We start from the raw sequence: 144,179 nt of genomic DNA on the forward strand, positions 1-144,179 counted from the left end.
TAACTTCGAGGTACGAAGGCCTCCGGTTACGAACTTATTTTTTCTAAAAGTCTGATCGTAACCCGAGATTTATTGTATAAAAAAGGGATTTATAAAATAAGGGTTTTTTCTTTCTAAATTTATCCAATTATGGATAATTTTTTCGTGGAAGGTTTATTCATTTGTGCATATGCTAGAGTGCAGATTACGCTGTAGATACGTTATGTTTTCAGCGTAATATCTTTGTCAATGCCAGGCGACGTGGCGTAGTTGGGTAGACATTTGACTGCGAAACTGGCGTCGCGGGTTCGATTCCCACCAATCGCAAAACAAATTCTAAAATATTTATTTTCAATCGGTCTGGATGTTTGTGATGTATTTTTCACATTAACTTTCCCTATCTTTACTATCTTACCTGCAGAAAAAAGCCAGCCTGTAAAAAAGAGGCTTTCCTTAGGTTCCTTTAAAAAAATTAAACCTATAAAAATAAATATATCAGAATATGAGTTTCTTCAAAAGTATAATTTTTAAGTGTACAATTTTTCTCGTTTATTAAACAAAGTTTTATAATTTACATACTTAAGAAATAAATATAATACCACTGTTTCAGTGTGCTGTCAATTCATAGGATAAAGGCTCATGGTTCAAACCAAGTTTTAAGGAAGTATTATTGTCGTGTAATTTTTGATGGTGTCCCCTTTGCAACACAAGGTGCAAATAAGGGATATAATAGGAAATATTCGATTGGAGGAAAAAAATTTAACTCAGATTATTAGAATACAATTACAATTGCTCATTTTGAAATAAAAAATGATTCAGGAAAATTAAAAATAACTAAAGCCACGTTGACATATCGCTCACTCCTTTCAAGAACGTCATAAATCAAAAAACTTGATTTTTCAGGAGAACGTTTTTAAAGTTTAAAAATATAATACGATGTATTAAAAATAAATATCAAGCCACTTATTGAACTTTTTACTGTGCAACAGATCTTTTTAGGTAAAACCTGAAGGTTTTTTCTCCATTTGAAAAATATTTAGTATATTTAAAAAAAAATTAAACAATACCCTTTCTTCAAAATGCAAAAACAACACTTTCTGACCTGTAGTGGGTAAATATTAAGTTTAAAAAATGCCTCTTTTACTGGGATACAGTACATTTTCTGGGCATTCCGAAAACATGCGCAACTGAAAATTGACGATTTTTGATTTATGACGTTCTTGAAAGGATTTAGCGATATGTGTTGCAGCCATCATTAAAATATTTGGGCTTTATTTATTAAAAAAATACTACTGTTTGTCTTACAAAATAATAGTATCGGCAAATATTTATGTTTCATCCGAAATTTTATCAATTTATGTCCACGTGAAGGTTGAGTTAAAATAGTATATTTTAATGTAAAATGAAGAAGACTGAATTTCATAGAAACAATATAATTTATAGATAAGAATACGAAAAAATGCTTTGTGATGTGGAAAAAAAGTCGGTATTGGTTAACCGAAACTTGAACTTGTTACTTGGCGCAAAGTAAACAGTCCGGAAAATCTATTTTCACGGCCGACCAAGCAATGCTAAATTAGGGTCAGATTGTATTCACGCGGATAAGTGCTTATGGCTGATGACTTCATCATAGTAGCAAAAGAAGGTCACGAATTTCGGTGTCCATAGTGAGAAGACGATTCACAAAAGACACCTACCCAAAAAATCTAGCAACTCACGATAAAGAAGATTATTTTTATATTTCATGGGGCATCATAATCATACAGCAGAATCGTGATTCTTATAAAAAAATATATAAGTTACCGAAAAAATTAAAAAGGCTTACAAAGCATTTTAAATATTCTTACTTCATTTTTCTTAACAAGCAAATAAAAAAAACTACCCCTGAAAATGAAACATGTTATAATTGAAATTGCCAACTCAATGGTATACGAGTATAACGTTTAAACAAATAAACAGAAGACGAGGACACTGCTTCGGAAATTCCTCTCGGAGTCGTGGAATAGATCAATGTTCAATTCAATATATATTCGAAGTCATATTAATTAAGACACAAACGTAGACCTATCATGATACCTGCAATACGAGACATATTTATATGGTCCGTTACCGTTAAATTCTCTTCTAAAAGAGTGTATTTTTACAAGCGGCTATAAAAGTAATAACAAACGACAATTTCATTCAATTCATACTATCAATCATTTATTCTCTACCAAATTTTGTTAAATGGAATGTAATCAAATTGACATCTGAATGAAATTTCCAACGGTTGATAATGATTGAACTAATGTTATTATTGGGAGATGGGATCACTTTGATTTATCTGAATGACTCCGTCAAAAAGCATACTGACTTGCAGGAAATTTTCTGAGAGATTCAGAAGTGTCCAAGGTAAAAGATTTTTGTTTTGTTGATGTTGCTTGAATCAACAATATATTGGGGTAATTAATACAAGAAGAAAAAATAATTTACAAATAACTCGTATCAAAAGAATACCTCGTATGTAGCTAAAAAAAACTCATTAACCCTCGGTCTACTGCAAAAACTATTGGTATCTACCGTTCTGGGTCCAACAGACCCATATGTAAAGTATGGTAACCCTTATGTATCGTTATATATTGTTAACTCTATATAATTAACAAATTATATTAAGATTTTCAATAAACTTAACAATACCTTCGGAACTGGTCCGTTAGATCCTCTTGGTAGACAATAATGTTTTTTTTTTATTATTTACTTTTGTAAGTAAAAGGAAAATTATTTATTTACAATTTATACAAAAACAAATGTAGCAAAATAAAGTTCATCATTGTATATATATTGGAACACTCGATTAATATAATAAAGTATGACGTTATAATCCAAGACAGTGTATTGTGGCGATCTAACCTCCCTGCCTACCTCGCGGAAGCGACGTGATGGTGAATTAATGGCATTAGCCAAGTCAAGATTGATTTTCAGTGATGATGGTGAGAAAGACTATAAAATTCTTCAAATTTCGCAGAATTTATAGCAAAAGTACAACTCTAGATATAAAGTTTGATATAATTAGTCACATACTTCAATGTTGGAAAAGTTCACTGCGTTAGAACAATACTAATGGTGGGATGTTTAAACTAATTATATCATAATGTAATCTGAAAATAAGTATATATGTATATAAAATAGTGCCATAAAAAGACGAGGAAATTCTTTTCAATAGTATTGATATAAACGTTTTTAGGTACCTATCTGATTTGATATATTGCAAATGCTGATTTAACGGTAACATTTTTTAACACGTTAGTAATAAACAAAGCTACAACTATTTAAAAAAAACACTTGTATTAAAACCACTGAATGAGTTTTATTTTATTACACACGACTAGTTTCGAAAACTGTTGTTTTCATCTACAGATGAATAGTAATTTTAGTGTTTTTCGTGTTTTTTTTGGAGTTTTTGTTTTTAAATATTCAATATGTCATTCCACAAAGTTAATACCGAATCAGTCAATAATTTAAAGCTTCTACTCGATTGTATATCTTTGGGACAGATGGATTAATTTTTTTTTGTCCAAAGATAGTTAAAAAAGATTTATTTTTTTATCTTTGATTTTTGATTCGGCAGTCACTTTGTAGTAATATCCATACATGATTTTATTTATAATAATTTATTGAAATTAATTTAACGTGTGTATTTATAATATTACAATGTAAGAAAATTTTTTTTTTCTCTATTTAAACGTATTAACAAAAAAACAGTTTTAGTGGTAAGCTAAATAGAATCAATGTACATCATAAACATAAACACTCGTGAAAATATTATTAGCATCGGGGAGACGATCATAATGTTAATTGTACCCAATGATTCTTGTTGTTTTACATTTAATAAGGTGCAAAACAGCTCTCAGTTCGCATTATAGTGAGCCGATAATGCAACTCCATAAATATAATATTATAATGCAGATGAACTGTTATTCTGCTGATAACACATCTCTTAGCAGGTCACTGGATCTGGGTATATGGAACAAGAATTCAATGCATTTTTTATGCATCTAAGGCAGTATTCTCTCAAGGAGTAATGTCGATTATTATAAATTTATATTTTCAATGAAAATAAGTATGGTGAAAAAATAAATAAGCGATATTTTTAAGCGTGTATTTTTCTTTAAATGCAAACCTTATTATTATATAATTTGCTGATTTACGATCCAACATAACAGTAAAAAGAGTATTTCTCTACTTTCATTATTTTCATCACAACAACGGTTCTAGGTCATCTAGACTCCAGACCAACAGTTCTAAAACTTTTATGGTCTAGTGACCAAATGTGTCCAAAAATAATTTATATAAAAAAAATATACGATGATGTGACAAAATATGTCTGATTAAGAATTGGACCGACTGCGTAGTAATGCCGGAATAAACAATTAAGATTTTTTGTTTACTGTTTAGAATCCGAGATTGATTCAGTCTTACGATATACAGCACCTTTTAGATATTTTTTATTCTAAAAATATTAAGTAAGATAAAATTACATATTTTGCTTCTTGTTGTGCTAAAGATATGCTTTTTCTCCATTCATAACGTAGTAGGTTTAATTATTATAATTTTTGTGAGGAAAAGAATCAGTTACACATAATAGAATCACGTAAACGACAAAAATCTACTTACACTCGTATGTAGTATTTAACATAATATTCGTCATGCGTGATGCGATGCGCAGTAATTTACTGCAGTTTTGTAATAATTTACGCATTGTGTAATTTTACGTAATTAAACACAAAATACATGTACTCATATGTATGTACATATAAGTACTTACTCAGCCTTAGAACATCAGTTGCGCGCGGAAATATTTTTAATGAACTATTTGAGTCAGTTTTGAAAAATATACATCCCTTTCTTTACTAAACTATCTAGTCTCGTATTCAACTACACACTCTCTAGAAGCTTATTTCCGGGATTAAACTTTTTAAAGAGGTATATTTGGAACCATACATTTATATTTTTAAAAAATGTTAAGAAAGAGTTAAATAAAAAAAGTTATACAATATGAATATATTTTTATTTTATTTTGTACTTGATATCTGTAATTTCGAGTGAAATGCTAGTAAATAAGAATTTGAAGGAACCATGAATTAGGTTAATTTTTCTTTTTGCAGAATAAGAATAAGAAGATAAATAAAATCTAGTAAACACATGAACAGTGTGCCTTCTCTAGTACAAATTCTAAAGATTTTTTAAGAACGCCTCTGTGTTTATAACCATAAACCATATAGTATAATACTTTAAACAGCATTAATGTTAAGTAGCCATAAAACGTAATACAGTTTTATAAAATCTAAAATGACAAGAGGTTTCAACGGAGACACATTTTTTGTTACGAGAGTACCGAGCGGAACAAATCGTGTATCATGTCATGCGTAGTCGGGTTTTATTTCGGTTTAAATTAACGGGGTATATTTTGCAGTTGATATGCATTTATAATTGTCTCCATGGAGCATAAAAAAGGAGAAAGGCAACGATCCTAGGTGACAAATAAACAATTTCACGTTGTCTTTTGTCAATGGAAACCACAAAAGATTTGTGGCCTTTATAATAGAAACAATTAAAACAGTGTGCTAATTATTTCTCTCAATTACAAAATAATGTTGTTTGGTATTTCAAATACAGTATTACGAACAAGAATTGGTGACGTTTTTTTTATTATAGACATTTATGAACGTTTTTTGGCATTTAAGCTGTTTTGAAATGGATATCATCGTGCGTAGATATACGAGTATTTTTGATTATATTATTTTTCCTAATGATGGGCGACCAAATACAAAACCCAAAAAAAAAGAGTTTTCTTTACGAGAAAGTCGTAACCTATTTAGATTTTTGGAATTGATCAGTCAACACTAAACCAACTAATCAGTGGATTGGTTATTGTGTATTTCTAGCTGATATTCAATTTTATGTAATCCCAATCGAGTAACCGAAAAATCAACGATTACCCTTTAGGTTCATGTTATACCGAATATGGACACAAACCTTTATCATGGTTAGTTTCTTTAGTTTCACTTTTATAGTTTTTGTGTAAAAAATAAGTTATGTTTTATCATATACCATATTAGAATCTATATATTGATTAATTTTTAAATGTAGATAAGTAACCTGCGAAGATTTTGTGTATTTCGTAGTAAACCATTTTACTAATATATATATTTTTTATTTTTGATTTAAAAAAATCCTGTTGATAAAATAATTGGAACTTCTTTAATGTATTTCTCAGTAAAGATTTATTCCAGTAAATGTCAAAAGAATTTTCTGCACCAACGTCTTTGTTCAGTTTTCATAAGAAAATCAAAACCACCCGAGGAGTTCATTTATTTATTTTCGTTCACGGTTTTTATGAATTCGGTTCCGTAATTATTCAAGGTGAAGTACAGTTTACAATCTCTTTGTCGGAAGTACTTTATGGAAGCGATATGATCAATTTTGTAATCGTGTACCCTGCACCGTAAGTAGGCAAATTCTACTGCGATTTGAAAGTAGGCAAATTCTACTCCCGAATGGAACAAAAAATGATTTATAACTAACTAACTAACTAACCATCACGCCGCTTCTCCGCAGGGGTAGGCAGAGAGAATAGAGCGCCACACCACTCTGTCCTTGCAAACATTCTTCGCCTCTTCCACGTTCATGCATCTCCTCATACATACCCGCCGATTGTTACGACTCCTAACCTGACCACTTTCAAGTATTTGGCATACCTGATCGTGCCATGTTTTTCTCGGTCTTCCTCTGCTTCTTTTCCCGCTAACATTCGCCTCATAAATTTGTTTTACCGTTCTTTCCTCACTCATTCGTTCTACATGTCCAAACCATCTCAACACACCTTTCTTAATTTTATCGATAATGCTTATCTCAGCTTTGCATTCCTTCCTTATTTCACTATTCGCACATCTATCATACATCGTTTTGTTACACATTCTTCTGAGAGATCGCATTTCGACTGCATTCAGTCTACTTTCATCCTTCTTTTGCCAACTCCATGTTTCACTTCCATAAATTAGAGTTGGAACCAGGACTCTGTTGTGCACTGCCAGTTTAGCTTCCGCTGATAGGTTTTTATTTGTTATAACTGATTTCAGTGCATCGTTCACTTTGTTCCCAGCATTCACTCTCCTTTCTATATCTTGATCAATCTTTCCATCCCTAGAAAACATACTACCCAAATACACGAAATCATCTACCTGTTCCAGAATCTCTCCGTTTACCAATATTTCACATTCAGATCTGCATTCTTCTCTTTCAAAAACCATAATCTTGGATTTGCTAACATTCATCAATAAGTTACTTTCCTTGCACACATTATACACTTTTGTCACCAACGCCTGCAGGTCTTCTCTGCTATCGGCAAGAAGAACAGCATCGTCAGCATACAAAAGGCAACAAACAGTCAAATTATTCATTCTGGCTCCAACATTTAAATCTTTCAGTTCTTTCATGCAATTATCCATGTATAGGTTAAACAGCCACGGTGACATTACACATCCCTGCTTAACACCTTTAGAGATGCTAAGCCAGGATGAAAATGAACCACTTACCCTTATGCATGCAGTGCTATCCTCGTACAAGGATGCTATGCCTTGGATAAGTTTACTGCTTACCCCATACTCAGATAACACCTTCCATAGCTTCGTTCTATCAACTCGGTCATACGCTTTCTGCAAATCCACAAAAGCACAGAAAAGCTTTTGGTTTTTGGTCAAAAACTTTTCAGTAATGTTGCGCAAGGCAAAAATTTGATCCGTACATCCTCTCCCATTCATAAATCCACTCTGGACATCCCACACTTTGTCCTTTGTTATGGTTCTCACTCTTTCAATAAGGATTCGACCATACATCTTGCCAACAGCACTCAATAGACTGATTGCTCTATAGTTCCCACATTCCACCCTAGAACCTTTACCCTTGTAGAGAGGCATTATAACTGCCCTTCTCCAATCCACCGGAGTATAACTCTCCTCCAGACAACGGTTAAAGAGCCTATGCAACCATGTAAGAACTATTTCGCCACCATTCTTGACGTATTCTGCGGCAAAATTGTCGAATCCTAGAGCCTTTCCATTTTTCAAAGACTTAGTGGCATTCTCAATTTCTTCCATACTTATCTCTCTTGAAACATCATTCACACATATTCGGGGAAATGTACTTACGTCACATACGTTATTAATCGTATGTGTTTCATACACCTCCTCGAAATACTCTTTCCATCTCTCTTTTATATCTTTTAGGTATGTATACACATATATATATATATATATATATATATATATATATATATATATATATATATATATATATATTTTTATATATATATATATTTATATATATATATAAATATATATATATATATATATATATATATATATATATATATATATATATATATATATATAAATATATATATATATATATATATATATATATATATATTTATATATATATATATATATATATATATATATATATATATATATATATATATATATATATATATATATGTATATATATATATATATATATATATATATATATATATATATATATATATATATTTATATATATATATAAATATATATATATATATATATATATATATATATATATATATATATATATATATATATATATATATATATATATATATATATATATATATATATATATATATATATATATATATATATATATATATATATATATATATATATATATATATATATATATATATATATATATATATATATATATATATATATATATATATATATATATATATATATATATATATATATATATATATATATATATATATATATATATAAACGAGTATATATAAACATAGTTTTAATTTAATTTCTGCAACAATGGCCAAATGGTTCTTACTCTTCTCTTAAAATATTAAGTTAAAGATAATTAGATAATACAAGAGTAAAAAACAGGGATCTCTGCAAAATTGTGAATACACGATTCCAGGTTCGGTGGCTTGACCAATCACAATTTGACTGCCGGGCAACCATCGTTCCAGAAATAGTTGATTTACAATTCCCAGCCGAGTTTGAATCGGAAGCGAAGCAAAAACTAATTAGATATGGTCCATATTCGGACGCATCAGAGATATTTTCCGTAACTAAAAACGGAGCGAATTATTGCTGAATTTTCCGTTTTGTTCAGAAAGGCTGATTAGCTTAACACCCGTCCTTCGAGCGGGTAGACACAATAGATTGCTTGGTCTTCTCGCGAACGGGCGTTTTTCTCTGGCGTATTCGCATTTCCTTTTCCAAGTCCCCTTAAGGCTAGCATAGCTGGTCATGTGGTCATATATAACAAGCACTACTGTATGATTTTCGATTTTCGTATTTTTTGTCCATTTTTGGGAAAAAATTATGATTGCAAAAAACACGTCGATTTTTATTTGATGGTTGTTCTGGAAATTTATAACTTTCTTGAAATAACTATAAATCTTGTTATATCCATAAAAGTTTCTAAGCAAAGAGATGGTGTTTGCTTTGAAACCTGTTGACATTCTAATTAAGTATAAAAAAGATATATAGTGATTTTTACAAAGCTATGAAATCATTTATATTTCGCATATTTATAAATACCGCCTTAAAAGTTCTTTTATATGTAAAATGGAATTCTCTTGGAAGTTTTTTCCCTTCAGTATTTTGCTACGGACGCGATGCGTAATTGGCAACAAAGTGATTTCAGAGAGAGAAGAGTGGATCGGTTGTAGGCACTCAAACGATCTCCCGTGGAAATTGCTATTAAGAAGCTGAAGAGATGTTACTAAGCTAACGGTTGCTTCAAATATTTGTTAGTAGATCGTGTACTGCATACACCGCGGCTACGTGCCCGAAACGATACGTACATATTCATATTTTGTGATTATTTAAACACGAAGTAATCATTTAATATCATGTAATAGATAATTAAACATTGATTGAAAACAATGCCAAATATTTACAACATTTTGAATGAGTCCAAATATTTGTTTACAAATCTGGGTTTCTCCACTTAGAATTGATTTTTACATTTATGTAAAATGTAAAAATAACAAAATAAAAATATAAGTGGCAAAACCTAGTTTGTGAACAAGGATTTGGACGCATCTGAAATATTGTGTATAAATCAACTGCTAAAATGAAAACCTTCACGTAAATTGAAAACCACGTTATCAGGCGTCTCCCAGAGTATGAAATAATTTGGGAAAGATCTTTCTTGCACACAAAAAAATAAGCAGTGATGCGCTGATAAAATTTTAGCAGCCGTGCACCTTAGTGAACACTAGAGACTTATGGAGAATGTTTTTGATTTCAGTAGATTTAGTTTAGTTTCAGTTTGATTTAGTACTTCATTTGTAACGTATTCTACATTATTTCCGTGCGTGTACTCACTTTGCACCTATATTTATACATTATAGATTGGTATATGCAAACAAAATAGTGTACTGAACGCCCGCAAGTTTTTACTTTATTCAAATCAAATTAAGTTATTATTGTGTATTCAAACAATCACCTCACCGTGTAATTAAGTTTTTATCTCTATATATACTATATATATATATATATATATATATATATATATATATATATATATATATATATATATATATATATATATATATATATATATATATATATATATATATATATATATATATATATATATATATATATATATATATATATATATATATATATATATATATATATATATATATATATATATATATATATATATATATATATATATATATATATATATATATATATATATATATATATATATATATATATATATATATATATATATATATATATATATATATATATATATATATATATATATATATATATATATATATATATATATATATATATATATATATATATATATATATATATATATATATATATATATATATATATATATATATATATATATATATATATATATATATATATATATATATATATATATATATATATATATATATATATATATATATATATATATATATATATATATATATATATATATATATATATATATATATATATATATATATATATATATATATATATATATATATATATATATATATATATATATATATATATATATATATATATATATATATATATATATATATATATATATATATATATATATATATATATATATATATATATATATATATATATATATATATATATATATATATATATATATATATATATATATATATATATATATATATATATATATATATATATATATATATATATATATATATATATATATATATATATATATATATATATATATATATATATATATATATATATATATATATATATATATATATATATATATATATATATATATATATATATATATATATATATATATATATATATATATATATATATATATATATATATATATATATATATATATATATATATATATATATATATATATATATATATATATATATATATATATATATATATATATATATATATATATATATATATATACATATGTATCCACATTTGTCAATATACATATGTGTATGGTACATCTCCAATCAATTGAATCGGGCAAGAACTTCTAGTTTTGAAGATGATATTGTACGCACCTCCATGTAAAATTATAATGATGTAGGTACTTACATTTTGATCCCCATATGGTCCATCCGAATTTGCATATAAAGGTAGGTGTATACATTACTTGCGAAATTATAAAACTGAATGTGAAATAATCTAGCTATCTCACATTGGTCATTACGATTACCTATAGCACGCTCAAAATCCAGCTGACCAAATTTAATGGTGCCCATCTTCGATCTATTAATTTCACGAAAGTACCTCTTAAAATTTATCGGTGCAGATTTTTTCGCTTTGTATATTTGAATGAAGATATTGTGTTTTGTATATTAGAATTGTAAATAAAGATTAGATTTAGTGAAAGGTGGTATGCATAACCTTTTTGCATCGGATGTCAGTTTTGCGTAAATTCCTCTGTGCATGAAGGCTGTGGATTGGAAAAAAATCGACAGTTATACATTTCCAGAAATAGCGTTAGATCCAACTCGATCCAAGGTTTAGTATGTAATCACGTTACGAAGGGAATCGCAGTCCTACAAATGTATCAATTATGTTAGGTGGGTTGAGTTAAGGACAGAAGGTAATGAAATTTCATTTATAGTGCCTAATTTTGTTGTTGTTTTTTTCTTTAAATTATTATTTTATATCAGAATCTACCATTGTTTTCTATTGGGGTTTGGGGGAGGAAGAATATATTTGGCCTAATGTCACTCTGGGCTCATTCAGTTATAACTTTGAATTAATGTATAATAAATCAAATGAATGGATTAATCAAATAATTAGATACGGGAATGGTTCATTTAAATAATCTCATATCCAAGGTTTTATGTCTTATACTGCCATCTATCGATCGTATTTAGTATTCAAATTGCGTGAAAGGAGTTTGAAGTTATTCACGACGTGAAATTATTTCCTTGCAGATGTCAGTAATGCATGCATAAAAAAAATCTTTTACTGTAAAAACAAATTTTGAAAAGCAAAATTGTTCAAAAATTATTATAATGAAATCATCACATAATGATAAGTAAAAAGTTTGCATTTTTTAAAAGTTCAGCAGGCCCCGTGAACGGTGAATAATTCTTACGTAGGTACCATGATTTCTAGATGTAAATGCAGCATTAGAAAAAATAATCTAACGGAACGTCACTTTTCGTAAACGTTGCCTAACCTGCAAAAAATGGCCGTGCCTGTTATCCACGGTTTGTTTTCAAGTCGCTTTGAACTAGAAATTTTATTTTATCGTTCCACGAGTGTAACAAACTAAATTTTTTTTATATTATTCGTATAAAAAAAGTGATTACGGTCTCTCGGGACTGCTTTGGAGAATTTCAATGTGAGTATTTTTGTGTCGTATTTTCAATTGTACGCCCACTAGACTTCTATTTGCAGCTGACAATTGTCATTTCTTTTAAATCTAATAAACAATGTTATTTTCCCTATTTTATCGCCCTGTATTCAAATATTAACAGTTAATTGTGATTGACTGCCTTTAGCTAGACGAATTATTTAGGTTTACCATTTTAAATCTGACGTTTCAAAAGGTCTTTATTATTTTTTGATCTTATTAATTTTATGACGTAGCGGTTTATTTACATTAAGCTGTTTCAATTTTTAATTACCGTAAATCCCAAGCGTTGTATTTTATCCGTTTGAATCTATGTAACACATTTTGCTATAGTAATATCGTGTTCTGTACGGTTTTCCCAGACATGTTTGTGGTTATGTCAAGAATTGATTATTTGCACAAGTCAATTAGTTTGCTAGACAAACGTATAAACAATATTTATTTTAAACCATGACTTCATGTCTCGTGTTACCCATGTTTATAAATATAGTGAAATGACTTATTTTCATTGTTTTTACAATAATAACAATATATACTTATATTTTCAATTACCAAGTTAGCAAATGTGAATGGTAATTTACCAACAATCTTAAATTGATTATAATGTGAGCTAATTAGATTATGTATTGTATCGATTATACACAGAAAATTTCTCTAATATGTCATAGAAGAAAACTTTATTACAATTTTATTTCTTATAATCCAATAAAATATATACTTATCAAATTACTACAATGAAATATCATCATAAAAGATTAAAATAACCCCAATATGAAAAGTTACATTAATAAACTCAAAAGGTGGTCTTATACAAGCGTTTTATTTTTTAATTCAATTTATCCTTTCATTCCACAAAGTTAATACCGAATCGACAAATAATAAAGCTTAAAAAAAACGTTCACACGGATGTATAACATACTTTAAAGAATGATTATTAATTAATATTTGATCACTCCCCACTGCAAAAAGATTTATAATAATCATTTGGACGAAAGGACCTATTTATATTATTTTTTTAATAATTAAAAAACAAGATTTGTATTACTGTCAAATTTAAAGTTTGCCGATGTAAATTATTTTGTATATAAGTATGTTAAATGTTTCTTTGGCAATATATTTATGTAATTTTACTGTGAATCTTATTCATATTTCCTATCTGTGTAAATATCATAACTATTATTTCTAACTAAACTTCACTTCTTATATGCTTATTCTAATTATGGAACCTTTAGGGGATTTTTTGTTGTTGTTTTAACCAGTGTTTTAATTTATATTTTCTGTACTTTTTCTAGATAAAACAAAATAAATCACATTGTGATAATATAATAAAAAGGCTTAAGTGGTTAGTTTCCCTAGATTTTATGTTTGTACCTCTATTTGCATGCTGGTTGCATTTTTCTGGGTTATGTTGTGGATTGTTCAGAAGTCTTGTGTTTTTTTTTCAATGATTAATTTCATATTTTTCAGGTAGTGTACTAAAGTTGAATCCTACACCGTTACATGGCCTTCTTGGTGTTGATAAATAAGCTTTTTAAGATTTATTGCTATTCATAGAGGAATCGAAGGGATCTAAAATCAGTATGCTTTTAGTAAGCAATTAGTCTAATATTACCTGGATGCTCATCCGAAGCGTACATTGACCACATTATCATTTATCTTATGATCACAATGACATTGCTTTACAATGTCTCAATATTAAATATGTTATTTTGGTAATATATCACATTTGAAAGATTGTTGATGAATATAAATTATAGTTTTTAAATTGAAAATTCTTTATATAACAGTAGTTAACAGGTCTTCGTTATAACAGGTCTTTGTAGACGGTGTAAGTAATATTTTTTCACAATTTTGATTAACCAAGGTAAGTATGATCGTTCCACTAGTTATAAATACAAGCTGTAGAGGATTTTTGACAAAAGTAACCGTTTTTATTACCCTAATATTTTTGCAAATAAATAACTTTATGTTCAACTATTCATTATGCATTAAATTTAGCTCAACAGATATTATTTAAGAATCAGTCATGACTGCCGTAAGTTTTATTATTTGATTTAGTACTATTCTTTTAATGTAGTTTATGTATAGTCGATTTTTATCGTCCGCCTCCATAGTACTTGTATTATGGATAGTAGTGAGTTTGAGTGCTGTGTATGTTCCGCAGTCAATTTCTAGGGGGGTCCAAATAAATAGTTCTCTAGAACACATAACATAGAGACATAACAAATCTGAAACTGAAAACTGATAATATTGAGTGTATGTAATTTACTTTCATCTTTATTTAATATTTCCTCCAACTTACCGTCATGGAATTGTGACACTCCATAAGTTTAATCCTTTGTAAGCACCATCATCGGGTGCGTATAAAGGTCTGTTTTCGGTGTTTTTTAAAAAAAAAATCCTTTACAAATGGTTTTCTCTACACTTCTTCTTCTGCTTAGTGTGAGCCTTGTAGCCTGTTTTTAAAAGGGATTAGCCTACTGCGATGTTGATTTCCGACAGTAAATTCATCTCTTTAGTGGTATGCCCCGGAGTCGGTCTATCTTGGAGTTGGGCGTGCAGTGCAATGTGGGGGAGTCTAGATGGTTTTATTCTCTTCACATGCGCATACCATTGTCTTCGTTATCTTCTCCACCTAACGACGTCTCTACACTTAAATAAGTAATATATTTGATTAATTAAATATTTAGCTGGGCACTCTTTATTGTGATAAGGTTCATAAAAATGATTCCCTATTTTTAAAGATATATTGTGAGAGGTACCTTAGAACGAGGCTACTTGAACTTTGATGTGTTACTTGAGCCCAGTGGAAAAAAGAGATTTAAATCTGTATTTGGTCTACAATAATGAATGTATCGTGACAATAAGTGTCACCTGTCAGAGAAACATTGAATCATGTCGATACGTTCATTATTGTAGACCAAATACAGATCTAATTTTTTTTTGTACTGGGCTCAAGTAATACATCAAAGTTCGAGTAGTTCTACGGTAAGTGTTTTGTCAGAAAATAAACATATTTTTATGCGAAGGGTATATGGAAGTCTGAGCATTCAAAGGGCCTACAACATGACATTGACTGGCTTAAGCAATCACTTTTACTGTATAACGGTGACCATTCTGTCTAGTGTTGAAATATTATCCCTCAGTTTTCGAAAGTGTGGTTACAATCGCATTCGAAATCTCAGCTGGAAATGCCGTCTGTGGAGAACTTATTTAATAGATTTATATTATCCACTGACACTTCGTGATGGAATTGCATTTTTAATTTATTATTAGATTAAAACCAATATTTTTAGCTTTTCCACTTTTTTATTTGACCAGCGACCGGGTTTCGTCGTTACCGACATCATCAGACTGGTCTGTTGATGTCGGTTACCGACATCATCAGACCAGTCTGATGATGTCGGTAACGACGAAACCCGGTCGCTGGTCAAATAAAAAAGTGGAAAAGCTAAAAATATTGGTTTTAATCTAATAATAAATTATGTGGAGAACTTAGTTTAGTAAATAGCTTTCTTTCTCTGACCACAGGTTTGAATTTATTTTCCCCCATTAGGTGACTCCTGAAATATTATTTTAATATACTTACGGATGTACTTGAAATTGGAGTAGTTGATTATTTAAATATTTTTTATTTGATTGTACTCAAAAGCCGAATTTACCCCTCGAAGGATAAAAATTATTTATTGTTTATCTATATACATTTATTATTATTATTATTGGTTCGCACGTTTCGCTGCAATGCACAGTGTTTTATGTGTTATACTGGGTCAATATAAATTTTATTTTATGTTTTCTTTGTTATTTTTATATACATCTCTGGTGAGACATGACATATCTGAAGCTAAAAACCGATAACATTGATTGCATGTAATTTACGTTATAATCCGGTGCTCTGTACATTCTTGGATGGATCATAAGGGAGGACTTAGATACTTTCAAATTATTATGATTTTTTAAAAATAAATTAGAAATGTTTTAAAAAAGTACTTTGATGATATGATAAATGAAGTCTTTTTTAGTAAGATAAAAGTAAAAGATAAGACTGTTACATGCTTAATGTTTTTTAAGAGTAAAAGTTAATTTAATTTTGGGATGCGAATGTGAGAGGTTTAAAAAACTCCTATATTATTATCGTATATTCGAATGATATAAAAAATGCGTAAAAAGTTAATATTAAAAAAAAACTTTTTCTTGCATAATGTAGATTCGCTGCAAAAGGATTCATATAAAAGTATTTTATTGTACAGGAGGGAATTTAAAAAACTTCTTCAGGAGATCTGTTGGCATGATGGATGGATACAGTATACAGTGCTCTGTCAGATAAATCATAAAGCTAAATCAACTCATAAATCGCGTGGAACACAAGGAAGAAATAAATAAGAAAAGGCGATTTGGCTTTCATTTTTTTGTGACATACTTTATCTCTGGAATCGCGCCCAACTGTTTAAGAAAACGTTGTGATATAATTAATTCAGTAATTATTATAAATCTAAGCGCCATTTGCTTTGTAGTGCTCCATATTAATAATTAACGAGCTGATATTCTTAGTATTTAAAAAAAATTAAATGTATTTTTAGTATTAGTTTTATATAAATAAAAGTAGTTTTTTAAATTTTAATTTTGGTATTTTCGAGTCGAACAAAAATCGTTTTTGGTTTTCATTTGAAATCTGTGGTTTCATCTCTTTACTTCCTAATCATGAATATTTTTATACCATAAACATTGTTTATGGTATAAAAATATTCATAAACATTTAAGTCATCGAAAATCCCGGGCCACTATACAAAAAAAGAAACAGTACAAGGCACTGAGCATAAAAATGTGTAGGGGATATCCGACGGCAAAAAAATTGTATCTTGAAATTAGAAATGTGAATCCAACGCGGTATGCTTGTGGCGCTAGTCAACATAGAAAAAATATACACAGCGCTCGTTCCCTGCAGTGGGCTAGCTTGTCAGGAGAGATATATAAGTAACTCGGAAAGTACATTAGCTGAAATTATTTTAATATTTTAGAACATTCCGTTTCGCCTAAATCGCGCTCAGAAACACTTAAGAAGCAATATATTGTAAATAATGGCTGGATTAAAAAAAATCATTAACATTTAAACTTTTTTTACTCTCCATTTTGTGATGAAAATTTATGTGCAGTTCAGATAGAGTAAAACACCAGTCACTGTTGAAAGTTTTAACATTTATCAGTTTATTATTGTTCTTCTAATATCTAATCGTACACAGGATACTACATCGGAATGGTGCTTAGCGACAAGAAGGGGCGTGTGCTTATCTAATTTTGTTCCATTATGGTATTTCCACCTTATTTGTAGTAGTCAAACGTGGTTTGCAGTGGTGCACCACAACGGAGGAGATCATCTTTTAGAATTTATATCTTATAATTTTGTTTTTATTTTCTCATCAGATTGGAATTGTTCGCATCTCCTACACATAGCGCAATAGCGGAGGAACGGTAGATATATTCATATGAATTTCTCTTTACAGTCTGCTTTTAACCGTTTCATGTTGATATTTTTCATTCACTATAGCTTTGATTATATTGGGTTGATGCAAAAGTTTTGACCGTTTTTTACATACAATTATTATTTTTTTTTTTTAAATGTATTATTTATTTAATAAATTATTTAATTTCCATTAGTTCTTATAACCTTCTCCCATCTCTCTATCAACTTATTAATACCAGTAGTAAAAAAATCCGTGGATTTTGATGCGAAAAATGAAGTAAGGGATGTTTTAACCTGCTCTATTGTATAATTTTTTTCATCATTTAATTTTTTTTGCAGTGATCGGAATAAATAAAAATCAGAAAGAACAAGATCTGGAGAATACGGTGGATGCTTGATAATATCCCAATTTAACTCATTTAGCTTGTGTTGGGTCATCATAGCCACATGTGGTCGCGCGTTGTCGTGATGAAACACTACCCCTTTTCTGTTTACCAATTCTGGTCTATCCTTTTGAAGGTCCATGTTCAATTTGGATAATTGCCGACAATATTGTTCTGCTTAACTTGTCTGATCATGTTCCAAGAGTTCAAAATACACAATACCCTTATTATCCCACCAAACACAAAGTATAACTTTTTTTATGGATTTCGGCCTTCGATGTTGTAAATGGGGCTTATCCAGGTATAGCCCAATGTCTTTTTCTTGTCACGTTGTTGTACACGACCCGTTTCTCATTTCTCGTCACCAAACGATGCAAAAAAGGTTCATGTTTTTGTCTCGCACTCAAAGCAACGCACGTTGAAACACGATCCAATAAATTGGCAGCCGACAATTGATGAGGTATCCAAACGTCGTACCGCGAAACCATTTCCATACGCTTCAAATGTCTTAATACGATTGTTTGGTTGACTCCCATCATTGACACAATCTCCCTGATGGTTAGACGTGGATTGGTGTCAATTATGACTTTTAACTTGTAGTCATCAGACTTCAATAGCCGCCCGGTACGTGGTTTATCAATGAGTGAAAAATCTCCAGATAGGAATTTTGTAAACCATCTTCGTACCTGTCGAACTTTGATGACATCTGCTCCATACACTTCACAAATGTTTTTGGTTGCCACACTCGCGGTATTGTCTTTACGGAATTCATAAAGTAAACAATGACGTAAATGCACTTTATCGAGCGACATTTTGAAAAAATACAAGGGGTCATTACTGTACTCTGGCTAGGCCAAAACTGAATAGAAAGTAGAGGAAAAGCATCCTTTATACAATGGAATCATAAAAAAGAAGATACTATTCATAATTTATGAAAAAAATTTTTTTTTACCTGGGATCATAAAAAACGGTCATTACTTTTGCATCAACCCAATACTTACAATATACTGGTGTCGTTATGTACAGATTCTGCGTAGATATGCTTCCGGAATTTTTACTAAAGAAAACTACCGCGCTCGATAAATTAGAAAAATGTTAATGAATAGAACATCGTTATGCAATATTCCAATTGATATGAAATATTTCACACAGTATAATGCCTTATTGATGTCTAAAATAAACCACTCGCGTATGTGTTTAATTTTATTATACCGAAAGCTCAAACGATATAAAGCTGCTTTTTCTGAATTATGACTTGTCCTTGCTTTTTTTTTGTTGCATAAATTTCGCTTTTAATAATCTTTGCTTTATGTGTTTCTTTTTCTATTTTGGACGCAATGCGAATAAAAAAAATGGAATGACTTTCTCAGCATTTGCCTAAGCTTACAAACATCGAATAGTGTTGCCAAGATCGTATATTTTTTTTAACATGCATATCGTGTAAAAATAAACGGGACATAATTCACGTGGATATTATCTAGTCTGCTACAGTTTATTTTATTAGTTGGCAAGAAACTTATCCTTCTCCCATATTATTCTCCATTGTTTTACATTTCTCATGTTTTTGTGAGCGAGAGATTCCGCCTTATACATAATGCCGTAATCTAATTTTAACATTATTTTAGCGTTCGATTCGTGGAATGTGTCCTATTAAGCCGACGGCGTCTCTTAATGGGACTTAGTGGAAAATATAATGGGTGTGTTTATGTGTTTACATTTCGTGACGTAAAAATATTGCATTCCGATCTTAATTTTCTCCGTTCCATGGGAACTTTGAAATGAGATTGATCGAATGACGGTTTGATATTTCTCAATCCAAAGTGGATTTTTGCGTGGAGTGTAGCACACGGCTTGCATCACATGTAAACAGCGGTATTGTAAAATGGGATCTAAAACTCCTTGGCATATGATGCAGCAAAACTTAGACTTTTCTGGGTATATAAAATAATAAGACACTATTTCCCACTTAGGAAAAACGTTTGCAATTGTTTTTTGTTTCTTATTTTATTTCATAGAATACCTTGAAGAGAATTGAAAAAATCCACTTTTTCATTTTTATTACAATTAAACGTGTATAGTTGTATGACAGTGTTAAGTAATAAATATCCTTAACCACTTCGACTGGTAGTCACTATGTTGTTTATCCTTTCGTGAAATTTTAACGAACTACGTGGTCCATAAATTGATTTATCCATCACGTATTTATTACCTAGTTAGCCCAATCGGTAATGTAATCCACCCCTTATTATGCAATGCGCAGTATTAAGTAACACGATAATTGTTCGAGTACCAACTAAGCATTAGGTTGCTCCGACGCTTATCGCGCTTGTCACGTCAGGACACTTCCGTCAGCCTAGCTCCTTAATTCTTATTAATTCACATATCTTATTTTGAATAGTAAATACGTCAAATTATGTATTGCATTTGACGATGACAGTTATTTGAATATCTCATGCTGTTTCTTGGCAGACATATTTGCATTTATTATATATATATATATATATATATATATATATATATATATATATATATATATATATATATATATATATATATATATATATATATACATATATACATATATACATATACACATATACACATATACACATATACACATATACACATATACACATATACACATATACACATATACACATATACACATATACACATATACACATATACACATATACACATATACACATATACACATATACACATATACACATATACACATATACACATATACACATATACACATATACACATATACACATATACACATATACACATATACACATATACACATATACACATATACACATATACACATATACACATATACACATATACACATATACACATATACACATATACACATATACACATATACACATATACACATATACACATATACACATATACACATATACACATATACACATATACACATATACATATATACATATACATATACATATACATATACATATACATATACATATACATATACATATACATATACATATACATATATATATATATATATATATATATATATATATATATATATATATTGGGTTGATGCAAAAGTAATGACCGTTTTTTATGATCCCAGGTAAAAATTTTTTTTTTCATAAATTATGTGAATAGTATCTTCTTTTTTTATGATTCCATTGTATAAAGGATGCTTTCCCTCTACTTTCTATTCAGTTTTGGCATGGCCAGAGTTCAGTAATAACCCCTTGTATTTTTTCAAAATGTCGTTCGATAAAGTGCATTTACGTCATTGTTTACTTTATGAATTCCGTAAAGACAATACCGCGAGTGTGGCAACCAAAAACATTTGTGAAGTGTACGGAGCAGATGTCATCAAAGTTCGACAGGTACGAAGATGGTTTGCAAAATTCCGATCTGGAGATTTTTCACTCATTGATAAACCACGTACCGGGCGGCCATTGAAGTCTGATGAAGACGAATTAAAAGTCATAATTGACACCAATCCACGTCTAACCATCAGAGAGATTGTGTCAATGATGGGAGTCAACCAAACAATCGCATTTGAAGCGTATGGAAATGGTTTCGCGGTACGACGTTTGGATACCTCATCAATTGTCGGCTGCCAATTTATTGGATCGTGTTTCAACGCGCGTTGCTTTGAGTGCGAGACAAAAACATGAACCTTTTTTGCATCGTTTGGTGACGGGAGATGAAAAATGGGTCGTGTACAACAACGTGACAAGAAAAAGACATTGGACTGTACCTGGACAAGCCCCATTAACAACTTCGAAGGCCGAAATCCATAAAAAAAAGTTATACTTTGTGTTTGGTGGGATAATAAGGGTATTGTGTAATTTGAACTCTTGGAACACGATAAGACAAGTACAGCAGAACGATATTGTCAGCATTTATCCAAATTGAACATGGTCCTTCAAAAGGATAGACCAGAATTGGTAAACAGAAAAGGGGCAGTGTTTCATCACGACAACGCGCGACCACATGTGGCTATGATGACCCAACACAAGCTAAATGAGTTAAATTGGGATGTTATCAAGCATCCACTGTATTCTCCAGATCTTGCTCTTTCTGAATTTTATTTATTCCGATCACTGCAAAAAAATTAAATGATGAAAAAAATTATTCAATAGAGCAGGTAAAAACATCCCTTACTTCATTTTTCGCATCAAAATCCACGGAATTTTATACTACTGGTATTAATAAGTTGATAGAAAGATGGGAGAAGGTTATAAGAACTGATGGAAATTATATAATTTATTAAATAAATAATACACAAGAAAAAAAAATATTAAAAAAATATATGTAAAAAACGGTCAAAACTTTTGCATCAACCCAATATATATATATATATATATATATATATATATATATATATATATATATATATATATATATATATATATATATATACATATATATATATATATATATATATATATATATATATATATGTAATATATATATATATATATATATATATATATATATATATATATATATATATATATATATATATATATATATATATATATATATATATATATATATATATATATATATATATATATATATATATATATATATATATATATATATATATATATATATATATATATATATATATATATATATATATATATATATATATATATATATATATATATATATATATATATATATATATATATATATATATATATATATATATATATATATATATATATATATATATATATATATATATATATATATATATATATATATATATATATAAGCAAAGAAACAAGCACCAGAAATTCGAAGTACCTTTATATCGTTTTCATACATGGTTTCTTAATTTCCCTATACATTTTTCTACGTTTCGAATGCTGTGTTTTGACACCCCTCATTACAAAAATAAAACCGACCCGTCGACAGCCAATTGCGTGAAGCTGTCCCCAGAGAAAATCTTTCTACCGGCCGAAATCGTTTTTTGTATCTTGTTTTAATAAAAAAGGGCATTACTCTGGGATTTACCCACGCAGTTCGATTCTGTGACATAATATAGATTTCCTAACTGGCACAATTTTTCGTTGAATTTGTTTAATACAGTATCTACTCAATGAATTAGGGCCACCCATTATTTTTTTGAATACTCTGAAATCTTTTGGATTATTATATTTATTTTACATAAATACTTTAAGTTTTCTATTGACATCTAATATCATGTATATTACCTTCAATAATATGTAAAATATACCTGGATTATTTAAGCCTTTGCAAAATTTCAAACCCTTTTTCTGAGAAAGGTCCCTAATTAGCACAGGTAGACAGATAGTTGAAAGTTCAAAAAATAGTCCTATCTCATTAATTAGTGAAGTTTCTTGAGTTCTGGCTGTTGTTTTGTTCAGAGAGGTTATATAGTTATCGTGTCTTGTGAAAAAAACTTAATTTTTAATTTTAGTTCATATAGTATAATTTTTTTTTGTAAACACAAGTATTTTTTTTGAAAAGGACAAAATGGGAAAAAGTAGAGACATTTCTGAGAAAAAAAAGTCTAGTGTTATAGTGCTACTGAAATTAGGAATACTATCTAATAGAGAAATTTCAAAAAAAGAAAACGTTTCTCGTCAAACAGTGGACAGAATTTCAAAATCAATAAAAAATCAGTCACCCGCCACCAGCAATCGGCGAAAGAACTGTCGTAGGATTAGAAAAACAACACCGAGGACTGATCGAAAAATCGTTCAAAGTGCCTTAGAAAACCGTAGTGCATCAGCAAAACATTAAAAACAAAATTGGAAGAAGAGGGTATAAATATATCGGTATCAACACTGAGGCGACGTCTTTACGAAGTAAATCTGAAATGCAGGCGCCCTGTAAAAGTACCAAAATTGACACCACGAATGAAAGCGGATCGATTAAAATGGGCCAGGCTACATCGAAATTACTCGGTAGATGATTGGAAAAAGGTATTTATTTAAATTTAATTTTCAACATATCATTTTAGTAAATAAACTTATATATTTGAATTAAACTTAAATTTTCATTATTTTTCAGGTCATCTTTAATGATGAGTGCCGGTTAGAAGCCGTGACAGAGAGCCGTCGATTCGTCAGGAGAACACCAATGGAACGTTACAATGAGGCCTGTGTGGTAAAAGTTATCAAACACCCCCCTGCAACAATGATATGGTCATGTATTATTAACAATTTACCTGGGCCGTTGTTTTTCGTGGAAGGAACAATGAACCAAAATTCCTATAAGCAGGTCCTCGAACGAATTTTATTGCCCTTCTACCATACACTCGACCCAACAGAAGGTCCATACACCTTCATGCAGGATGGGGCACCTTGCCACCGGGCTAAATCAATAATAAAATCTTTGTCTAACAAAAATCTGCCTTTGCTCCCCTGGCCTGGAAATTCTCCGGACCTTAATCCTATAGAAAACGTATGGAGCATGTTAAAAATAAGGTATACTCATTTCCAAATCCGACAGTAGACTGTGTAAAAAAAAATATTCAAAAAATTTGGTCAGAAGACGAAGAAATAAAAAACATGATAAAACAGTGCATTTTAAGTATGCCAAAAAGAATTGAGGCAGTTATTTCTGCCAAAGGTGGAAATACTAAATACTAACTATATTTATATGAAAATATATGCATAATTTAAGCGTAATAAAGTGTTCATGTGTAAATAAAATTCAATGTTGTTTTATTCAAGGTTTTCTCTGAGTTATTCCTGTTTGAATTGAGAAATTGCGCGAAATTCTGCGTGGCCCTAATTCATTGAGTAGATACTGTATATTTACTCATAAATCGCGAGATAATGTTCGTTTAGCGGGAAATCAATTCTTAGCCTCTTTACTGCCTAGCGAAAGATTTTTTCCCGTGTTGATCGTCGGTCCGACTAATGACGCGTGTGATTAATATTCTGTATGGGTGTAAGCGTCTAAATATTACTATGCTTGTGGTATATCGCGCTTGTTACTCGCATGCTGTGGTGATTGTCCTGACGAAGAGACGGGTACATCTCGAAATCGTTAAAACTAATATCATGGTGTGGTGATATACAAACATAACTAACATTTTGCTTAAATTTTGTAGTTCTTGGTAAAGAAATATCATTTAACCTTAGTCTACCGAGGTCCGTTTATATTTTTTTCTTTATTTCCGCATTCTTAATTTGCCTTTTTATATTAATTATTTTATCTCGATTTTTATAGTTGTTAAGGAGATTTATATGAATTTTCTCCGAGTTAAATGATTGCACCGTGACGAGCTGTGGCAGCAAAGCTTTGATTGTGATTATAGAAAGAAAAAAAAACGAAACGATAAATTTATTGATGGGCATAATGCCAAAATTCCAATTCCATGTTTTACAGTTAATTGCAAACGAATTGTAAATGTTTTTAAGGATGTTATACAGCTTAAAAAACAATGTTTTATAAGTTTAGCATTTATCGTTTGGCTGTATTTTATTAAAAATAATAATTGATTTATAAATTTCGTTCAGAAAAACGTTTCATGTGCCTATTCTTTGAAAATGGTTGTAGATTTTTTTAAAACTGTGTCATATTACACGTCTTCGACTGTCAATGTGACATAAAAAATAATTTTTAAATGGGTATGGAATGTGCAAATATTTTTTTCGTCTTTTATCCGTCAGGAATCGATCAACGTTAAACCAATGGTTTGCATTAATAACATCAACAACAAACAACTATCGATGCGACGTTTTTGAACAAGCAATAGCACAAGAATTACAAAGTTATATAAAATTTCTTGTCGTTTAAATTTTGGTTAAATGCAAAAAAGGGTAGTTTTTTTTATAGATTTACAGAGCGGTAATTTTTTTTCGACTTTTTGTTGAAAGGTCAAATATTAACAGGATTTGTGGATATCATACGACTGTATGTTATTGACCATTAGACGGCTCTGGTCGTATGTACGACAACTAAGTGACAACGTTAACTAAGTGATTAAATAAATATTCATCTACTAAATAAAAATGAAATCGTTTTTGATTTCTCCATTTTTATGAAGTTTTTTTAGAAGTAAAAATAATGTATTTAGATAAAATATACGTATATGAAGCTATTTTTTAGTATTAATTTTAACGACTTGTATTTGATACAACACATCATGATCACAGTTTGGTATGCGATCCCCGGTTGTGTGTGTGTCTACTCATCCTTATTTTGTGTTGTGAGTTATGACATTCTCACCTACTTGTGTGAGATGTTGCACTTGTATAATGTTATTTGCGTGGTCAGCGCGGAGAAAGGATTCGCCGAGTTGCAACAAGTAACAACCAGGAAATGCGCGTAGACACATAACGCGGTCGCGGCTATAAACCCGGGACTCGTAGCGTTCCTGTTGCAGCTCGGACTGTTTATCTATTGTTTATGGGCATCGAGCGATGTTTGGTCTTCTACATCTGAAATCGTCCGGTTGGTGACAAATTCCACTTTGAGTCACCATTTCCGCATATCTTCTAACCTATTTTTATACTGACCCTATTTCTCATACTTGGAATTAATGTTCTCCGTCACTTAAGACATTTTTTCATATTCTTTTAATATGAGAAACTTGTTTCATCTTTTCACCTCATTTTATTATCAATTGTTACGAATAGAATGACGCCACTTCTTGCTTTCCGAATTCTTTATGCCGAAGAGGTTATATACTTTATGGTTTTATAAATTCGTTTCCGATGTCACCGTTTAAAAGTGACTCGCCGGTCTATTTAGCACTCGTCATTTAGGGTGACTGACACACTGTCTTCTTTTTTCTTCTGAACGGTACCGGGGTTGCGTAATCTAGTATTTACCGATGTTCACGTTTGAAGTTCATTAAGTTTTACAAGTAACTTTGATTGGCGTGCGTGTGGGAGTAAACGTCAGCTTTATTTCTATGTCGTCGGGCGTATCTTGAACTTTTGGAAAGGAGGAGAAGGTTTCCTTCGGACTTGGATTCTCTCTCGATTCGAACAAGTGCAGTCCGACTCGCGCCGGGTGGATGGAGCGGATTCGACTAGAAGGGGCTTGTCGCCCTCGGAGGCTGGTCGGCGAAGAGGGGCGTAGGGGCGCCGCAGGAGCCGCGTCTGGCGGCGGGCGCGGGCCGTGAGTCAGGCGGCCAGGAATAGCGCGCCGGCGGGGGCGGGCGCGGGCAGGGCGCCGCCCGGACACGGGGCCAGTAGCGGCCAGTAGCGGCCAGTAGCGGCCACATCGCCGAGCGAGCGCCGTCAGACACGTCCCCGACCAGACACTTCCCGTCACCGAGAGCGGGCGTTGTTATGTAGATCGTTTCATGTTCGTCACCGTCACCGATGGGAGAGTTTCGCCTTCGTTGCGCGTGTCGCGGGCCCGCGATGGTTCGGCAGGTGTGAGGGCCCGAGCGGCCTGGCCCGGCCGAGCGCCATGCCAGTCCGCGACCGCTCCGGAGAGCCCGAGCCCAAGCGTTGCAAGCACTGCCACGGTCTGTACCCCGTACCCCCGTACCCTGCATCCAGCACCAGCCCGACTGCCGGCTGCAGACTCACCCTTGTTGTTGTTGTTTGTGCGCTGTGTGCTGGACCACTAACAACACTCTCGCGTGTGTGTTTTGTGTTTTCCGTGAGCTTATTTCATAACCCCCATGTTTTGTGATATGCACTCCGCTACGTACGTATGTCACGCATTATGAAGTGTAGGTATTAACCGTATTTTGTGTAATACGTCATTTTTATACCTCTGTATGATCTGGGACCTAATACTAAAGTGTCTATGTAAAAAATTGTCACATACCTTTCGAAAAATACTTTACGAGTAAAAGTTCAATTTTCAGTACGAGAAACGACGTTCGATGTACTATTGAATATCGGAAAAACATAGTAAAGATCTTAGCGAATGTTGTCGATTTGAATCAATCGTTTGTTGAAGCAAGTTGTGAATATTAGAAATAATCATAAGCACTTTATGAGAAGGTCCCAGAAACGAGAATTGTATTTAGTGGTCATGTCAATCGTTTATACGTTTTGTAGTACATACTTACTTTTCAACTAATGTGGACACCGATTTCATTTACAATGATCGAAATTAACATTTTGTTTTTTGATAAACATTTTTTGCCTCCTTAGTATTTTCCTTATACGCAGTAACGGATGTAAATATTCCGAGTTTGTTTTTATCTTCTATTGTTTGTATATATTTTCACAATATTTTTAAGTTAAAATATTTATATTTAGAGAAGAGAAAGGGTCCTGATAATAAGAGTTTTTAGATATAAAATTGTTATATATCCTCGAATGTACAGAGCACAGGAATTCATCTTGGTTTGTTATCTCGGTACTCCCACGGGATAGACGTATTGCTGACCACACATACCTCTGTCAACTATGTATTTGGTTCTGATTTCTGAAAAACTAATGCAGATTTAAAACTTTGGAATCTTTAACAAACTAGTTGAATCATTAATGTAATAGGGAATTCCATATCGCTCACTCCTTTCAAGAACGTCATAAATCAAAAATCGTCAATTTTCAGTTGTGCATGTTTTCGGAATGCCCAGAAAATGTACTATATCCCAGCAAAAGACATATTTTTAACTTAATATTTACCCGCTATAGGGCAGAAAGTGTTGTTTTTGCATTTTGAAGAAAAGGTATTGTTTAATAATTTTTTTAAATATACTAAATATTTTTCAAATGGAGAAAAAACTTTCAGGTTTTACCTAAAAAGATCTGTTGCACAGTATAAAGTTCATTAAGTGGTTTGATATTTATTTTTAATACATTGTATTATATTTATAAACTTTAAAAACGTTCTCCTGAAAAATCAAGTATTTTGATTTATGACGTTCTTGAAAGGAGTGAGCGATATGTCGTTTATATGTAATGTATTCATTTTTGGTAACAAGCCTGGAAATGTTTTTTTTTAGATTAATTATGTATCATGTACAAATAACTCTTCATTCTTTTCATTGTTTTTTAATAACGAATTCGTTTACTAGTTTTAATTCCGTAATTTGTTATGTTCTTGTTGTTGTTGTTTATTTAAATTATACTTGTATTGCAAACCTTCAAAAAAGGATCATCCAAAAATTATAATCTTAATCGGACAGAGCAATTTAAAATGGTTTACATTTTTTTGTCTAACTGTTAGCATATTTTGAACGTGAATGTTGTACCTGCCATCCCTAATATTTTTACGTCAATCGTAGAGAAATGTCAAACACGCTTACTTTCTCGGGGCCTCGGGTTTTCTTCTTTGCCTCAGCCAACAATACACAGTATACAGTAAATAATTGATCATTTTTACACATTACAAATGTTACTTTTAATACCTCGGATTGGACATATGAAGTTTCGAAGTAATTACCCTACGTTCGTGAAAATAAAATATCACCCGGTAACGCGATGCGGTGCCACGTGCACAGTAAAATGCACAAAATAATAGGAAATTATTCATGATCTCAGCCAGCGTAGTTGATAGAAAACAATAATTACCGAGAGCTGTTTAATATGTACCCATTAGAAGGTCACGTATTCTAGTATGATTTATGAATAATTTATTTGTTGGATTATATCGGATGTTAATCTTCACTAATGCACGCTCTGATTATCGACTTCTCATTCGGTGCCCGTAAAATTATTCCAAATTATTGTAGTCATATTGATTATAACTTCATTCCCTGTTATCTCTTATTTGTTTAATCTATATTGCATCACTGTTTTTTGAAAAAAAAACAGTACTTTTTGGATTTACAAAATTAAAAAAAGTATTTTTCCACGAGAATTTCATGTAATAAGAAAAACATGTAAGCTATATTTATGATTATATCTTCACATACAGTCCTGGTTTGCCTATGGATATCAACTGCCCTTATCCCACAACACTCAGTTTCGTCAATTTTACAGAAGAGCCATTTAATGTTTGTGGATCTGAATCCTAATTCTGTCAAGTTTCCTTTTTTATACACAAATTTGTTTAAAAAACATTTTTGTACCAGTGGGTGAAGGTATACTTTTTTTTGTTGATCAGTATTCCCAAAAAGTTCATGTTACAAAAAAATATATTTCGAGTAGAAATAATGTCAAAGTTTACTACGCTACGTAATTCCATTTTAATACCCCTGTGCATAGATTGCATACTGATGTTAATGTTTTATAAGTTTAATTTGGCTTTCATTCGAATAGAAGTTTCTTTGCGGTATGATTACCATAACTTCTTGTCAATTCTGTTCGAGACCTCGTGCCAAAGTAGCTAGAAACAAAAGTTCACAAGAAAGGTAAACGGTATTAACAATACGTAGTAGTTAACTGTTTATCTTTTCATCTCAGTATAATTCCAGCCCTTGTTTATCTAACGATGGAGTATTTTAATCTTGACCCAAAACAATATAAACTAAACTATCTTAAATATTGACTTTTTTTGCTAGGCACAACCGACAATAATTTAGATATGTAGGTATATAATATTAATAAATACTTTGAACACTCGGCTGCCATGCATGGATATTTTAGCTAGATTCCCATATTATTTTATTTCACTAGCAAAATCAATATTTTTTACAGATAAAAAAACGTATCCATGGTTAAAAACTTTTGGTTAGCAAAGCTGAGTCATACTTGTTTATATTTTTTAGTCAACTTTCGTTTTTTAAGTCTGAATAATTGACCCGTGTAATGGCCCGAAGGCCGGACTTGACACCATGTTTGGCTAGACAGTTTTAGGTTATGATGTAGGTTTATATCTTCCAAATCGCAAGTGTTGTCAATTAATTCCGAATCTCGCATCTCGCTCACTGCCGTCTTTGAGCCAGAGTATGAAGAGTTACAGTATTCATAATATAGGTTGATGTAGAAAGAATCTGATGTGAAAATTATTAGGTACCCGCATCGATTATTCTCAATCTGGCGGTATATCTTTTATAAAAGTTTGTTATTGCTTTCTGTACCGCTTTTGCAACCAATATGTCGGAATAAGATAACGCAAACTCTGTCGTACGTTTAATCGAAGAAGAAGATGTTGTTGTTCTGTGACCTATTTGTTTCCTAGTTTAATCATTTTCACGGGTACTTGGCCGTCGCGAGCCACCGGGAGGTGCATTATTGTTTGGAGTCCATTTTTCGAGTATTTATATCCGACACCTCCAACCTTGTATTAATGAGGTGACGATTTCTTTCAGTCTTACTTTTTCTGATCTCTGTGAGATGTTGTTCTTCTGCTCTCTTCAGTGCCAGCTTCTGGCGTGTCGGGCGCCCACTGCTTGGCCCGGCGCCGAACTATTCAATCGCCACCCTCGTGGGAATTCTTCAACCCCGCTCAAAAAAATAACACCCTTATCATTATTTTTATTCAGCCTCATTATCCAAAACTGATAATATCGCAATTTCTAAAATCTTCACGTATTCATATTGTACAATAATAATATGTACCCGCCAAGATCCTAGCTATGACGTCGCATGAGAATAATCGCAATTTTTTTGTCCATCGGCAGTTAATATACTAATAATATAATTCATTTAAAATACATCCGCCTCCAACAGTGCATAGGCCACCGCATCAGATTGACGGGGTTTTGATTTTTTCGTTAATCATACGAAATCAATGTGATCAGTTCTGCCCTCCAGATTCTTAGATAAACGAGTAAAAATATTTGTTTAAATACGTGTGCCGTAAGTGAAGGAGCTCAGGGGGAAGGCATTAGAAAACGATAAGTACTTAGGAAAAGGAGAACCTAAGCAATGGCTATGGGACTCGTACGTGCCGGTGTAATTTGTACGTTTCTTGTGTGTATTGCAGAAGGCCATTGAGGAAACAAAATATGATAAAACTTATATAATATAAAGATTTTATTATTTTTATTTGATTCGGCAGTCACTCTGGTTTTTATCTATCAATTTTTAATTCAATTTTCACTTGATAATTGCTATTTTTTCTTAAAATCCATTGTGACACGTGTTTCGATACATTCCGCACCATTTTTAAACGCCGTGTGTGAAGCTCAGTTTAAATGTTAGATTTGTATCCTTGGGACATGGAAGATTTTTAGTTTAATATAACGTATTTATATTTTAAAACATTGTTGTATCGTTATAATCGAATGCGACATAATTAGCGTAATTTCTGTATAATGTCTTCTCTTGTGATGATGCCAATATTCAATTAAGCAGATAAACGTACTTAAATTCAGGATTAATTAATAGATTTAGACGATTGGGATTAATTTGATCGTTTTTTTAATGTTTATTTTAAGATCTTGCCAGTTACTTTACTTACCATTTTTAATCAAAGTTTTACTTAGTAAATACCACTATTTCTTATAATCTACTGTGACACGTGTTTCGATGCATTCCGCATCATTTTCAAAAACCGTAAATGACGTGTAATGCATCGAAACATGTGTCACAGTAGATTTTAAGAAATATTGGCATTTACTTACTAAGTAAACCTTTAATTAAAAATGGATAGGTTTTAGCACAAAGTGACTGCCGAATCAATTAATGAAATTACTTTACTTACGTTATGTATATTATTGGCATATTTACTGCCAAGTTGGAAATCATAATGTGCGCGTCATCTCCTTTCATTTTGGATTAATAAACTACCACGGCTAACAACAGATGCACCGAATGGACGCGCAGATTGCGAAAATTGTAATATTCGACTGCTGAGCGATATTCGGGAGTATGCTTTCGGGTGCTGATCCAATAACTATAATTGCAGTCGACAACTACAATGTAGTTGCGAGTCTACACGCATAGTGGACCTGTGCCGTGCGTACATACCGTACTGTGCAGTCTCGACTCCTATGTTACTATTTCCCGGCCCGCAAACAAGAAAGTCTAGAGTCGGAATAGTCTGAAACAGCACCAACACGACCAACAGAATCTTTTCGTCACGATACGGCGTGATTATAATCCGGACTTTGTTATTTTTGGAACTAAACTTAACGCTCGCCCATCTCCTTCCAACACCACTGTTCTGCCACTTCCGTCTCTTCTCTCTCTGAATCTAAGTTGTAGTGGTCCTTTAGGTTATCGCACTATCGACCGTCTTATATGTAACCATAGTTTCTTGACTTTCTAGGGCTACAACAGTAGTGAAGACGTATTACCCGACTCTTATATCGGAGACTCGAAAATATTATTGTATATCAGAGTCATCGTGGAATCATTTTATTTATTACCTAATGTATATGTCAAAGGTAAACGCAGCGTAGGAAAAGACGTATATCCTGGCTTAAAAGGTTACAAAGGGTTTCCACTGTAGAACTAAGGCGCTGTTTTAGACCGGATGCAGAAAACCTTAAGCGAAGAGCGGCACAATAATAAGATAAAAATTTGGAAAACCTTTGATTTCTGCACCTTTGCTATGCTTTTATTCGGTCCAGAAACGCCAATTTAACAGTCGACTTTTGTTAAATTGTCATTGTTTTACCTTTATTTGATTCCTGGCCAGTATTTGATAAAAATATTGTCTTACTTTTAAAATCTCAAATGCACATGATGATCGCAGTAAAAACTACGGAAAATAGAAGTTGACATGACAGGGATATGCTATTTTACCGTTTTCTGTTATTTTAAAATGAATCGTTATTCACTTTCCTAAAATAGTCCTATTAGCGTGCTCTGCTTTGCTTGTAGCTTTTTGAAATAGAGTGCCCATTTTATTATTGTTAATAAATATACTATTCTGATGAAATGTACGTAAATACACCATATAAAATAATATGATATATTTATAAACATGCATATTACATTTTTTGATCACTGATTTTTGCTTTAGAATCTTTGTCGTTTTCTGGAAAATTGCAATACTTCGCTCGAGAGGGCAGGCAAAAATAATTCGGCACATTCTTCAGTATTTACTAATCGCTTAGAAATACGTCCTTGTGCAATTTTCTACGCTTATGACGTCATTCTCGGCCGGAATGAATAGAGACTACGTTTCCCGACTCGCATTATGTACGCCGGCGTCATCACTACACCTTTCAAGCGATGAATGGAAAGGTCGATTCTGAATAATGTATTTTTTATTATTTATTTAGCTCTTCTCAGATATTTAGTTTGCAACGAGATTATCCTAATGCAATTTTCATTATGATTACGTTTTATAATCAGATTACGTCGTAGCTTTCGTTTTCGTTGTCATTAAACTTATTTTTCGTCGCTATCTTCACTGCTGAGGGTCGGGACCATCTTACTCCTTCATCCCTATTAAGGTAAGATAATTCACAAAGAACCATGTCATTCGTATTGGAAAGCATAATAATCTTTAAATTTCGCTGACTTTTAAATAATAATCATTACATACGAGATTTAACGACTTATGGGTATAAAATTTTAATTTTATTTTGAACATAGTAAGTAATAGAAGAAAAACCCTCTTTGAAACGATCAAAATTGTTTATTTTTTTTTTACTTTTAAAGGTATGTATAGATATGGGTTGTATAATATCCCGAGACCTCGTTAGGACATTTACATATTAACAACCACAAAAATGGTCGTCGGGTCCCAAAATTATATTTGTGATTTTTTAGAATTGTATGTACAAATGAGTAATTTTACTCGTCTACGGGGGGAAGGGAAGAATTCACGCTTCACTGTTTAAAAAAATTCAGGATCTTTCGGGGTCTCGAATCCCGAAACTTTTTCATGGTTCACATCGCTTGTGAAAATGATTAACTGTATTTTTATTAACTATCGGGACATTTTCTAAGTCTTCTGGGCGTCAAAACAACCGACAATCTTATCAAAGATCTATGTTTTCCATTAGTTTTTTTGCAATAAATATTAAATCTACCGTTTAACCACCCAATTTATCAATCGTTTAAAAATGTTTATTGGAGATTTTTTCATTCACGTAACTATTTATATATGTTTATTCCATTCATACATTTAATGCGGGGGCGGGGTACCAGGGCAGCATGTTATGGTGTAGATCATGCCCAAACCGCGCGGTATTACGTTGTTTTGGCAAATATTTTTGGCAAGCTTCGCGGCGTGTCGATCGCCACGCTGAACGGGCGTCGGCGGTGAATCTTGGAAAATGTTAATCGAATTATCGCCATTTTCGCGTCTTGCGATTGACTGAAACTAGAAGGTTTTGTCGTGTTATTATAATTGTTTTTCGCATAATAAAAACATTCTAAAGGTCTTCGGACATAGTGGGATTCAGAATTATATAAATACCCAAACAACTTTAATAAAAAATTAATAACGTTAAAAAAATACTATCTTTATTTATAAATTAACCGATATGTATCGTTTCACCCCTATATTTTTTATCCCTTTGGAATTCCATAGTATTTTGATTCAAATTTCATCATAAATTACGTAAAAGATTTATATATGCTGACTTTGAAAGTCACATAAACAATCATACGTAACTTTTAGTTGTTGTTGTTGATAAAATGACGTGTAATCTCGTAAGTTTTTTGGATCGGCGTTTTGTTTATATTGCTATACAAAAAAATCCAATGGCCCTTTTTTGTATCTTATTCATTTATGGATTTAAATTTTATTTTATAAGCCTTATAAGTTTCTATATTAATTTAACCTCTTTAGATTAATGTAGAAACCAATTTTTCGGTTGAAAAAAAATATAATTTACTCTTCCTATAATTTCGAAACTATGGATAAATCCGAGTTTTGTGAACACCTGCTGTAATGGTTATTCGTATCTCACTTTATTATTTCATAACAAATATTCTGATAATTTATTATTAGATTAAAACCCATATTTTTAGCTTTTCCACTTTTTTATTTGACCAGCGACCGGGTTTCGTCGTTACCGACATCATCAGACTGTCGGTAACGACGAATCCCGGTCGCTGGTCAAATAAAAAAGTGGAAAAGCTAAAAATATTGGTTTTAATCTAATAATAAATTAAAAATGCAATTCCATCACGAAGTGTCAGTGGATAATATAAATCTATTAAATATTCTGATGTTATATTTATTTAAAGCCGAATAAAATAAATAATAATCAAGTATTTTTTAAATGAAGTGTCCAGTTGATTCTGGATTTCAATGTATGCACATGCAAACTCTATGACATTCAAAATAAAATTAAAAAAAAACAGTCTTCAAATTTTTATTTCATTATGTAGTTAATATAATATTGTAGTAATTTTTATCTTTATATACCTACATTTTTAAATTTATATTTCTGGAAAACTTCAAAATCATCTTTATCAAAATTTATTTATTTTTTTAAATGTCGGTACCTCGATAGCGAAAAAATCGTTTATACAACGATGAAGCGTTAACTTTAAATGTGAAGTACACGAAGGCACTTTGATTGTACGTTTTAGGTACGAGTCTAGGGTAACATTTTGAATATGCGTAATTCTTTTTGCACAAATACTGAATACAACTCACGGAGGATTGTTTATCTATCGTATCTTCACATTTGTGTATTTTTCATAACACGGTGTGAGTCGAACCTTAGACCTCGAGTTTGCATAGCAGCATACCATAAAGGTATCCCGTAGTTATTGCTATTTTATGAATTTCAAAACATTTTTAAACTCATGTTTGGAAAGTTTGGTGAAGTCACGGTGTAGCTCTAACAAATATTAATTTAATGTGATTTTCTTAGGTTTTCCTCCTACTAGTCAGCGGAAAAACATCGTGGCCAGTCAGCGTCAACACCCAGTAGTCCGTGGACAGTTAGTTCTATTGGATGTTTTCTGCACTTATCCTTATGCTAACACCCATGAGTTGGTCGTTTTAGCTTGCTATGTAAGAACAAGTATTACGATGTAAACTGTAAGATCGGTAAACTAACGACAGCAAATTAATTTTCATCGTTAAAGCAAGTGTAATTTTTGGAAATGATGAATCTAAGAGAGTAGTAAGTATCGGTTATCTCGCTCTCGTAGTTATTGTCCGGGAGCTTATGCGAAAAGGTAATTACTGTAATTGTAGTAGTAAAAAAGGAAATATGCCCTTTTTGTACAAAGCATACAAGGTTTTTCCAAGTGAATTATTTTGTGTGTATTGTAAAAAAAACTGGTTGTATACATGAAAAAGAAATAAGTTTTTCGAAATGTGTCGTAATCTTGATTTATTCATTATATGCTTTTTAAAATGTCCTAAATATTAGGGGATGTGTTTGTCGCGCGGAGAAAGCGTCCACTGCGTTTTATTTCTGTTTCCCGGTCCTTTGATTCACGCAGCGTGATATTTCGGCTAAATTGAAACTCTTGATTCATTCCATATTGTGAAATGTCAACAGTTTTAGCTTTTAGCCCACTTAATGTTGTTTAACTGCTAGTGTTATTATAGCGCTAACTGCCATAAGTCGTTCGAGCTTTGAATAAACTTGGGAGGGCTGACCCTTTTTTGGGTCAGATCGACAAACTTTTGACTTTTACTATTTTATCTCTCTCCCTTAATCACACACAATGTTGCATATTGGACGCATTGGACTGATACAGCGTTATCTTATTCCCACGAAGACAAGTTTATTGATGCCAAAGTAGTGTCAAATTATCTTGAAATTACTGGTTTTGTCTGATGTTGAATCTATTGGTAATCGAGCTCAGAATTTTATTCGAGTATTCTACTTGGCACCGTTGCATTATATTTTTTCACGCATAATATTGTTATCATCATGTTTATTATTTCGACGACAGCGTGTGAACTATAATTGTCCCGAACTCATAAATAAGAAATTCACGAAAATCATACCCGATGCAAAGCAGACCCCTTTTGGCGCAAAGCAGGATACGATATCATATTTTATACGTTGACAACACTTCAGAATACTAGGTGAAAAACATTGCTTTTTCACATTTTATTTCGTATTCATTGCGTTCCGTATACGATTCCGCAAATCAATAATAATCTAATGTCTTGTTGACATGAACTATCTTATCTTTCATTCTTACTGATATCAGAAATCGTTCCTTCCTTTAAATTTTGATACGCTGTTTTATTACACCCAGATTTAGTTGACTTTGCAATATTTCAAACCCGATAAAAGTGATCATTTTAGTTTTAGTTAGTGTATATTTCGTTTTGTGTACTGCTTAAATGAACGGTAAAATAATTTGATTGTTTGATTGTTGATGATTGAGGTTATTACTTACAGTTACTGCATATAACTTAATATTTTCCGATTTTTGAAAAATCATTTGAAATCTTTATTGCAATCATTTTCGGTATTCCTGCTTCAAACTTGATTAATCGATCATTATGAAAGCATTTTCTGTTTAAAGTATATTCCAGGTGGTACTGCAATAATTTCGTTTTGAAAAACTCACCTTATTTAAAACAAATCAATCATGATTCTTTGTGAAGAAGACATTTTACTTAGACGATATATTGCGTATATACGTGTGCAGTGTTTAAAAAAACGATGAGACGATTCTACAAAAAAGGAAGTAACTATTTGCCGACTGAATACTTCAAAGTAGATATTGTATCATTGTACTAATAGATACGTGTATGCAGTGGCATTAATTATTATTAATTACAATATATTATATCGTAACTAAAAATATATCTGACCTCGTTTGTTTGAATTTAAATATAATATTAAACGGAGCACACGCGCGTTCGCTATTGAATCTGAATTGATCTCATATCTCCGAGGAAATTATCTTACACTTTACGATCGGCACGTTCGTATGTACGCTCCATACATTGTAAATCGCATTATGATATAGGTTTTTTTGTGTTACAAACCATCCTATGTGAAGTTAGCTGTGGCGGCGGTCATAATATGTAGCCAGCTATGTTGGAATCTGGAATCTTAGTCCGTACGGCATGGAGATTGCGACCGTCTTAAATTAGCGCCATGTTGAGATATAAGGCGTTCGTCTATTCCTGGAACAGTTTCCCAAGAAAGTTATTACTCCTCTTAACCGGATCCACGCGGCTCGCATAACCGTTTGTGTTTTTACAAGACATGCCCCATACGCGGCTGACATAAGCGTTTGTGTTTTCACTTTGCTCCAAGTTTCGAACCTCAGTTCAACTTGGAGGGATTTTTTCATGGTGTGGAACTTTGGATAAAATAATACGTCAATCCTCGGCCTTATGACATCTGTTGAAATATCTGACTAATAATTTGTAACATCACAAGGATAAATAAAACAACAGATCCCTGATTTTTCTTGCGGTCGGTAATTAGTCCGCGCCATAATCATGCCCTATATCTGTCTCACTCTCGACGCTACGCATCGCCAGTGGGTAAGAGTGACACACGATGCGTGCTTTGATTTATTTATGTTACGATCTTATTTGTTTATATTACGATATATTTCAAGAATAATGTGACACACGTGTATTATAGAGTACCAAAAAGGCACAATGAATCCCATTGAACGTTTTTGTTTAGGAAAATAAATCGTTTCTTAACTAAATACATGATAAAAGTAATCATTTAAAAAACGGCGAAATACCGCCGCGCACGGGCGTCTCTTAGGAACAAAGTTAACGCGTTTAAAAGGTAACTGACAGCTGTCCGTGTGTTGGCCATTTTGCTTTTGCGCAACTCGGTGTTTTCTTTATGGACATGCCCGAATATTTCCTACTACGAAGCTCGCGCGAAGGTTCGTCGTGTTTATACCCGATGTAAATATTCCGATCTGTTTATGTAAATTATGATGTGCTATGATTTATTGTTTACTTCGCTTCTATTATTTCAGTACAGACGAAAGACGAATATATTTTGTAATTATCGACGATCTATATATTTATCTTTCGGTATGCATTTATTCGAGTCAATGTTGTGTCGACACGATAATTCCGGCTTCGCCGACAAAATTGCGCTCGAGTTTAGTCGCGCCAGCATGCGGCTCTTCACTCCAGAAGGAAGTACGAGTATGTAATCCTAAAATCCATACGCGCGCATTGATGGATGGGTTCTCGGTGACGTACCAGGTGATCGTAGTCTCCGGCCGTCCGAGCGACATCTCGCGAGTTGTCGATGACCGATCGGCATTCCGGCCGGTAGACAATATAGACTCGCGTCCTATTAGCGTGCACATGCCTCGTTAAGAATTGCCCAGTTCAATCGAACGACCGCTCAGATCTCGCTGCAAGGCCTATATTTAAATTAAATGGACAGACAAAGCCAAAGTGAGATTTGCCGCGATTAAATTAGCGGAACAGACTATCGAAGATAATGTCGGCTATGTGCCGATGGGGTGATTTATTCGCCGAATTATTTCATCGGGTAGCAAACACCGACAAACTACAATATACGCTCAATTAAAACATTTCCCTCTCGAGAATCGCTCGTTCAAAGAGTATATAGTTTTTAGTTATCTGGCATTTATTCGTATCGAATAATTAATAGTGCTGTAGTATTTTTATTTCGCTCTTATGTAGGCCATCTAACTAAAACCAGTTGGTAAGAAATTGGTGCAATATAATGTGATGCATATCCGCCATATAGGTTTAACAAATGAGTATTCCGGAACGAAAGAATCCACTCGGGTGCCCGCTGTAAGCTGTAACCCATTTTTACTTCCACGACAGAAACAAGTGACACGGGACAACAGATCCCCTTCTCGTTCCGAACTGATCTGTGTGTAAAAATAATGGATTTAGCGTACCGATCTTTCCTAGGATTCTAAATTTACTGGGATAAGTGTCATTGATGTATTTCTCGTGTCCGTGAAATGTATTATATCCAACATTTCGATCTATTTTGCATGTTTTTTTCTCTCATAGGTTTTAGGCGTTTGTAGGCCATCGTGCAGGAGTCGATGAAACGTTAGATATTGTTGGCATTCTATTATTTGGGTATATATAGAGACAAGTATCGCTCCTTTACTCTACGTTTGCTCCAAATTCACTATCTCTTTGATGTAATTGTACTGGCAAGACATTCGCGAAAACAAAACGTGCTCCCAAAATAGGAGGAGAATAATAGCGAAAGATATACATGTTTGTGTTAACAAATTTCTATGTGAAATTTTTAAACTTTTTTATTATTATTTAAAACAAATATTTTTGTTAATCAAAAACAAGATCGTTATAAAAATATGTAACTTAATATTACATATATCGCTCACTCCTTTCAAGAACGTCATAAATCAAAAAACTTGATTTTTCAGGAGAACGTTTTTAAAGATTAAAAATATAACACAATTTATTTAAAATATATATCAAGCCACTTGTTGAAGTTTTTGATGTGCAACAGATCTTTTTAGGTAAAACCTGAAGGTTTTTTCTCCATTTGAAAAATATTTAATATATTTAAAAAAATAATTCAACAATACTTTTCTTCAAAATGCGAAAACAACATTTTCTGCCCTGTAGCGGGTAAATGTTAAGTTAAAAATGTGCCTCTTTTGCTGGGATATAGTACATTTTCTGAGCATTCCGAAAACATGCACAACTGAAAATTGACGATTTTTGATTTATGACGTTCTTGAAAGGAGTGAGCGATATGTCAAATTCCCTCAATTATATTTTTAATTCATTTGAACTCGACGGCTTATAATAATATTATGAATACAAAATAACGTATTATTGTTTATTTATAAATATGTACAGTAAATAATATTCTTGTAAAAATAACATCGAAAAATACTTATCTAGCGAGCCAGATTTCTGTAACGCGCTTTTCGAAAAACATTTGTCTCGGTCTACCAGAAGCGTGACTCGAATCTATAACATACAATAAATTTCTCGGGTTCGTTCAACCCTGTCATCAGATTTATCCTCGATGTGCCGGTTTAATTCTGTCATTCCGGCTTAATAAAAATGTATCAAGATTTCGGTATATTAAAAAGGAAAAAAGCGTTCGTATACGCCCTGTTGACAGATGACGGAGTGCTCGCTGCTCGCCCACGCGAGGTCGGCGCTCCACTGAACCGGGGAGGCCCGTGGACTTAAAGCTCAGGCTTATGCGATGCACTATGCTTCCACTGCAAATTAGTAAGCTTTCTCGAGAACCGAAACATCGGATTAAGTAAACTCTTCTCGCTCGAAGAATAATGCATTGTGGTTTATCTTCTTTAAAATGGGTAATCTAATATTTTGACTCCCGGATATTACTCGCTGTTATTTATGAAAATGTTACACTAATAATATTTCATTTAAGACGTTTATGCCGATCTGCCTTATCCTCAATTAAATTAACGTATTCTTTTTTTTGCTTTCGCCGTTCAATACTTCGCTTGCTTGTCTACCGATTTCTAAATAGAAAAGTAAAACGACCACTTTATGTTCCTGAAATCAAAGCCATCAACGATCGGTCTTGCATCTTTTGTTAAGTTGTTTTGAAAAGTAACTCCTACTGGTATTTTTATAATGTTGACCTCGCCAAAAATCGTTCTCAGGACATCACGCATAATACACACATCGTTGTATGTACCTAACTGGAATAAAAAAACCTCTACTTGATTAAAATAAAAAGTACATTCTTTATTTATCTTTTCCCTTCGTCTAGATTTATGTCAGACTGTATACCTCGAAACCGCTAGATTAAAAGCATATAAATCTATGTTAAAAAATAAAATTATACCAATACTTCCGTGTAAAATTAATTATAAAATCAGCGATTTTTCACAATTACAATTTTTCTCACGCGATTCATACAACTTGACATATTTAGTTTTACAAAGATATTAATCTATTTTAGCATCCGACAAAGCGATGAAATCTTTGTTTTTAAACGTAAATAATTTTGTATTTAACAGTCAAATAATACGCACCTAAAAATTCATCATAATTTTTCATAAAATCCAAAAAACAAGCGCTTTAAATATGTAATTTGAATACTTTAATTCGAATTTTAGCTTCGTTGGGAGATTTAATACCATGTGGTATTGCGTACGTTTTACGATATTTGGAGTACTGGCAATTTTTCCTCGCAATTACACGGCCCGCGAGCGCGCCACTTTCTTGTTGGGCGATTTCACACATCTCACTTGCTGCGACACGCCAGGTTTGAATTTACTACCGGATCCGTTGTGTTATGGTTTCTTTTTTAAATGGAAAAAAGACACGTCGAGTGTGTTGCATTTTTGAATATTGCACCGGTTAATTAGCTGTGACTTCCCTCCGAAGATGGATTCCCGGAATAAAATGTTGCCAGCTAGAAGACTTTTAGGGAATGTTTAAATCGCATAAATTATTTTACACATCGTTAGCATATGTGCCAAACGTATGAAGTAGATGATAAAAATCATAACTTTTTACTTAAAATCTGTTTGAGATTTGTTAAATTATCATGTTTTCTACTGGAATATAAAATAAGAAAAAATCATGTTTTCTACTGGAATATAAAATAATTTAATAGAAATACAATATAAAGTTTTATTATTAATTTTATTATGAATAACTTTTATTTTATTTATTGTTTCGGCATTAACTTTGTGGTAAGACATGTTACAATAATTAAAGAAAACACTTCGTTTTTTACCACTTGAGTTTAATTATAGACTACATGTTTCAGAAGCTAAACTTCCATCATTCAGGTCTGTATAATAACTAAAATATAAAATATAAAATTGTTCTATAAATAAGGATAGGGGAAAGTAAGGGGAAGGGGTTAGTCAAGGAACGGAGTTTGAAAACAAAGGAAAAATTGAAAGCAATGGCGAAGAATTTTGAAACAATATATTATTTAATAAATTATTATTAGAATTCAGGTTTTTTTGTATTTCTAAATTTTCAAGATAATTCATAATTTGGCCTTTATATGGAACAAGGTGTAATAATTTTAATTTATGGGAGTGAAATGAGTGATTAGTATCTATTATATGATTTGCAAATTCCGAAAAATAATTACTAACAAGACCGCTTTGATGTTCTTTAATTCTAAATACAAATAATAATTTTAATTTTAATTTTACAAATAATAATTTACATAAAATCCTCGATAACTCAAAATCTAAAATTGATTTATTACAAAAAAGTGGTGTTTATGAAATTTCGTGTGGAGATTGTGATAGAAAATATATTGGCCAAACTGCGAGAAATTTAAAGATTAGAATTAAAGAACATCAAAGCGGTCTTGTTAGTAATTATTTTTCGGAATTTGCAAATCATATAATAGATACTAATCACTCATTTCACTCCCATAAATTAAAATTATTACACCTTGTTCCATATAAAGGCCAAATTATAAATTATCTTGAAAATTTAGAAATACAAAAAAACCTGAATTCTAATAATAATTTATTAAATAATATATTGTTTCAAAATTCTTCGCCATTGCTTTCAATTTTTCCTTTGTTTTCAAACTCCGTTCCTTGACTAACCCCTTCCCCTTACTTTCCCCTATCCTTATTTATAGAACAATTTTATATTTTATATTTTAGTTATTATACAGACCTGAATGATGGAAGTTTAGCTTCTGAAACATGTAGTCTATAATTAAACTCAAGTGGTAAAAAACGAAGTGTTTTCTTTAATTATAATAACTTTTATTATGAATAATATAAAGATTTTTTGGAATCTTTTCATATGAAGAAGAATATGAAATTGTGGGTATTAGCCGGCCTTACAACCCATACAGTTATACGCGTGTAACATTCACCATTCTATCCATGATTGACAACCAAACCACATTTTTCAATTTTGGATGTTATATTTATGCTCCAATTGCAAATATCTTGCGCATGCTACTTCTTCGATTTAATGTTTTGTAACTGAAGCATACATATTATTTCCGATATTTGGGTAGTGTAGTGGTCAGTCATGGCTAGAAAGTTGAATGTTACACGTGTATAAAGTGATCACTTAAACCAGCCTATGATATGTCCTTAATACCTTAACATCCATATTTATCTTCATATATGTTGAAATAGAAAAAAAATCTTGAAATAAATAACTTAATGCGAAAACCAGCCTAGAATTTGTGAATAAAGATTTGTATACACATTCAAAATATTGTGTAAAAATAAAGTAATAATTTGTGTAAATTAAAAGCAAATATTCCGATGTTTCATTTTGTATCGATTTATTTCTTTATTAGTGCTTAACATTCATATAATTTATTTATTGAGCCGCCTCCGTAGTGTAATGGTCAGCACGCTCGGCTACCGTTCTGGAGGTCCCGGGTTCGATTCCCAAGGGGGGTAAAAATAAATATAAGTGATTTTTTCACTGTAATATTTATTCAATATTACCATGGACTGGTACCTGAAGCGGAGGGCTGATCACCTTTCCTTCATGTGTAAAACGATCATGATAACACTGCGTTTATAAGACACAGTGCCCTATGCACCATTGGGGTGCGGATAAGGGTTTAAAAAAAATTGAGTAAAGCCGACTGCAATATATTTGAAATTGTAAAAAAAATATGTAACATACGAATGTTATTTTTTATCATCAATTTATCTTATTTACTAAATTGTTAAATATTGACAAATCAGTAGAATAAGTGATGTCAATATTGTAATTGGTTTGGAAAATTTGCCGTGCATAGTGCATAGACGAAACCGTGGTTAGAGTGACTCGAAGCGAAGGTTTGTCGGTCGACCGCCGCGTGCCGAGCGCCGCGCGCGGACAAGCCGGGGCGGGGTAGTGGACGTGTTTATTTAGTCTGTTTTGTCGTATATTTTGTCGCATTTCTCGAGTGGAAGCGTTTCCCGACGCTTGACACACTTTTCGTCTCACCGCGCGCACCGTTTATTTCCAATCCTACCCGCCCTATATATATAGTTATAGAGACGCGTAGCTACTTACTTGCTCATATTTATAAATTAAATATAATGAAAAATGTCGACTCTTTAACATGGTTCACTGATTTGTAGCGCTGATTTATAAATGCTTAGAGATCTGTCAGTTTTCGTGAAATATATAAATCTCAATATGCCACACTGCATTCTCGGCACATTTTTTTTGAAATGTCAAATCTGAAAGGGGTCTCAATTAATCTAAAACATCGGGCAGTCAAAGAAACAGTTCTGTAAATCGTATTATATAGTAATGTATTTTAGTTCATTCTGAATCATATTCGATTTCTTTCTGTCTCGTACAGATAGCGCAGACTCATACGGTTTAAAAAAAATCAACGAACATCTTTCAGTTATTTTGTTGCTGTTGGTAAGTTAGGTTAATGATGTGATCTGAGTAAAATATTACTTAGAACAGTGGTTGGTACTTTAATGTGACTTTGGACTTGATCAGCAACCAGCACATACATATAATCATGACATAAGGACTATAATAAGTTATAGCTAAGCATTGGCTAAACGAAAAAAAACTCTTGGACCGAAAGGGGTAGGGTTATATGAATTAAACTTGTTCAAGTTACTTCCGCAACACATCAAAGAATTAAGGGCAAAAAGAGATATGCAATCGCTATACAGAGATGAATCAAATATAAACTATTGTTGTGTAGAATAAGAATAAGTGATCCTCAATTTAATTTTTATGTAACAACATTTTTGTAATCATATTTTAAACATGATTATCTCAACCCGAGATATTCCAACGAGGTAATCAGGGATTTAGTTTCAATCCACTACATATGTACATAGAAATAATAAATGATATAAAAATATCTCAGTTGCCAATGAAACGCGAGGTAAGAGTCTTACTTTCTCGTTGTATACCCCTCTTAGAAATTATTAAATCTATCATATAAAAAAAATCTTTGTCAGCAAATTTTACTTTTTTACAGATAGTTGTAAACCTTTTTGACACTATTTTTTGTGAGGTATGGACCGTTTCTATACTGTAAAGATATGAGAAATAAAAAGGACAGTATTTTGACTTGTGAGAAGTCTGCTAATGTATTTTTCTTTGAACACCCAAGATTAACGCTGAAACAGATTTTGTCTACTTGTTTGTGATTTTTGTTCCATTTGAGTGTGGCTCGGTCCCTTTCTGCACGTTCTGCGTGTCCCGGTCCGACGCCATACGCATGAAAATGAAAACGAGCGTAGAGAACTTCTTTATTTGTGAAAATAAAAAGCGAACGGCAAGAAGAAAAGCTTCCGTTGCAATTTACATCCGCGTGTACTAACAAGCCGAGAATATTACACCCGCTTTGCAACTTTGTCTTCTGTCCAGACGTACATTGATAAAACTAATCACGATTCTACTAACTGCTAATTGTAAACTATAGCAAGTAAAACACCGGCCTTTCGAACATAGTTTTTTCGGAATCTAACCAGTTTTTTTGATTGAGGAAAATATTTTATACGACGATAGAACTCATAGGTTTGATAATTCCCTCACAGCGGACAGTGTTGACCTACGAAAACGGTCGAATGACAAGGTGGTCGTTAAGTGAAAAGTTACTTTAATCTATCTCCTTTAATTATTTATTTTATTTTATTATTTATTTGTGTATGTATATATATATATATATATATATATATATATATATATATATATATATATATATATATATATATATACATATATGTATATATATATATATATATATATATATATATATATATATATATATATATATATATATATATATATATATATGTATATATATATATAAATATATATATATATATATATATATATATATATATATATATATATATATATATATATATATATAAAATATTCTCAGATATTATAAGTTCTCCGTATTCGTTATAATATCTCAAATTAGATATGTAAATTATAAGCTAAGACGAGGATATTCAACTCTCGCTCTCATTTCAATTTCAAGAGGAATTATCATAACATTCTCAGTTCAGCGCAGGACATTCTCAGTGTAATAATATAATTTGTTTAGAGACTCTGAACACTTTGAAATAGAAAATTTGCGGTTATTTTTTTTAAACTTTCGTCGTTCCAGATTCCATTCACATTTGCTTGCGCCGCGCGCTCCTTCTCGTTATTTAATGAAATAAAAAGTAAAAACGCAAAAACGCAGAAAGGAAATGCACCGCGGATCACTTCCCAGATGGCAACACATGCGCTTGCTCCGTACACCGAATCTGTTTTGCCCTTTGATTCCCGGAATGGCTCGTTAAATTGTATTTTTTGACTACAGTAAACATCGTAACTTTTAAAATTTCCTTCGCCGAATGTTAATGTTTTCGCAACAAACAATAAATACTCTTTTGCATTATTTTTAAAACATTTTCTTTAAAAATCAGATTGTATTTTCTATAATTAAATACCATAGGACTTTTCCCCTCTACCGTGTCACCACAGAAATTTAACTCCAGATATGAAAAAGCCATTTAGTTGTTGTATTCTTATGCACTATTTGTATTAGTTGATAGATAGTACATGTCCAAAACCAACATAATTACATTACAGCAATTGGAAGATACTGTCTTTCCATTCGAGTTATCGTAAATATAAATGTTTATTTTGGTTGTTTATAATTACGAACTGATTTGTGATTGATAATAATAGCTGTCGGCTCAGAAGCGTCCAATTGGTTATGAAGTACCTGGGAATGCACATTTCACGTTGCGCATGACGTCCTGTCATTTATTTGTTCACTGCAGTAATTTCCTTTTGGCAAGCTCTTGTAGACTTCGAACTACCTGCCATTAATCTTGCATTGTACAATCGATTGCACCGGACTGCTTAAAGGACGAATGGGTTATTTATCGGTTTGTACACATGACATAGGCGACATCACTTTTTTCTGATTTATGAATGATTTAAGTATTATTCGAATTAAATTTTATTCTTATGGAAATTGTCGGACATCAGTGCCGACAGTGGACAGTGAGTTACGGAGCAGGAGCTGCGCAACCAGACCTAATGACGCTGACACGGCTCCCAGGCTTCATGAAAATGAAAATAATGAATTTAACGAGGAAGCAACGGGCATAGCAGATTATTCATAAGTTTCCAGTAGCTTTATCTTTTTATTTCACTCAACACAAGTAGTTTTTTTCCGTTTGAAATCGATTTTCTTTTCAAACTCAATATTTTATTAATTTTTAACTTTGTAATATAAATTTTTGATACATCAAAAGTGTATTTTTTCGTTTTAAGTTAAAACTTATTACATTCTCCAGACGTGATATCTGATATCCGCAGTATAATTTTTGCTTTTATTTCTGCGTACTTAGTAAAATGCTGAATATTTTTAAATAGTTTTTTTAATGTGCATATCCCACGTAATATGGTTTTTATGTCGAAATATACGTTTTTTTGCTTTTACTTTGAAAATTTTACATTAAATTAAAGTGCAATTTATTATGTCTTACAACGTACGCCGCAATATTTTATGAACTGCGCAGCTTTGGGGAAACAGTTTTTATAAGTTAGGTGTTTTTAATCGTGTTTCTCTCATATTTGATATAGTGTTAATTTTTTAAACGTCTGTAATGCGATGTTCTTTTTTCCGGAAACCTTGTAATAATTCCCCTTCACATGTTGCGTCTTGACTCGCGCGGCTCTCCATACTCGGGTTGCATAAGTGAAGTCTCGTCATCCTGCGCGGTGCATGGAGGTGCATGGAGGTGCATGGAGGCGTCACTCGGCAAGTGTCACTTTATGCCGCCAATTTGCATTCGCCTTTCCACTTCAATAGCATCAGCTCGTCGCCCAATTATCCGCTCGCACTTTCCCGACGAGTTTTACAATAATCACACGAAAGCACTCGACTAGCATTTTATACATGATAGGATATATAGTATAATGGCGATTGAGAAGATACTCTTACTCTTCAAAAGGTTTCTCTGGTTGGTTGCTGGAATAAACAACACATTTAGTACATCTTGTGTTTTCATTTAAACTAATTTTACACGCGTGATGTTTTTTTTCGGAACTTAAATAAGCTAAAATTATACTAGGTACTTACGTAACGAGTTATTTCAATTCCTAGAACAACTATTATTACAAGTTTTTTTTGTATATTTATAAGAAATGTTTTGTTTATCAATTTTATTTTTATTTTTTATAAACATTTGGTTTAATAAGCAGTAGCGCTTTTACGTAAACATCCTCATTATACTGTAAAACTTGAGAAAAAAGAATCATCTAAAAACTGTGTGTATTATCTTCAGTTGCCCTAATTATATTTATTGTAGATATTATAATTATGTTTTTGGTTAAAATATATTAGTTATGCATTTAGCTGGGTTCCAGAAAAGTTATGTTCTTATTAAGTATTCTTACTGTAATGTTTAAGTCATTTCATTTTTAATTGCCTTTCACGAGGATTATTAGTAAATAAGCTTAAATACTCGTTTTCAGCGCATAACTGCAGCCAATTTTCCCATCTCCGCTAAATGAATAGCGAGAATAAGGAGTATCATCAATGAATGTATCACCTTTAGAATGGGTCCCGTTGCACGTTTACTCGTTCACTGAAACTTTGATCTGACAAAGTGCATGCGGCTGGATTATTTTCGCGTTCCATTATGCATTAATGCGCCCATTGCGTCGGGTGTGTCCGCCAGATGCATCCTCGTATATTATCGTGTTATTACGTTATAAATATCATTACGGTAACACCACGAAACATTTGGATAACGTGGACTCTGGAATATTATCAAACGCTCACCAAAGTGGTGATCAAAACATTAAGATTTATTTAATCGATCGTTACATTCATATTTACTAAATACCTTACCTTTCGTTGCAAATATTTATAATATTCAAAAGAAATGATGTAAAGCTACTATATGAAATAATTTTTTATTAATTAATTAATATGAAAGTATTTTTTGAATCACGTTGGTTAAAATTTTTATTTAATTTTACACATAATCATACATTTTTATGCCCTTTTTGGGATACCTCGTACTAATACTAATGACGTCTCGCAAAGAAAGAAATAAAATACATATAAAAAATACTATCATTTTTTTTTAAATCGCACAATATGCAGTTGACGAAATGGAGGAGCGCTGTGCGAACATTACTCCCATATAGATAAGGAAATGGAGGAGTAAAAGTAAGTAGGAAATGTAAATTAGCACATTGCTAGTAGTGTACTCGGGGTTGCATACCCCTATATATTTGCATATTCCATACTCGTACAAGCTTGTGTAACTTGAAGCAGACTCTGATCTAAAGTTAGTGTGGTGCCTATGTATATGGTGACTAGCAACACTGATAATAAGCAGAAAATTGCCTGCAGAAGCCTGCGTCAAAAAACTACTTACATTTCTTCCGATACCTTATTAATTTTCTTAGCTCCCCATCCTTCGTTTTGGGAAGTTATTTGGACGTCATTGTGATTAAATTTTAACAAAATAATTTAAATTTAAATTCTTAATCACCGTGAAAATGACGCGGATTGCATCGAAACAGGTGTCATAGTAGATTTGGAGAAATAATTGTATTTACTAACTAAAACTCAAATTAAAAATGGACAGATTTTACCACAAGGTGCCTAATCAATCAATGAAAAATAATTTTACATTGTAACCATGTATGATATAATACATCACATACAGGCGGATGATTCCCTTCATCAGAAAATGATAGTAAGAATTGAGCAATTAAAAAATTCAATATTAGAGTCGAGGTGATGATGTAGGGAGAGGGTTATTTTTATGTCTTTTTATAATAAATTTAATCATGCTCATTGAGAAGGAGCTGTCCAAAATGTACTTTTTTATGTATGAACATGGCCTTGTAATCAAAGAATGAGGTGTAAGGCTTTCTTACTAGCTGAGGAAGAAGTGTCTCGGCCGATTACGTCTCCGCGCTCCGTGTCCATCCCGAAGTTGGAAACAACAGCCGTATTGTGGGTCCGGCGCGCGGCGCCCGAAGTGTTGCATCATGGCGGATCACATTTAGACGCACGTTACTCAATGTTTACGCCGCTTTCCGAGAATCGGGGATACGTCGAGTTTGGCAAAAGCTCGTCAGGAATAATATGTGAAACGTCGTTAAGGCGTTGGTTGTTCCGTAATTAGCCGATTCCGTACGCTTCGTTAAATCAAATGGTCAGTTCCCTGGCAGAGGATAACAACTACAAATTGAAATGTATTCCGCGATATTGTAAATTTATTTGTGATATAGTTTGAGTATTTAATTATTCTTCTTCAAAACCTTATCCGCACTAGATGGTGCATAAGGCACTGCTTCATATAAACGCAGTGTTATCTCGATCGTTAACATATGAAGGTCACCAGCTCATCAGACCTCCAGTACGGTGGCCGAGCGTGCTGACCAATACACTACGGATACGGACATTTTATTTTTATGAACAATTTACTAATACGACCCTTACAATCATCTGAGATGTAAAATTGGTAACCCTGACTTCCTATCATTTAACTCGTATATGTATCATACGTGAAGCTTACAATAATTGAGAAATAATGAGCAAAAATATTCGTTTTGAAAAAATAAATCATTACAAAACAGATGATATTAGCCGGCATTATTAAGCCATTGTTTACTACATAGCGCCGTGACAGTTGTCTGGGGCCGCGAGTGGCGGTATGTAGCGGCGGCGGTGGCGGCGGCGGCGGCGGGCAACAAGTAGAGAGTAAGACCACGGCCCACGCGCGGACATTGCCAGGTGTAAAGATAGACCCGGTACTACGTGCTCCGCTTTAGCCCCAATTGTGACGAAACGACCTTCGGAATCTCACGATGCTTCTTCGAAATCATCACCCGCCAGATTGTAGTTGATCGCCTATCACGGGGTTCTTTCTTTGTGTCTTGACTTTGGGCGATGGTCTACCCCGCTGTCTTATGCGTGCTAAATGGCTTTCTGTCCATTTAGCGTGCTTCCGTGTCCTCGGAGCTTAAGGCATTGAGAGTACTGTGACAGTCTACTCTCAACATCGCTCTATTGTTGGGACTCTTCCACGCGTTATTTTCCTTAACCACGCTGGTTACCGCAACTCTGAATTATCACTGGTACCTCGTACAATGCGACAGTAAAGTATTAAGGCATCACGTTTTTTTTAAATAAAAACGTGTGCGACCAAAGTGGTATACATTTCATTAATTGATTCGGTACTCACTTTGTGGTAAAATCTATCCATTTTTAATTATGTTTTACTTAGTAAATACCACTATTTCTTAAAATCTACCGTGACTCGTGTTTCGATGCATTCCGCATCATTTTCAAACACCGTATGTGAAGCGAATTCTAAATTTTAGAGTTGGGTCCTTGGGACGTTGAAGGTTGAAGAGGGGATAGGAGCTGTTTCTTATTTTTATTTATTTATTTAATTTTTATTTCTTTTCAATGGGAACATAGACAATAGGGGAGAGGCTTTAATCATTGTCATATTGTTAATTATGGGCTTATTGTTATTTATATTTTTATTAATTTCTTTTATTTCAAAATGTATCAGTTTATGGCTTTTCGTATTAATTATTTTTAGGAGTTTTACGTTTTTGTGGTTAAATTTGTGATAATTATCTAAATGGTTAGCGAATTCCGAAAAATTATTATTTCTCAAAAATAATTCATATTTCAAGTCATACCAATGTACGAACTTCCACAGTCGCAGTTTAATTTATATATGCCGCTATTGTCCAATATATTTCCAGGATTACTTATGTTTAAAAAAATTTAGTTTGATTATTTTATGTGTAAAATGCTGATTTTAAGAAATAGTGGTATTTACTAAGTAAAACATGAATTAAAAATGGTTTAAATTTATTTATGAATTTGTAAGACTGTTGAAATATGACTTGTATTATATATTCTTCAATTATTATTTGCGGGTGCTGTGTATATCCTAGATCCAATATGTTAATCCATTTTTACTACAGCGTTTCGGGTGTTAATTTAATGTCACAAATTGTTTCATTTTAATTTTAATTTTTAAATCTAGAATGATAACCGTAAACAAACGTTCTTTATCTTGGACTCTAGGTGCAGTTTTTTCTTAGTTATACAATAATAAGTTTATTTACATTAATAGCATAGCTATGAAAGAAAAATCCAAAAAATAAATCAACGTGATCATGAAAAAATCAACTAAGATTAACAATGAACGTCACTCGGTAACGATATGAACGAACGTTTACATAAAGGAAACATTCCATTTCCTGATCACCCTATATTACTAAATTGATTCAAATGTTTATCTGTTTTGTACCTCTACTGTTCGCCGCTACCTACGCCTCGCTATAATTGTTTTCAAAGTTATATAATAACGTGAAATTTTGACTCATTCCATATTAGCAATAGTAGTTGTCGTCGTTGAACATGCTCATGGCGTAGGTGTGAAGTAAATTTTCCTTTATTTCTTCTGGAATGCATTTTGTATGCGTCATTTCCCAGCGTAATACATCAAGTTGCTATTCACATCGCCGTATCTACGTGCTTTTCTTTATTTTTCATGCCATGTGTGTCATTAAAGGTTGAATTTATTTTTGTTCATTCTTCCATTCATTTTCAGATTGTTATACATCAACGTTTTCCCCCAGATTCATTTTATTGTTGGTATTGCTGTAAATTTCGTTCCTTGTTTAAGTATTTGACCACAATATTTCCAACGAAATTTTAATTTCTAATTATGTGTGTGATGAAAAATTAATAATCATGAAATTTTCAAGTTCCCATCCACATGAGAGTTAGGGGCAACAAATAGCGAGGTTTATATTCCCTTCTCACTAATTGCTTCGTCTCTGTGAGACATTACAAATCTTCATGAAAATCCTTCGGGGATGAATTCAGTACATATGTGCCAACGAAGATTTGGACATTTCAAATATTTTTTGGTAAAAATTACAGTTTTATAGGGATTGTTTGCCGATTCGCAACTACGACTATGGGGGGGGGCCTTAACAAAAACGATTTAATAAAAATCTTTTGTGACTTAAATTTTTATGGAATAAGATTTTTTTATTTATCAGATAATAATCAAACATTTTCTTTTCGATTGATTCTGATTTGTTTACTAGTTGCTTTATAAAAAAATACATAATTTTCATAGTCGTTATGAGCCTTACTTTTACTATTTTTTAGCGTGGTGAAGTTGGTTCCCCAGTTGAAAATGGAATGCGAATGATTGCAACGGATATTCTGATTGAACTGAATTGAATCATCATTATGTACATTACAAATATTTAAAGTTCATTGAATTGGTGCATACGAGAAAATTACTCATATAGGTTAAAAACATAGGAAAACATTTCGCATGGCAAAGGCAAAAGATAGGTTTACGTATGTTATTTGAAATTGTTTTTAAATGTTGTCTTCGTCAAAATATAAAAGAATCGAGTTCTTGTGTCATTTTTGACGAACCGCAGAACAAATGATAAATATGCGTACTGAAATACACAGAAAGGTAAGTGTTGCCACGTTCTTTCTGTTTTCTTCCCTTTCTTATATTTGTTCCTTGTTGGAGAGGAAAACGAAGATCTCGGTGCAGAGGACCACTTGTGTGGGCGTCTTCTTTTTATAAAAATAGATGTGTGATTATTTTGATTTAGTGTATTAGAACACATTTTCGCGAATGCAAGTGAAACCGTGTTGCGATACCTTAGTCATGGTTTATTTGTGACCTGTTTACACCCCGCGGCTATTTTGTTTGACGTAACATTGAAAACATTTTCGGTTTTATTATAAACTCCATGTGTTCCTACTAATTTTTGCACGTATCTTTTATTTTGTGTTTTCTTTTCTCTATCTTCTAAATCCATAATATATACATTGTAGAAATGCGTTATTGACACAATTAAAAAAGAAAAGGAAACTGATGTGAAATGTATCACGTAATGGTTTTATTTTTAAATATTATACATCGTAAAGTATGTTAAAATTTACGGACAATTGACTTCAATCTATGTTCTCCCATTTTCACCGGAAGTTAGATTGAATTTCTGAGTTCTAAAAAATGTATAGTATCTTTATATAGAATAACGTTCTCGTGGAACGCTTTGTCTTTTTTTAGACGTGATAATTCCATCTCGTAGAGATCTGTCACTTTACATAACTGAATCACGAAACGCTTTTTGGTAATTATTTCCATCGTGTGTATGAGGCGCTTACGCTGAAATGTTTGTGACATCGACACGTTAAAGTCATCTCGTAAAATATATTTCTTATTAAGTTTTCAAGTGCCCAGGCGCGGTTCCCTGGCTGCTGAAGTTACTGGATTTTTGTTAATGAAAAATGAAATTTAAGGTTATATAATGCGAAATTAAAATGAGTTTAATTAATTATTTACTAATGTAAAGAAAAAACTAATCGAGGATGCAATAATAAGTAGAAAGAAAACAAGTAGATTGTAGAAAATAAAGTGTATATTTTTACCCGCAATTTTGCAGACACCTTAAGCTATAATCACAGAATTTATCCTCATTACTATGTTTAGTACAAATTTGTTCTTGATTTGTCAGTTCTTTTTGAACTTATATTTGTTCGTCTAAACAGCTGGCATAATTAAAAAGTAGAATCATAAATACTTAAAGTTTTAATTTATAATAAAAATATTCAATTTTGCAAATTCCTCAAAAGTAGACGCCAATTGTATTATCTATTGATTCTTATTATCTACCTTTGACTTAACCTTTGGTCACTTCTTTTGCGGTACCTATTGAAATATATTTATATAGATGGTAACTCGTGGGTGGGAAAAGAATTCTTTGTTTTATTGGCAAACGTGATTCGATAAACGCTGTGAAGTAATTAAGTCATGTGCTTCTATAGTTATGCCCACTATTATTTTTAGCACACTTTTAACGTTATTTTTATAGTATTGTTTAATTTAAATCGCAATCTGGTCTACTAATTTGATGATTTTTATAACCATCGTGTATGCTGTTCGTTGGTATATATTACGCAATGTATTTTCATCGTAATTGATTCAGTTACAGTCGATATTTACGTATAAAATTACTTTCTTTTTAAATTTTACGTGTGTTGTAAAATTGTGTTTCCAGCAAGATGTGTAATTAACGATTAAGGAAACAAGTAATCAATATGATTTTATGATAGCTTACAGAATATCAACATTTATCTTAGTTACCTTATTTATATTAATTTTTGTATAACAATATTAAAAACTCTTTTTCCTGAGACTTTGATGGCTACCGCAAGGATGACAATTCATCACGTAATAACGTCTTTCGTTCCAGTGTTTTCCCTTATTTCTTTACATATTTTCATGAGAATGGTTACCGATTGTCTTGTTAAAAATATTTCTGAATTACTAAAAAATTAAATTAAATTATATTTTAAGATTTTTCTTTATATTTACCTTTAACCAACGATGTCTAGATATCTTATGGTTTGTTATAAATATACCGTTATGAGATGTTTTAAAAGATTGTCCCCCTCCATAGTATAATAATAATAATAAAACCCATATCCGCACCCCAATGGTGCATAGGGCACTGTGTCTTATAAACGCAGTGTTATCATGATCGTTTTTACACATGAAGGAAAGTTGATCAGCCCTCCGCTTCAGGTACCAGTCCATGGTAATATTGAATAAATATTACAGTGAAAAAAATACTTATATTTATTTTTACCCCCCTTGGGAATCGAACCCGGGACCTCCAGAACGGTAGCCGAGCGTGCTGACCATTACACTACGGAGGTGGACGTAGTGTAATGGTCAGCACGCTCCCTCCATAGTATAGTGGTTAAAGCGTTTGGTGTATTGCTCGAGACGCCGGGTTCATTTTTCGTCAAAATTATTATAGGGTTTTGAAAAGAAAAGAGCCATTGAAAGGAATAGAGTTAAAAAAAAATAATAAATAAAATAAATATATATTTATTTATATATATATATATATATATATATATATATATATATATATATATATATATAAATATATATAAATATAAATATAAATATATATATATATATATATATATATATATATATATATATATATATATATATATATATATATATATATATATATATAAAATTATATGTTTTCCATATTAATTCTAAAAAACGAGAAAATATTCAATATACATTTAAAAAAAGAACGTGAGGACACGACCAGCCCTGAGCATGGCTGAACACTTTCTGATTTGAACGCTTGAGATCTAAGCCTTAAGAGTTTAGATTTGCCAACAACTTTGATTGAATACCTTAAATGTTGTAAATGCTATTTTATATATGTAATATATGGATGGAAAAGCCATCATGCCTATACTATACATATAACAGATATATGATTTATAATTTTGACTGTCCAATTAAGCTGAATATATTATGAAGGATGATTTTGAATTCATAAGATTAGCGTATTTTTGCTTTTTATTTTTGGTTTAAAAGCCATCCCGACTTATAAGCCAAATTAATTAAATCATTAGTTTCATGGCCCATTTAAAATATCTCACTTTGATCGATGTATTTTTTTATTTTATTTTGTTGGCGTAGCTACCGACGCCGTCTTTAATTAATCTTTAAAAAATATATTTCTAGCTCTTCTAGGTCATAAACGAGGAATTATTTTTTTTGTTATACTCCGACGAATTGTTTCATTTGCAACAATAAATTTACCACTTTTATTATTTTACTTCTATTTGTCGTCTTTGAAATGTGTCAAATTAAAAATGAAATTATTTCTATTATTAACATGAAATAGTTGCACTTCTTGATTTAAATACCCAAGCAAAAGTTGATTTTCAAATTTTTACATCTTAAGATAGGTGAAGCTTACAGTTTTACACCTATCTTAAGATGTAAACATTTGAAAATCTATACATAAATGTCGACTGGTTTTATACAATTAAGTTGCGTTGTATTGCATCGATGACCCAAATGGAATTTTGTAAAGTGTTTTATACTTCCTAATGATGAGTTTCCCCGTTGTTATTACGCGGCTGGCGGCTGGCGGCTCGGCCGGTGCGACGTCGCTGCAGCGGGGCGTCGCGCGGTGGCGCAATCGGCGCGTCGCGCGTCGGCCGGTTGACACTTTCAGGTGCGTTGACTCTGGATGCGATTCTGCAAGTGATGGCCAACTCAAGAGTTTTTACTATCTTCGGGAATAAATATTAATGAAGATAATTAATATCTTAGTATTGCTTCGTTATCGTGAATGACTCGCTTAAACGGCATGCGGTGCTTTATTATGGAGAAACTCTAAATTTGTCAATTTTCGTCAAATGATAGATTTATTTCACGAGTTATGATTAATATAAACGATAAATGATAAAAATAACGATAAATATGAGATATTTTGTACAGGCTTTATTAATTTATATAAACGACGACGAAACTATCGATACATTTCTGATTTTATTTTCTTTTTTCATACGTCATTGTATCAGATTGATAGGCTTTGAAAATATTGTTTCTCTATCCGATTAATGGAAAGACATCGATAGTTATGAGTTTTTTTCTTACTAAATCGCAAATCAAATTATTTTCTTACGAGATGTTTACGGGCATACTGGAATGCAAAAGTTACAAAAGACATAAATTATGAATAATCTAATTTAGTAATTATTTTTTGGGCTCTCGGGTGCGGTCGTCATAGTGGAAATTGTGTTGCGCCAATGCAATGCCGCGATGTCATCCGTTCCGATTCATTCATCCCGCGATATAGTTGCGCACGGCTGCAGTGTGTGTGGCGCGCGCCGTGCACCGTGCACCGTGCAGTATGCGCGCTGCGCGTGTCGCAAGACGTTAGATTGCGAGGCGAGTAGCGAGCAGCGAGTGGCGAGTGGCAAGTAGCGCGGGTGTATTAGCCCGCTGGCCCGTCGGCTCTCGGACTAGCGGTGCGAAGACCGCTGTTGCCGACCAGATTATCTGCCAAACTTGGTCCCGAACCGTGCGAATCTCTCGTGCGCTGAAAACGTTCTGCTATGATAATTTCGAATCGATCATAATTGTTTTGAGAAAACTAACGGATGTATTAAATCGAGAAGTGATGAGCTTTTGTGTTGCTAGTATTCGCCATCTTCTGAAATTTCAACCAGAAAGATTTTCTTTGTTTTATTTTTTGAGCAAAAAAGTTTTCAATAGCTTGTTACCGAGTAGAAAAAGTATTTCTCTTTCTCGTTATCTACATCTGATGTATGGAGCATCATTGTGGGCTGAAATGGGTAAAGTTAGTGTAAAATATTGAATAGCTACGTCTTTATAGCTAATATGATTTGTTTTCCCCTAAAATATATAATATATTTCGTATTGTAATTGTCTCATTTCATCTTACTGTCGTTAAAAGGGCGAAAACTTCATTCCACCCTCATCTGCATCCAAGGGTGCATAGCGCACTGCATCGCATTGATGCAATATTAAGTTGATTGTTAGTTTATTTATTGTTTCGGCATTAACTTTGTGGTAAGACATGTTACATGTTACATGTTAGTTATTATACAGACCTGAATGATGGAAGTTTAACTTCTGAAACATGTAGTGTATAATAAAACTCAAGTGGTAAAAAACGAAGTGTTTTCTTTAATCATTGTAAATTGATTGTTAATTAAATGATGGTAAAGTGATCAGTCCATTTCAGGTAACCAGACCAGGGTAATTAATAGTATAGAAATATTAGAGTGAAAAAAAGTAGAAATACTTTTAATTTATTTCTGATAAGGTTTGTACAATAAGATATAGGAATAAGACATAGGAAGAATATGTATTCTGCCCTTCGTCGGTTAATTGTCGGCATGAGCGCGTTCCTGGAACCTCCGACCTTGTGTTTCCTTCGTCAGGGCGCCAAGTCCCTGCGAACATGTTCGGCTTGTTATTGTATTCGCGACAATATTATTTCTGTTCTGTGACATGTGTGATGGCGCGTGTTGAAAGAGTAGGGATGGCTTGTACATACGAGTGTATCTACAAAACATTACGTGATTGTTTTGTATTCTTATCGTTTGACAAATATTATACTTTATTATGTAGAGTATTCAAATTGTGTTTAAATAATTGTTGATTATTTAATGTTTATTATTTAAAACAAAATCTTTTACATATTCGATAGTCTTAATGAGTTGCATTTTATATTACCTTTGTTCCATTATTATCTTTTTTGTTAGTTGTGAGCAAGCAACAAAAAGTGTAATGAAATGATAGAAAAACACAGTTAATATAAGTATATAGAATAATAAATATATTAAAAATGATCAACAAAACAGGATAAAAAGGTTAATATTGTCAGGTAAAAGTGTCTCGGGTGGATGCATGATTTAAGAACAATATGATTTATTCTTATTTCGTAAAAGTATTTTTTGAAACATTTGTTTCTCAGTAACAATATAAATATAGTAAAGTACCGCGACAGGTGCAGGCGGCGAGAAACTGTACAGTTTACCTTTGCAAAAATATTATTGGTTCACAAAAACTAATTGGTTCTCTATGTAAATGTAAAATGGTCTAATGAGAGACACTTGTTTATTAATATTTTACTGTACATTTATAAAATCAAGTTTGTATTCCGGAAAAAAAAAACTTTTGAAGATAAAATTGATTAAATTTCTCCCCTTATTTTCACTGTGTCGCATTCTTTAGTCTGCAGTCAGTCTCCCACCGGTTTTCCGTATGATGAATAGCTATGAAAATAGACTTAATTATATAGTTCATAGTTTTAAAAAAATCACGGCGCGGCGTGTCTCGATGCAGTATAAATCTACCAAGGCCGCCGTTAGAATATGTTTACTCGCCTTAATTAATTTGTTCCCCTCGAATTTATTTCTTAATCCAAATAAGATTTATACTGTCGCAAAGTTTTTGTTTTATTTAATATCCCGTTGTTATTTTCCCTTCCGACAAATTTGCGACAGGGCTTTATTAATATTATCTCGACCAATTGCATAACTTGGCAAATTGACAGTAAAAATCTACATACTTTAAATAATACCAAAAAACACAAAAATTTTGCAAAAAAATTGGTAGTTTTTATTGTTATAATCTATTTTATTCAACTACATACTTAAGATAATAGCAAAAATAAAACATCGCATTAAAGCAATTATTGTAATTAAAATTAGAAACACGTATGAGAGAAAAACTTCACTAGTCAAAATTATGTTAAATCATTTTATTGAAAAAAAATGACTACATTTTTTTTGTAGTTCGTATGACCTACATATTGGCTGTTTTTTCTATTGAATGCTTGAATTTGTCTTCGTAGACAAATTCATGCCGCGCAAGTGTATTTTAAATGAGGAACCTGCGGCTTTTTGAACCAATATCTATTTTAAAAAATAAATCCACAAATTCTTTACTTACCACTGATATATTAAAAAAATATATATTCAAAAAATGTACATAAAAACATATCGTGAATCAATTAATTTAGTACTGCTACTAAAAAGTAATAATTTTTACTTTCTGAGTTATACTTCACACTGTTAATATCAATTACTTTGAAAATGAAAGATAAAATAAATAAAGGTTTGAATTATTGCACGTTTGTTATGTTAAATCTTCTTTTGCAGAAGACAGAATTGAATTCACCAATGATTAAAGTAAGCATATAAATTAATCACGTTGTTTGCAATAAACTGTAAAAGCTCTATATCATTTCCCGTATAATTTGGTTGTAATTCTTTCCTAATAATTGTTTTCTTTATTTTTTCAGGTAAGTTCCCAATACAAATTTGATTATCATGGCGATGGTAAGCTACAGATCGTTATCGTTTATTTACAACCCAAATTGATTGAACAGACGCGTTTATTAATAGTTAATGTTCAGCAGTGAATTATTCGTTTTTATATTATACTGACATATTATCCGTTGTTTAATGATTGTGTAGTCTAATTCCGTCGCAAACACAGGGAAATTAACTATTACGATTCCGACCAAGTATCATTTTTAGTTCTAAATCAATAGCAATAGCAAAACACATTATTATTTGGAGACATTCGTGTATTGGCCCACGTGTTACAGAGGCGTTTTAGCTCCCTGACACTTTTAATCGTGATCTATAGCCGAGAATATTTCATCAAACTATAAATTAAACACATAACGTGAAACTGGCTGCTTTCCGAAATATTTCATTTTACTTATCGTGAATCCGTTTCTATCCTAGTTTTTCAGATTTTGTCGAGGTGCCTTAAAGAGAATGAAACGAATATAGACATAAAATGTGTAAAAATGTCGCTTGATATTTATTAAAGAGTAATCTATTGTTTTTTCGCTTTTTCATTAATTATTTATTATGACGAAATCACAGGTAAGCTTTATTGATGTCGAATTAAACTTTATTAAAACGCGAATCGCTTTTGATGTTCCTTTTTATGAATTGAAATATTAATTGTACATATATAATAAAAGTAATTTAGCAACGTACGGGTATTGTATTAATTTACTGTTAGACGTGTTAATTTTTCTTAATTATTTCGCTTTGTGTACACGTAGGTTTTTTTAATAAAAATATGTATTGATTAAAATTTCTCCCCCTCCCGATTTTAAATGTGAACAGATTTCTCCCACCTTAAATTTAACTTTTCTCTTCAGATTTTATTTAACTTTTCTCTTCAGATTTTTCGGAGGTCCATTTTAAATAATTTGATTTCTGGGCGCAACCCTGGTTTAATTTTCACAATTAAAAGCTGTACGAAATTTGAAAATAATTCGCGCCCCCTGCTGCTCTTGAGAAGTGTCCCAGAGAGACTAATTAACACGGAATAAGGCCATCTCCGAGAATAAATTCGTCCTTCGTCGACCGTAAGTTATGACCTCATTTTTTCTACGCGGACATTATTCCCCATTCTGCCAACTTTTGACTTACCCCATTTTCACATTAAAGGTCGCAACGGACTGTTGCAAAATAAAAGCGTCATGGAAAAAACTATTTACGAAGGCCATTTGGAAGATTTTACAGCGCAAACGTAACGCATGAATGTAATTGAAAAATTCGTCGATTGTTTATTTGAAAAAAAAAAACAATCCGTTACAAGGCAGATTGTGATATAAAGATACTGGGAGAGTTCTGATAGAATAAGTAATTGGGAATAAAAATGTTTACTCTGGTGAAATGAATTATCTTAGAAATTAGTGAAAACGTTTATTGGATTGCGGAAATTTTTGTATTTAATAATACAGTTAACAATTTGAATTGAAAAAAAAAATATTAAAAAAAATACGGCAATTGTAAAATTAATGATATTTTTACCTCTTGATTTTGGCGATAGTTTTTTCGATTCTAAGAAATGATTATATAGCTGGTTCAAAAATATACGGAGTATTATTTTTAATATAATATTTGGAAGCTGAATCTGCTTCATAACTAAGATTTTTTCTCTGTTTGAAGAGCGTAAAAGTCAACTAAGATTATTTACGCCTTTTGCCATACACAACACGGCATCATAGTTCACATAATCTTTTTAAAAAAACATGATTTCTATCGCTCGCCGGATATATTTGTGTTCGATACGGTGTCATGCCGTGGTGTATAGCAAAGCTATAGACTCAGGTATTACATATAGGTACTCTATATGTAAATTATGTATTTAAAAAATGATATTTTTTGGTTGGAGTCTGTTTTTATTTTATTTTTATACCGGCAAGGCACGCTAGGAAATCGAATGACTGAGAAGATTTGTTTAATTGTATTGTTCGAACAGCATCTTTTAGCGCGAATCTTTGAGTCGTAATAATCACAGAATCAACATAATCCACAAGTGAAACTTATTACAGAATTTTTTTGTAGTCAGTGTATTAATTCATTTGCCTGGAATCGCAAATGGGAGGAAGGAGCGTTGCGACTAAACAAATACGATTGAAACTTTACTTTTAGATAGTATGTACATACATGGTATTTGTGTAGGTTTGGAGGGTGTATGTATATGTATATAATATAGTCATATGTAGGTGATATTTTTATTGATTTGTTTCTAAATAAATCGAGAAAACAAATAATCGGTTATAAGGACCCCGCGATCCTGGTCTATACACTATAACAGAAAAGGGAAAATAGAAAAATTGATAGGAATCGTCGCTGACGCCATTTTACGTGACGGTTTTTCTGGATCGGGATGCTTTTCACCGCATTGACCGTGTTATTGTACTCCTTTGCACGTTGAATAGTTTATTACCAACCTGTTGCTACCAATATTGAATTGAAACAGACGGGAGACTGACGGGAATACCCTTTCAAAGCTCGGTTTTTTGGTTTGTAAGTTTATCGTTTACGCCACCGTAGTACCTTGCGCGGCTTGCGTAGTGTGTGAAGTTCTCTTACGCTGAATGACATTTATGCCTGTTGGCTTGCATTTATAGCATGTCGCTTCTTCCTAGTGCCCACAGACTACACGGAACAGCGTTAGGTGTCGTCTCAGTTAAACTTCGACAAGATTAATATCTCGCTTCACTGTCATTTAAACATCACTATTTATATTAGTTTTGTTTTCAGGAAGCATGTGAAATATATGGGTCAGTTGTGAGAATCTAGGTTCTGGCTATATGTTTTTTGGCAGATAACTATATTTTTTTACCGTGCGTAATTATTGACACAGTTACATTCAAGCGTCATGACTTTATTTTACTTTCAAATCATGGATTTTTTTTGACAAATTGTGAATTATACATATTTCACAAGAGGATGCAACTCGTTAAAACCTATTTGTACCCCATTTCTCCTCAAATACATTTTCATATTTTATAACACTTGTAGCGTATACCTCACTGACCTCAGGAGACTAGTACGAGTACGGGTATGCAACCTCGAGTGCCTTAGTCAATACTGATATAATCTTTTCATACCTAAGAAACCTTCTTCATTTTATTTATCATAAATCAGTTATATCCTTTACTCTTAGCTCTTTCATTTACATTATCTGTATCCTATTTTTATATAAAAAATCGAAAGATCGATCGATTTTACGATCACTGTGCCGATTCTATGCGGTGCCCTGTGCACCATTTGGGTGCGAATAGAGTTCAATCGTTAAAAATTTATATCTTGCTATCAAAGTATGAAGATTTGTCATCAACTCTGCACAACTGACAACCAAATGCTTACACTCTTGGAAGATTTAATTCCAGAACGTCAGTCTGTAAATTTTCATTAAAACCTACGAGCAAAATTGAGTGAGTTGTTTATATCATTCCAATTGTCTCCCTTTTGAATTGCTCTATCGCTTTTCTCTCGGTGTCTTGGTCCTCAGTGGGTTTAGGATCGTGTCGTGTGGTGTTTTATAACTTAGTTGCACCCTTTTGGCACCGCGACCATAGTTGAAATGGGGCCAAATAACACGTCGGATTCCCTACATTTCTTTCCGCAATGGTACGCAACACGGCCACGGATTTATGACGCGGCCGTTTGGATGTACCCTCCAATGCGTCAATGGAAAAATTTCTCATTTCGATTTCGTTGAAAATCAGAATTTGAATCAGAACGATGACAAATTATGTGACCGCGCGGTCTGATTAATACAATCTACTTAGATTTTATTCTTTTTTTTTTTCTTTACAATTCGCTCTTTCTGTGATTACTCAATATCGCATTTTCACAAACTTTAAACTAAACACCAGTTCTCATCAATCTCGAGATGAATATAAATAAAATATGACAAAAATGAAATTTCACAATGCATATACCGCCCTCGCATTTTGGGGCCGTCTTTTTTTCATATAATAATTTCTTAACGTCTTTCTTTCGCGTGAATTGGTCTTAACGAAGCTTAAAGTATTGTTTTTTTTCTACAAAAAATAAATGAAATAACCAAAGAAAACGTTTTAAACTATGTTTTATTGTTTTTGTAAAATGTTTAATAAAACGTGTTAAGAAATTTCGTCATGATGAATAAATAACCGCGTAAGATTTCCGTTTCCAGAAAACTCTTTAAATCTCCCCCGACGTTAACATATCGTTCGTGGAAAACATAATCGCCTCGTTATTTAATTATCATTTTTATTACCTCCTCTTCTCGATAAATAATTATTCCAGGAGATGATATCAATCTTTTCTTACGCTCCGGAGGAAGTATCACATTTTATTTATTTATATTGTTTATTTTTTAAAGTTTTAAAATATTCTATATTTTTATGATCTATACAATTCGAATGCTGCATATTTGCTTAAGACAAAGTAGGTTTTTGATGTAAATAATTAATTGATTTTAATATTTTAAACTTTCATTCGCTTTTTTAAATTTTCAACAATATAGCATAATTCTTTTTTCGTCGTCCTTTTTGTCGTCACATGTGCTGTGAAGTGGATAACCCTTCTCCATCTAGAACGATCCTATATATACATATCATTGAACATATCATTAGTCATCTTTATTTGTTCTCGCGATGTGGTATTTTGTTATCACTACTGAGACTATTGATGATCCGTTAGCCTATTGTTCACGCGTATTTCAAATAAAGGCGCAACATCTCAGTTTTGGTGCACCGTCAATCGGTGGTGTAGAACAGAGTATATTGATACATTGCACTATGGAGCCGCGGGACTGATGTTGAAAAAATAATAAATTTACGTTTACACTTCATCAAAGACGAATTTGTTTCAACTAAGTCACCCGTAGAGCGTGAGTTTGACATGTATTTGGAGTGCTCTCATGGGAGAGAGCGAGTCCCTTACCTTACTTCGTACTTTTGTTTTATCCTCATGGGACTCGTACATATTAGCAGTGTACATTTCACACAATCTAGTACGAGTACGGGTATGGAAATCCGTGTGCTCTAGCTATTGCTGCTATTCTATTTTTCCTTAATACTCTCTTACCGCTACTTCTCTTCCATATCCTTTCGCATATAGTAGTAATGTCTTTCGCTAACATAATTTACTTCCCTATTTTACTACTATATATATATATATATATATATATATATATATATATATATATATATATATATATATATATATATATATATATATATATATATATATATATATATATATATATATATATATATATATATATATATATATATTATATATATATATATATATATATATATATATATATATATATATATATATATATATATATATATATATATATATATATATATATATATATATATATATATATATATATATATATATATATATATATATATATATATATATATATATATATATATATATATATATATATATATATATATATATATATATATATATATATATATATATATATATATATATATATATATATATATATATATATATATATATATATATATATATATATATATATATATATATATATATATATATATATATATATATATATATATATATATATATATATATATATATATATATATATATATATATATATATATATATATATATATATATATATATATATATATATATATATATATATATATATATATATATATATATATATATATATATATATATATATATATATATATATATATATATATATATATATATATATATATATATATATATTTATATATATATATATATATATATATATATATATATATATATATATATATATATATATGTATGTATTTGCAGCGCTGGCCTGATCATCCTACCTTCATACAATCTTGATTGAGTTTCTAACGCATTCATTTGATGCAGTGCCCTACGCACTACGTGGGTTCGGATACTGACAGAAGAGGAGTTTTTGGTTTATTTGAAATGTTCATTAAAATACGTTGAATCACCTGTTACTGCTCCTCTGATCACTGGAAATAGCATGACAATATAAAAAAAACCCTTGCATGTTTCAAAATTCAATAGTTTTTTTAAAAGCTAATTTTTGTTTCCCAAACTCCATAAAATAATAATCTGCTAAAGTAAGCTGTTCACCTCCGAGGTGTTAGCCCGATTGCGACCAAATGCGCTTAAAATACTTAAAAGGGCACGGGCGCATTACCGGGCAGGTTAAAGTGAACGTACACATTCTCGTCCCCTTGGAGTTGTGTGGGACTTGCCCAACAAGCCGCGAGGTGTGTGCACATATTCCGGGAGCGCCGGGACGCGCCGCGCGCCGCGCGCCGGCCGGTTGCGGTTCTCGGACCATATGGCCGGGACCGGATACCGCAAGTTGAGGAACAATCCGGGGAATATTTACCCTAAACAATTCCTTATGGCAGCAAAGCTTGATTTATGTCTGTGTATCCACCATGACTGAATGTTTGTATAGAACTGTTAACATTCGTATGGTCATCGCTGTTTTTACACCGCTATATCGTAACCTAGATTCTAACAATAATGTATCGTCCCAATTTATTGATTCGATTATATTCATTGAAAAGTAATTATTAACAATATTTGGAGTATGACATCTTTAATTTTTCCCACTACAGTAAAAAATGCCATCTTTGTTGAGGTATCAATAAAAATCTTGATACGAGAAATCATTGTCTTCTCTCAAATCGTGTTATTTCAAAATGTATTATATTTAAATGAAGCAATATTCCGATGGAGCAAAGAACAACCGTTGTGAGGGCAAAGGTCAATGATGGGCACAAGTCTGAGGTAAATGTCACAGACTTGTGCCCTTATTCCGCGTTACCAAAGATATAATGGCAATATCCATGCACAGTACAATTATGCTCTTCAATTAAAGTAACGAGTATTTATCATGTAAGCGAACCACGGAAAAGTGACAATTTTAATATTATAACACAATAATTAAATTGACAATTTCGTAAATTTAAGCGTGTGATTTTTTCTGCATACAAGGTATACCTTTTAAAAAAATTCATGATATGTGTGTGTGTGTGTGTGTGTGTTTGTGTCTGTGTTTGCAGCGTGTTTATGGGTCTAGGGCGGCGGATTGCCCAACATTATACTAACGTGTGTTTTTGTGTAAAAAATACTCATTAGCACAACTGTGTTTTCTTTATAATGAGTTCTATTACAACTCATAAATCGGCCATATTTTTTTTCTGTCGATTTTCCTATTGACGTTTTTGGTGAAAATATTTGCTTCTAACATGTCGTTTTTGTTACATGTTAATTTGAAAGAGTCCCTATAAAAAATAGAAAACTTTGTTATGGTGACTGCGCATGTTTCGTGAGATAGCTCTTATTATTTTACTATATGTTAATAAAATGATAATAAGCATCTCAATGTTTTACAGTGTTTGTTTCTTTTTCATCTCAATAAAACCGATTTCTGTATTAATTTCCTTTGATTTAACATTCACAGATCTTCACACCACGCGAGACTCTTGACCTTTCTCATTTGTTGAATAATATTTTCCTGTGTTTATCGTCATAGCCTTCTATGCCCACTCCTTTTGTCATTTTTAATGTGTTTTTAACGTCTCTCGGACGGTAAATGCTCTGACGTCCACGTTTGCGGGTAGACCATTTAGAGCTTTCGCGCATTCTCGCTTTGTTTAGACCGATGTTTTGATAGTTCTAAGACTTCTATTATTAACATAACGGTATCGTAAACGTTTGTTCAGTTTGTTTCTATCTAGCCGAGATGATTCACCGCGGTCCGTTTTGAATCTCTTATTGTAAATTATGTAATGTAAATGACAGCCCGTCATAGTTACTTTTTTTAGCCTAACAGTTTCTTCAAATGTTTTTTTTTACAGTTTTTTTATATTTATTAATATTCGTATCTTTTAAAATACTTTTCTTCTATTCATTAAACACTACCCTGCGAAAAGAACGATATAGTATTTTTGGTGGTCCGATTCTTACTATTGGTACTCTAAGTGTTCTTTTCATCTTAAAATTAATCTCGTGTCAATCAAATATATGTCAATTATGAAATCTTGAGTTGTAAACAATGAAAACTAAAGAAAAATGCTAGTCCTTATGATTTTTTAAACGATTAAAGAAAACAAATGTAGTATATATTGCACAAAAAAATCGAAAAGGGGATCAATTAAAGTCACTTCATTGAATCCAATAGGTGCAACAAATTAATGAATTTTTATTATCATCATTTTCCTACCCGATATCGTTTAGTAATTCTTTCAGAGACTAAAATAGTCTAACACACGTCACACGAAGTTGAATGAATAAACAATAGTATATTACAGTCGGAATGATATTTATTTGCATCCTTTATTTCGACTGTATATTAATCAATCTCAGATTCAGCCGAAAATTCCTTGTGTAAATATGATTTTAGCTATACAATACGAACCTACTGGGAAGAATGCAGATTCTGAATCGTATAAATAATGATCCTAGACGCATTTCACATAACATTACACGCAATTTATCCGCACAATTACATGTTTCGCGAGTAACTTGTACTGTAATGCTTTATAATTTTGTCGTTCCTTCGGAGAGTTTTTTGGAATCTCAATTGTCTGTAACTATTAACTCTAATTTTACGAAGTACAAATTTAAAATATGTTTTGTTCTTTAATAATTATTTCCGTATGCTCGGGCGATTAAACTTATCTTAAATTTTGATGGTGTTATTCATATGAAATAAATATTGTTACTTAAAATACACGCGTATTAATGCACGACACGACAAAATATAAATCCATCGGTTTCGAGGTATTTTGCATCGGTTTTAGACTAGTTAATCAAATGTTCGAGTTCTAAGAACTGGGATTTGATTGTATAACATACGCCTAAGATTTGTTGAAAGTAAAACAAAAATGTATTATTTGTGTTGATATCTTAACATAGATGATTGTGCTATCGACATGGTAATCTGAAGGGTTTACTACCTGGCTCCAAATATCACCATCTTTGTAATAGCCCTTATGTGGGATAAAATCCAGAATATTGTGAATATAAATGATGACACTCAAAATATTGTTCAATAGGTAATGTGTGCATATTAGAACGATCATTTTCTTAGGTCAGAGGTCCATTGTTTAGCCTTAGTGTGGTGTTTACAGATCAGGAACTCAACTGAAAGTGTAGTTTCCTAGGCCATTTGTGTTGAGTTGGTTCGGAGTTCGCTCTCAACAGTTTACGTTGCGAGTTCCGATCGTCAATGCGGTAAGCACAAAATAGAACGCGAGTAGGTACGGTTATTAGGGAATCCTAAACAATACCGTTCGGTGGAGAATCGTCGAGGATTATATCGTGTACTATGGCGGGTGTTCTGCGGGATACTTTCTGTTTTGCTGTATGCACACGATACGCAACATTTTGAGCTGAAATCCTCGAGACGGATGTACGTTGGTATTCAAATTTATTCAGTTGTAAAACATTGGCAATAGTTTTAACTACAATCTTGATTACCCAAAATGGGTAATTTTATGTTATAATAAACACATTTACCTCGGTAGGTACTCGTATACTATTTAAGAAAAGTTAATATATTTGAAATATTACCTTAATTTTTCTTTGACTCCATATGGTGTATTGAGCACCGCATCAAATTCATACGGTGGTTATGTAGTCAATAACTTTATGAAGGCAAGATCTGTCTAGCGATCAGTTCAGATTACATTCATGGGTTTAGGAATATAATATACTTGTATTTGAGGGGATACGGAAGACGAAATGAAGGAGTTGAGGGCGATGAACATGACTGCTATACTCGTATGGCTACTCAAAGTTGCAACACACTTATACTAGCTTGTATAACTTGTATAATAATGTGTACGAGTCACTTGTGATCGTATTGAAAGTAATTAGGTGAAATATAATAATGTTAAAGAATTGTTTTAACATTTCCAGGGTTCAAGGGTAAATGAACACGTTCGCTGTTTATATATTTCAACATTCATTGATTAATATATAAGACATCGGAATACTTAAGGTTTCTTATCATAGTTGCTATAATCGCGAATATTACAATGTAACGCCGAAGGGAGACGCGGTGTAGGAAGAAAACGCATCGTCTAATACCTGAATGTAAATGCGTATGTTGATGTTTTCCTTCTGCGTAATGTACCCACTGAGATATTCGTGTACCGTACATTATATTTTACAATTAATTGAACGTGACATGCAGCCAAAGATTTTATCTCTTGAGGTGCAAACAAATCGCTATAGTTGTCACTTGTAGTACATCTCATTACTATTGTCGCTAGTGCACTATTATGTTATGTATGGTAGGTTCTCACTAGTGATAACTAATCAACTAATATTACTTATGATTAGGTGTTAGCCACACATCGGCCCTTTAATTGTATTCTATGTTAAAACATTTTTTTTCGTTTATGATAACCGATGTAAAATAAAACTACGACACGCCTTTTAAAAGCGACAAGTTTTTTTTCGTTGAGTACTCAAAAAAATTAAGGGATCATAAGTCATATATTTGAATATTTTCAAACGATTCGTATTTGGTATAAAGGAAAAATCGCGTTGATCGAGTCGTTTATGGTTTATGGTAATAGTTTATGGACCACTTGGTTACATAACAATACGCGTGTCGGATGACGTGCGGACCAGAGCCGAGAGATACAATGAACAGATTTTATTGAAACATTATTCTTGTTTCGTATTATTGCATATGCTATGAAGTTTTTACTACGTGGGCGCAGCAGTATGCAAGAAGGCAATTATATGTGGTCAGTCCGCAAATTACGTTAATCCATACCTATTTCCTACGAACGTGAAGCTTACTTTGTTGCTGGGTAAAAATCGGATGACTTGCCTATTTTATTTAAATGTCTGTGCTTTCAAAAAGTGCTATTCTGACTCGAGCATATTGTTTTTTTTCAGCGGGAGCTTAAATAATAAATTATCAACACTTTTTAATAAGGGTTGAACGTAGCTTTTGCCGTGTGCTTGATTACATATCGCAATAGCGTTCGGTATTTTTTATACAAATTTTTTTTGACTACGCTTTTTAATTTTTTTTTTGTTGTTTTGTGCGATTTTAATTATATATATAAGTATATATATATATGTATATATATATATATATATATATATATATATATATATATATATATATATATATATATATATATATATATATATATAAGTATATATATATATATATAAGTATATATATAAGTATATATATATATATAAGTATATATATATATATATATATATATATAAGTATATATATATATATATATATATATATATATATATATATATATATAAGTATATATATATATATATGTATATATATATATATATATATATATATATATATATATATATATATATATATATATATATATATATATATATATATATATATATATATATATATATATATATATATATATATATATATATATATATATATATATATATATATATATATATATATATATATATATATATATATATATATATATATATATATATATATATATATATATATATATATATATATATATATATATATATATATATATATATATATATATATATATATATATATATATATATATATATATATATATATATATATATATATATATATATATATATATATATATATATATATATATATATATATATATATATATATATATATATATATATATATATATATATATATATATATATATATATATATATATATACCACCTGCTTTTGGCTTCGGCTGGAAGGGAATTATATGTCACGAGCAGCTTACTTCTCTTAGGAAAACGGTGTCTCAGTGCTTCTCTCGAAAGAAAATGCAGACAAAAGTTTGTTTCCGTCGGGGGTTTCAAGGCCGAGTGTAAAAATATGATTGCGCGGGACGGCGGGGGGGGGGGAGCTTTTGGTGTTTACTTCTCCTAGAAAACGTACTCATCACTTAGTCGAGTTTACGAATCGCCTTGAATATTATTTTTATAAAATGATTTGACATGTACTCGCGCACGAGACCCGCATGTTTTTCCATTTAGAAAATTTAGGAATATCTCATTTGTGTCGAGAAGGTCGTTTTTTTTCAATTAAAAAAACATGTTGGCGCCTCTTTTTGGCAGCCCAACAGTTTGTCTATTTGTCTATTGTACTTGTCCCGCATTCTTCTCGCTTCGACTCATTTCCAACTCGATTCATTTCGGCGCGAGAAATACTCTCCCGAAAATTGAACTTACATTTACATTATTACTATATTTCTTCATTTTTAGTTTGGGGGCGTGTGGCATGACCCAGTAGCACATATTATATTGTATATGATATTATTATATATATATATATATATATATATATATATATATATATATATATATATATATATATATATATATATATATATATATATATATATATATATATATATATATATATATATATATATATATATATATATATATATATATATAATATATAATATATATATAATATACATATATAAATATATATATATATATAAATATACATATATATAAATATACATATATATATATATATATATATATATATATATATATATATATATATATATATAATGTAATATTATTTTGTACGCTAACGCCTCCTAACATAACGTTCTAGAACTGCGAAAAATACGTGTGAAACATTTAAAAATTTAAACAATCATCGTTCTGGTTCCCAAGCAGTCGAAAAACCCCAAACGAATTATTGATTTTTTCTCTCTATTTTAAATTAAACTAAAAACCTTAAAAAAGCAATTTACGCTCTTAAAAAAGGAAAATCCACTGCGTCGCCCAGTGCCCGGTCTCCAATACGGCCAGTGCGACAAATCGTTTAGCCATTTTTCATCCGTGTGTAGGAAGGCACTTAACGACTGGGATATTTTAATCTTGAATCAAATTTGTGCCGCGGTCTGCAGGTTTGCTAAAAATACATATTTATCATAAATAGGGATCTCTATCCAGAAAAATACACGTTTTTATTGGACTAATTTTATGTTATAATGATCATATTATTTAGCTGTCCGTGACACCATAATTTTGACATAGTCGTTTAGATGTTATATTGTCCGACAAGAAAATAGAACACCCATTTAAATAGTGATAACTTTATCAAGCTTCGAGATTTTAGTAAACATAAAAATGTCGTTATTATCAAAGTTCTACAGGTTAATTATTCACATAGGAATAAGAACATACTTCACGCAGACAGTGATTATAGATTTAATATTCAAAATGTAGTTAATTTATTTGTTAGGATTGTCAGATGTTTTTCCGTTTACAGCATAAAAAATACCTTTAATTAAGTCTTATCATAAAGTTTATATTAAATACATGTTTTTTCCAAATGTTTTGAAGAGTTTATATTAATTATTAAAATACACGTTTTTGTAGTTTTACCCGTAATTATGTTAAAAATTTCTTGAATAAAATACATATTTATACCGTAATAAAAACTCTAACTGAATCCGTAACGATTATTATACGGAATTAGTAATTCTTAATACGAATTTGATATTAAAATGTTCTGAATTACATATTAACTTTCTTCACATAGGAATAAAATACGTGTATTTTTTTCATTTATAATATCCGATAATTCCAGTACAAGTTTTTAAAAAATCTCATACTACTGTATATTAAAATAGAATAATATTCCTGAGTTTGTGGCATAAGATGCACTTACTGATGTCGGTCAAGTAACTCTTAGTACGACATCTTTCCCTAACGACCCTGTCGAGTGTTACGGCGAATTATATGTGTCTTGTGTATATTGATTTTAATATTTTTATTTAAAGAACGCGCGTAGATCAGGTGTGATACATATCCATTTGGATTTGCTCTTTTTGCACTGACACTTCGTCCAAAGCTGCTTGCGGTTATGCAAAGGCCACTCTAAATATTTACTCGTAGTTTTTTCCTCATTACAACATACTCGTAGATGCAAAGCCGACGATAGACACTCACCAGAAGGCCCCTTTTGTAGATAATAGTTTTTACTTCGCTTTTCTTACTGATACAAGAAAAATGGGATACAACCCACAATTTGTGGACAAAGATTCATACACACTCAAAATATTGTGAATTATGTAACTGGTCTCTATAGGTAACCTGAAATAGAAAATGATATTTTCAGGCGTTTCCTAGTATGTAAAACAATTCGGAAAAGATTTTCACGTGCTACAGCTATTTACGTTAAAACCTGCATTTTAACAAAAAATCGCTAGGTCTTAAACTTGTTATTAAAATGAAGATTTTCATTAATTAAATAAATTTAACATACTTAATTAAATTAAATTAAATTTAATATGCTTATTTCAAACGAAAATCGCAAATGAGGTTTTTTTTCGAATAAGACGTCGTGTTTTGTCACTTGCATCATAAATACAACATATTGACATTTGAGTAATGTGGTCGTCAATTGTGGGTAGAATAGTGAATAATATACAATGTACAAGATTGTCTATTAAATCAACCAATGACAGATCGTAAGCCCAATAAATTCCAACCACATAAACTCACGTTGCATAATTTGTTTTCTATTAAGAGCACACTCAAAATATTACTTACATAATTCTATTCCGGCGTACTAAAAAGCCACGAGTTGCAAAGTTTTATATAGCTTTGGATTATCTTCATTAAAGCTCCAAACTTATGTGAATGAATATGTGTAGCTGGTTAATGTTGTGTTTTTATTGATGTGATCGGTGTTAAGGTTCCCGCTCTCAAAGGTTAACACTTTTTACTTTATCGCTTTGTCGGCTCTTCGATTACCCTCCCATTTCTCTCTTAACTTTTAAATGCCGGAGTATTTCTTAAACGTTAATATTTTTGGTCGAAAAATAACAGTAACCATTACTTATTTTAATTTTGAGAATCGTTAAAATCATATCATTAAATAATGTTTTTGAAATAGCTAATTAAAAAATAGGGCGTCATTGTATTAATATTTTTTTTGTCAATTGTCAAAATTCGATGAATTTTGATACAATGTCATGTATTCCGCAAGGGTTTTGTCTTGGTTTCCTTTTATTTATTTATTTGCTTATATTGCAGAATAAGGCGTAATCTAGTATAGATAATTTTTGTTTATCGTATCTTAAAAAAATAGATTCCCTGATATTCTGATGATTTTATCCAAGTTCCTTAAATTTTCTCTCTATTTTTAAAGGTTTTTATTTTTATTGTTTTATGTAAAAATACGCTGAGGCTGCTGGCTTCATTTTTGCGTCAAATGCTTTTATTTTGTTAATATTTTACATATGAAAATATTTTTTACGTGTAATAGTCCGATTACGTCTCGCCATTTGGCTTTGGAATCCATTTAGTCGTTATTGCTTGTTCGGATTTAGAGTTAACTCGCTTAATGGCCTTTCGTACTAATACTAATAGACTAGACTCGCAAGAGGGACATTCGGGGAAGTGTTCATTAACTTCTTTAATATAATATTATAACATGTAACATCATTGATACTCGGGCGCCAACTCGTTTATTTTATCGTCTTATAAACCCCTTCATCAACCACTCTGGTTAGATATAATAAAAAACAACAACGTATACACATATACAAGTATTAAAAAAATAAGTACTTGTATTGTTTATATTACAAAATACCAAGTTCGATTCTACATTGGCAAAAATAACTGGAAGAGTGACGGGTGCAAGGAAAATAGGAAAGTGGATTTTTTTCTTGAACTTTTTTCGCAAACAATTTGTGGCAAAGTTGTTTTTTTTTATAAACTTTATAAAATAAAACCATTTTGTGTTTAACCACTTTTTTACTGGCACATTTTTCTCCAACCAGTTTTGACAAGAACTTCGCCATCATCAGGGTTAAACTTGTACTAATTCTATAACATTGAAATATTCATAGTTAGGTGATTGGTGATAGGGAAAGGGGAATGATGAAAGTTCGAGTCAAAGACAATTGTAAGAAACGACACACCACGATATCAATATCGACTGGCATTATTAAATCATTGGGTAGGTGACAGTTAACTGAGGAGTTTGTTTACATTAATCTATGTACCTTAAAACCAGGATACTGAGAAGGAAAGAATATCGTCATAATTTTAAATAATATATGAAAATTTGAACGCCGTTCTCTTGGTGTTTGATCTGAAATGTAATATTTTTGTATTTATTTTGCATGTTGCTTTTACTATTTAACACGCACGTAACGTGTCTCGAGACAGGATACTACTCGTGAAATTATATATGAAGTCGTTCAGGATATAATCGGCGAAAAGTGAAAGACAGGAGATTTTTGTAGGTAATATCTCCGAGAGCGTTAAATGAGGTGCGCTTTATGATATACGCTTAGCGTTTTGTAAAGATTCCGTTTCATAATTCTCGTAATATTTATTTTATTATCGGTATTAATAGCGGCTGAGTTGTAGATTTATTCTGTACAAACACCCCCGTAACGGGTGGCATGCGACATTTGGCCCGCGATTTTTCGCGGACAAACTAATGGCTAAAGTTTTTTCGCCCGCAGCGTGGAGGATTATTATTGGCGAGTCCGTCCGACCGAAACGCCCGAACCTTGACCGTGACAGTATAAGCGCGGGGAGATAATAAACGTACAAACATTTAATAACTCTCTCCTGACGGCTTTTCCAGAAACAAAGTTCGCGAATACGTTTTTATTTTCGTGTTTTTAACGGCTTATTTATTTTAAACAAGGGAACACATTGAAGCGTTTGGCAACTCATTTTTTTGTGGTGTAATAATTTTATATCTGCCTAATTTATTACCTTACATAGTATTCTTATAAAAATGAATTTCTTATATTAAAAAAAATATATATATAAATATATATATATATATATATATATATATATATATATATATATATATATATATATATATATATATATATATATATATATATATATATATATATATATATATATATATATATATATATATATATATATATATATATATATATATATATATATATATATATATATATATATATATATATATATATATATATATATATATATATATATATATATATATATATATATATATATATATATATATATATAATATTCTCAGGTATTTAATTTTGGCATTGGAGTGTAACAAGGTTAATGATAAACCGTAAATCAAATTATTTTATTAAGATATTTTTTTCGTCATCCGGGCATATCGTCCAATTATTGTATCCCAAGTACCTTTACTGATTCTGTACTAATTTTTAAGAAATAACTTGCAATTTCAAAGCAAAGTGTATGAGAGTATTTTTGTTATTTTCTTGATTTTGGAGATGCTGCTCTTTTACGAAAGATAGTGGTTTTCAAGGGCAACTCGCCAAGTCGATTTATTGTTGACGGATCCGCCTACGCAATGAACGGAGTATACACCGTTGGAATGGTAATTGATGGCGCTATTTTCCCTTTTTCATAGCAGCCGATATAAATATTACAACACATTCGTTACATCGAGTTATCGGCTTGTGGTCGCTGTATTATTTGCTAAATATTTCCGTCTTTTCCCAGACTTCTCGGAGCTAGTGACGAAAATATTCAAATAGAAAATTTAAAAAACGCACCAATGTTAACATTAAAGCGACTATGCGGTCAAAATATTCGTATGTGCTCTACTAAACTGAAGAAAATATTCGTATTATTTTTACATTTGATTTGTGTTGTATTTATTTTGGGTAATACACTAAAAAATGAAGACAACTCACTTTAGTTCTTTAATTTGGTACTTAGAGTTGGTAGGTATAATTTGTGACAATCTGTCATTCGAATATGCTACAGTATTCTAAAATAATCCACTCATCAATCTGAAATAAGGTACAAAACTTCAATAATTTAGAACAAATAATATATTTCATAATAAATCGAGTAAATAAATAGAAAGCCGGAAATAATCGCTTTTAGGGACTGGCACTGTTGGTATGTAAAAATTGTTAATAACAAACAGCATGTAATCGTTAGGTCTTCGGATTTTTATATTTTTTCCAGATGCTTAAAAATATGCAAAATTTTATTGAATGGATATATCAAAACAGTACCGTTAGGTGCCAAATCCATATTAATGAGAACATGTCATCATTCGTTGTTATTAATGATTGATATTTTTGCTGCTTAAACATGATCATTCCTGATGGAGAGATTTTAACTGGAATTTCTATTTTGACATTCAAATTGTGATTTTTTTGACGCATTTTTCATTTTCATTCAATGTTGTGATACCTTTAACAGCAATCAATAGGTTACATTCTATAAAACTTAATAATATTGAATGCGCATTTATCATAATACGTAATTTTATTGGGCGCTTTTATTACTACTCGTGTTCTTTTATTCGCGTCTTGCAGTCAAGATGTTAATTTGAATCTCTGACACGTGCAGAAACGACACGCGCCTTTTTTTAGATTAACGACGAAAGAAAATGTATCACAACGTATGAAAATAGTATTGTGATGTTCTTAAGGGAATGGAATTTTATTCCGGAAATTCTTGCAAAAATGTCACTTTTATAAATAATCCGAGAGCTCGTCAGAGATGAATTTTCGTTTTACTTTTTCATTTTCGTATTGAGGCCCGTTGCAGCCAAAAAATAACTAGGAACAGTTAAAAAATCGCGGGCACCAAAATGTGTGTTGGCCTGTGTTCTCATATTGTAAGTGAATTACCGACGATTGAGACTCGTGCGTCAAAAGGGGAATTATACCGCCTTCGTTAAACATAACTCAGTTTTTATTATTTATATTCGTACCTATGCTTGCAATATTCCTCGAACTTATTCTGGTGTGTTCGCTATACAGCTGGTCTTGAAATATTCCGTGAACTGATTCTGGTGTGTTTGTTACACTGTTGATCGATCTCATATTTTCTTTATTTCACCTCTGACTAGACCTTTCTTTTATAATAATTTATTTTAACTCTCAAAATGTTAGGTATATTCTCAATATTATAACAATAGTTTTTTAATAGCATGTTTATAAAACGTTAAATATTTATTTTGAAAGTATGAAACGAAATAACATTATTTAAAAACAAGGTAGAATCAAAATAACAATGAAATGTATGGGAAATATAATTCGAGCACTCAAAAAATAAGCTCTGAAGACAGGTTTATAAATTACTTTGTTTTTTAAATAATCTAAGTCACTCTAATAGCGTTGACTTCTCGTATAAATCCAATATATCAAGGCAGGCGCACTGTCCGCAGCATTAATTTGAATACATACGTTTACGTAAGTTGTATTTCACGTCAAGTGTGAATAATATATTTTTATTATATTATCCGCTTGCATTTATTCTATCGACGTGTCGCTTCTTTAATGGAGTACTGAATTTTAGAAGTTAGATTCAATTAATTTTTATAGACAGTGGACATGTAATCGACAAATTTTGTAATAAATAAATGCTGAATTATTTATAATGTCATAGACGGTTTCTTTTTTTCATTTTTATTTTCTCCGTTTTTTAAATGTCGCGTAACAAAATTTGAGGTATCATAGTCGAATTAAAATATAGTATGTACAATGTATGCGAATGATGTGATTCATACCATGAATGTTGGCAGGGCGAGTGTTCGACAATAATCCGTTTCCCCTCTCCTGTAGTTAGCGAGTGCTGATATTGTACAGTGTAACTAGGAATTCCACACTAATACTTCTCGTTCAGCCCACACGGTCTGCGATATAGGAAAAGCAATAATTATCCTACCAACTAAATCCAAAATAAACAATAAAAACTTTTAATGGATAAAAAAACAATGTTGTATACAAATAGATAATAATAATAATAAAATTGGATAACTTATATAGCGCCGTTTTCGATATAGACACCACTCTCCTAAATTATCATCTAAAGCACATCAGGGGTGGTCAATAAATGAATGTCAATGTTTACGTTATAAGGGAAGTGTAGCGATAATTATTTGCGACTTACACATTTACAGTATTATTGACCAACCCAAAGCGCTTAAAACTCGTTGCACTGAAGTGGATTACACATATCTAAATAAACTCTAATTTGATATATCAACTACTGTTTTGGATTATTTAGTCGACTCTCAATATGCTGCGCATTTGATCGTGATAATTATTTAATTCTCCATTGTATTTAGGAATGTACACAAATCCTCATTCCCGTGTATTGCGGATGGTGAAATAATTGTATCCAATTTATATATTCCTTAATTGAAGAAAGATCTCTGGCGCTCTTGGACGTCAATCCGGTAGTTCCTAATGGCCGCTCCAGAAATAGAAAGCTGCTAGTAGATGCAAGTTGCGCAACTCATCATTCCCGGATAGTTCCATATACAGGGTTATTGTGAAATACGATTTTGAGTCACTCTGACCGAATACAGATTTTGCACTGCTCAGAATTCGCCATGTTAATTATACGATAGTAAATATAAATATATTTTCTTCTTTAATAGTTTTATTTACCTCTCTGAAACATTTTATTTAGTAATATTATCAGACCTAACGCAAATTGTCTAAGGAATTAATAATTAGTATTAAATATATTAAGATTTTTCTCTACTCGGATAAATAATGTATGGTATTATCATACAATCATTATAAAATAATATACTAGTGCTTTTATCCACACGAGCCATTTGCATCATTGTAGAAACGGAAAGACGGATTCCAGTATAAAAATCATCCCCTCGTTGTTCTTTCGGAATACAAACCCTGTATACAATACTAATAAACTTATTGCAGCCTGTTGCCAATTCGAGCAACAAAGTAGCGGACATTGTGCCGCGCATTCACACATATCTCGAGACATACATACATATTATTACCAATAAAATTGCCGCCCATTTGAAGAAGCATATTCCTAGTGCACAACGAAATGGGCAGCCGCGCTCTTAAAATGTGCGGCCTGCGTAAACAACAAATTGTAAATGTATCATAGGTTAGGCATTAGAACTCATCGCTGGAACTAATGGAGGTTATAAAATTTTAACGTTGTAAGGCTTAAGATCATTTACTGTATTTTTTTACTCACATAAATTTGTTATTTGAATGATTTATAAAATAAATATAAACAAAAACTAAAGATGACGAACGCCCTAGGTTCACTTTTTTTTTAAATAAAAAAAACTAAATAAACCGTCACGTCTCCCATATCAGTCGTCATTAAAATAAAAGATACACGTGGCCTTTCGAATTAGGGAATTTGTACCCGTCTGTCGACTAGCAGTTTAGTGCAGACGCTACCTAGGTGCATTCGAAATGTCATTAGTTAAATAACTTTAAGAAATCATTAGAGACGTGTTTGGTCTCATTAATTCAAGAGTCATTAATTCGAGCACAAATGTTTGCAGAATGATATATGAACTGTTCTGCACATTGATATGTGTTACCGTTCGCAATGAAATTAACATCGACTATAGTGTCGGGTTGCATACTTCACTACCATTATTACGCAATCCAGCCTCTTTACTTGGACGATCTCTGACGGACAATGGATCATCTCCTGTACCTATAATATGGCGATGTGTGTACAAACGTTCACTATTATTATATAATAGCTCTTACCGTGCGTTAACACTTGACAAATAATAGCTTTCTTTAATGAGTCATTCATTTTCTTTTGTTCAGATTTAAATCCACACATGTTAAATATTTAGCTTATTTCTACTTGTCTGTGATTGTGTCAGATTATTGAATGAAATCTGTGTACGATTTACTTTAAAAACGACGTCCTTAATGTATGTAAATTTAATAAATAATTATGTAGAAATATAAATGGAAATTATCTGCCAACCGTATGAAATTGCGCAATCTCGTAGACTATTTTAATTGGTTTTAAAAAGTACGTCAAAGTTCGTTGTCTCTTTCTTCGCTCTGACTTTTCTTCTTCATAGTACATATTTTCCTCGCATTTTGGTTCGGTTCGTTGTACGAAGGATTTGCACTTCAGTTCTTTTTGTGTATCTAATTTTCTCTCTTTTTTAACCAGGAGCGTGACTTCCCGTTCGTATTTGTAGGTGTTTTATTGATATATCGTTTAATTACTTATTTATGAAAATTGACTATGAATGTAATCTGTATTTCGGTTTGCGTCGGTATTCTTACTGTATAATTTTCACTATTATTGATCATTTATATTCACTTTTTTTACAACATTTTGAGTGTGTCCAAATACTTGTTCACAGATCTGGATTATCTCCAATTATAGGAGTTATTTTTCATATTATTTTTTGACATCTCATCAAAGATTAAGAAGAATATGGAAGTCTGGGCATTTACGGGGCTGACCGGCATAGACTGGTTTAAGTAATCACTACACAGTGATCACTTCAACCAGCCTATGACGGTCGTCAGCCCCGTAAATGTCCAGACTTCCATATTCTTCTTCATCGTTGGCGAGATGTGATTTTTTTATTATATATATTTACATTTCTCATGGTTAAATGCTATCATAATTTTCATTAAGATTCGCTGATTCACGTTGCTGGTAAATTGCATTGTTTATGTTTATAGTCTTCTGTTGATGTCGTTCCGCGGTCTGCAACGAACATTCGTAGTGAGTTAACCCCTGCAGACTTGATTACTGATGTACTTGGACATGATTTAGAAAATTATTTTTTCATTATTATTTGAAATTTTTATATATTTTTTCCAATATACATATTTAGTTATCAAATCCCTTTTATCATTTATATTGTGGAATATTAAGTAAAACAATATTATACTCAAGGTGGCGCAGAAAATGCAATTAACTTAATCAATAAATTCATAACCTTTTACATTGATTGCACGAATTTTATACTACTTTAACTTGTACTGCTGTTTGACGGGCATTGATAAGTCAACCTAAGGTACAAGGCAGCTAGTTCTAAGATTGATATGTCGAAATATGACGTAATTTTCTCTCACCCCTTATCCGTTAATGATGGCGTTGGTCACCTCTTTCTACCGATTTTAAATTGACTATTTAATTCGGGAGAATGTTTTATGTATATTGTATGCAAATTTACAAATTATGGACAGGTCGTGCGGTATATTTCAGAAGTGTATCAAGTTGACGCGCCTATTAATGGCCTATTGATCAAATACATTAAAACTGGGAGCTTTGTTATTCAAAATAAATGTGTCTTTGAAACGAATGGTATTGTCTCGAAGTGCTGTCAGTGCGTAAACGCATAATTTTATCTAGTTACTGTAGCGGAATGAGTAAACGGATCACGATTCGTACATTTCTAGATCGTTCCGTATAAATGAGCTGCCGCCGGTATCGGTTCGCGAATCGGCGCCTCGGGTATACCTGTTAGCGCTGCCCGCTGCCCACGTGCCCGGAGCAGGTTTTCCTCCCACGGATTTCATTACAACCTATCAGCGATTATACATCGGATTTTGTTGTTTACTGCCAGACCGGGGTTGACGTAATCTCTCGTATCGACCGCGTACGTAAGTCTAGGCGTTTTGTTTAGGATGCAATCAGTGTCATGAGAAGCTCGGAGATGGATGGTCATGGACGGTCCAGAGATTCGCGATCCGTGCGCTGCGATCGATCAATCATACGCGTCTGCGAGATAATGAAATCGTAATTGCATAATTTCCCTCGTCGGTTGGTCGAGGTGTGTTGCGAGTTGAAGGCTGTTGATTTTTAGTATGTAAAATGAACATGTGGTGTTCGATTGGAAATTATGACGTAAAAAAGCGCCGACCGGTTGGTCGCACGTTGCTTTGTGCGGTGTATGGCTATGAAGTGTACCCTGTTTTAAGCTGTCAGCGATCGGATTGGAACACAGAAATATGATGTTTATGTCGCAGTGCGACAGTTCAGTTATAAGTGCAGTGTTTTGATCGCATTCTTCGAGTATTGTGTTTTTGTGACAGGATTACCATGCCTGAAGTGGTTTCAGTGTGTCTAGCTAATATTTAGCCAAAGTACGACTCGAAAGTAATGCCTTATGTTGATCTTTAGGCGTTATTTACGGTTAATTAAATAAGTACGGAGGAAATAAAGTATTCGTGTATTTTTGCGATGGTCATTTTCGTCCAAATGTGAGCCGCAATACATTGACTTATTTTCGTTTATTATATTTTACTGCACAACTTATGGTTCTTTTGGGCTTCTCTATCTGCGCCCTATGTATGTCATTTATCATCGCTCGCTGTGACTCTAGTATACATTCATAAATAATAATAATAATAGAGCCTCTAGAAGTGTGTAGAGCTATTTTGAACACCGACTGGACCCAGTTTACGCGCGTTCGAGCCCGACTAGTCTGCGTAGTTTTATTCCCGCTAAAGAAATAATATTTCCGAGTGACATTGTGACAGTGTACCGTGGACCGCACACCTGCCTCCCGATATTGCTTCCGCCCTGTCAAACAAATATTATCATCACATCGCTTCAATACAATAACTTGTAAGTATGATTATCGCAACTTCTTTATACATTTTTTATTTCGTTACTTTTCGTTATGGATTTTAAAATTTTATTCTGATCGATGTTTCTGATCGATGACATCTGCGTATGTCTCGATGTTAGGAGTTATGTCATGAAACCTGCGTAAATTTAGTTCTTTAAAGACATAAGTTAAAATAAAAGAGCTTACGAAGGACCAATTCCAAAATGTGCAATTAACGGTATTCGAACTTAGTAGTCCACAACGTCTCACAGTTTGTCAATAAGAGTTTTTACATCATGCCGTCTACACTTCAAATTATCATGTAAAGGGTTATACTATCCTGGCGCTCTAGCAATTAACGGTATTCGAACTTAGTAGTCCACAACGTCTCACAGTTTGTCAATAAGAGTTTTTACATCATGCCGTCTACACTTCAAATTATCATGTAAAGGGTTATACTATCCTGGCGCTCTAGCAATTAACGGTATTCGAACTTAGTAGTCCACAACGTCTCACAGTTTGTCAATAAGAGTTTTTACATCATGCCGTCTACACTTCAAATTATCATGTAAAGGGTTATACTATCCTGGCGCTCTAGCAATTAACGGTATTCGAACTTAGTAGTCCACAACGTCTCACAGTTTGTCAATAAGAGTTTTTACATCATGCCGTCTACACTTCAAATTATCATGTAAAGGGTTATACTATCCTGGCGCTCTAGAAAATAGGCATAAAAATTAAAATAAATTGTGACGTAGCTATTAACCAAAACGATTTTGTTTTAATTTTTTTTATTTTACACATTGCCATCTAATTACATAAATAATTTGAAAAACAATAAAATGAAAATTGTAAAAAAATGAAATGATGAGCTATTAAGGAGAGACTGACCGGAGCATTTCGTCGTAACAAAACATCGTAACATCGCTCGCGGCGAGCATGTTACGTTATGACGTTACGGCATTGCTAACTGACCGCGATCAGTGCTCGCTAGTGGCCTTGTGCTCAGTGTTGCCATATGTCACACCAAAAAATCTGAAAATCTGAATCAATAACCCAAAATCTGTATGAATCTTTGCAACATTGCATTCGGACTGTAGTTAAAATGTCGGACGAGGAAGACGTGATTATTGGTTCTGCGATTTTAATAAATTACTGCTTACTCCAAATGAAGAAAAAAAATATAGTGCCAATTCCCACCAATTCCCCGCAGTTTGGGGAATTTCCCACGGATTGGCAACCCTGTACTAACCTAAAATTGCATCCGACTTCGGATAGAGCATTCTGAACGAGCGGCAAGCAGCTCGGCTCGCTGTACTGACTGCCTGAATGCTCGCATCGCAACATGTTACGTTACGACGAAATGCTCCGGTCAGTCTCCGCCTTTAAATAGGACGCTTTTTTGAAAACCCTCGCTGACGGTGGGCAAAATTTCTCTGTATGGCATTGTCTGAAATAATGAAAAAAAAAATTTAATTTTTATTTAGAGAGGTTAATACTTATTGGTTGATGAAGACAATAAGGTTTTGTTTCAATTGTAGAATTAAAAATGTATGGTTTATAAAATTTGTAACTTTTGAACATGGCACCCAATCAAAAAAATCCTACGTCTGCATTTCGAAATGCTGAAACAATTTTTTTTAATCTCAGGCTGGTGTAACCACTTAATGCGTTGAAATCGGGACAAAAATAATAATAACGAAAAATAGTTATTCAAAATGTATTTTAACGGGTTCGTTTATACTTATGCGGCTTTATTCCCAATATTTACTAATTTATAGTGGTACATGTAGTGGGGATTATAACAATGGTTAATTATAAAACTAGTGGTTAGTTATAACAATCGTGTTTATGTTCTATAACAATGAGTAATGGATCATGTAGACGATATTGTCAAAACTAATGGCTCGTACCGTAAACAGAATGATATAGCGCCAGTATTCAAATGGGTCATAAATCGACTAATCAAAACATTCTGCCTTTTTTCGCTTCTTTCGAGCACAAAGCGCCGGGCGCTTCGTGCTGTTTAATGTATTTTTATAGGTACTCAGTAAAAAATCATTTTGTAGTTGTAGTATTGTCAGATTGTCGCCAAACAATTAGATTTATCTTCGTTTCACTCTCACCTCACTCACTAATGCATAGAGCACTGCAACAACTGCATCAATAATGAAGTTGACCTGAAATTACATAAAGACTAGATGATAGCCTTTTTTTGTTTCCTTTGCCAATTTTACTGAGGTATTTCAATAACAAAATAAAATAACACATGTCCCTGCTTTGTATAATATAGTAAGCGGTTTTATTTGATCAAATGCAATTATTTAGATTCGCATTTTCCCACGCACAAATTACGAGTTAAGTGCAACGATCCGTTACCAGTACTAATACTTATTCATCGATTTCAATTTTGTTTCACGCATTCTACGTACTTTATGGCGATAACACACAACGGTCGATTCAATATTTGAAAAATTACTTCCAGTCCTCTAATTTGTAATTCTTGTTCTGGGATGGGAGCACGTGTACGTACGGGAGATAAAAAGTTAACTTTGCAGTGTAGACAACATTAACATTACTTCTATTCGGCAAAAACATATGTCCTTTTCGGTGTCATTAACTTCCAGACAATACTGATTGACAACCAATTTTAAAATCGCAAAGTCGTTAAATTTAAAGTAAAGTTATCTAAGCAACGTAGTAAATGCATTATCTTTTTACGGTATCACATCTATTATGGTGTTTTTAATGGCTAAAGATATCCAAAAGAAAAAAAATGCGTAAGTTACGTGCAATTCCGTATTATGGTAGTGTCATAATCTTCATTTCTGATGTTCTGGGTTCGATTTCTCCATATTATTCACAACTCATTACTTTTATCCAATACTATATGCCTGATTATTTACAGCATTTTAGTCTTAATTAGTCTTTAGACTTCATTTGCATATATTCAAATATAAAATTTGTATTATATGTTTCTGGTTAGCGATTGCCTTATTTAAAAAACATATTATTTAATTAATATTTTATTTCACGGATTTTATTCGAAATTAATATGTCAATTTAAATAATAAAAAAAACTCGACTTTATAACTCAGTTTTCCTTAAAGTTCTGTAATATCCTCGATGATTTATTTCCTTTGATATTTTTACTCGAACTGCAGTCGCAAAAATAGGCCGGCCGTGATTAATTTCACGAGGAGTTTTTTCCACTTTCTCCGAATTCATATTTTCCAATCGTCGCTTGTCATCCTTATAATAATATATTTTGTAGAAACAAATTATTTTCCTCCCATTTGACCTTTTGGTCCGCTTTTGATCTGCGTCCGTGTGTACCTGTGGATCAATCAATCCATCAAGTATCCTTGCTTCACCCGTGATGGGAACCAGAACATCGGCCATAGGTCGGTTAGCGAGCGAGACGTACGAGTACGCGTAGCGATTTAACTCGCGTATTTGTGAATCATACGGTTCGCATTTTAATAATATTTTGATGGTCGCTAACGTATTCTGTCAATTATGGCAACGCCGAGTTTTGTTTATTGGACGCATTGTCAAGAATACGTGAATCTTACTTTGAGATTACCGTCAGCTTAAATAATAGCTCTACTGAAGTTATTTTTTGACATCTCCACAAAGATGAAGAAGAATATGGAAGTCTGGGCTTTTACGGGGCTTACAACCGTCATAGGCTGGTTTAAGTGATCACTTTACACACGTGTAACATTCACTAATTCTACCCATGATTGACAACCACACTTCTCAAATTCTTGGAAGTTCTATATATATATATATATATATATATATATATATATATATATATATATATATATATATATATATATATATATATATATATATATATATATATATATATATATATATATATATATATATATATATATATATATATATATATATATATATACATATATATATATACATATATATATATATATATATATATATATATATATATATATATATATATATGTATATATATATATGTATATATATATATATATATATATATATATATATATATATATATATATATATATACATATATATATATATACATATATATATATATATATATATATATATATGTATATATATATATGTATATATATATATGTATATATATATATATATATATATATATATATATATATATATATATATATATATATATATATATATATATATATATATATATATATATATATGATCCAATTTCGAAACGTTGTGCTTGAATCACTAAAACTTTACTAGAGACATCTATTGTGAGATAAAAGAAGCTTTTTATTAAACAGAAACTGTTTCAATTGTACGTGGTTTCGGACTTTACTCAAGTTAATCACCACACCATTATTACTTACCAATCTTAGTTTTTACAAATAAAAATTTGATCAAAATTGTACCCTTTTATCAATTATGCATAAGTATATGCCACGTGTTTATAGTTTTCTACCGTTTTAAGTCTTTTTAGTGTTCTTGACTTTTTTATCTTCTGTAAATAGACCAAGTTTACGAGTATATGGTATGAAACGATAGGCCGTGTCTTTTGTGAACTATTTTACAATGGTATTGTCGATATGTTTCAAATGTTTATGTTTATATAGAAAATGCTCCCATTACGCTTTAGAAGCGAATCTATTGTTTTGTTTTGCCTATTGTTGGCAAGTATTTTTTGTTTACATGACATAACCACATTTTGAAACTGCATATGGGACACCGTAACAGACTTACGCAATGACGTAAAAATTGTACCTGTTTTTGTAATTAATTTCATTAACCGGTGATTCCGTGTAACCGGTGTAACCGATTCTCAAAAGACTTCAGAATCGATCGCCGGTTAATGAAATTAATTACAACTACATAGTTTGGATAATTTTTACTTTATTTCCTTTCCGTAATAAATAAATATTCAATAACATTATTTCCTGATATTATGGATCAACAATCGGTTGTATAATGTCTAAAAAAGTCGTTAAAAATAAAGTTGCGTACACTACGTGGTAAAAACGTGCGTTTTCATCCATTCATTTGGTTTCTTACTATTTAAATCGTAGTAATGTAACCATAGCTTAAGAAAGTAAGTAATACGTTTAGCTAAATTCGTATCTATATACAGTTTATTCGTTTCAATGAACACTGTCACTGAATGAGCTCGCGTATTTCAATAGAGACCGTAGTACTCGTACAGTATGTAACCGTTTTAATTCAATATAAATTTGGGTGCGTTACGTAACTGGTATCCTTGACCGCATTAGATTCTTCCTATTTATTACAATTGCAAAAAAAGCATGGGAAAGTATTAATCGAACACGTTAAAATACGTTTCGTTTTTGTATTCGCGTTAATGCTGTGTTTATTATGTGTTAGGTTTGAGATCAAAGCCCCTAAATGTTATCAAACATATCGATCATAATATTTTGTATTTAGTCAGCATCTGCGGCAGATAGGTAGGTATCGCTCTGAATTCCTCCGTCTATCATTCGCGTGAAGTAAGCTTAAGGCCTGGGATCCTTCACCTTTTCGCCAAAATGCTTTCCCGTGCCGGAAATGGAATTATCCCCGGATATCGAATTTTCCCGGAAAACGAACGGAAACTTTCGGAAATGGATATTGGAATAATCTTGTTTCTGAAAGGACGTAACGAATTGTCTCTTTTTTGTAATTCCATCATTGTAGCTCAATGAAAAAAAAACAACGCATACAAACACACGCGCACGCACGTACACATACATTTTCTAGACATGTTTTTTTCCAAGCTATTTTTATTGTATCATCTTGTTTTATTTTTAAATCTCATTTTGAAAACTGGCAGCAAAGTAATACAATTTTCATTCCCAAATGTTTAGTAGCATGGACCATGTGTAACATACTTATTATAAAATAAAATTATGAATGATGTGATTAGGCGAGTGATTTTTGACGATGTAATAATTAATCAACTTATTAATCAAATGACTTTTTCGATTATTTACATAAATTCAATAATAAAATAGATCAATTAATTCTCCTGGCCCTTAAACGTTCCAATGTTGCATTGGTTACCCGATGGTGTTAATTAGATTGCCAATTGTTAGTAGGCAAGGTGATCAGTTCTGCTCTCCAGAATTTTTGGAACTAGGAGTGAAATATATTTAATGGGACATAGACGACGTAAGTGTGGGATGTCATGGTGAAGGATATTTCTGCCATGTACGAAAGGAAATGGAGGAGAAATAATAAGTAGATTAAAGAAAAATAACAGCATTAGTTAGTGCAGTCGTGGTTGCACACCTGTAGTCATACTTACTCGTGTATTTTGGACACTGCTAATGTATATTACAAGAGTGTTTCGAGGACATCTTTAGTAAAATGTTACTTCTAATGTTAATTTCGATTACAAACAGAATAAGTATTAAATGAATGGACCAATGAATAAAATCGATTATTTTCGTTCTAATCGTCCTATTGCCAATCTACGTGCTGTATTTTATATTTTTCGTGTATCATTATTTATGTTGATAGTTACAGCAGTGTCACTCTTTTACCAATATTTTGTAGAACTAAGATACTACTCAATAATAAAACATACCAGAGACTATTGTAAACAAATTATGAATAATGTAACATGACGTGACCTACGTGAATATTTGTACGTTGAATCGTCAATGCATAAAAAGGTGTATGGGTGTCGAAGACCCACACTGTCAAGTTCTTATTCCGGTTTCAACTGACAAACACGACCAACTGCCGAGCTCCAAATTAATTCAATATTATTTAATATTAACATCTACACACAACCTTCATTTGTATTCCGTATATTTCATTCGTAGTTCAAAGATCATCGTAAATGCAATATTTTTGTTTTTCGTTTGTTTACTAATTAAATATAATATTAAGGTAACTTCTTTATACTAGAGATTAACGAATATAAATGATAATTGAAAATATCATTAAATTATTTACAGATATTGAAAATATAATGTGTTTTGCATGGAAAAAATTGAAACGCGCTTTTTCTGTCTTAAGCTTTATCCGCGCCCATATGGTGCATAAAGCACCATATCGAATCGACGCGGGGTAGTTCGATTATAAATTAAATAAAGACAACGTGAACAGTCATGACCTACAGATTCTTTAGAATACGTTTGAAGGGATACAGATAACGTAAAGGAAGGAGCTCAGGGTGTAAGAGATTACTGCCATGCGGGAAAGAAAACCGAGGAAAAGGAAAACATCAACAAGCTTATATAACACGGTATTATGTATTAGGCCCTCGGGGAAAATAGTGGTTACTCGCTGGACGCAGACGATTTGAAATTTCACCTTGAAATATCTTTTAGACTTGCGATAATTTTAAACTACATATTTATAATTTATTTAGTTTCTATTTAAGCCTTTTTTTGCTCTTTTTCCTAAATTTATCACTACCCAAAAAGAAAATATTTTTTCCAAATGTACCTATAAGCCGTTGTAGAAACTCTTTTTTTTCTTTTTCGGCAAGCTACGCAAATAAGTGCCGATATCCAATATCAACCTTTCACACGCCATTAGTTGTAAAGTAAACACCAAATGTCTTTTATCCAGGACATTTTTGTTTTTCTCGTTTTATTTTATAGTTGAAGGTCTACTGGCAGTGACATGATTTTATTTTTTCACTTGAATTATCGAAATATATGTTCATTCAAGTTCTCGTGTAATCTTCCTATGTAATAATGTTACATTATTAATTGTAATGTTCTTCATGGGTATGAATCTAAAACGCGACGGTGACGCGATGTATCTATGATAATACGTTAAAAGACTCATCATCCGTACTTTTTGCTGAGCTCCTATTCTTGAGTTGATTTGTGCATTTAATAATGCGGAATTAAAAAGTATCGTATAAATGCTGACGAATGGACGTCAATACAGCTAAATAATGTGAAAATATTTTTGTTACTATGACAGTACCAACATGCTTTCCGTCTCGGGATAAGGATATCATAAAATTAAAAAGAGCGAACTACCTATTTGTTTCAATAACACGGGTGATTCCATTTTGATTAAATTAGGTACGGTTAGTTATCGATAATGTGCCATATCATTTTAATCTTTATTTTGATGAAACTCGTATAATAACTGAATATTAATTTCGCCAATTTGATTATTTTAAAATCAGGTCGACTAAGCGGCTTGCCCTACCGTTTAAAAAAAATGAGAAGCCTAGAATTGTTTATGAAGAGAATAAAAAACGGAATGATTTGAAAAAGGGAGTTTTTTTTACAACATAATCAACAATCGATTAAAAACATCAATTAAAGAAAATAAACTTACACCAACAATCGTTTTGTTTGTCTATCTCGCTTTTATGATAATTTAAAAGAATAAATATTGATTTGTTTTTTTTTTGTGAAAAATTCAGGTACATTCATGATTTTAACCATGATCACAGATTAATCGCCGATTAATTTGTGATCCATAGTAAATATTACCAGGTACTGCCAATGCCTTCAGATATTTACTATTATAAACGAATGTTTTTTTGTCAATTTTATTATGTGTAGTTTTTGAACTTAAATAATCATATAACCTTTGTTTTATAATTTTTATCGAAATAGTTTTTCTAATAATAACGGTACGGCGACAATATTTTTCCTCGGGGAATGCCAATACATCTTTTGTGGCAGTGCCCTATTTCGTTTAAATATATTTGTCAATGTGCAAGTTCGAGCACTCGAGTATAGGCTCTCTAGTTTCTAGATGAAAATGTTGTGTGGGAAGGCAGAACCGATATTATATAGCAGATACCAGATACCAGATACCTGTGGTGTCTTTGTACCCGGTGTTGCGTGCTGCCATATGTACGTCACCAAGGCTAGACATTTGATACACTGAAATGATTCTAGCGCGATGCAGTCCCCGTTCTCAGAAATGTATATAACGTTTATTATTTCTTTACTCGAAGACATGGTAGGTGCATTGACAAGTTTATTGATCGTTTCAATTGCTATGATACATAGATGTTAAATCGAAGCTTATTATTCTAGAATCATACAAAATCGTCGCTTTCCCGACTAATAATAATTTTTTTAAATTTTAATAATACTTTTTATAAAAATAATAATAGTTTTGGATAATTTATATAGCGCCATTTTCGTAAAAAAAACCAATGGCACTTATACACATGTAGATTATGATACGAAATTAATAATGATAGATAAAAATATATTATAAAGAAAAATATTGTCAAAGCTGAGTCTGAAGGGGAAAAGTGGAGCCACCGTATTATTGCGCCTTCTTCTCGGTCTTCATGGCTGGAGCATGGCCAAGATGTTGGGCAGGACCCCTCCCTGAGCGATGGTCACGCTGGAGAGCAGCTTGTTGAGCTCCCGGTACATTCATCATTGTGGGTAATCAACTGCAGATGGCGGGAGGTGATGCTGGTCTATATACGGTCGTCTGGTTATTATTTAAATTGGAATGAATATGGTATATGCTCTGGAGTGGTTTAATAAGTTTTAATATGAGTTATTACAAAACCTCATCCCCCCCTCGTAAGCATAAAAATATATTATGTGTAATGAATGTTGGTGTTAAGTTCTGACCTGTAATTGAATGCAAATTATTCGCATAACATCGCATGTACGGATTGCCAACTCTCCGTATCGGTAGAAGACAATGTCTTATCTCTTTGTCGCGTTCATCTATAGCGCAGGCGTATTTCTAAGACACCACAAGACATTAACATTTTATATAGCTTCCTCTCATTCTGTCCATCTCAGAATTTTAACAACTTATTGACGCATGGAAATACGTGTCTCTTTTTCTAAGAACAGCACTTATGACAGTGTTTATTTTTTAACATAGAACATGTTTTTAACGTCATTTTAACGTATTTGAAATATGTTTTTAAAATATTTTAAAAAAATGCTTGCCTTTCAATAACTCTTTTTTTCAAAACAGTATAATTATTTTGAAGAAAAACTTATTTTTTCAATACAAAACCGATGTTTTAAGATAAAATCTATTACGTAAAATGTTACCTGGATTTAAAAAACATATATAATTGCGACTTATCGAATACTGGGCCTGAATCTGTTCATCGATTTTTTTAATATAAAATATGCCGATACATCAAAAGTATATTATTCTCAAATTGTGGGAACGTAACGAAATTATTACAAAATTATGGATGAATATTGTAGAATGCAAATATATGAACACGTGAAGCAATCTCTTCACACCTTACGTCTTCAATTTCTTTACCTACTGGGCTTACTCTGGTTCTTTATTTTTTATTATTATTTTTGAATTGAAGATTTTAAAATGATGTTGGCGAATCCGCAGTTCACATCCGGAGTTCCGTCCGATGTAGGCGTAATGTAATACCTTGCAGTGGGCGCCGTTACCTGCGCCTCCCACACTATTAGTATTTCGTACTTGTTCTTTTTTATTGTCAACGGGTACAGGATTTCATAACTCGCTATCCGCATCGTTTAGAAATTGATTATACCTTTTGGAGAATTAATCAGCGTATTATTATCGTTGCGTCCAAAAAAAAATTAATTTTACATGTTTTCTATTGTTATATTATTCTCAAGTATAATGACAGTTTTCAAAGAGTTGGGTTTTCTAATTGATTATTTTATATGAAATATTAGTACTTATCTAAGCTCGATGTGCGGATAAGCGTAAGAAGAAGAGGAATAAGAGATTTTTGCAATGTTTTGTTGATGTAACGTTGTCGTTTGGTTGCAGAGTCGACGCACAGCTCCGGCCCGGAGGGTGGATCGTGGCGCGTGACGCTAGACGAGGACCTCGTGCAGACCCTGAGCGCCATCTACCCCGAGTGGTTCGGGGCGGGCGCCATGGGCGGGGCCGGGCCCGGGGCCGCGGCCGGGGCCGGCGGGGCCGCCGCGGGGGCCGCCCCCCCGCCGCCCCCGCCGCCGCCGCCCCCGCCGCCGCGGGGCGAGCGGCCCTCGCCGCCCAAGGCGACGGTGGACGCCAGCCCGCTGCAGCAGGCCATGGATAAAAACAAAGAGTGTGAGTGTTGTATACACCCTCTATATTCTAATATTTACCTTTTTGTTTGTTACGCGATAAACGTAAGTCGATTCAGAGTGCGAAGAAGCGTATTCTCAAGAACGCGATTATTCTGTTAGACGAGAGTAAGCCAGAAATGTCGAGCAACCGGTGTTGCCACAGTACGCGGTACCAGCGCGGCCCGTTGGCGCGTTTGACTAATGAACTGAGTCATTTTGGCAAGATGCGCGATATTTTCCGTTTGTCAGGCGCGCTAACCGCTGACTGGCGATCGCCTCCACCATGCACCGCTGCACGAGCCCCCACGTGCTGTTCGGGACGCTAAATAATATGCGTTGGCTGTTCTCGAGCTTTACTTTGTTGCGCCGGTCACTGCTCATCGTTGAGTAAGAGTGAAGCGGAATGGTTGATTGATTATCGCTCCTTTTTCATAATAGTGCTGAGTCCATTAAATCTCGAACACACGTCGCACTCGATTACTCAAAAGGCTTAAATGAATCGGTATATAGAGAAACGAATCGTCCTAAAGAGCTAAATCCTAACGAAGAGCCAACAATATTATTGATTGCAATAGCGTCTCAGTGTCGTTTTGTTTTCTTAATGTTGCAATCTTGAATCAGTCATATCTAACCATGAACAGATGTAATTATAAAAACTTGCCACGTCATGGAAGATGTCCAGCGTCCCTTCCCTCGCATGGAAGGCTGGCGGGTATTCCTATTTTGGATATATTAGAATTTCACTAGAGACATCTCTGGTGGGATGAGTGAAGCTTTTTATTAAGCAGAAACTCTTTCATTTGTATGTAAGGTCCGAATCCTGGATTATTATTATAGTGAAATTGTGATCTGTAGTGAAATTGTCACTTTTGTATATTTTGCACGCATACGATAAAATAATATGTTTTCGGCGTTAGTAAGAATCAAAAATCGACACATATTTAATTATTAAAAATATATGTTACGCGATCGGAATTTATGCAAAACATCCGAAATTCAAAGGCACAAATAGGGTCATGTAGTTAACTTACCTAGAAGACACATTCCGATAAAAACAGCGATGCAATACTGACGGTATTTTCTCGACATATTTATGTCATTCATACTCTTTATTTCAATATGTGTCTAATATAAAATAATATTCACATATAAACATCAGTAGCATCAAAGCTAGTGGCGTGTAAAAAATTGTTTACTCTACTTAGTTTAGTATTGAAATACTGATAAAATAGGAATTCGAAACAATTTTAGATAATTCGCAATTTTCCAGCCAACTTTTTCGTTGTATATTGAACGAAACATTGAAAATATCGCTTAAAAATAAGATACGATTTAAAAATAAATCACATTCAACTCAAATCAACTACTTATTTCGTGTTCATTTTTCGTGCACATGTGTAGATTGAAATAACGTATTTGTAAAGTGTCGGATTTGCAATAATCACACGCGTGCTCCTGTCGCTTTTCCGCGCTTCCGACCGCTTCCGACCGCTTCCGACACGTCCGACAGGTGGACCGCTAGCCGCTCGTGCGACGTGCATGTCAATGCGCTTCGTTATTGATGAATTCATCATTTATTATGTCTTCTGGTGGCGCTGACTTCCGTCCCCGAGGCTCCGGGACTCCGCAGTGCTCTGGTCCTCCTAGTCAGTAAATGTGTTCGACGGCAAAATGACGCGAAACGTCAACACTTTATTTAGTTTCAACTAGCGATCAATTTCATTTAATGTGATTAAACACGACCGTCTTGTGTGTTTTTTAAAATTGTTTTAATGTTGAAATTTGTTAGTGTAATCATTTATTCCGAGTCGATACATAAATAGTGGAATATTTGACGCGATGATTGTTTTGTCTGCCAAATGGATAGAAATAGGGTTAGATGTTTAAAAATAAAAAGTGTTGGAAGAAATACAAATTGTCGTATCATTACGGCCAAACATGAAAGAGTGTAAGATATTTTTTCATTTTTACGACCTTCATTTAAAAAAAAAACATTGTTAATCTATTTTTATCTTTTCTTAGTCGCATACAATTAGGCACAAGGGGCGCTTAATTGGATTGTTGCGATGTTATCTTGATAGTGCATTATAGATATGAAAAATATTAACGTAACCTCATAACACAATCATATTTTATCTATTGGCTTTTAAATATTTATTTTGTTTTTAAATTTTAACTTTTTCAATATTTTACGACATTTAGGTAATATTGTCTGATTGTTTCTAGCACCATATGTATTTTTATTTTATGCTAAAAAAATATAAATATATTTGTTTTTTATTATATACACAAATATTTGTATTTCATACTATGTTCGTGAGCCCAAGTGGCTCATTATTTAAAATCGAATTGTGCTGAGTAGATTAGAACCCGGAAATTCTGACTCGGACACCAATACGGGGATACGACTAGACATACATCACATTTCGCTCACTCCTTTCAAGAACGTCATAAATCAAAAATCGTCAATTTTCAGTTGTGCGTGTTTTCGGAATGCCCAGAAAATGTACTATATCCCAGCAAAAGCGGCATATTTTTAACTTAATATTTACCCGCTACAGGGCAGAAAGTGTTATTTTTGCATTTTGAAGAAAAGGTATTGTTTAATTTAAAAAAAAAAATATAATTAATATTTTTCAAATGGAGAAAAAAACCTTCAGGTTTTACCAAAAAGATCTGTTGCACAGTAAAAAGTTCTATAAGTGGCTTGATATTTATTTTTAATACATTGTATTATATTTTTAAACTTTAAAAACGTTCTCCTGAAAAATCAAGTTTTTTGATTTATGACGTTCTTGAAAGGAGTGAGCGATTTGTTTTCCAGTCTTTCTTCTTAATTTTACAAAATTGCTTCTTTCCTGAGTTAATATTGCAAATTTACAATGAATATGTTACGTATTACTCGTTTTGGTAGCTTACAAAATCAAATTTTCGTTACTAATTTCTCTGTATGTATGCATTAATCATCTTTATTGACTGCTTGTCCTCCTTTTCTCCTCTTATCCTCCATAAAAATGCATTCTAATCGAATGCTCATCACAATGCTTACATATTAATCAGCATACGAAATATTAAAAATACACATATACTTAAAGAATCATTTTAAAAAATGATGCTATGTTTATAATTATCTTATTTTTAATTGTTCCACTTCCTGTAAATAGTGGTTAATCTCGCAGTTCACTTTACGCATTGTTTATTTTGTACGCCTGCGAAGTTGTGAAAACGTGACTTACGTGTTGCCAGAAATAGAGCGACGGCATGCCGTATCTTCCATATCTAGTAGAATAATGTATATCGGATTTGATTAGCCGATACGAATGCGCTTTACTAATTATCTCGGTGACTTTGCGCGGTGTCGGCGATACTGGCAGCCGGTGCTACGATCCGCACGCCATTCGTTCGTTGCTCCGAGCCGAGCAGCCGAGTCCAGACTCGAAAAAAACGAAATTTCGGCGGCCATGTGCCAAGGAAAACAGCTGACGGCTGGCCGCCATGTTGGGATTACGCGGGCGACGCTAGCGCCTCCTGCACCATGCTTGGATTCCGCGCGCGACGCTAGCGCCCCCTTTGACATTTCAAAAGAAAATAAATAGTGATTTTAAGTTATCATGTTTTCCCTCGATATCCACCGATGTGAGTTTTGCATATATATTTTTTAAATATAACATTTAAAAATATTTTCGATTTCTTACGATTAATGAAAACACGACTAAATGAATCATACAATTCCCTGCATACAATAATTTATTGACAATACTATTTTTCTTATTTCTCTTTTTACATATTCATGTGCAAATAAAGCAATGGTTAAAAATGCTAAACATTTTACGCACAATAATTTATCCATAGGGAAAATGATAATTTAAAGCGATTATATCTCTGAAAAACTTACCTACTCTTGAAAATATTTTTGCTGTAGATACAATAGCAGTTTCAACAATATTTACTCGTAAAATTAAATAAGTAAAAAGTTCGACCGCCATCTATGAGGCACGATGAAGGATTAATGTTTGTAATATTATATTAATATCTTTTAATCTTTATCATTTGTAAAACTTTTATTTTTTAAAACTTTGTATGGTTTCAACCTTTATTCGTGCCTTTAAAAAAGTTTCTTCTTGTTTTTGAGTGGTCTTTTTCACTCCTATGCAGTTCGGAAAAATCGTCACCTTTGGGTAGATGTTTTGTCGCATTTTCAAACGCCTACAAACGCCTACCGGAGTGTTTGTTACCTTGAGTTTCGAGTGATATGAACTCGGATCATAAAGATACGTATTTTTATCTAATCCTTTTTACTATTCCAAAAACGATACGATTACGTTATCTTTGATGACATTCGATATATTTACATGAGCAAAACCATAACAATGTTTTGCTTTGTTGATATTCTATTGAAATAAACTTCAAACTTAACTTATTTAGTTTATTTGGCATTTAGTCATAGTAGTTGCAAAAACGAAAAATGCAATAGTTCGAAAACTTAAGAGTGTGTAAGTTCTATCTATTGGCTCGTCGTGTCTCTCTTTTTTTATTCGATGGAATACTAGTTTCAAAAGTGCATTTACATTAATTAGCATTCAGTTTCATCAATTAAAAAAGTACTTGCATAAAACCAAAATATCCAACAATAAATTCTCCACTCCCTCCCCTCACCTCCTTACCATATCCTATTCCATGTTTTCTTTGTTTGTCGTTATATTCAATTTCATAAATAAGCAAAATTGTAATAAATTTACCATTCATGTTAGAACTCCTTATATTTTTTTTTCTTCTTTCGTTTTCACTCATTTGCACGAGCACTATCTGCTAACTTGTTTCGAGTTGCTATATAGGATAAAAATCTTGGGGAGTGCACTGGTTTTTTATTAGTTGGAAGATATTGCTTCACAGCAATAAGCGCGAAAATTTATTGTATACAAGAATTTTCAATAAATAAAATGAAAATTGACATAATTTTTCTAATGTGTGTTTTGTTTTTTCAGCTTTGAAAGTGAAGCTGATGCTCAGGAGGCCTTTGAACCAGCTTGTCGCTCAGGGCATCATGCCTCGTAAGTACCTTTTTTTTGTTTATTTGAATCGACATTATAAAGCATCTTTCTTAAGAATGAGAATTTCGAAACAACATACAACGTTTTTCACAATTCTTAAGAATTGTGAAAAACGTTGTACGTTGTTTTACTCAACGCACCATTAGGACCAATACATAATACACGCAATAAAGGCTCGATTTGACTTTTTGTTTATACTAAGCCACATATTAAATGGCGACCGCGGAAGGAGGAATACGATAAGGTCAGAGAGACTTATATCTTAGGTCAAAACAAATTATATATATATATATATATATATATATATATATATATATATATATATATATATATATATATATATATATATATATATATATATATATATATATTATATATATATATATATATATATATATAAACATATACATTCTTTAAACAAATCGAGCGTGAACAAACATGTGAACTCTCCGGTGGAATGAATTCTGTGTTTACGAATATCCCCTTAAAAGATCGATTTCGTCGATGTGAAATTTGTAGGGTTGATTTGTTGAGTGACACGCAGATAGGCAGATAGGCAGACAGGCGATATCCCTCGTGCACTCGTGTAATGAATGAACTGTTGGCGCACCCCTGAATGTTGCGATGCTCGTAAATCCTGCAGATTAACATCTCGCCCGACCTTCCGCCGGCGCGCCGGCCGTGAATGTGCGCGTACTCGCATCTCCCCGTGAGCTTTCCGTGGTGGGTAATAAAAAATTGTCTTTCAGTTCAATAATATAACGTCCGGGGATTTTCAAATGTGCTCTAATTTATTTCAACACTTACGAATGTTTTCGCGTTTATTTCTGGAAGCGACGGAAAACTTTATGTTGCCACTAAGGCTCGTCACACACTGGACATTCGCTTACTTTTTCAAACTTTATATTAAATTTTATAAGCTTATATTAAGTTTATATTTTATGAAAAAATTCATATATATTATTATTTTATTATTGATTTATTTCATAGATACATTTTCTAATTTTTTTTCATGTCAATAATTTTTTTTATAAATTAAAATGGAGTTCTACAAAATAATCGCCAAGTCTATTAATTACAAAAAGTATTTACCTATTTTTGTAGACATAGAAAAATATGATATTATGCATTTATACTAATCTTAAAACTAATGAATGATTTGATTGTCAATGTCATACTCTTTTATCTATAGTATTAGTCATGCTATAGTATTGCTAGTATAATATCTACAGTCGATTGAAGGTTACTAAAATATGCGTAGCTAGATCCATTTTACATAACTTGATTCATATATTTGATCGCAATAGGTGCATAGGGCACCGTAACGGATGGACGCAGTGTTAACGCGATTGTATGGAATGCTGAGTCCTGCGCTTCGGATTCGTGGATATAGCAGTGGAATATATTTAAGGGATGCTGATGTGGTGAGCGGAAGAGCTCCGGATGAAGGGCATTACCACAAGACGCGATATACCGTCATCTCGCATGAAACGCGCAGGCATCCGCCTCTCACCGTTAAATTCGTTTTATGCTTGCGTTTATTATTTTACTCCTGCTGTTCATTGCTGGTGCAAAGGTTGAATTATTAAATATAATTCTATTTGTTTTTATAATAAATGCATATGCTTTTTAGAAAAATAAACGTAACGACGACAATATTAGCTTGAAAATCAATCATATGGTAAGAGCGACAGACTAAGAAAGAGGTTTTAAGAAGTTACAATTTCTAAATCAGAAATACTTCATCGTGCATATTAGAAAGCGGAACAAGAAAGACGATAGAAATATCCCGGGGAAAGACGACCATATCACTACAACGGTAGAAGGGAAATGGAAGGGAATGTCGGAAGAGGAAGATAAGAAGCTATGTGGGGCATTTAAAAGGGAAGGCAAACAACATGTCTATACGCTATTTATGTTTAAAGTTCTGGACAGAGTGCTCCACAAACGAGAGAATTTACAAAAAATAATATTTTAACACTTTGTTGCCACATTCGTGTGAATGCTGTCCTCTTAAATATAAGACTAGCGTACTCGGGAATTATTAGTTTAATAATGAAAGAAAAAAACTAGATTAGCTGACATATTTTCGTATATTGTGCAATGTGCAGTCGAGTTAAACAAAAAAATTATTCGCTAAAAATGTTTTCAAAATAGTAAATGTACGCTTCACTAAATTTGCGAATTAACAACTATTTTAAGTATGCTAACAACAACAACAAAAAAATCGAATTAACCGATTCTTTTGTCGTTTTACCTGCGTAACATTAGTCGTAATTTAAGAGACTTTTTGTTTTAGCTCCAGTTTACGAAAATGTTGCATATTGTGTTTATTTCGCCAAGTGTTGGTAACGCGAAATGGATGCTGCTCGCTTGAAAAATGTCCCTGTTTATTCAGAGTGGCCATAGAGCCGAGCGCCCGATTTCGTAACATTTCCGGCCAAGAAGCGCCCCGACGCGCCTCTACGCACGTAACATCCACGTTTCCCACAATACATTTAATTCTCCCTTTTGACGGTTGGGCAACACAGGATTTATTACTTGGAGCGTAAAATTTTACTACCGAGTCGTTTATCCGAGTCTCATTCTTCATTTTGTCGCATACGTCTCAGCTCTACCGAATAATTTCCCAGACTATTATTTAATCTGATTTCTTAAAGGGAAAAATAATATTGTTTTCTCGCAAATGTCAAATGTCAATATGTCAAACGATTTACGAATCTGACAAAGCGGGTTTCATTTTGACTTCTTAATTATTCGTCTGTCATGTCACAAACGGAGTCATTGTTTGGTTTATGTCAATTTTAATGGCAATATTTTAAAAACATTTTAAAAATATTTTTTAAACATAATTTTTGACAGTTCGTCGAAGCGTTAAATCCAGTATTTGTGCACAAAGTGTCATATTTTATGTGTTTTATTATCTTCCTAGATTTAAATGTCGATTTTCAGACGACTTTTGCGCGAATAAGGTTAGAGCGAAGAGTAAATATGAGTTGAAAATATGAAAACATCTTTAATATGAATCGAGTAATCAGAAGTCGCGCTTCCATTTCCCGACCGGCTCGGAGTAGGTAGACGATTGCCGTATTGCGCAATCCTCTCGGCGTCTCGGCGCTGGAGCTTTTGTCGCCGGGACGCCTTGCGCGTACTTGACGCTCGCGAGAAAGGTAGGGTGACCACGCTGTATTGTTGGCAGATTTAAAAAATATATATTTAATTTGTTTAAAAAAAAAAATAAAATAAAACTGTTCCGGATAAGAAAGGATTCCAAATGAATGCACGATAATAAATATCGAAAATAGTGGTTTTTTAATTGCGCATAGTTGCTAATTTTTTTATTTTGTTTGAAAAAATCGCAAATTATGAAACAGAATTTCAAAAAATAGTACTAAGTTTATTTATTTCTTAAACACGAAAATCAGCCCAAAACACGATTTTTTTCTAAAATATAAATATTTACATATTTCGGATTTTTTTATATTTTATTGTAACGAGTTTTTAATTCTAATTTAAGCTGTTCAAAATATATATCATAAAAATCGATCATTTAGTTTTCAAGGCCAATTCAATCCTTCGCCGTAGCTAAGATAATTGTGTTTTAGCCTCGAATATCTTATTGTGAATGAATACATTAAGTCTCGAACAAAATGATGTTTTATTTATTTAAACTTCATGTACAGAAAATAAATAAGTACATTGGCAGGCTTATTGCTAAAAAGCAATATCTTCCAACCAACCGAAAATGTTGATTGTGTGGTCACTCTACAGTGGTGTGGGCGTCTTGGTGGAATGTTGTTTACTGCCCGGACTCACTACTTTCCGACCCCCCTCCCCGCCCCCGCCCCGGCCTCCCCTCGCACTCTTCCAGTGTATTGCAAATCCCTCAAAATCAGAAGTCTGGACAAATTATATAAAATCATAATTCTAATGTAGATGTATTTGGAATATCCGCCATCTCTAAAAGAGATCCATATATATGTAAATATAAACATACATTTAATATATTATTATTATTATTTTTTTTTCATTAAAAATATGTATTTAAATTTAAAATTATTTAAATATATTTGACACTTAGATATTTTTTTAAGCTAAATTTTTTTGTTGTGTCATGTTTTCTTTAAAAATGTCCGCGTGTGTGTGTTTACTTGTTTAACCTCATGATAGCAATCAGTCTGTAATTGTGTCAATCTTTTCCCCGACAATTTTCCACTAAATGCTTTTGTGTTCATTTTTCTGTCATCGTCGTTGGCATTTGGCATCTGCCAGTAGCTCGTCGCCAATAATATGACGACTGCCAAATATCACCCGTTACATGTCTGTCAATTATTCTGTTGCGGGCGCCACTCTAGGAACTTGCAAATGTTACGCACCGTTTGAAAGTTAATTATTTTTTGTTTGAAATAAATTAATATTGCATAATAACTCTGTTGTTACTCGCAAGAGTACCAGAACATAGAGACATGATATGTTGTTACTCGCAAGAGTACCAGAACATAGAGACATGATATGTTGTTACTCGCAAGAGTACCAGAACATAGAGACATGATATGTTAGTTTTAACATTACGTTTCTTCAATTTATATATCGTTAGATTTAATTTTGGCAAAGGTGACCATTTACATTCTTAGTATATTCTATTCTTGAAAAGCCTTTCGATTACCGCTAAGTCCTGCAAGTCAAGAGGTATGTGGGTCTTGTTAGTTTTTAGAGAGGAGAAATATGCGGTTTGGCGAGGCAGTTGCCATACCAACCGGCATCTCCATTGGTAGATTTGCTTTGCATTAGTTTAAGGAACATGCAGATAAATTGTCTCCATTACAGCTAAGTTAATAAAAATACTGCAAATTAGGCAATACAAATTTAGAAGCAAATAGAATTGTAGCGCAACATGTCCAGTATGAATTCAGTCTATCTTTCCACTCCACACATGGATGGCGAATACTAGACATTTCCATTGGAAGGGTTTTCCTTTTTCTCGTTATACGCTGATTGTTCCATATCTTTGTAAGACCAGCTGTTGCTGACTTTGTTATTAGATTTGTGTTCCACAGCCTTCACATATGCTGTTAGTTATATTAGTTTTACTATAGGTATTGAAGATAATGTTGACTACAAATTAGCCACTAATCTGACATATAGGATGTTATATACTCAGTCAGTAAGAATGGTATCAATATTTATTTACACATTTCGGACGGAAAGGTATTTCTTCTCGTTTGGTCGATTGATGCTTAAGGACAAGAAGAGTATTTTATACCTTCTGCGCTGGCCTCATTTCAAAGGCAGAAAAGAAGGTATTATCGGATGTTTTTATATGAATAAATAATATACACGAATCTCTTTGTTAAGGTCTATATGTACATAATTATCAAATCCCGTCGCCAGCTGTCCACGAGCGTAAAAAACACCCATCTAAAATGTGTTAAGAAAATGTAGAGTGAAATGTATGAAATGGAATCTGCAATAAATATGGGGACATGTAAATAAAATGCAGGATAGAAAATAATATAAGAATCAGAAAAATCATGAAATTATTTTAGTGAATTTAAACATGCTACTCTGTGTTGATTTCATAATATTTCACATTGTAGTACTGTTACAAAATAACGACTCTATTTTTAATTGTACATAGGAATGTGCTCTTTTTGCCGGGCAACAGTTTGTGCTGGTGTGGGATTGAACAAGTTGTAATAGCATATATTTCTAAATCTTGAATGTAGCTTCTTGCATTTTCACATTCAGGAATCTTAATGTAGGAGGGGAGGATTCAAAATTATTTTATATTTCATTAGTCAAAACATCGTTGTAAAAATGATAGTAAATTAAACGATTACGTAAGTGTCATAATTCTACACTACATTAGTAAAACATAAAAAAGTAGCATGTACTAATTGGATACCAGATAATGTCTATTAAAATTTAACTACCTAGTAAATTTATAAAAAAAATATTTGTTATTTGAAATAAATTGAATTATGAGATAGTGACAACTTTTTTAGACCCTTTTATGTTACAATAAAAATCTGAGTGGAATAAACAAAACAACTGTTTAATTTTTACGTTATTTGTGATCCTCAATCAACAGATATTTCGTTTTCTTTCCAGCTTTGAAGACTCCTCCGGCCTTCCACGAACAGAGGAAGCAACTGGAAAGAGCCAAGACTGGAGACTTGCTGAAGGCCAAGATCCAGAAAAGGCCGGATAGACAAGAGTTGGAAAGGCGGCACATATTAGAACAACAGGTATTTTTATTTTCTGTAATGTGCAAAATAATCCTCTCCTTTTGATTTGGTTCTCCAGATATTATTGAAGTATTTCTTTTATTTGTGTTACAGGAAGGCCATGTAGACCCCAGTTTAGCTGAGAAGCAGCGGATGCTGAAGAAAGCCCGGCTCGCCGATCAGCTCAATGACCAGTTGTCGCATAGACCCGGTCCTTTAGAATTAATACAGAAAAATATCCTTCACACTGACGAGCCAATCGAAAGGGCTGTCAAAGAAGGGCTGGTTCCCTTCAAGGCCACGTGCGAAGGAGCTCTCAGGAGACCGGAACATCCCAGTAGCTACCAAACCGTAGACGAAGATAGTCCCGTGGAAGAAGGCTCGCCGCCTCTTCAGTTGGCTCTCAGTCCGCCCGCCGCCTTGGTGGTGACCTCTGCTCCGGTTCAGTTCCAGGCCATTCGTCCCCCTCCCACTATATCTCTAGCGGATCTCTGCCAAAGCAATCTCCTCCCTCTGGCTCCTAGTCCTGTCAGTATTACGTCTTCCACATCCACACTTTCTCCTCTGAGCTCCGCCGCATCGCCTCCGGCCCCGATCACTCCCAGGCCCGTTCCTTCTCCTTTGCACATTTCTCACACTCAAATCCAGAGATCCGATGCTCCCGGTAAAGACAAGAATCGCAAGAAGTCCAAGTCCAAAGCGGCGCCAAAAGCGAGAACGATAAAATTCCACGAATACAAGGGGCCACCCAATGCGCATAAGACATCGTCTTCGCAGGGAGTCAGTTCGGCACAGTCCGAGACATCGTACGAACTGTTATTGAGACAACAGCAGTTGTTTTTGCAATGGCAGTTAGAGTGGCAACACAAATACCCGCAGCTCATTCTACCCGCTCCGCAGAAACACACTCCGCACATGATTCCATCACCAGCTCCGAGTATGGCTCCCGACTCTCCAGAATCTTCGACATCTTCTGTTCACCCGCATCAGGTTAGTTACGGATATATTTTTTTGAACTTATAGGTACCTACGAGGCTACAGTAAATGTCACATAATTTTCTCCTTGAATTTCCAGATCCCGACGCCTCCTCCGCCTCCACCGACGGGAAGTCGTTTGGAAGACATGAAGGTTTCGGATCTTAAAGCGGAATTGAAGCGAAGGAACCTTCCAGTTTCCGGGGCTAAACCTAATTTAATAGATCGACTCAGGCCGTTCCTTTCTGACTTTGCCGGATCTCAGTCATCGGAAGAGTCTCAAGACAAACTGAGCTCCAGTGTGGAAAGTTTAAACCACATCATGCAGTCACCGGTCACTTCGCCCGAGAGTCAGACTGAAGCAATGGATGTGGAATCGCAACCTCCGACGCCGCAACCCCAACAGCCACAGCAGACGGGGGAGGACATCGTGCGAGAACAGCAAAGGAAAATAGAGGAATTGCAGAGAGAACTGCACAAGTCGCAACTCCAGCTGCAACAGATTTGCGCTCAGGGACCTAGCGCGAGACAAGAACCCACTCCCCAAGACGCACGACACAACAGGAAGCTCGCCTTGCACCATCTGCAAGCCAAGATCCAGTCCAACCAGCTGGCCCTGCACATACAACAGTTACAAGCCTTGCAAGCCTTACAGGGACAAGGAAACGCAGCCGCCGAGAAAAGGCAACAGGAGCACAGAGAGTTCCAGCGGAGACACAGTCCCGGCCCCTCCCTCCCGCCCCCCGCCCCGCCGCAGGCCTCCAACCCGCCGCCCCCGCCCGAGCCTCCGCGCTACGTGCTCTCTCCCAAGCCGGGCTCGGACCATCTCCTCCAGCTGATCACCACCCAGGCCGGCGGGGAAGGCTTGAAGATGCAGTTCACCATCAAGGAAGGCATCAACGGCCTCAACGGGTTCGGCGGATTGAACGGAATCAACGGAAAGAAGAACGTCGGCCTGGTCTTGAACGGCGTCAAAGTAGTTCCTATTACTATACTCCAACCCAACCCCCCTCCGCAATACGAGGAGGCCACCAGGAACAAGCCCCCGCCCCCTCCGCCTCCGCCACCCCCGCCCTCGCAGTCCCCCGCTCCGACCATCAAGAGCCAGACCGTGGACGACGTGCTCGAAATCCTCATAAAGAATGGAGAGCTCCCCGCTTCGGCCGCTCAGATTCCACAGCAGAACAACCGAGACTCCCTCAACCAGAACGCGGACTTTTTGAGTGGCAGAGGCGGTTTGCGCTCGGACAGTCTAGCGCATAATGAAAATCAAAATGAACTTATGAATCGAGAAGATCGTCGCGACAGTTTGCAGGAGTTGATGAATCAAAATCAAATAGCTCCGGGAATGCTCGATCATTCGAATATGCATAATGACTTCGCAAATCAGAATACCGAACTCCTTAATCGTGCAAACCTTCAAAGCGATCTCTTGAACGATAACGACATGCATAAAAACTTCTTGAATCAAAACAACATTCTGCTCAATCAGCACGGCCAAACCATTTCTCACGAACATATCGACGAGGACAGCGTTCTGGACGAGCTCATTAATGCCAACAGCGTCGATTCGGCTCATCGAACTGCATTCGACGATTCCGTCATGGACAATCATTGCGATTTCGAGAACATGCCGTCTCTCACCAACTGCCATATGGCCCAAATCAAGGAAGAAGACATGATCAGTGATGGAATCAATCGAGGGAGCGCTTTTGCTTCACTTTCTAGCGGATGTTTGGAAGACGACGATAGCAATATGTTCAAGTCTGAAATAAAATCGGAAGATTCCATGTCGCACCACATGGGGCACAACGACCTCAACAGCCACCAACACGCTCACATGGACGAAGGATTCAATCTGGAGCAGTTGCTCGGGGAAGACGCCCAGGATGGATTGGTCCTCAAGGAACTAGATCCGGAGGTCTTCGATGCCATGGATTTCGGACAGGCGGATTGCTCTATTCACAACCAAACTCCGGGCGGAAGCGAAGCTATGGACATGGACGAGTGGCTAGATAGCTTGTGGTCGCAGGGCACCCCCCAGTGCGACCCCCTTCTAGGGGGACCCCCCAGGTCTTCTGCCAGGTCAGCCCCCACCCCTCGCCCCCCGCCCCACCTCTCCTGGGACAAGTTAGACTTTGCGACCACTTGACCGATGGCATTCCTCGATTTCGCAGTCTCCGATTGCTGCTGAAAGTCAGTGATTGCACTTTGCACGATGGAAGTGAGAAAATTGTGATTGGAATAGTTAAGAATTGAAAATGGTGCTGAGTTCTTTACGCGTTCCGGACTGGCCGGACCTTAGTGCTACTGGCCGGACCCGAGTGCCGGACAAGTAGGGACATTGGACAGAAGGTGGAGGGTGTCGGCTTATTTATTTGAATTGTTTACAATGAAATTGTATCTTAATTGAATAACTCTCCCTCTGTGTGTGTACTTAACTGTATTGCCATTAGGATAAAGAATTAATAAAGAAATGCTTCCAATGTCACATTAGGTTAAGGAAATTGATGACCACTAATCACGTAATGTTAGGCAAACTGAATCCCGTATCGCCCGCCTCGACGCTCGGTACAAGTTTCTTGCTAAGTGATATGTACACTTCGATGTTCCTCGTGAACTTTAGACCCTAAGTTTTTGCCACCAGTTTTCCATTCAGAATTTTATGAGTGTGTGTGATATATTAATATAATTTTAGGAAAAGTGTAACTAAATTCTTACTACTTAAATATAGGAATATTATTTATTAAATATTGTAACAGTTTAGTAGTTGGATGACGACTCGTGACATGTTTCGAGGTGACTCGTAACAGTTCATTAGATGGATCGAGACAACTAGTGACGTGTTTCGAGACGGCTTGCGACAGTTTAGTAGTTGGATCGAGACAACGATACGTGTTTCGAGAAGACTTGTAAGAGTTTAGAAGTCGGATTGAGACGGATCTAAACATGTTTGGAGACGACTCGTGACAGTTGAATGGTTGGATCGAGACGACTCGTGACATGTTTCGCCTCGGATCTTTGTATAATTATTAAAAGAAACATGATTATTTAACTGGACGATTTTTGTTGCTGCATTCCTCCCAATTGACCAAGAGATATAGGAAGATTATTTAAAATAATAATTATACCAACGCGTGAGTGGAGTGTGAGCGGACTCGCTAGTGAGACGCGCGGAAGGGGCGGCTCCATTCATTCATCGAGACATTCCAATGTTAATAGAGAAACAAATTATTATTGCGGCGGCGCCATCCCTCTCCGCCACCCGACCACTTTCTTCTTCATCTTCTTCACTTGGCGCGCCCACCCAGACACGACGGTTCACTTCACTTCGCTTCACTCGTGCTCCTAGTAGTAAGGTTCAACCTCGTATCCACCCTTTCTCCACAAATACCTCATAAACTTCCTAACTGGGATTCTAAATATTTTTATAATTATTGCTTATTTCTTTTTTTTCAGACTTCAGTTAGCCAAACTTATTTAAATCGGTAATTTTATAAAAATTTTGTTCAATTTTATTTTTCGCATTTAAAATAGACAGTGATTTTTAAAGGTATTTGTGCAACAAAATACTCATTTAGTATTCAATTTTACACTTGATTTTTAATAGCATATAATCTATCATGAAGTCACTTTGAGTTTACTGTTACAATTAGTTGCATTTATGTATATATTGAAAACATTACTTCTTATGGTCAAAATTCCATTATCACCGATAGATTCCCTTTATATTAATTATTGCCTTAACCCATAAATTGAATAAAAAACACATTTTGCCATAATTTTTAAATGACCTATTTATATATCGGTATTATAATATAAAATAATTTCTTTATCTATTATGATTTATTCCATGTTTATCTTTATTTTGCTTTGATCAAGAGGGATTGGACCAATGATTTTATTTCTCCGAAGCTATGATTCCTGTATTATGATTTATTTTCACGCTCGAGAAATTTTTGTTTTCAATTGCGATATAACAGCAAAACACTAAAGTAAATAACTTTTTCTTTTCATTATTGAAAACAATGTTTTATTTTTTAACGTCTCACTATGATTTTATATTTTAAGAAATATTCACCATTTTTGGATGGCGTCAACTTACTTGACCAGCTAAAGGGACCAGCTGGAATAAAGAAAGTTTCCAAATGTCGTAGAAAGCTTCATCGTTGTCAGATGACGTCATCGAGTATTTCACGCCTCATTGTGAATTGTTTATCTCTGCCTAAATTCTGGTTTTGCATTGATGAATAGTAAAATTATTATTAAATTTCTAAGATTTTGCCCGTACACATGCCGATAGTTTTAGTGAGTTATTACGCTGTTTGCGTTACACGCATTGTCGGAACTCGGTGAGAACTTCCCGGGCCGTGTTGCGTGGCTGGTGATCAGTCCGGACGACGGCCACTGTAATGCGGTCGGAAGCGTCGGCAACAAGTGCTAATGACACGCAGCATATTTACTCGTAAGAAACGTTATCAGTAAAATAATTATGTTGTATATATATCTCGCTAATCACAAATTGAAAATTTTTCAGTTTTTTCTTTTTTGTGTCTTTTTACACAGTCCTTTTTTTCTATTTCTCATTTGCAGCCCTTCAAAATGTTTTATATATTTGAATATGGCAATAAAATTGCAACTACTCTTAAGATGTGTATTTAAACATTTATCTATGGTGCACTGTTAAATAATACTGAACTTTTTTGTATTTTGACAGAAAAATTGTAATATCAACTGTATTATCATAATATAATCTTAGTTAATTCATAATCATTAGACAATCTAATAAATTTTTCAAATATCAATATTTCTTTACTAAGCTGTACTGTGTAAACTATGTGCTGAAACTAATATAATTTCAGATTATCGTGCCAAATTCATTCAAAATATTTATATTTTTTTCATCTTAACTAATACAAATAATTGTTTGCGCAATTTGCCCAATCCTCAGAAGTTTTAACCATTTTGTATAATGGTCCCGCATCCGGTAATTTAATACTACCGTATTTAACACAACACATTGCAATGTATGAATAAAATGTTAGAAAACAACAATGTAAATGTTGTCTTTGTAAGTTGTCTGTTGTTTGTTGGGTTTTCTGCAAGCCAATTCCAAAGAAAACTGCTGAATTTCAATACTCTGACGAGAAGTTAAGAAATAATTTAGTTATTTTAGAAGATGCTAGCGAAAACACTAGAAATGAAAAGAACTGAGTAAGAGGTGTTTGTGCCGCAAATATCCAATATTCGAGGCTTCTTGCTATTTATATAGATCGTTATTTAATAGTGAACGGTGTATACCTTTTTGTTCTCTTTAAATCGTTTAAGCGTTTTATAATTATTATCATTATGTTTAACAACTTGTACATAATTACTTCCCCTGCCTTTTAATTTTAAGAATATGTTGGACAGATTATAATTTCATTTAAAATATACATTGTGTATGTTGTTGAAATTTGTCTTTTATTTAATTACCACTTCCGCCCATTTTAATATTGTTTATCACTCCGTACTCCGCTGTAAAGCTAAACTGGTGATAGTTGTTACACCATTACACCACAGAGGCAGGCTACTAGCTTAGCTGCCGCGCTGGAGGTCCCGGGTTCGATTCCCAGGTATGGGTGAAAATAAATATTAGTGATTTTACACTTTGATATTTATTTAAAATTACCCTGGACTGGCCCCTGAAATGCAGGATTGATCGCCTTGCTTTCGTGTAAGCAACAACCGAGATAACACTATGTCAATACGATGCAGTGCCCCATGAACCATTGGCTCCGGGTAAGGGCTAGTATAATTGTTTTGAAATCCGCCCTGTTTAACACTTGATGATATTATATTAATGTACAAAAATAATTGAGTTAATTTCAATTCTGACCCCTAACTAATTAGCTCGATGTAGTGCTTAATCACTAGTCATACATAACGAAAGCTGCGTTCTGGAATCTCGGTCTAGGAGTTGAACCTCTTTGAAGACTTCGAATACTGATGACATAAGTGAAGATAAATGCCATAAAAAGTTATATTAATTTGGACTAACGTTGAAGATAAATTATGGACACGTCCATTTTTGAATATGAACTCTTGAAGTTTTGTAAGTTAGGATGTGACCTGTACTGAATCAGTGTCCCCATTTTCATGAGATCTCTTTTCTTTAGAAGAGATTTTTGTAAAAAGGTAAGAAAGAAGTGTTGTCGATAGAAAGCTTAAACTTGCCATAGTAAAACAGACAATATGTTGCCTGTCCAAGAAAAATATATTGAAATAAAATTGCAGAACTAGCCCCTAGTTAGTAAATGTATTACAGCGGGAAGTCAGATGGTTCCATGCTTGTAAAGAGCATAATGAGCAATTTACAAGTAAATGTGGACGTGACGAGGACGCATGCTGTTTTTCATTACACTTAAATGACACGTTGTTAAATACGATTACAATTCTTGTCATCCAACCCTTGCAATAATGATGGAGGTTAGTTTTTTAATTAAGTAAACTAACTAGCCATCACGCCGCTTCGTCGCAGGGGTAGGCAGAGAGAATAGAACGCTACACCACTCTGTCTTTGCAAACATTCCTTGCCTCTTACACATTCATGGACCTCATATTTTTAAACATTTTCATATTATATTCAAGTATTTAATATACTTGATCACGGCAAGTTTTTTTCGAACTTCCTCTACTCCTTTTTTCAACTACCTTCGCCTCATTTGTGTTACTGTTCTTTCCTTACTTATTCTTTCCACATCTCCAGCCATCTCAACACTCTTTTCTTCATTTCATCGATAATGCTTATTTCGGCTTCGCTTTCTTTCCTTATTTTATCATTCGAACATCCATCATATATCGTTTTGCCGCACATTTGTATGTTTGTTACATATACATACAATACATCATGATTTACGTCAAATATATTCATTACTCGTACACCTTCGGTGTAACTTTCGCAAGCTACACGAAGTACGAGTATGCAACCCCGAGTGCCCTAGCCATTACGGGTATTCTCTTGCTACGAACTAAATTTGGTCCTTTTCCTTTCCCGTATAGTAATAGCGTCCTCCACTTCCACCATCCTAATTTTATCCAATACATACATGTATGCACTCCTAGATACCAAGATGTGTAGCGCAGGACTGATTACTGCGCCTTCCTGTCATTCTATAGGCAATCGAGAGAGCACCGCGTCATTTCTATGCAGTGCCCTGTGCTTCACTGGAGTAAGTGTAGAAGAATCCTATAAGTAAGTTATATGAAACGAAAAAACTCAAAATCATAAAATCGAAAAATTGGAAAAGTCAAATTGCGGAACGAATGGGTGGGGAAAGAACGGTGTAGTCAAGAACAAATATATCAAGCGGATGTAGTTGGCAATAGAAGCGGAGGAAGACCGAAGTAAACTTGGCATACTGAAATGCACAACTACGTAAAGCGGACAGGTCAGGAGTTGGAATATTTGGCGGATATGTAAAATGGAAGTGCATGAATGTGAAACAGGTGATGAATATTTTCAATGAGAGAGAAGCGTGGCGTTCTATTTTCACTGCCTACCTCTGCGGGGAAGCCACGATAATTAGTTAGTCATTTTAAAACGTAATAGCACTTATTATTATTTATATTCATTTATGTCCAAACTATGCATTTAATTGGTATTTTAATTTATTTAACTACGTTAGTTTTAAATTTACAATCAAAATTTGTTTGTAAGCAAATCTATTTTATTTCAAATTTTGAAACAAAGAAAGAAGATTTTTATATTTCCCGCGGAGCTAAAATCCATTCCGAAGTAATGGCGCGTGAATTTTTCCCAATAGGTACTGATAAGGCTGTAAAATGGACAAATCGCTCACTCCTTTCAACAACGTCATAAATCAAAAATCGTGTTTTCGGAATGCCCAGAAAATGTACTACATCCCAGCAAAAGAAGCATATTTTTAATTTAATATATACCCCCTGCAGGGCAGAAAATGTTGTTTTTGCATTTTGAAGAAAAGGTATTGCTTAATTATTTTTTTAAATATAGGTACTAAATATTTTTCAAAAAGAAGAAAAAACCTTCAGGTATTACCTAAGAAGATCTGTTGCACAGTAAAAAGTTCAATAAGTGGCTTGAAACTTATTTTTAATACATTGTGTTATATTTTTAAACTTTAAAAACGTTCTTCTGAAAAATCAAGTTTTTTGATTTATGACTTTCTTGAAAGGAGTAAGCGAAATGTCACATAATAAACGTCGCAATATCAGGTCGTGTTAATACGGACGTTTGGTTAGATTAGGCCCGGCCAGGTTAGGTATGGAGATGCACGGGTAAGGAGATACAAGATTTCGACACTGTAAAGCTAGTGTACTCGGGGAGAGAGAAATAAGTATACTACAAGGTTAAAGCTAATGTGACTGCCAGGTGCCGTGGCGTAGTTGGGTAGACGTATATATGTATATATGTATACACACATATATATATATATATATATATATATATATATATATATATATATATATATATATATATATATATATATATATATATAATATATATATATATATATATATATATACATATAGATATAAATAGATATATATATATATATATATATATATATATATATATATATATATATATATATATATATATATATATATACATATATACATATATATATATATATATATATATATATATATATATATATATATATATATATATATATATATATATATATATATATATATATATATATATATATATATATATGTAAATATATATTCGCTTAAAAACTTGAAAAAGTGGCTCCACTGTAGCAATAAGGCCCTAAGTTCATTCATATAGGAGAAGAATAAGTTTGATGGGATGCAGATGACGTAAGAGGAACGTAAGGATGAAGGACTAATGTCCTTCTTGAGTAATAATTTAGAATATTTGTGGACCATCTCTATGTAACGGTAATCTGATACATAGCAATAGTACACAACTGTTAAAAAATATTACTATCGCAAAGAGCCCTTAGTCTGTTTAAATCTATGACAAATATCTAAAATACGTATCGTTGCTGGGATCAGTTTGGTCGTAAAAGGGTTAACCACACTCAGTAGTCTACAGACATACAGGTATTAAAACCATCTCAAATGCAATAAGGTGAAACATGTTATCGTAAAGTTCACATATACAATGTAAATTATTTTATCTTTTCAATGACAATGTACGTAGACACAGTGTGCAGCATATTTCATAGATATGTTGCATTCCCACACTTGAAAACAGGGATACGTAACCATCCCATGTGCAAACGATTGAGAAAAAATGTTTTTTTGAATATATCAAAGTAAAATATTTACTATCTACTCGCACTTGCATAATATAGAGTAAGAAAATCTTGTCGATTCGATATCATTATTTTTATATCAAACATTTAAAAAACTACATGTATGCAGGGATAAAAATTAAAACGGTCCCTTTCAGAACGAATATTAAATTGGTGAAATTTTATTTATTAAGAAAAAAATTCGATACGTTTATTATTGTCTGTTTTACGAAAGAAAACTTTTTAGAAATACATACTTACATTCGAAATGTTTCCCCTTAAACTAACGCTTTCGATATTCTGCTAGGAAGGGCGTGATATTCGAAAAGTTTATTTTATTCAATAATTGATGCAAATAATTGTGATATATTTAATAAATAACAAATATTACGCTTCGGACTTTGTAAAAAGAACTCAAAGTGAAAGAAATTACCACTATATGAGTAAGGAATATTAGTAAGGAGTATTAGTAAGGAAATGCAGAAATAATTTAAGGATGATGCATTAGAGGAAAAGGAAATAGGATCAATGGCTAAAGAACTCGGGGTTGCATACTCGTAAAAATAGACGAGTCCCGTGCGGAGAAAAACGTGTTTTTTAGTGAAATTTGGCATATTCTTAAGTCCAATTGGTAGAACGTTTATTTAGTAAATCTGCATTGATAAGTTGGAAAGTTTGAAATTAGTTTATCCCTCTAAAGTATCGACATGATCAAGGAGTGAAAATTAGGAGTGCTTTTATAAGCACTCCTCTATATTCAGGGTACCAAGATCTCTCCCGTTTACTCTATACATAGTACATATCAGTTTTTCCGATTGTTCCCATAAGCGATGACAACTCCGTTCCATAGTTAGTACACTAAGATTGTAAGTACATGGTAGAACAACATTGTATACACAACGAGTTAGTTATGTTTGTTGTTGTACTGGAAGTACATAATATTACTCCACAGGTGTACACGCGCGTGCGTCCCACGTGACTGGGATAGGATCGATAGTTTACCACTTTACGGACCGACGCCGACGTCGCGACGTCGGTAGGGCGCAATAAGAGTTATTTCAACCGATGATTCAATGACTGAAATGATTTTAATTAATTTAACTTCATCATTTTGGACTAACTGTTCATTGGACAGTTAACTGCAATTTAAAATCGATAAATAATGTCTTATGATGATTGGATAGGAACGAATAGAGATATCGACGTTGGAAAGAAAAAAGGCTTATAGTTGTTGGTTTGTTTACATCCAAGTGTGAGCCTTTACTATAACAAAGGATGTTAATTTAAAAAAAATCTCCAGAGGTAGTGCTTTCATCTAGCATTAAATTGTTCTTATTAAATAGAATATCTATGTTTCTATTCTATGGTAAAAGAAATAACGTACACGAGAGTTCTAAGCACTATTCTTTGTTTTAAAAAACAAAGTAAATAAGGTTGTAAAATTACGGGTAGAATTATTAATATTACGTTGTGTATAATTTGATCTCTATATTTGATCGCCAATAATAAATTGTAAGCCCCGTAAATTTCCAGATTATATTATTACATCTATAAAAATCTTAGTCACCTATAATAACTTTTCCTAACAAACGACTTAAAAAAAAGAGTTGTCAAAAATATTAAAAAATAAGACATCAATAAAAACGTTATTTAGAAAACCAAAGAAAACGTTATTTAGATTCCGGTTCTGAATGAAAACCCTCGTGCGTCTATGATACATTTATTCCTAACTGATGGAAGAATATAATAGACATGACTAAGAATAGTGTGAATATTTTTTTTCGTTTTTTTTCAAAAATGGCTGCATGATGTTATTAAAAAAAGGCAAACTCGATACTTTTGTATTATATTTTTTATTCGAACAGATCTGTAAAATTGCTTTTATGGATGTAAAATTAACGTAGAGACTGGACTGTTTAGACAGTAATGTATTATATATTATTTTATACGCGAGTACCGGTTTTTAAAAAAAAACTTTCACGTTGCCGAAAGTGCTGAAGATATTTCGATTGTTCCAAAAACAGAAATATCTAGCCCTTTCTGTTCCATCCCTTACTATGTCCATTTTCCGCATCGATTTACTGTTTGTTCTGGTTCTCACGTTGTGTGATGTGAAATCGATTTCTTCGCCATCACGGGGTACATTTTATTAGTATGCTCAAACTACTGCCTCAAATGAAATGAGAACACTAGTAAAAATGTAATAAAATGAACGAGCGTGTAATGTTACTAGACAATGTACAAGCGTGTAATGACACTAGACGATGCTCGTATGATGGCGGTAAAGAAGGTAATCGTTGGCTAGAGAAGAACATAATATATACTTATGGCATCTCCTTATGGAGTCGGGTTGTAGTTCACAACTCTTATCACGAGACTACAATCCGACTCCATAAGTTGTGAGTTGTGTGAGTTTAACTCATTTCATTTTCAATCAATCTGATTCGAAATATTTGAACACAATACTTAATAAAATAAAATAAAATATACAATTTTCACAAAATGTTTAACTTAATTCATGTTATTAACCCTATTTCTGAGACTATTTTTTGTTCTTTTAGGGATAAATTCATGAGTTACGCAGTTTTTTTAGATTTTTATTTTGCAGCAAAAACGAGAAGCATAACGAAATCACAGTACGTCAGACTAATTATTTTAAATTTATACTCGATGAAAATTACATCCGATTATCGTCAAGTGTCGAATGAAAAGGGAAATGGTTTAAATAATATTATTGACTACAGAAAACTTTTTTTGGGCCACAAACCATTACATAATCCAAAAAAGTCAGTACGGTTATTTATTCCGAATCCATATCGTGAGAAGTGTTTTTTTCTTCTTAAAATCATTACTTACGATGTGGTACAAAAATTGTAGAATGCGTTAGTAATCGTTATTACACATACTCGTACGTTACAAAAATTTAATATATGTTTTTTTTGTTCCACAGAGTAGGAAAACAATGGGGAAATAACAAATATATTTTAACAATACAAATAGGATTTTAAATTTGTTTTGAAAATAGGTTTACTATATTCGGTATAGGTAGCTTATGCACCGATAAAATTATGATTAAATACATAATTCTTTAAATTTATTGCAACTTTATTAAGGATTAATGCCACAAAGTTTTGATTTTTTTTTATATATTACGATTATCAATAGATTTTCGATTATCTGGGGATGCTGATACAAGTTATGAGATTTTGATAAAAAATACTTAATTAACTTTCATCAAATTGGTTATGTTATCCAGCATAACCGAAAATATTCTATCTTTTTCGTATTTCTTAATATATCTTTATTATTATTTTATATATTTATAATAAAATAATCATTATCCACTTTCCTACTAAGTGTAATATTAAGTATAAAATTAATAGTAAGTATAATATAAAAACATAATACTATAAATCATATCTTATTCCTTCGCAACAATTTCTCGAAAATTCCTTGCGAAGAATTTTTGAATTTATCACATACTTAAGAAGACTTTTCTCTGCAAAAACTTGTGATTCCCGTGCCAAAAAATCTCATTAGTCACATGATCGCAACTACGAACATGAAACTTTCGCAATCCAGAACATGGAGCCTATCGGAATCTGAACACAAAAAAAATTCTACGAAAGTCGATTTTTCGGAATTAGGGACGGTGAAATAAATTTCTGGAATTAAGGTTACATTTCACGAGAAAAAACCTTATTTATCTTTTGCTATATAGTTGAAAGCCAAATGCTTTATTTATTTACTAATAATTGAGAAGTCGATAGAAAATAAGCTTTAAATAATTATGTAGTTTCTCATTTTCATATCTTCGTATTTTATTTTACTAAGGGTAAAGTTTAATAGTTTGGTGTCAAGTATACACATACATATATAAAATATGTCCTTAACATTTTTGCTGTTCTATTTTTCTCTCATTAATTAATTTTACTCAGATCCTAATTAATTTTCCCATAAAGCAGTCTTTATAATATGATATCCCTCACCCTAATCTGCTTCACTTATGTTATCCGTGTCCCAAAAATCTTCTAACCAACTAAAACAGACTAGGCATACTGATCAAGGTCTGTACTTTATTTTGAAAAAAGCGGGCCGATAGGTCGAATTATGATAATATTGCATATCTACAAACCTGTTTATTCCACTTCTAGAATCAGTACCGCTTCGATCTGAATTTGTGCCCTACGCACCGTTTGGCTGACAAAGAAGTCATTTACTGGAGCTTAATTAATTTCCGTGCGCCTGTATATAAACACAAAGTACCGAGAGAAACGCTTACTTGGAAACAAGTCCCCATTGGGCTATACATTTCCTTTTCCGCAGATATAAAATTTCACGTTTTCAGAAGAAAAAAACAAAACGTCACTAAGCGTGTTGTGCATGGATTTAGCTATATAAAAGGAATCCCTCATACATCTCACTGATTTCATAATCCTGTTTTGCTATCCTGAAATGACAGAATTCCTTGGAATTATTTGGAAATATTCCCAACGTGGAACACAATGGAATTTTACCATTCGTTTGACTTAATATTCGTACAAATTGTTAGACATTTTTTCATCAAATAAAAGTAGACTATTTGAACAAATAAATCAACGAAATTTAATACATATTACATTAGCCAATATAAATATAAAAAATATGAACTAAATGTTGAGAGCAAATGTATTTAAAAAATGAAAATGTATAAATGTATATATATATATATATATATATATATATATATATATATATATATATATATATATATATATATATATATATATATATATATATATATATATATATATATATATATATATATATATATATATATATATATATATATATATATATATATATATATATATATATATATATATATATATATATATATATATATAAATATATATATATATATATATATACGCATATATAAGTTTCAAATAAAAATACAGGTCGTTAATGAATCAGCTAAGGACGAGTCAGACTTTAGCTTGTATAAATTGAAAGCTACCAATACGTCTGAAATCATTTAGAAAAAAAGCTAATTCAAAAGTTAACCTTACTTGAAACTAACTTCGAAAAAACTTCGAGTATTTTTTTGTTCCAAACGAATAGCGAAAACTTACCGTAGCACTCCTGACATGTGGGTGGTAGGAAATAACGCTCGGGGGGTATGTCGGATTATGGTGTGAATATTTACGGGGACGTTTCGGGTGTATGCAATGACCTTTTTATTGAAACGTGGCGACATGTGACGATTTACAGCAACGGAAAATCAAAGGGAAGCCGCCATGATTGATGGCTCAGAAGGCTTTGCGGCAAATGTTATCCGCAACATCAAAAAGGTATTTCAAAATGTCGACATGCTCATGAATGAACAGACAGAGAAAGAGATAAAGCAGGTGTGTTATTTTTATGACATTAATGAAGCAAACGCCAAATCGTTGTTTGGGAACTCAACTCTCTAAATATGTGTATTTATTCAAAAAGCTGTCTTTTCATTTCTCTGTCGATTTTTTATTTATTTTTGTCATTTTTAGTTATTTGTCTCTGTTTATTCTCATCAATAATGAAAATAAATCTTAATAATGATTTCACTTCTTAATTTCATGCTAAATAACTCGTTACATTTATAAAACTGTTACTGTTTCGCATATGTCGATAAATATTCCGAAATTGGAAGGCTTTGATAAAGGAAGAAAATTTACAGTTTAGAGTTTATTATTTTAAGCTTAATTTTATTCGAACATACAACCAAATATTTTCAGTGTGTTGACATAATTTTATCGTGACATTTCGACGAAAAATATTTGTCAGTTTAAAAAAAAAATACCATTTTTTAGTACTTCTAAAAACTAAACTAAAAAAAAATGTACTATTCCAAAGGATATTTTTAATTTTGAGACCGTCAGAATATTGTTTATTAACCAGTCACATTATAAAGTATTACTTTTACCTGTCATATCATTAAGTGTAAGGCAAGTCACTTTTCTGCAGTAAATATTTGTCTAGTATTTATAATTGCGACCGAGCTGTTTTATTGAGCTACATGACATATGTTTAATTAAATGTCATACAAGGTTTGTTTAAGTACCTATTTCTAAAATCATTTCATGCGCACACGCTTTTGCTAGACTTCTTTTAAGCCGGAGATATAATCATATAAAAAATACACCCTTATGTGAATTCTACAAGTCTGACTTCGATAATGATGTGCAAACGATGTTGTTCGTAGAAGGATGTTGCTTTTAATATTGAGTATTTCTACTAACAAGAAAAATTCTTTATAAAAATATGGGACGCAGGACAATACAGTATATCTCGTATATGACAGGAAAGACTCGAAGAAGGATGAGAAATTTAATAATGCGTTCAGGAATGTGGGAGAAAATAAGAAGATACCGGTATTATAGGACAAAAACTACGTTTGCAGGCTGTATAAAACAACTAAATAATAATTAATGGCAGAATTTTTTCGTGAATCGCCGTTTTTTGATCTTTTTATGTGCTTTTTTCGCGCGTAAGGGAGGAATTGATATTTTAAAAGAATGATTTAGGTAAAATTAAATGTAGGTACCTATAGTTATTTTTTTTCTTCGTGTACTCTTACTCACATCCACCTATCAAAAATGACGTTAATTGGTTTATTTTTGAGGAAGTTTATTCTGATTCAACATCATGTTTACCATGTTGAACTTTTTTATACATATTCAATGCGTAGTACGGCTCTAAAGTCTCTAAAAAAACTGTGCATTCCAGATTAATTAGCTGATAGTAGGCTTTGATCAGCTACAACTACCAAAATAGATAAATTGATCTTCCCGGCTCCCAACGAACGCTCAAAATTTGGTATCTTTGCTGTGGCGGGACTGATGGCATCGAATACTCTTTTTTTTCAATTCACTACCAAAGCTTGTGAATCGAAAACAAGGATAGTGAAAAAAAAATTAAATCATAATTTTTGGAAAATCATTTGAATATTTTTTCCATTACACTTAATCTCAGATTTTTAAATCAGTTCATTTTATGCGTTATTGACGTAGTATTTCACAAACACAGTGCTTTTAAATTATTCATTGATATAATTATTTATTGTTATTCTGTGTAAATTTATTATGATAAACATATAAATATTTTATTCTTATTCTTTTACATATTATAGACATATGTATTTCAGTCAAACATATAAGTTCTATTTTCCTAGGCTTAATGGTCTATTCGTTTTTTTGTTGTTAATTATATTTTTAAAAAATATTCTTATTGTGTAACATAATATGGATATTTGTATTTCTGTATTAATATAAACGTTCATTAAAAAAATAAACTTATTGTTCCAGAGCATAATGAAACCTATCTCCGACACAGAGTACTCAACACTAACCACGAGGCGACAACTCGATTCATTGAACTCAGATCGATATCCTAAGTTTCGTAACTAAAAACAATAATGAATACATCTCATGCATCAAATAAACTTTATTACCGATAAATTATGGATTTTAAATAAATATACTGTAATACATTTAAATTAGATGTGAATTTTATGCTAATAAGTACATTTAAATTCTTCGAATTCACAACGTATTTATCTTATAAGGAATGTATTGTAAACGATTACGTTATAAAAACAAAATAATGTTATCATTCAAGAATTGAAATTCGTTTCTCAATATATTTCAAAGGGCTCGGTGGAAATAGGTTTGACTTCTTACAGAAACCTTTCCCAATTCTCAATTCTCGATATACATAATAAAACGATTTCATCGTTTTGTTATTCAATATATACCTTAATAAGGACTTCAATGATAAAACCTCCCGTTACCTAAATATTTCTAGGAATATCAAATTATTTAAATACTACATCGATGTTTATTATGGAGGCATTTATCGTCAATCTTAAAATACAATAATACCTTTATAATGAAGGATCCTCTGTTGAAATTCCGAACATTCTAAGAAACCCAATGGCTTTAAATCATTTCAATCGTTTTAAAAATAAATTCAGTGTACCTAATCATCAGAGGCATTCTAAATTTCAAAAACCTGTATTTATTACAATAGAGAATCATATAATAATTAAAAAAAAAGTTTTTATTTTTATTTTTAATTGGATATTTAAATATTTATATTCACATACTTAGGGCTACAAATAAAAATAACACGAATGGTTTGTCCAAAGGCCGTCATTGCTCTCTCGATACTGGTATATGAAAATCTCAGGGAGTGGTTATAACGGGTGTTTTTTTAAGAGCTTGAGAACTTTAAATAATAACATAAGACAGAAATATTGTTGGACTGATTTTTTAATTATTATAATCTAGTAGATAACTTCATGGCATTTATTGTTTAAAGCTGATTTCCGGCATATGTCCGCCGCGGCTACGAGTTATATAGTCCATGCGATCAGTCCATTTTTTCCATACTTTTTCCTATAAATCTGGCCGTATGGCGTCAATGGTGGCTTGAATAATGGCTTCCAATGTTTCGAGAGTTGCTGGTTCGTCAGCATAAACCAATGACTTATCATAGCCCCGTAAAAAGCAATCAAGAGGCGTTAAGTCAGTTAACAGGACCACTTTTGGAAATAAAGTTGTCACCAAATTAATTTTGCAATAAACTGATGGTAAAACGTGCTGTATGGCAGATTGCGCCATCTTGTTGGAACCAAATGTCTTCGATGATAACGATTAATTTTTGGAAGTAAAAAATCAGTCTGCATGGCTCGATAGCGCTCGCCATTCACCGTAACGGCAGTTCCTTCCTCATTTCGAATGAAATAAGGACCGATGATGCCACCAGCGTGTAAACCGCACCTAATAGTCAATTTTAATAGATGTAATGGGGATTCGTAATGGCTCGAGAGTTTTCTACGCTCCATATATGCCAATTTCACTTACAGGTGAAGCCATTTAACCAGAAATGAGCTTCATCATTGAACATAATTCTTCAGTAAAAATGCTTTTTGAACTTGGCGAACAGATTTATTTTTTTCGAAATAAATTTCCACAATTTGTAAGCGTTGTTCTGTATTGTGTATTTATGTATACATTTATAGTTTTTGTACGAAGTAAATTTCATTATTAGCAATCAGAAAAGCATAGAAAGTGTACCCATATGGAGAGTAAAAAATATTTCCAGACAGGTTCAGATATTTCATACACTCGCTCCTCAATCTTTTCTGACGTATCCATCCGTAAAGGCCTTTGTAAGGGTGGAATGATTGCGGATGTGATGGGGGTGGAAGTGAATTTCAGTACAGGCTCAACTGCGGGCGGGAGCGGGGGGCGCGACCACTTTGCCCGAGAGGGGGTGAAACAAAGTGAGCAAAAAACGTGTATTAACTGTTATGTACTACAAGCCTGTTCACTATTCATCTGAGTGACTGCACTCAACGAGATTATGTATTTCGAGATGTATAATACATCGCTTATACTTTATAAGGACTGCCTGGTTACAATGACCAATGACGGATACCGGCGCGTTTTGTTATGAAATAACTTTTATTGAGAAGCTGTGTGGTTCATTCGATTACTCTGTATTGGACGAAATGCGAAATCATATTTTGTCAAATTTTTATGTAAAAGTATATCCCAATTTTATTAAACATACCATATTTATAGTTTTCGCGTAAAACCCCAATATCTCAGGCGCGTATTTATCTGACATGGCTGTTTTTTGTAACGAATTAAATTGGTTACTTATCTAATTAAGTTCTTAATATATAAGGTTAATAAGATACAAACACTTCTAGTTATATCGAGATAATACGACATTGGTCTATACTCTTCTTCAAATCTATTAATAACAATGAGCTATGCACCTGAGTAGGTGAGAGTTTACATAATTAGATTGCATTAAATGTTTTCTTTTTGGTTATTCTGAGCAAACATTTAAAAATTAACTACAAGTGACATTTTCGAAAGATATTTTATGCCCATCATAATAATTAAAAACATAATTGATAAATAAGGGACAACGTAAGGCCCAAAAACGAAAATAACGAAGGGTTTTAAGTACGGAAATAACCGGATAATTCTTATTATTATTAGATCCTAAATGAAAATTATTCAATTGTTTAATCTGGTATAAAAATGGAGAAAACGTATGCACGTATAAAAGCTATTTTTAAAATCGTGGAAACGTAATATGTTTACATAATTTTGTGTGCGAAAATGAGTTTCAATTTTCTGTATATCCCACTTATTTGTAATTTAAATGAATTGAAAAGGTTTCAACAATAATTTTTTTTCAGAATTAGTGGGAAAAACATTATTATTTTTTCAATACAGAAATAATAAGAGATTTTTTTGCACAAATAAATTTCCGAAAGGTGGAAAAATTATATTTTATAGAAATCAATATTTATCGACAGTTAAATTTGACTTATTAAGTTTTTTGGCCTAATCCCTAGAGATACGATATACACCATTTGGATGAAAATGATAAAAAATTAACTAACTAACTAACTAGTTAAATTTGACAGTTAAATTTGACTTAATAAGTTTTTTTGGATGAAATTGATAAAAAATTAAACGAAACAAAATATGTACCTATGTATGTTGTGTATGTTAACTATTGATAATTTTGTGCGTTAAAAATCCAGCAATGCTTAATTTTTAAATATCATTTTTTGGCATGTAAGTATTTTAAAATTTAGTTACTGAGAGTTACAAACAATGGTAATTTTTATTTCAAAACTCAGATCTAATAATCAAAATCGTATTTTCGATTTTGAAATCCGTTTTCTTCCAGCTCACTGAAGTAATCAAATTTAGTATTTTTTAAATTTAAAAAGGGATAATTTGATAATATTCAGTTTCGGATTTATCTCCCGTCTACAACATTTTTGACGTTTTATAGAATTAAAGTAAATTACACCGGAGAAAGAATTTCAAAAATTTATGAAATTTTCCACACAGTAAAAATATTTTTTTGTAAAATAGGCAGCTCAGAAACATAACTCAATAACATCTGTACCAGATGGCGGTAGAGTATTTAAAGGCTGAACATACATTCCTGGTAAGGGTTAATTTTAAAGGCTCTATGAAAAAATAAATTATAAATTTTATGATTGATGACTGATCACTACGTTAACGAGTGGAGGTTTTAGAAAAATCACTACTTTAAATATAAAAAAAGCATATCAAATAGATAAAATAATGAACGTTAACATTTTAAGTGACAAACTAATTATAAGTTGGGTTGTCATCGCGTGGTAGTTCCGTGGATATAGAATTAGAGGTAAACAGTTTAATCCCTACGTAACTACAACTATATTATATTTTCTAATATAGATCCCTACTGCTTACCTACATATTGTGAAATATGATAAATATAATATATTTATATATATATATATATATATATATATATATATATATATATATATATATATATATATATATATATATATATATATATATATATATATATATATATATATATATATATATATTTATATATTATTTTTTTTTAAATATGTAAATAAGCATTGTACTGTAATTTAAAATCTACCATTGTGGGTTAAAGTGTAAAGATAAAATAATAAAATAGCAATTATAATGCCTAGATGGTAATGCATTTTTTTATTATTATCGCTTTAAAACCATCTCAGAGGGTTAAAATAAAACAAGTTATCATTAGCTAATGCACTGGAGAAGCTAGTATTGTTTCCTATTTACATATTCGATAAAGTGAAGTGACTTAAAACACAGTGGCGTTCTCAAAAAAAAAACATATCGCCACCATACTATCTGTTGCACAAATGAAGATAATGAAAATTTGCATTTTTGCGATAGATATATAGGCCAACATTAAATGATAAATTATTCACTCAATCGAGAATTCAATAGCAGGCCTCATTTATGGTAGCCGATTACAAACCTGTTGAATACCATTTCAATATATTGTCAATAATCTTTTCAACTTCATCAAAAGAATTAGATATGGATCGTTTTTTAGGTATTTATATCCTACTTCATGCTTTTTAATGTATTTAATTACTATTTTTATTGGATGGAAGAAATAAAAGCACTTGGGCACATAAGAATTATTGTATCCTTTTTTTTAATTAATTACAGTTTTATTTAAACGAGCATATTTAGGGAATTTTATAAAGATCTAATCTATATACTTTTGATTACTTAAATCATGTAATAAAAAATTGTTCTTCTTCTTCTTCTAGGACTAGGTCCTGTCATTCTCGGGAGCCAGGAGCGCCTGGGAGGTGGAAGACCAGCTATCCTTCCATCGTTTAGGTGGTCTTCCTGGGGGTCTGATCCCGCCTATGCTGCTGTCCGCTGCCACCCTCACCACTCGATCCGAACTCGCTCTTCTCACATGATCTCTCCAGAAACGTCTTCTTTCTCTTTCCCATCGCACAACATCTTCAACAAAATTATTCTTACTTAATAAAACACTTTTGTATCTGTATTCATAAATTCTCTTGATATTTTAACAAGAAGCAAAAACTTCATACAAAAATAGATATTATGCGGTCCTTACTCCTATAGTGAGAGCAAATTTTGACATTACAAGGGGAGGTAAGGGCAATTTTAAGATTTTGCTATAGAGTGTGCGTTATTAGATGATATAGTAATGGAATAGTAAAAAGTCTGATTCCATCAGTAAACCATATTATATAAGGTAATACGAGTCCTGAGAACTGGGTGATAATTTTGAAACTTGTCGGCTGATATACTCTAGTGGCCATGCACATAAAACAATTTTATAAAATTAAAAATGCTTTAAATAAACAGAATTATAATTATTTTAGCTATTCGCACCGCCTTTGACTTATTCATAATATAGATTCTCACAAGTAAAATGGTTGATCATTATGGTTGCAGATTTGTTTCCCTAAGTAATTAATACAACGAAGTTTACCTCTAATTAAATATTATTTTTCCTGCATTCTGGACGGATAAAGCGGAATACTTTTAATGAGATATTTTACTAACAAATTACAATACATAATCTGAAGCGCTTTGTGGAGGAAATTAATTTAGACAATCGAGATTGGTTTGAGCATTTAAGGAAAGCAGCAGTGGCCTGGTTAATTAATAAAGTTGGCAAATAAGTAAGATTTTGGGATATTTTGTTTTAAATTAAGTATTTTATTATATAAACACACACATATACATATATATATATATATATATATATATATATATATATATATATATATATATATATATATATATATATATATATATATATATGTATATTTGTACATATGTATATATATATATTTATATATATATATATATATATATATATATATATATATATATATATATATATATATATATATATATATATATATATATATATATATATATATATATATATATGTTTATATATATATATATATATATATATATATATATATAAATATATATATATATATATTTATATATATATATATATATATATATATATATATATATATATATATATATATATATATATATATATATATATATATATATATATATATATATATATATATATATATATATATATATATATATATATATATATAAACTTAGTTGATAAATAAAATATTTTAATCTCCATGAAATGATATAATATAGGGCACTGCATCATATAGAAGCAGTGTTATCTTGGTCATTAATTAATCGAATCAGGGACTTTCAGCGCGGCAGGCAAACGCGGCAACTAATAACCGCGAAGGCGGATCAAATAATTATTTATTGCAAAAAAATATATACTGCCTGAATAATTATTTGATCCTAAATGATATAAATTTTCCAGCCGTAATCTGTAATAACGTAAATTTAATGTTTTTAATGTATTTTTAGCGTATGCCGTGAAACTGGGGAGTAACTACCACCTGAGTTGTAAGATAATGATGAAAACCGTTATTTTATTGGTTACTTGAATTTTATTCTAGTCTTTAACATAAAACATATCGTTAATTTATATGATTATTAACTTAAGCAAATGTTTCTCCATTGCGCACATGTAAGTAATAATATTTTGTTCTTTTTGTATTGTACATGCACATATTCGAATTCCTTTAAACCAGTCAACGCAAGCAGTCGTTAGCTCTGTAAATTTGCAGACTTTCATATTCCTAACTCGTTAAGCTTCTTCGTTTCTGTAAAGATTTTAATAAAGTTATCTTGATATAAACAGATGACGGGGGATAAATTCAGGATTTTGTGATCAAAGTATTTGAAAAAAAGCGATCATCCACGAAAAAAATAAACAATGTTGACTTGAATCTAAAAATATATGTACAAGATAATAAGTCATATCTTTTTTAGTACATCCATTATACGGTACAACGTAAGTCTGAGAACGTTAAAGTAATTAATTACCTGAGAAGCATTATTCTTTTCTTCATCGATCAAAGTAAAGCGCCTTTTCTTTTTTGCTTACCCAGTTCCTCCTTTGTTCGTTTCTTTCAACAAGTCATTTTGCACACCCCGAGTAAACTTAATGGTAATCAATTAATTAATATAGAACTTTTAAAATGTCATGAAATAACGCACAATCACATGTCATTTTTGTTTTCATAAAAAAACTGTCTTTGTAGTACGAAAACTGTTATAGACTTATAAAGATACTTGTAAATATAGTTATAACTTTGCAGTTTTTTATTTGATTTAAGGTTTGTACCTACTGACATTTCTCGAAAGAACTTCATTTTTTTAAATAATAAAATACTGCATAGCTTTTTCCACTTTTTTTTATGAACGTCGAATTGTTGTTGTTTTATTATTTATCTGTTTTTTTTTGTAAGTTGTGAAATATGTTCTATGTATCTCTTGAGGTTATCATAATTATTACGTTTTAACTCATGTATGTAATGAAATACAATAACATTCAAGAACGTTACAAACTATTTTTATTTTACAATTAAAACGTTATATTCTTTTAAAATCACTGTAAAATTATTTAATTTAAACTATTTTTGTTTTTGAGTTTTTAACAGCATTTGTTGAAATTGATGCTGAAGCGATTAGATCAATGTGCTGAAATTCCTGTCAGAATTTTTTATCTATTGTATTCACTAGTAGCACTTCTGATAGGCTATTTGGTTGAAAAAAGTATTTCATTTGAAATATGCCATATGTTTGACACTGATTAGAGCTTCGACTTTCAAAAAGTACTTGCTCGGTAGTGGAATATTTTTTCAAAGAATTATTTTTCAGAAATTCTAGCGTAAAGTTTTTACATAAACGTTAGATTCTTTTGACAGGTTTCACCGTAGCGCAACAAATTGACGTCTGACGTCTAGACTGGCGTCGCATATTGTAGCTAAGCTAGAATATCCAATTATGGATGCGTGGAAACAATGTCATCTCAAACGTTCCCACTATGGCGTTGCATCAACTGTCTCAAGACCAAGGTGCGGCTACGTTGGAGTCATAGAAGACATTCTCTAAAAAGTTCCAGTGTGAACCGTAACCGTTCATTCCTATATAAGCGGATAGATTTTGACAATTTGAAATAAGTTTATTAAATACACCGATTTTAAGTACAATTTATTTTTATGTCAAGTATATGTACATAATTTTGAAACGTATGGAAATATAATAACAGTCACTCCACTTATATTCAAGTTTTATCATGGTTGAAAAAATATTATAAAAAGGATATGGAAAATGGATATCGGAAATTTGTAAGGCACTTATAACCAGAGAGAGAAAATGCTGGAAAAAATCCCGAAGAAAAATAAGTACCTTCGTTATATATAAAAATAAGTACCCTTGTAGTAGATCGAATATAAAATAACGAGCAAATACGTTACAAAAAAATTAAGTGATTTTTTTACAAAGTTTAATAATATTCGCCTAGGTGTATTTCCTTGGCCTACACTCGAAAGCTCTAGCGCTTTGATTCATATACTTTTCGGTTCACTAGTAGTGAGGGGAAAGACGGAGGCAGTGATGATTTATCAGCGCCTCGCCCCCATTGATGCCCTAAAACATTGATTCATATACTTTTCGGTTCACTAGTAGTGAGGGGAAAGACGGAGGCAGTGATGATTTATCAGCGCCTCGCCCCCATTGATGCCCTAAAACATTGATTCATATACTTTTCGGTTCACTAGTAGTGAGGGGAAAGACGGAGGCAGTGATGATTTATCAGCGCCTCGCCCCCATTGATGCCCTAAAACATTGATTCATATACTTTTCGGTTCACTAGTAGTGAGGGGAAAGACGGAGGCAGTGATGATTTATCAGCGCCTCGCCCCCATTGATGCCCTAAAACATTGATTCATATACTTTTCGGTTCACTAGTAGTGAGGGGAAAGACGGAGGCAGTGATGATTTATCAGCGCCTCGCCCCCATTGATGCCCTAAAACATTGATTCATATACTTTTCGGTTCACTAGTAGTGAGGGGAAAGACGGAGGCAGTGATGATTTATCAGCGCCTCGCCCCCATTGATGCCCTAAAACATTGATTCATATACTTTTCGGTTCACTAGTAGTGAGGGGAAAGACGGAGGCAGTGATGATTTATCAGCGCCTCGCCCCCATTGATGCCCTAAAACATTGATTCATATACTTTTCGGTTCACTAGTAGTGAGGGGAAAGACGGAGGCAGTGATGATTTATCAGCGCCTCGCCCCCATTGATGCCCTAAAACATTGATTCATATACTTTTCGGTTCACTAGTAGTGAGGGGAAAGACGGAGGCAGTGATGATTTATCAGCGCCTCGCCCCCATTAATGCCCTAAATATAATTTTTAATAAATATTTTTCTAGAAATGCAAATGTAATTTTTAATTAATGTATTTCTCTGTAAATATAAAGTTTTTTTTTAAAGAATGAGTGAGAATGAAGGATGCAAACTAATGTTTAACTTTGCCTAAAATGAATATTTTTGAACAAGTCAGAAAAATCTTTCAATGGACCGTCAAAATTTTGATAAATGTATTTTACTAATACGGGACAAAAATAAAGGCCATGAAAGACTTGACAAGATCTAATTGAAAAGGAATATAAAGTTTAAAAAAAAAATAAAAAAATAAAATGAAACAAGAATTTTGGTATTTTATGCTCTTAATATATTTCCCTGACAGTCAAAATAAAGGATAAGCTATAAGTAATTTTACCGGATGGGGTAGGATACTGAAAAAGGAATTAATTAGACTAACAAAACATGAAATTTCTTCTGGGGATGTTTTCGGAGGGTGAACACTTTTTCTTTAACCGTTTAGCACTTTGATTCTGATGTTTGTATTATTTGATTTATTATACAAAAACATTAATTATGTCGTTTCGATAAAATAACAAATAAATACATTTTTTATTTTATTTTTGCATTACATATACAATCATGAATATAATTGATCTCATGATTTAAAAATAAATTTATTTTTGGGAAACAACAAAATAAAAAAAGAAAATGTGGAAATGAGACTGAATTATTATAATGTTTGTTTATAACAACAATAATAATTTTTGATAATTTATACAGTGACATTTTTGTAAAATAATACCTCAAGAGCGCTTCGGTTAGGTGCACATATGCAATATTTTATGTGATTTTCTTAAAATATAAAGTACAAAAGTTTATTCTACACGTGGTCACCCGACAAGCTAGGTGCTTGTTCTCGTTAAAGGCTTTTATTGTCTTTGTTAAAATTATAGAGAAAGTTGGAGCGTTGCTTCTTCCTGTTGATTTCAGTCTCATTTTTGCGGGAAACCTTCTTATTACTGTGAAGTGTATATAGTGTTCCGGAATTATCGTTTTAGGGCTGAGTACTTGTCCGTGCGGATTGTTTTACAAGCGACAAATTAATTGCGGAGAGGGAAACGGGAACAAATAATTTGCGAGACTTGAGATCCAGTTTTATTGGAATCTTTTTATGTATGATAATTATCGTGATCTGTTCGATGAGCATTCCCAACCTTATAATATACAAAAATAAGTGATAACAAAAGTTACTATAGAACAACTCCAATTATCTGCTTACTGCGGCTCAACTATTTGGTTTTGAGACATAATCAGGTATTTCTCTTTCATTTTTCAAACCCTCATCCACACTCGATGGTGCATGGGTACTGCATCATTTAAACGTAGTGTTATCTTGATCGTTAATACATAAAGGTAAGATGATCAGCCCTCTGCTTTAGATACCAACCAGTACCTACAGGGTAATATTTAATAAATATTAGAGTGAAAAAAAGCACATTTATTTTTTTGACCCCCCCCGGGAATCGATCCCGGGACCTCCAGTACGGTAGCCGATCGTGCTTACCGTTACACTACGGAGGCGGACAAATAAGGTACATACAAGGTACTTGTGTACATAATGAGTTCTAGGCAAATAAATTCGAGTCTTCAAAAATAAATTCGATGGATTCTATCTAATTAAACAAATTATAGAAAATATTTTGTTTTTTTTTTTAAGTTATTTTATCTTCAACGTTCACAATAATTTTTTTTTTTTACTGAATTAACCTTGATTCCGTATTAACCGATTCCATATTCTGGCACTTCAACTTAACCTTAACCTAACCTTTAAAAAAAAGGTACGTACTAGTGAAAACATATTTTAATGTTACTCTAGAAACACGTTAACTCGTACTTATGTTAAGTACTGCTAAATCAAACATAAAGTTCGGTAAACAACCCCATGTTAAGTCATTTGAAATAACAACAAGTAACTAATGAGGAATTTGAAATAGCAAAATACAGAGTCGAGTTAAACTGAGTTCCACTTTCTGGCTCCTATCGAGTTCATGAACTAAGCTTTACAGAGCAAAACTTTTGTTTTGAGCGATGAAGGAAAAAACCTCTGAAAATATTCCAAATCCCTGATCGTTACGATGATTTAGTTAGTATATTTTTAAGTTATAGGTATAATTATACGTTAAAGCAGGGGTTCCCAACCTTTTTGTTCTCTAGAGTACATTCTAAAATACCGGTAGGGTGGCGGGCGCCACCTATTTTTAATCAACTTATTTTCAAGTACTACCAGCAAAGGAACCACTCATACATACAATATCGCAAACATACGAACGTATTTAATAAACTTGGGTACTCAAAAAAATTAAAACTAACAAATAAATAAAAATAATCCAAATTTTTAACAAATGTTTTTGAAAAAATTCTGTCTCTGTCGATTAGTGACGGGCACATACGGGCACGGGGTTAGGAACCTCTTCGTTAAAGAAATGATATTGTGTTAAAATATAAATAAAAATTAAGGTAATTATTTAAATTATGACTGAATTTTTTAAAATTTTTGTGGTTTAACGCTCTGGTAACATACGATGAAATTTTCAAGTAATTTTTCAAAATTAAGCCTTAAATGATTCCAATGGTACATACGGCATTGCATTGGATGTTTATCCAATGCGATGAACTTGATCATTAGTTATATGAAGGCAGGGTGATTCTATTGCCAGTCCAGCGTAATAATAAATAAATATAAGAGTGAAAGTATGACCAATTTACATCTGTTGAAATATTAATAGAGGTTTTAACACACCTAAAATATTGTTTAGTAAATCGCTGGTCAAAAATTATTCGAATATATTTTGTTGTTGCTTTTCTTAGCATTTAGCAGGTAAAATAATTTGAAAATAATGTGACACACATAAATAAATGTACAGTATATAACCATTTCTACATGAAGGTCGAAGCGTATTTGGCATGGTTGTTCAATCATGGGTAGAATGGTAAATATTGCATAGCGTATAAAGAGATCACTGGCAATGACAAGCCCTGTAAATCCCTATCTTAAATGTTCCCATCTGAATACCACATTTGTCTTTGCGAAAAGATGTATAAAAATATCTGAATATATCTTCCTACTACTACCATTACACCGTTTCACCACAGGGATATGCAGAGAGGATGGAAAGCCTCACACTTCTGTCTTGACATACACTCCTCGCTTTCTTCACGTCCATACATCTAATCATACATGCACTTCGATTACGCAGAATTTTGACACCGCCAGATTTTAGATTCTGATTGATCTGATCGTATCAAGTCTTTTTCGGCAGTCCCCGTTCTGTTCTCCCGCTCACATTCGCTACATATCCATACACATTTTTAGTCATTCTCTCGCTATCCATTCGCTCCACGTGTCCATACTACCTTAAATAACTCAAAAACTATTTCTCAAAATCTCGATTTCTTAAACAATCCTGAAGTGAATAGAAATAATTTTTTATTTTATACAGGTGAATATTTGTTTTCAACGGAAAGATATGAGAAATAATTAAACCGAGGAATATACACAATACGTGTGACTACTGCGTCTGTGAGAAATAATTAACATATTTTACTTTGAGCAATATTCTCTTTGTGAAGCGAGAGCCTAGATATTATGTACCAAACATTTCTCGGGAGAATTTCGTATTTTAGAGTTCTCTGAGACGAAATAAAAATTGAAAGCACCAGTTTATCGAGTAGAAATGTGACAACTTCAGATTTTCTACCGCTTTCTTAATTCGCCTTTAAGTTGCCAGATGCAAAACATAATTACATTTTCCGGAACTAGGCATCTATGCGTAGCTTTAATAAATTATCAAATAATTAAAAATATAACTTCCCTGGGTTTATTTATTAACAAATTAATCTTTCAAAAGGATCGCTAAATTATATTTTCACACATATTTCTGTAACCATAACGTATTCCTTTTTCTTATTCTAACCCTTATCCGAACCCAATGCTGCATAGTACACTTCCGTATATAAGCGATGTTATCTTGATCGTCTATTTTATAAAATCAAGGAAAATCTAAAAGTTCTGCGCTTATGATACCAGCTGAATTGATTTTATATCAATTAGAGAAAATTACTCTACATTATTTTCTCTTGGAAGCGAACCCGGGACCTCCTGCACGAAACCTAAACGCGCTTACCACTACACTACGGAAGCGGACAAACTACGAAGTACGTTTATGTAAAATAATGAAAATAAATTTATTCCAAATTAAAATATCGTAATATTTCATTTTTATTTTTAAGGTAGACCAATAAAAAATGTAATGTTCTAAAAACGTTAACCATAAAAGGCACATACCAATACCTAGCACCCAAAATGTTAATACTAGGTCACTTGAATAAAATAAGATGCTGATAATAACAATTACCATAAAAAGTTAAACTGTGGTATCTTGATAAGGGTTTATAGTTGCTCACCTCACTACAATAAACACAACCAAAAGATTATTATTGTTGCAATATTTTTTTATTGCTGGTATGATTTATGGATTACTACTTGGGAGTTCATTTTTGTTGTTTATCTCATTTACCAATAATGACTTAATTTTATGTTGTACAATTTACATAAAAAATGAAATTAATTAAATATTCAGCTTCCCTAGTAGTAAGTTGGTTTGGCTGCCACGCTGTAATTCCCGGGTTCTATTTCCAAGAGAGTAAAAAAAAAAGATTTGTAATTAAAATATTTATTTCTCAATCTAATAATATCGCCCTTGAGCTGTTCCTGAAGCGCAAGACTGAATATCTTGCCTTCATGTTATTAACGACCAAGAAAAGACTGCATCGATACATCGCAGTGTCTTATGTACTGTTGGCTGCGGATAGAGGTTAAAAGTAAAAGAAGAAGGAAAGAAATCACTATCTCAAAAATAGATGTCACACGATTCTTAAATACTTCCTGAACATTTCTTAAATATGACACTTCGATATGCTAACGATGTTTTATTTTTTATTATTTATTTTTTCTCTTTATTCTAAATTCTTTTGTTTTTCACAATATATTTTAGTTACAAGTACAAAAAAATATAATATTATTACAACAAAAGATCCCATAAAGGCATGGTCTGTGTGTGGGTATACAATTTATTTTAAGTTATAATAAAAGGCACTGGCAAGAATATAATAGATATCAGAAATAAAATGAAATTAAAAGTGCTAATATAAACAAGAAATATTTGATTTATCAGAAAACAAAAAATCAAAAATATGACAATAAAAAAAGTTGGCAAATTTATGCTATATTCATTGAGAGTATAGAAAAATAGAAAAGGCCGTGTATGTACCATATGTACTCACGCACTAAGTTAGTCACCAAAGGATAACACGTAGGAGGGATGCAGTCACATAGATTAAAAAGGGTTTTTTCGCCCTCCCGTCGGGTTGAGTTAGTCCTTATTCACTTATGCTCTCCGCACCCTGCCGAGACTCGCTGTGGATACTGATTACCCATCAGCGGTTGACACTATTGCTATTCCATGTGGATAGGTATAAAATCGATAGCTAACAGTGTAAAACTGCTAAATCTCAAGCCACACAGGGGACTAAGTCATTTTATACTCTAATTCGCAAAAAGGGTATGCATCTATCGGAACAGTCAAAGTTAAAATGAAAAGTAATACAGATTCTGATGAATGTATGTACGAGAACGTAGTAGGCAATTATATTACACATTACTCAATAAGTTCAGGATCACATATAAAAAACTTTTAACCAATATTTTATTTTATATTAATAATAATAAAATAAAATTTTGGTTACAAGATGTATCAATATATGTTAGACTCCTTCAAAGCCATATAAGTTGAAGAAAAAAATAATTAAATAATAATTATAATTTTGTTCCTAATTTATCTGATTAAGTCTTATTGGTTTTGTAATGTTTTCTTTGTAAAACTAATATTTTTACACTATCGTCATACGTTTTATGATGACTTCTTAACGTAAGTGTACATAGTTGATGTAGTTAATGTAATAAAAAAGCTTATACTGATTTTATGGAGACAGCTAGTGCTCACATACTGTTAAGTTATAATCCATTTAGATGAAAAAATAATTACTATTCTGATTAAGTCGGAAATTGAATCGAGCCATTTAGAATGTCGAAACGACGTACTGATACAGATAAGAGGATAAAAACGGACATAAACGTTTATGTAAGTGATTCATAACACTCGTCGAATCCGTTTTGTTGAAAAACGTGAATTGAGAGGAATATGAATAGTTATTACTCAAACCTTTACAAACTAATCGGCAATGATAGAAAAGGAGAAAGTAAACTGGGTGAAAATTTGATTTATTTTGTTGGCAACCCTGAATATGTTTTGAAAATATGAAACTAGGTATGAAATATAAACGAATCTCGAAATTTGAGCAATATGGTAGTAAGTTATAAGTAAAAGGTGTAAAAGTGTATTGACAGTATAAAAAATAATCATTTAAATTGGCCACTGATGGATTTTAAATATATGTAAACATAAAACTTCTTCAATTATGATATTATAAAAAAAAATTGTGAATATCATGTACTGTTATTTCTTCCTTCTTCTCCTTCTAGAAAAAAAATTCTTCCTTCTATTTTGTTTTTCAGTGAATTTCCTGAAAGATAATATATTTTAAATGAATTATAAATTTGTTAAGCTTGAGCCACTGTTGATTTTGTATATATTTGAATATTTCTTTGCCTTGTAATCATAATACGTTTTTATGAATATCGTCAAGCAATCTCGCAGAGTACTTTCCTCTAGACCCTTCCGTAACCTCCAAAGCTCCCTGAATCTACTTGAGCTCTTTTGAACCCTTTTGATTAGCTGTTTATTGGCAAATCAATACATATAAATACCACAAGCAGTTCAAAATTTAATCAAATAAAACAAAATAATACACTATATCTGATGTATGAACCTCAATGTTGATACTTTTTGGAACAGAAACTAATATTTTAACTAGTCAAATTCTGTGTGGTACATAATATTTAATAAACGAACTGATCTAGAGCTTAACAATGGTTTAAAAAAAATTAAACACTTGAATATACCACTTTATCGAGTTTTATTTTTATTTACGACTAGTTTCGAAAACGACAAATGTTTTCATCTTCTGGTACAAATTAAAACTAAATTAAATTAAAATTAAGTTTTAATTTGTACCAGAAGATGAAAACATCTGTTGTTTTCGAAACTAGTCGTAAATAAAAATAAAACTCGATAAAGTGGTATATTCAAGTGTTTAATTTGAATAAAATAATCATGTCATTCCACAAAGTTAATGCCGAATCAATAAATAATACCAAAGAATGGTAGTAAAAAGCAATAATAAACCTTATTACTGAGCAA

The 144,179-nt window shown here is 32.4% G+C and overlaps 1 protein-coding gene across 5 annotated transcripts; it reads left to right on the forward strand.

Annotated features, from left to right (window-relative positions):
* Positions 1-12,644: 12,644 nt before the first annotated feature.
* Mrtf (Myocardin-related transcription factor) lies at positions 12,645-116,297 on the forward strand. Of its 5 annotated transcripts, XM_088266613.1 has the most exons (7): positions 12,645-12,960; positions 18,394-18,441; positions 98,306-98,590; positions 103,575-103,640; positions 109,752-109,888; positions 109,982-110,857; positions 110,943-116,297. In XM_088266613.1, the coding sequence occupies exons 3-7, from the start codon at positions 98,416-98,418 to the stop codon at positions 112,992-112,994; spliced, it is 3,306 nt and encodes a 1,101-aa protein (XP_088122739.1). In that variant the 5' UTR covers positions 12,645-12,960; positions 18,394-18,441; positions 98,306-98,415; the 3' UTR covers positions 112,995-116,297. The 5 variants fall into 5 exon arrangements, with proteins under 5 accessions (XP_088122739.1, XP_088122740.1, XP_088122738.1 ...); XM_088266614.1 differs by lacking the exon at positions 18,394-18,441; XM_088266612.1 differs by lacking the exons at positions 12,645-12,960; positions 18,394-18,441 and adding an exon at positions 28,022-28,297.
* Positions 116,298-144,179: the final 27,882 nt, after the last annotated feature.

This window comes from Brachycentrus maculatus, unplaced genomic scaffold (assembly GCF_059751285.1).
Source record: "Brachycentrus maculatus isolate JH-2025_06_01 unplaced genomic scaffold, ASM5975128v1 h1tg000272l, whole genome shotgun sequence".
Taxonomy (NCBI): domain Eukaryota; kingdom Metazoa; phylum Arthropoda; class Insecta; order Trichoptera; family Brachycentridae; genus Brachycentrus; species Brachycentrus maculatus.

Bases quoted from the DNA above. Each gene is read 5' to 3' on its own strand.
- Mrtf (XM_088266612.1), top strand. From the start codon at position 28,240: ATGCCAGTCCGCGACCGCTCCGGAGAGCCCGAGCCCAAGCGTTGCAAG. The intron at 28,298-98,305 runs GTCTGTACCCCG...GTTTGGTTGCAG, and splicing joins GCGTTGCAAGCACTGCCACG to AGTCGACGCACAGCTCCGGC. The intron at 103,641-109,751 runs GTAAGTACCTTT...TTTTCTTTCCAG, and splicing joins CGCTCAGGGCATCATGCCTC to CTTTGAAGACTCCTCCGGCC.